At 42.7% G+C, this 144,179-nt stretch overlaps 1 long non-coding RNA gene across 1 annotated transcript; it reads right to left on the bottom strand.

The window, feature by feature from the left end:
- Window positions 1–65,024: 65,024 nt before the first annotated feature.
- On the bottom strand, window positions 65,025–107,572 carry LINC02873 (long intergenic non-protein coding RNA 2873). Its single transcript, XR_004665326.3, has 3 exons — window positions 107,363–107,572; window positions 66,169–66,275; window positions 65,025–65,323 (listed from the first exon to the last, which is right to left on the bottom strand). It is a non-coding gene; the product is annotated as a long intergenic non-protein coding RNA 2873 (long non-coding RNA).
- Between the last annotated feature and the right edge of the window lie 36,607 nt (window positions 107,573–144,179).

Below are 144,179 nucleotides of genomic sequence, written 5' to 3'. Positions count from 1 at the left end.
GTTTCTCCCAATCATCTTTACTATCCAACCAAACAGTAAACTGAAGAGAGTCAGCATGGAGCAATTGTGGCAGAATTGGAAATTAAATACCACATGTTCAGATGCTCTTGATCTCATCTTCTTCACAAGTTCTCTCCCATCTAAGCAGTGGGGATGGGGAAAACATACAAACTGTCAATTAATGACTTTTTTTTAAATAACAGTTTTATTGAGATATAATTTACGTATCATACAACCGACCTATTGAAGAAGGCATACAACTCAATGGTTTTTTCATATATTCAGAGTTGTGCAATCATCACCACAATCAATCTGAGAACATTTTTATCCCTGAAACAAGAAACCCATACCCATAGCTGTCACTGCCTCCACCTTCCCCTCCCCCATACCAAGGCAACCAATTGTCTACTTCCTGTCTCTATAACTTGCCTATTCTGGACATTTCATATAAATGGACTCACACAATATGTTTTCTGTATGTGTGACTGGCTTCTTTGACTTCCTGCTTTCAAAGTTTTTCAGGCTGTAGTATGTATCAATTCTTTATTCCTATTATTGCTAAATAATACTCTGTTGTAACAAAGGGCATTTTGGTCTCCTCTGGTTCCAACAGGCTCCCTGGGGTAACTGGGTCTTTCAGGCCAGGGTGCAGCTCTCCAGGTTTCCTCTTCGAGGCTTTGCACCTCCCAAGAAGGTGTTTAGGGATGTGGGAGTGGGGGTGGTATGGGACACCTCGTGGCCTCACGGTGCTTTTGGGTCAGTGCTGGCAGGTCTGATTCCGAGCTCCGGGCTCTCTGGTCCCAAGGCACCCAGCTGCCTTTCATGGCAACCGTCTGCACTGCCCATCACCCATTCCACTCAGAGAGCTCTCCATTTGACCAGCCTGCCTTAACCCCTGTGGCCACGGCTGATCCCTCGCTCCTGGCCCCTCTGAGCTCACTCACATGGTCCATTTTTGCACCCTGCTAACCCTGTGCCCCATGGCGTGCAGGGGGTCCCAGATCACCCCGTGTCCCGCAGGAGTAAGGACCGCTCAGGAGCAATGCCGCCGTGCCGTCCCCTGCTAGCTCACAGCCATCCATGCAGCCGACCCCTGGGCTCTGATGAGGCCTGCGCAGCCCCCACCCTCTGTGCTTTGCACGCCTCCCTGGGAGGCACTAGCATCACTGTCCTCTGGGCTTCAGCCCCGTGGGAAGAAGGCAGGACTCGTGGGTCACAGGCCTCCTTTCTATTTCATTCCTCACTGGACCACAGAGTTGGGCCTTCTCTCCTCTCTTGGGGTTTGAGGACTTCCATTAGGATATGGATCCTGAAATCTCTCTAGACTTGACTTACAGTAAATTAAATATGCTTCTATAGACCAAACTTTTTCCATTCATTCGTTGGCAGAGATTTAGGTTGTCTCCATGTCTTGACTATTGCAAATAAGGCAACGAACATGGGACTGACGCTATCTCTCAAGATCCTCATTTTCTCTGCATGTACACCCAGTGGTGGGCTCTTACTCAGCGTTAAAAAGGAGATCCTGCCATTGGCAACAACATGGAAGAACCTGGAGGACACTGTGCTAAGTGAAACAAGCCAGGCACAGAAAGACAAGCCCCACATGACTTCATGTACATGTGAAATCTTAAAAAGCCAAACTTATAGAAACAGAGAATAGAACGGTGGTTGCCAGGGCTGGAAGGAGGGGAAATGGGGAGATGTTGGTCAAGGAGTACAAAGTTTCAGTTACTGAAGATGAAGAAGTTCTGGAGACTCAGTGCACAGCATGGTGACTATAGTTAATAATACTGTATTATATACTTGGGATTTACCAAGAGGGTACATCTTACCTGCTCTCATCATAAAAAACAAAAAGAAAAGAAAAAAGAAAAAAATGGTAACTGTGAGCTAAGGAATGTGTTAGTTTGATTGTTGTGATCATTTCAGAGTGTGTTTGTGTGTGTGTGCGTGTGTATAGAAATGAAGTCGTATACCTTAAAGATACACAATTTTATTTGTCAATTATACCTCAATAAAGCTAAAAATTTCAATATTTAGCCCCAGCAACCCTGGCTTTTGATATGTTATTGGTATTTTAACAAATTTAAGAAAAAATTTCTTTGGAGACTAATCTTTTTAGGAACTCAACAATCCTATTTTGGTAGTTAAATTGTGAATATTGACCCCTTTTTCTCCATTTTTCTGTTATAATAATAGAACTTCCTTCCCATCACCAGTTTGGATATAGATGCTGTAGCTGGCTAAACTGGGAGAAATTATGTACATGGAAATATGAAAAAGAAAAGCAAATATCATAATTTCTATCACAAACTTCCTAGAGGTAGGAAAGGGGCAAATCTGAAAAATGGAATCCTGAGCCTGTTTGTTCAGATGCACGAGGGTGAAAGATGAGTGAAAAATGACTGACAGTTTCTGATTTAGGTGAGTAGGTGGCTACCACAAACCAGGGTAGGAATAGAAGAGGGTTGGAGAAAAATACTGGTCTACACTGGGGCATGTAAGTATGAAGGTGCTTATGGTACATCCAGGTGGGGTGGAGGGCTTGGGCAGGTCTGGAGGCATAAACTCTTTTAAAGAAGATGGGCTGGAGATGAACATTTAGGGCCCCATACCATTCAGGTGGTAAAGGAAAACTGGGAGTGGGGAATTAGAGATTTCCCTGGGGATTGGCTGCAGAAATGCCAAGGCTTTGGAGCTGCTTGGAGCCTACACAAAAGCCTCCTAAATGGCTTTGCTCTGGCATTAAGAAGGTGGTTTCATAGTTTGCAAATTAATCCCAGCCTACCTTGTACCCTCAACACAGAGACATGGATATTCAACATGACCCCATTGCTTCTGAACTGCACCAATCCCTAAATTCAAGGTCCTGCACAGCATGATCTTAATGTGTTTTTGTGATCATATCTCTTCATTCTTCCCAATGCATACTCTGTGCTCCATCAATGAATAGGGCTCTCTCATCTGGAAAACCCCATGTCCATGCCTTTGCTGTTGATATTTCTTCCTTCTGGAATGCATTCCACCCCAGGCTTTTCTCATTTAGAGACCCTGTTCAGATGCTACTTCTATGAATATTTCCCTGACCTTTAAACTTTTGCCAACATTTGTAAAGAACAAAATATGTGCAAAGCACTAGGCTAAGCACTGAGAAGGACACTGATGGGAATGAGTCTCAGTTTCTACCCTGTAATAGACCAAAACTCTATTATGAAGGAATCAATGCTTCTCAAAAGGTGGCTCACCCACTGCCTACATAAAAGGGTTCAGATTCCAAGGCCACACCCCAAACCCACTGCATGAGAATCTCCGTTTTGGAACTCAGAAATGTGCATTTTTGACAAGTTTCTCAGTGACCTTTATGCCACGGGGAGAATATTTTCCTTCCTTCCTGATATGGTAGTTGTTAAGAGACAGTTAAGACTACGTGAGATACTGCTTTGAAAGCAGCAGGGCACCATTTCAAAGGCCTGTGGTGGGCCTCTCTTTACCAAAGTGTGTCATTCATTGCTGTCCTGTTCGAAAATCCTATACTTTGTGTCCTTGACTTTAAGCTCATTCCTGTCCCACCCTAGAAGAGGCACACCTGATTTTCAGGCGATTCCCACTTACTGTGCGATATAGAGGCGCATGCAAGCATCAGGTATTACTCATATCGTTACTGTAAACTCCACCCAGAGTCTGGAATCTGGTGTTACTCCAGTTCCTTACATCACCACCAACTTTGATGAGGAGCCAGAAAAAGTAGGAAGCATCTGGAGGTCAAAATCAGAGCTGGCCCCGGGCAAGGTATTGAAGGGAGTGAGTTCTTTCTGTGGTGTCTCCTGCCTCTCCTTTTCCTGCTTTTCTCTATTCCTCATCCCCACCTGGGGGGCCTTCTTTAGCCAAGACACCTTCCCTGGTCAGCAAAAAAGAACTGATGGATGTTGAGGACTTAATAGTTCACCTTCTCAGATTTTTGTTAAAAAGAGATAGAAGATGAGGCAGTGCTAACTCAAGGAGTGAATAACCAGTGGTGGAACCGTGGGCCACATGACAAGCAAGCAAGTGATACTTTTGGGTGGAGGAATTTTTTATGTCCCCTGACATGTTCCACACAGGTGGCTCCCTATGACTGCAGATTTTCCTAGGGCCAACCATGGTGACTAGGAGCATTGACTCATCACTCTGGGTACCCAGAGGACATCATCCAATGGCCAAACTACCAGAACTCATTACAAGCCAGAAAAGAGAAAGACCCTAGTATAGCTACCATGAGTGGATCCCAGGCTGTGGCTAATTTGGGCTTGGGAAACTTTCTGAGGTGGCCTTGCTCCAAGGCCACCGAGCACTGCAGTGAATCCTCCAGGACTCGGATGGCATCCAGAATCCTCTCCAGGATGGGCCAATCGCCTGTTTCTAGGCACAGCTACCTCCACCCATATCCTGATGGGACACAGTGGAGGAAAGGTCATGTGGAAAAGGAAGGTAGGTTCACACAACAGAAAGAATCCTGAGCTGACGTTCAGGGACACCTGGGGTCCAGACCCACGGCTACTATTAATAAATGGGGGCACCATAGGCGGTGGCTTACTCAGCCAGAGGCTCCATTTCCTTAGATTAGATGCCTTGAATTTAAGACTTATCCCAGTTCTGAGGATTAATTATCCTATGTACCAAAATAAATGACAGAACTTTACAGATTCACGATGATGAGGAGATATGGATTGTTATGGGACCGGAAAGTCAGGATTTATGAGGATTTATGCAAGATTTTGTGTTTTTTCTGCTCAAAGTGTACTCCCTGGAACTGGTAGCATTGGCTTTCTCAGAACTGGTGCAGATTCCCAGGCCCCACCTACTGAATCAAGAGTCCACGTTTCAACAAGATGTCCAAGTGATTCAATCGCACATTACAGTTTGAAAAGGCCCCGTTTAATGTGTATAGCACCTGAGTATCACAGTGCCTTAAAGCTTGTGTTTGCTCCTCATGACCCAAGAATAAGCCCAAACTCCAAAATAAAGTTTGAAGGCCTCTGCACTCCGGTCTCTGCCTCCCTCTCCATCTTTGTCTCCTAGGAGTTCTCCCTTTGATCTCTCTACTGCAGCCATGAGGGCTTCCTTTGCTGCATTGAGCAGGCCACATAAACATCAGATGTGAAATTTCCTTGGCCTGGAATATTCTCCACAAAAGCATCCCCTTTTGTTGACTCCTCTGTTATTCCTGCAACAAATATTTAGGGAGAATTTCCTGTGCCAGGCCCTCTTCTGGGAATGTATCTTGGAGCTGACCCCCCAAGTCTTTCAAGTTTCAACTTAAACTTATCTCTCCATGGGAGGTTTCCCTGACCCCAGAGAAGTTTAAATCCCTGTGCTCTATACCCAAAGCCACCTGCACACCTCCTTTTGCAACACATTATATTTTACTGTAGTTCTGATTTAACATCTTTTCTTCACGTTGCACTGAAACCCCATGAGGACAGCCCTGTATCCTGCAATACCCAGCTTACCAGCTGGCACAAAGAAGTGCTTTGTGCATATTTATTGATAGGTGAAAGGGTTTCCAAGGCAGGAGGGCCATGGCCAAGATACGAAGAAGGAATCATTGAAGTGACAATGGAATTCTCTGGCTCTCATCACAGACACAAGAGAACAGCCTTTATACATGACTCTTATTTATTTGATCTAAACTTCCAAAGAGATTACCTATGCTCACATTGTGTGGCCTTTGGATAAAGAAAGTCTGAATTGGCATTCACAGAGGAATTCCTCTCTGCTCAGATCTGACTGTGATCTAGGCCTCCCTCTCCCTTCCAATGAGAAAACTTCTGAGACTGTGGGGTGGAGTCGTGAGGGGCGTCCAGCTGGGGTCAGGATCACATGCTCCTGACCTTGCGTCCTGGAGGGAGGTGCTGCCGCTTGCTTCTCAAGGCCAGGTGGTGGAAGCCAGCCTCAGATGTGTGTGAGACAAGCTAGTCCCTGCAGAAGAACAGAAGGCTAGGGCAGGAGCAAATGTGCAAAGATAGAAGTTCAGGGATTTGGAAAATCAGATTTTACTTGGGGACAGTGGAACATTAAGGGTTATTTTTAAATTGATGAATGGGGACAGTCAATAAATGAGAGGATGCTCCCTTTCTCTCTCCCTTTGCAGGTGGCTACAGGGCAAGGAGCCATGGAAACTGAAGGAAATTTGGACTGGACATCAGAGACCATAGGAGCTGACCTGTAGAGCCCCTTGACTTTACTGGTTAGGTTCAAAAGCTAACCACCAAATACGAGGGCTAGTGCTTCTTTCAGTGTCCTACCCTCCTCTCTTCTTTCTTCATCAGTCCTGAGGCAAGCAGGCCCACGCTGCTGATCCCAAGTTGACCCAGGAGTACACTAAGGCTTGGACAGTTTAGTTGATCTACCCAAGAACACAGGAACACTCCTGACTTCCAGCCCAGTGTGGTTTCCATTAGACATTCATGCCATGGCATGAAAACCACAATGAGGTCAGGCAGATAGCTTTGCAACCTGGAACTCTGAGTGAAATTGGTTATGACTGCAGCTGACATACACGGCCCCATACAGCCCAGCAAGGAAGGGGGCAAAGGTCACACCAAGTCAGGACAGAGGCTGTGCCTCTGCTGTGTTCAGGAAAACTTGAGACAAATTTCTTCTCCAGTAACTCCCTTATGTAAACTAACCAAAAGAAAGCAAACCCAAGTTTCTGCATATTTTAATTGTTTTGTATGATTTTTGCTGGTCTTAGAGTGCTTGTGAGTCAGAAGCAATTTCAGGAAATGCTGCCCAGGAAATGCTGCCCATGTCACCAGCTGGAATCCAGGTTCCTGTTCTGCAAGAGCCTTCAGATGCAGGCACATGTTTGAGCGTGCACACACACACACACACACACACACAAGCTCTCACACATGCCTACACTCACATTCACAAACTGGCACATTCACATACACTCACAGGCATACACTCACACGTAAACTCATATACACATTCATTCCCACATGCAGTGGCACACAAATTCACATACATACACATACTCACATACTTATACAAACACACATGCTCACATATACTCTCACATAGTACACACACACACAAAGCCACATACACACACCCAATCATACTCCCTCATATACACACATACATTCGCATACATACTCATGCACTCACACATACCCACACACGTGCACATGCACACACGTGCAAACACACAGAGCCAAGACTTAGCTGTGGCCAAGTCTTCCCGACACTAAACATAAGCATGATGTGCTCGGTGCAAAAGGCACTTGTTGCATGAGAATTGAAACTGGATCAAGTCCACTGATTATTTAGCTATTTCCAAATATCTGCATGTTTTGCTTTGTGGACATCTGAATAGTTGGCGGGGGCAAGCTTTTCTCTGTACCTCCTTCCCTCTGGGGATGTGTGAATCAGTTGTTCCTAACCATCCCTTCCCACCAAGCCATAGCAGTGGGAAGTGAGGTCAGTTAACTGTCTCCGTTGCAAAAGGTACACATAAAATTGCCGATTTGAAGGACAGGGGACTGAAGGGAATTTGCAAAGTGACAACTGCAGCCCCCTGTCTCAGCAGGGGCCATCCTTCCAGAGGAAGAGAGGCCGACAGCCCTCCCTACTCCCTCCCCACTTTCTCATAAGTCCTCAACAAAGGTCTGGAAGCCTTCACACCTTCTAGTCTTTCCACAGGGGTACATCCCAGGCCACATCACACTTCCACAGGGACTTGGGATCTCTGCCGAATCCAGGAGCCTAGGATACAATGATGGCTCTCTGTCTATGGGAACAGAATTCTTTCTGTAGAATGTGATACAACATAATATACAAAGGGTATACAAAAGCAATATTTACCCTTATCTAGTTGTGTTTGTCCAGCGTTCTCTATTTTGTTGTGTCTATTTCCGTTTGGCGTCTATCTGCCTCAGTTTCGTCTCCCTCAGATTGTAAACACATAAAAGAGGAAAACTTTCTCCAGGCAATGGTGAGTATAAGATTCCCAGAAAGTAAGCCCTCAATTAGGGCTTTGGGTGACGTCGGTAATGATGGAAGGTTCTAAATAAAACATTGTAACAATGAAGTCTTAAGGTCTCTAAAGTTGATTTTGCTTCAGAGGAGGAAGTCATTGATTTGCTTGCCTGTCAATGCTGTTCAAACGTCAGGAACAAGGCAGCATGTTAGTGCCACCCCTATTCCCTGTGGACAGCTTGAGAGTTTGTTTCTTATGACATAAGAAGGCTCACTGGCAGCGTGGGGAGAAACATGGAACCCAATTCTGTTAAAAGGTCTCTGTCTTCCGAGCAGGTACTAAGGGTCAGAAACAAATGAAGAATTCTCTGATATTTGGTGACAACAGGCGTCTCCACTGCAGGGGTCTGGGAGTGAATTACTGGAGCATGGTTCAATTTGATATTCATGCACTGCTTAGTACACTGCCTGGCACACAGTAAGTCATCAATAATGCTTGTGGAATGAATGAATGAATGAATGAATGAAGTCCTCTCTCCTCTGTCATGTGGCCATATTCCTTAGACATTTCCGTGTGCCTTATCCATGTGAGGATTCAGTCCTCACGGAACTCATCACTGGCCACATCTTCCCAGCAATGAGTTCTATGAGGACTGCACCCTCACTTTGGGTGTGATCTCCCTGTAATGCTGTCTTGAGAGCATGTGATGGAAATCCCTTTAAAAAAGAAAGGACTTTCCTTTCTTACCCCCAAACACCATTCCCCTGAATACAGCTTTCTACTACAGAGGATTCCAGACTTGCTTCTCATCCCTCTGCAGGGGTCACTGGCCTCTCTATGCACTCCACCATCTAGACTGTGAGCTTCTTAAGACAGAAAACAAACAGCTTATTTACCCCTCACCTCTAGCGCTCAGCACACTGAGGGCATCCCATACACAGCAAGTGATGATGAGCTTATTCCAGGGAAAGTGGAATGTGAGTGGGAGGAGGACTGCAACCAGGTTGCTCAGTCTATCTAATGACATCCATTGCAAAACCTCAGGGTTCCTTGGGAATAAGCTGCATTTCCTGGAGATGGACAATGTGGAAAGATGGCAACAGCTTCTGGCTGAGCAGGTATGTGGAAGATGGTTCTCACTTGCTCAGTAGGGACAGTGCAGCACAGTGACTGCGTGTGGCCTATAGAGCCGGACTACCTGAGTTACACCCTGGCTTTCCCCTCATTAATTTTATGACCTTAGAGAGGCCATTTAATCTCATGTTCCTTGATTTTATCTGTAAATGGGGCAGTAATCACAGAGAAGAATAAACAAGTTCATACAGGTAAAGGACTTAGATCATGGCCTGGCACACGCTAAGTTTGTGAGAAATATTCGCTAGTATGATTCTCTTTGTGCAGGAAGGAAGTGGGGATCGCTTACCCTGGAAGGAGATTACTTTAGATCTGAAGGACAATGTTTTCAGTTGAACTACTGAGCCTCATCCATTTTCGGGCTTCTGTCCGTTATCTAAGAGGTCTCCCTGTCCCCAGCCTTGCTCTTTCTGACACCTGCTTCACCGTGTCTCCAGGATCACCTTTCCAGCATGCAGGTCTGACCGCAGCACTGTCTTCTTGAAGGTCTCTCCTGCCTCTGTCCACAGGACACACTCTCAGCTCCCAGCTCAGAGCTCAGTGCTCAGTGCCCTGCCGGGTGTGATCTTGGCCATGGCTTCTGTTTCACCTCCTGCAACTTTCCACCTCTCCCTCCCAATGGGCTCCAGGAGCACGCGGAGTTTTGAGCTTCCTCCCACACATGATGGTCTTGCACCTCACAAAAGCACTGCTCCTGCTGTCAGGAACGGCTCCTTCTCCACTGCAACCCCCTCTTCACTCTCACCCTCACCCTGCTATGTGAACAGCGGGCTTCTGCTTTTCCTTCAGAGCACACTTGAGGAATGGTGAAGCTGTCTTAGATGCTGTTAGAGCTGAATCGTGTATCTGATTCCTAACCCCCAGCACCCCAGAATATGACTATACTTGGAGACAGGACCTTTAAAGAGGATATGAAGTTAAAATGTGGCCGTTGGTTTGGGCCCTGATCCATTCTGGCTGGTGTCCTCATAAAAAGAGGAAACTTTGACACATGAAGAGACACCAGGATACAGGCACAGAGGGAAGGCCGCATGCAGACACTGAAGGAGGTGGCCGTCTGTAAGCCAGAGAGCCTCAGAGGAAACCAGCCCTGCCAGCACCCTCGTCTTCGACCTCCAGCCTCCAGAACTCTAAGGAAACAAATTTCTGTTCCTTAGGCCACCCGGTCTGCAGTATTTTGTTATGGTAGCAGAGCAAATTAATACAGATGCCCGTAGAATAGCCTTGATTTAGGTGTTCCCTATAAGACATAAGCTGGCTATGACATTGGCAGCTCCTATTAGGCGGGGCTCAGAGACTCTCCTTATTCTTCACTCTAAGTCCTACACAACTGCTGGAAACATGTGTTAATAAACATCACAGTCAAGAACTTCTCAGTGAGCACGTGAGCACACGGGTATCCTTGGTGTCTGGGGATACATCCTACTTCGAGACTGTTTCATTTTTTAAATGTATGTAAATGTTTGATTCTACTCTATAGAATGTTTTGCTATAAAAATGCTTTGAATTTCAAGTTACTGGTCAAGATTACTTAACTTTTACAAGCCCAACCTTGGAGTGAAACTGGTTAAGGACATGTACCGTGGTATCTGATGGATTTTCCTGCCTCCTATGTGTGGACATGCTTTGAGAGTTCCTGGACGAGCAGTCGCAGTAGGCAGGAAATATGTAGGATATTCCAGGGACTGTTTTATGGAGAACATAGAGCAGAGGGAGCTAAAGACACCCAGAGACCAAGACTGACAGCCCATGATGAGAACTCAGAGGTCCGAAAACTTCCTGCGGGCGGCAGATATGATGCTGGGGGATGCTGGCAAAAAACACCCTGCTATCTACAGTAGAGAAGGGGGAAGATGTCATGATATCCACAGATTTGTCATATGCCTCAGTAACCTGTGACCAAGAAAAACTAGACATCAGCTGCTTGGAGAAAATGGGTGACGTGGCTAATCTGTTAACTAGGGAAAATAATATGTACAGGATTATTTTAGAGTTAATTGAAAAAGCACATAAAAGAGCTTAGCACACACTAATAAGTGGAAATTGTCATTATCTTTATAATCATAATCATGATTGCCCCATGAATACTCAGTGTTAACCCCCACAAATATTCAGAAGGGAATTGTCCTAGTAGAAGTTACTATGTTCACATGTAAAGAACGTTACCCTCACTGGAAAAAAGAACTTAGTAAACTGAACCCTAAATAACATGAAAGCTAATTTCTATCTTGATCGGAAATGATTTGGAAAAAGAGTGAAAGAGTAGAAAATGGTAACGATCACCATCATAAAATTTCCAGCACCTGCAGTTCCATAAATGGAATTTTAAAAATCCATGTAATAGCCATTATTTCATGGGTACTTTGTAAACTTTTTTTTTCCAATCACAACAACCCTTCAGATCCTCATCAGAATTGATGCAGGATTCTTTTTCTCCTTAACTCAGCTAGATCCAGGTCCTTGTCTCACAACCAGGAAAAATTAGGCATTCAGACACTCGAAGAGTGAGTGGAGTAGACTTTATTAAGTGAAAGGAAAGCTTTCAGCAAAGAAAGGGGTCCTGAAAGTAGGTTCCTGTTTGCCCCCTTCACAGTTGAATACAAGGGCTTTTACACACAAGCTGATAGAGCTGGGTTTCCTATTTGTATAAGGTATGAATTCCTGGTGGCTCCACCCCATTCCTCCAGTGCACATGTGGGCCCTTAGTTTGCTGCATGTTTAGGTAAGCCCCCTGTGCAAGTTCCCTTATCTGCACAAAACATAAGTCAGAGGCTCTCTGGGGGCCTTTCCTTTACTGTCTGCCTAAAGCAAGCTGGCTAACTCCTTTCAGAATCACTATAGTTCACCCAGTCTTTACCTTAACAAATAGAACTGGGCCCCAAGCCCATTAATGCAGTGTCTGGGCTCCCCTCTCCCTCTCCCACCACCCCCCACCCCCCACCATCCCAAATTAAGGGCTTCTGGGATGGCCCAGTTTTCCACCCTACCTTCTGTGCATCCCAAGAGGCAGTAAGTGACTGCACTTTGGGTCAGACTCTGCCTGGGCTCAAGTGGCTGCTCTGCAACTTTGTAGCAGCATAACCTGGGACTGATTACTCCATTGCTGGAAGCCTTAGGTTCCTTGCAGCTAAATAAAGATGATAATAGTAACTTCCACATGAGTTGGGTTTTTAAAAATGGTATCAGACTATATGTTTGGAATGTAATAAGCATTAAAGTTTTTTTAAGGTAGTTGCTATTATAATCTGTGTATACCCAAACCACTTCTTCAGCATCAAACCTAGTGGGCTCTCAGATCCAATGAAGCAGTGTTGCAAAATCTTTCTTGACTGCAATGACCGCCACCAAAAAGTGAGTCAGAACTCATTTCCAGGTGGCTCCAGCTAACACCTATTTTAATTGCCTTCCAAGTAGATACCTCCCAGGTTAAAAGTGTTGCCTACAGTCTAACATAAAGTCCAGGGCCAGATATTGTTATGAAAGCCAGGTGGTCGATTACAAGATTATTTTAAAATCTTGCTCACACTCTCCTCCCCCATGGCAATGTTGAAATTGGAAGTAGCAGCAGAACAGAAGATTTTAACAAGAAGGGTGTGAACCTCAGGGTTACATTTCCTGTTTGTTTCTAAATTAGGAGTTTTAGAGCCACACATCCATCACCGGCTTTCAGAAACTGAGAAATCCCCCTGTGTCCTCCTGGCCCAGCATGAGGCTCACTTCCCCTTGCTTCACCATTACCCTGTTATTTCTGGGCAGGTTTGTTTGTTTCTCCAGGTGCCATCCAGATAGTCAGTGCACATGAGTGATCTGCAGTGGAAGGCAGGGCGAACAAAGGAAGAGAGGATGGGTCCAGGGAACAAAGTGGTCCCTGCAAAAAAGAAAGCCAAACAGAGACATATGGAGTTCATCATGGAAGAGGCACAACTCCCCAAGCTGTGCAAATGTGTATGAGTGCCGAGGGCACATTTGAAACAACTGTTTTTCTATGTGCCTTGCAAATTATTTTGTGGTTTCTGCAGAGTTCCTTTTGGGTGATTGCTTTTAAGCACCACCTAAGCCCATCCCAGCTTAGCCCTTGGAAAGCAATGCCTAGAGACATTTCTGCACACTGGACAAATGTCATTTTGTAAAAGTTCCATCCAAGAAATGAATGCAGGGACAATTCTCACGTAAAGTGCAGACTAATCCCTGCAGTTTATGATTGCGTCTCCACTGCATGGACCAGCTAGAAATTTCAGGAGGAAGAAAACCAGCCAAATAATTGACATTGTGTAGACAAAATGGTTAATGGAGTTATTGCTTCTTTTTTGAACATCGGGTAAATGCAGATTGAGTCAAGTGGCTCTTACCGAGTTACTTCAAATCACACGTAACTGTGCCATCCAGTGGTACCTATCCTCAAGGAAGAGGCTGTAATGAAAAAGCCACGGTCAAGCACTCATTCCCCAGAGACAGCTGGCGATTATACTGTAATTACAATCGTGTGTGGGGGAGACTTGGAGGAGTAACTGCTGGGCATCCTCTGTCTCTTTCTGTATGTAAGAATCAATCAGAAGTAACCAGAGAGGCAACACTGGCCAGCGAATGCACCGACGCAGAACATTTTTCCTTTGAAGCTAGAACTTCTTTGACCTCGGGCATCACTGATTTGCTTTCAAACCCCAGAAGTGTCCCAGAAGGGTCAGCAGAGATGGCTCTAGGGGAATGTTTTCTTATTTGGTAAATTTATCAAGAATAAGAAATGGAAACACCCACAGAACCCAATGTAGTCTTCTTCATTCCCCTTTCACCTGGTTCTCCTTTGAAAGCAAATGTATAGCAGGCATTAAATAGGTTAGTGGGTTGGGGGAGGAAAAAGAAGGGTTAGTCTACATTTCCTGCCCTGGAACAGACTTCGTGAATTCTAAGACTAAACTGGGAACCATTTTCAAGTGTAATTACCAGAAGGCAGAATGTTTTATCAGAGTTTTGAAGCTGGTCTGGAGGTCCATCCTGGGCTACAGGTGACTATGACACAGCAAAATTTGGCCAAGAGAAAAAAACCCGGAACAATTGGATAGAAAGTGGTCACATGATGAATTATCTAAAGAATAATAACAGGTGAAGCAAGAATGCTGAGACCTGTGCTGGCAGGATCAGTGTCTACGAGAAAACCGTGTGAAGAGTTGAGTAGGAAATCTTTGCAAGTGAGTCCAGGACTGAGGCGCCTGGGGGGACACTACAGAGGGGTTGGGGCTTGACTAAGCTTTTCCAAACCTCGAGTCCTAAATTTTTGCACACAGAAAACCCTGAATGTGAAAAATAAGTCAGCAATGACCCGGACTAGGGACTACACATTATGTTCCAAGACTGTAAGTTAAACTAAGCCCTATGGATTCCATTCAGCAAATGTAGAACCAAGGGCCTGGTGGATGCCCAAGCTGTGTTACTGTGGGGAACAATCAAAGACAAGGTCCTTGACTCTCAGATGTTTAAAATCATATCTCCATCCAGACTTTCCAGGTGGCCATTCCAGCATAACAGATCCTGACGGAAAACTGGTGAATGGGATTAACCTTGTAGTCTCAGAGCACTATTCGATTATTCTGTAGCCCAAAACTTTCTACCACCAATATGAGAAAGTTAATTTGTAAAGGCAATAATTCCCTTCTCTGTAACAATTCTTCTTACACCTTCGGTAACATCAAATTTCTCATACGCAAGAGAGGCCAGCAAACCCAGCCCTGAGTGTGCGAATCACTCATCCATTTCAATGAACAGAGCTCATGATTCCTGAGGAATATTACCTTCCCAGCTTGAAGAGAAGATACTGTAACTTGGAGGCATCCTGTAACATCTCCCATTAATAAGCATCTTTCCCCAAAATGTGTTCCATAGATATGTTGCAAAATTAGCATTCCATCATCAAATGTTTAGGAAACAGGATTAAACTGAGTTTAAAAACATTAACACATTTTAAGTCAAAAATTTTCTTAAGCATAAGTTCTGAGTCTTTAATGTACATTGTGAATTGGTAAGTGGAGAATGAAGTATTTTTCAATCTTATTTGACCATGGAACCCTTTCCTCATAAAAATGATTTCCAGCACAAGTAGTCCATGGAACACACTTTGGGGGCCCCTGGGTCAGGACCCCATGCCCAAGAACGTGCTCTCCTGCAGACTTCATGCACCCACATGGAGAGTGCTCTCCTGCAGACTTCGTGCACCCACATGGAGAGTGCTCTCCTGCAGACTTCGTGCACTCACATGGAGAGTGCTTTCCTGCAGACTTCATGCACCCACATGGAGAGTGCTCCCCAAAGTGATTCCAGACGAGCTGGGCCCCTGGCAACTCTGTGCTACTATGAGCAGTTCTACTTATGATGAAAATGTCCATGACTAATATTCATTATGTTTTCTCCAAATATTTTTCCTTGTGGTCACAAGACTTGCTTTCTACCCAGATCTCTTGTTTGGATGTGATGAGGGAGCAGAGCGTGGTCTCTTGGGTCCCACCCCCAGTTCTATGTTGGCACATTACTCTGTGTCACATTTAGCTGACCAGCCCACTGGGAACACTTCATCCTTTTCCTCTGAAGGAGGTGATGGGGCTTGGGATGTAGGTTCAGCCCTTAGCAGGACCATTTTGCACAGAGAAAAGCATGTTCCCAAGTCCCAGACGACTGAACCCCCAATTCTAAAGCAGCGTGTGGGCTCCAAGGGAGATGGGGATAGAGACCATTGCTGACTCAGCACTTCCTGTCACCACCCCTGCAAAAACAAGCCCAAGAGCAGATTCCAGGCGGCAGGTCAGCATCTTCTGTACAGGAGACAGCACATGAGATTTAGTCAGCCTCCGCCTCAAGTCCTCCTGCCGAAGTGACAATGTGGCGACGGGAGGCATGCTTCTGGCGGGAAGCTGTGGCTCTCCCCTAGTTGGCTGCCTCGGCGCTTCCGTCTCTGGTGAGGACTCTGCCAATTTGGGAAGTGCGGACTCAGGTCCCAAAGAGTCAGATGGGCTGACGCCTGGTTTCTATCTTGTTCTTGGAGACGTGAAGTCTAGAAACCACAGTCCATCTGTTTTTCAGGGGGTTTTTTTTTGTTTGTTTGTTTAAAGCAACACCTATTCCAAACATTAAGAAGGAAAGACAGCCGTGTGAACGTTCTGTAAGCCAGATATGGGAGAGTGGCCACAGTCTGAGTACACGTGCCCACCTGGAGGCCAGGAGGGGTGATCCACAGGTAGGAGAGGCCGTTCCCACAGGGCTGGGCAGCTGCACAAACACGCAGCACGTCTCCGCAGAGCTCAGAGAGCCTGGCAAAAGTAAATGGATGAAGTCATGCTGGCAGGCCTGTGTCACCCTCAAGTAATTAGGACCCTTGCCCAGTCACCTCCCAGACCCAGCCTAGCACGCTCACAGGTGTGTTGTCCTTCCCCAGCTGGCATAACAAGGCCATGCCAGCTCTGAGGCCAAAACAGCCCCGGGCCATCCAAGACTAATAGGGCCAAGCCATAGAAGCCAAGCCAGGAGGAGGAGAGAAGGCTCTGCCCCGCAAAATGAAAATAAATTGCAAAATGGCATTGTGTGTGTGGTTGCCCCGGAGAAGAAGGATCTGGGGAGGAATAAAAATAGAAACTCTGTCAAGGCTCTTCAGTGAGGTTCGTTCCTGCACAGCCAGGTGGTCCCAGGGCAAAGGGCGGGAGTTAATCGCCACAGTGCTGGGACACACAGGAGAAAGAACCAGAGGCAGATTTTGCCTGGGCCCCAGACCCTCCGTAACTCACGAGAGGCCGGGGAGACAAGACCTCCAGCACTCCTGCGCTTTGTTTCACAGGCTTTTCATTGATCATCTCATTTATGAGATAGATGGGATTATTGATTAATCGCATTTTATAAATGAGGAAACCCAGGACCGAGAAAGTGTGGGGCTTCACGTTTGCTCCACCAGTAACTGGGGCAGATGGGATTCAAGCCCGTGCCTCTCCCACCACGGCATTTGTGTTTTGTTCTTCTGCTAATGGTTCAGGTCACCAAAAGCCTTCAGTGAGCAAACCCCTTTTCCTATTGGAGCAGTTGGAGAAGAAGGGGAATATGCTTCCCAAAACCTGCTCAGAAAGTCACATGTTTTAACTTACTCTGTTCTTATCCCTACTCTTGGGTTAGGCTGCAGAGGGGATGAGCTGAATTTGCTGTGGGGAGGCCTGAGGGATAACCAAAGGTGTGCAGTGGGGGTGAGGTGGGGAAACATGATGGCTTCATCCTTGCTCTCCTCTGCCCACCCTCCCCTCACCCTCTAGCCCAGTGATTTCACAAGTCAGAGTTCCTCCAAAATCCCAAAAAAGGGGTTATGGGTGCCTGCCATTAAGGCCACCAAGAACCTAAGGGTTTGTGCTGTTAAGGTCTCCACAGTGAAATCCCTGCATTCAGATCATCCTGGATGGTCCCATGGCTTTGTGCTGATCACACACACTCCTGGCATATTTTTGGTGCCTTTTTGTTTTTGCATAGAAAAAGCTGTCCTTGTGTTTGTGTCCCATCTTATACCTTTGGAGGCACTTAGCTAAAGATATTTCCGAATTTGCCCACATTGCTACTATACATACAGACAACTGGCATTCAGGGATGTCTTCTGTCCGTTTGAGAGCTGTTGACGAAGAGCATGGTGATGGCTTTTTGTCCCCGTGGGACGCAGCTCCGTTTTGTGTTCTCTGCAGCTGATACGCCTCATCTCAAGAATTTTAGTCTACTGGGCATTGCTCTAATTGTGCCTTCTGATGATCTCTTCCTTTTCCTGTCCAGCACTCTCTCCATTCTCTTGCTCCTATTAACCCATTTCTATCTTGCCCTTTCTACTCACCACTTCTGCTCTTTATTTTCATTTAGATAAAAATGAACGTTGCTACGTTATTTCTATTGACAACTAATCACAGCTGTTTCCAAAAGGCTCAGAAAACTGACCAACTGTGGTACATTGATCAAAACTTTCAGGGTCCTCCACTTTCACGAGCAAACAACATAATTAAGCAAAGTTGATGGAGCGCCCACTAGTCACTGGTGCTCTCTCTTCAGCTAAGAGTGACCCAGACACACCAGCCAAGGGAATTTCAGTGGACACAGGCAGGGTATCCTGTGTGCAGACCAACTCCCACCCTGCAGTCCAGAGGCAGTGAGAGCACGGGGCAGCTGCCCAGGGCCCTCAGGCTGGGCTTGGTAAGTGAACTCTCTGTGAGGAAGCAGCTTCCTTCCCTGTGCCTGCCTCCACATTCCTTCCTTTCACCCCATACCATCTGAGATTTCCATCCAACTCCCTTTGCGTTTTGGCTCAACCCTTAAATAACCTGAGAGACCTTTGGAGGTCAAGTATGTCAAAGAAAGATGATCAGGAAATGCAGAGACAGCTACTCAAAGGTGAGAAAGGGGAGGAACTGAATACACTCAGGTGGGCATAAGCCATAGAAATGCAAAGTAGTCCAGCCTTGGGTGTAGCCAGGAATAGCAAGCTGAGCCAGTGGGAAGAAAGAACACTGGAGCAACTAAGAGAAGGAGAGATAGCAACCGAGGATGTGATACCGCCCAGCTCCATGCCTCCTCCTGGGTGTCTCTTTCAGGAACAGTCACCCTTAGAAAGTGACTATTTTCAAAAGAAATGGCAGAGAAAAATCAGGGGCCCGAGTGGCTGGAGAGAAGAGCTATTCAGAGATCTTTGTTTTAGGTCATCCGGCACAAGAAAATGAGGACAAAGGAGACCCTCTGTGTCTCAATAAGGGCCACGTATTGGGGGCAGCTTCTCTTGTGCTCTCTCAGGAATTTAAAACCCCACATGAAGACATAAGTGGAAAAGTCCCCAGAGTCCCTATTCTGTGTAGTGAAGTAATTCTCCCCTCCTGCATTCACATTGGCTAATGGCTTTTCTGGGTCCTAGAAATAATTTTATTTCCGTAACAGACATGCGTATCTCTTAGGGTGAAAGTCTAACATCAGCCTGAAAAATCCGAGACTTGGTTTTTCATTCTAGATCTCAACTGGGTGCTCTTTGACAAGTCATCCTCCACACACTTCCTGGGGCACCTCTTAGGAGCCAGCTACGTTGCTTGGTGCAGAAAATTCAGGGGTAACTAAAATACTCTATCCCTGGGCTTCCATTTTATCTGTAAGATAAGAGAACTGGAGAGAAGACATCCAAAATCCTTCCAAAATCCATTTTTCTAGCCAAAGAAGACTAGTCTGGGGAGACGTTATGAAGCAAGTTTTGTTGCCATCTCTATTTCCACTTATTAAAAAGAAAATCAAATCCATGGTTTCAGCCATTTGACATACAGTCATTCTCACCAAAGATAAGTTTTATCTTTTTAAAATATATATACTAGCCATTTGGAAGCTATCACATACATGAGCTTGTGATTTCCAGACACTCCATAAATCATTGTATCTTCCCAACTGACATTATCAGGATGTTTCTCAGTTCCATATTTTTGTGCCTGATCAATATTGCTAGTTACTACTATTTACACTCAGTCTTCCTTACCAAATCAGAATATCTCCACTGTTTTTCAAACTAACGTGAACCTCTATTTTAGACAGTACCTGACTGCTAGGAGTTCACATCAAATTCAGGCATACTGATTTAGATACCCAGAAAGGACACACAAAAATCTCAATAGAAGGAGTAAAAGTCGGAGATATATGTTGTAGTAAATGCTTTGTAGGGCAGGCAAACAATCCATTTTGTAGTAACCCAAAGTAAACCAAGGCTAGGCATGTTGAGAAACAACAAACTGGCAAACCAAGAATGTACTGGGATTTGCAAAACTATAACAGAGGTATGCAAAGAGAAGAAATGGCGATTTCTCATCTTAGTCTTCATGACTGAAGAAAAACATATATGTAGAGGTTTGAGAATTAAGACAAAATCACTGAGATCTGGAAGGGAGGTGGTTAGGACAGAAGAGCGCTGGCTTTGTCTTCCAAGAGACCTGGGTTTGAATCCAGCTCTGCTATGTATTTGACATTTTAATATAGACAAGTTACAGGCTTTCCAAACCTTATTTTTTCTTAATAATACTTCATAGGAGTCAGGCCGCTGAGCCCAAGCCAAGCCATCACATCCCCTGTGACTTACATGTATATGCCCAGATGGCCTGAAGTAACTGAAGAATCACAAACAAAGTGAATATGCCCTGCCCCACCTTAACTGATGACATTCCACCACAAAAAAAGAAGTGTAAATGGCCGGTCCTTGCCTTAAGTGAGGACATTACCTTGTGAAAGTCCTTTTCCTAGCTCATCCTGGCTCAAAAAGCACCCCCATTGAGCACCTTGAGACCCCCACTCCTGCCCGCCAGAGAACAAACCCCCTTTGACTATAATTTTCCTTTACCTACCCAAATCCTATAAAACGGCCCCACCCTTATCTCCCTTTGCTGACTCTCTTTTCGGACTCAGCCCACCTGCACCCAGGTGAAATAAACAGCTTTATTGCTCACACAAAGCCTGTTTGGTGGTCTCTTCACACGGACGCGCATGAAATCTGGTGCCATGACTCAGATCAGGGGACCTCCCTTGGGAGATCAATCCCCTGTCCTCCTGCTCTTTGCTCCGTGAGAAAGATCCACCTACGACCTCAGGTCCTCAGACCAACCAGCCCAAGAAACATCTCACCAATTTCAAATCCGGTAAGCGGCCTCTTTTTACTCTCTTCTCCAACCTCCCTCACTATCCCTTAACCTCTTTCTCCTTTCAATCTTGGTGCCACACTTCAATCTCTCCCTTCTCTTAATTTCAATTCCTTTCAATTCCTTTGGTAGAGACAAAGGAGACACGTTTTATCCGTGGACCCAAAACTCCGGCGCCGGTCACCCAAAACTCCGGCGCCAGTCACGGACTGGGAAGGCAGCCTTCCCTTGGTGTTTAATCATTGCAGGGATGCCTGCCTTGGTCCTTCACCCTTAGCAGCAAGTCCCGCTTTTCTGGGGGAGAGACAAGTACCCCTCAACCCCTTCTCCTTCACCCTCAGCGGCAAGTCCCGCTTTCCTGGGGCAGGGGCAAGTACCCCTCAACCACTTCTCCTTCACCCTTAGCGGCAAGTCCCGCTTTCCTAGGGGGCAAGAACTCCCCAATTGCTTATTTCTGCATCCCAACCTCTTATCTCTGTGCCCCAATCCCTTATTTCCGTGCCCCAACCCCTTCTCTGCTTTTCTGGAGGGCAATAACCCCCCATCCCTACTCCGTGTCTCTACTCTTTTGTCTGGGCCTCCTTCACTATGGGTAAGCTTCCACCTTCCATTCCTCCTCCTTCTCCTTTAGCCTGTGTTCTCAAAAACTTAAAACCTCTTCAACTCACACCAGACCTAAAACCTAAATGCCTTATTTTCTTCTGCAATGCCGCTTGACCCCAATACAAACTCGACAGTAGTTCCAAATAGCCAGAAAATGGCACTTTCAATTTTTCCATCCTACAAGATCTAAATAATTCTTGTCATAAAATGGGCAAATGGTCTGAGGTGCCTGACGTCCAGGCATTCTTTTACATATCTGTCCCTTCCTAGTCTCTGTGCCCAGTGCAACTCATCCCAAATCTTCCTTCTTTCCCTCCTGCCTGTCCCCTCAGTCCCAACCCCAAGCGTCGCTGAGTCTTTCTAATCTTCCTTTTCTACAGACCCATCTGAACTCTCCCCTCCTCGCCAGCCCAAGCTAGGTCCCAATTCTTCTCAGCCTCCGCTCCTCCACCCTGTAATCTTTTTATCACCTCCCCTCCTCACACCCGGTCTGGCTTACAGTTTCGTTCTGTGACTAGCCCTCCCCCACCTGCCCAGCAATTTACCCTTAAAAAGGTGGCTGGAGCCAAAGGCATAGTCAAGGTTAATGCTCCTTTTTCTTTATCCCAAATCAGATAGCATTTAGGCTCTTTTTCATCAAATATAAAAACCCAGCCCAGTTCATGACTCATTTGGCAGCAACCCTGAGACGCTTTACAGCCCTAGACCCTAAAAGGTCAAAAGGCTGTCTTATTCTCAAAATACATTTTATTACCCAATCTGCTCCCGACATTAAAAAAAACTCCAAAAATTAAATTCCGGCCCTCAAACCCCACACAGGATTTAATTAACCTCGCCTTCAAGGTGTACAATAATAGAAAAAAGTTGCAATTCCTTGCCTCCACTGTGAGGCATAACCGAGCCACATCTCCAGCACACAAGAACTTCCAAACGCCTGAACCGCAGCAGCCAGGCGTTCCTCCAGAACCTCCTCCCCCAGGAGCTTGCTACAAGTGCCAGAAATCTGACCACCAGGCCAAGGAATGCCCGCAGCCCGGGATTCCTCCTAAGCCATGTCCCATCTGTGCGGGACCCCACTGGAAATCGGACTGTTCAACTCACCTGGCAGCCACTCCCAGCGCCCCTGGAACTCTGGCCCAAGGCTCTCTGACTGACTCCTTCTCGGCTTAGCGGCTGAAGACTGACGCTGCCCGATCACCTCAGAAGCCCCCTAGACCATCACAGACGCCGAGCTTCGAGTAACTCTCACAGTGGAGGGAAGTCCGTCCCCTTCTTAATCAGTACGGAGGCTACCCACTCCACATTACCTTCTTTTCAAGGGCCTGTTTCCCTTGCCTCCATAACTGTTGTGGGTATTGACGGCCAGGCTTCTAAACCTCTTAAAACTCCCCAACTCTGGTGCCAACTTAGACAATACTCTTTTAAGCACTCCTTTTAATTATCCCCACCTGCCCAGTTCCCTTATTAGGCTGAGACACTTTAACTAAATTATCTGCTTCCCTGACTATTCCTGGACTACAGCTGTATCTCATTGCCGCCCTTCTTCCCAACCCAAAGCCTCCTTTGCGTCCTCCTCTTGTATCCCCCCACCTTAACCCACAAGTATAAGAGATCTCTACTCCCTCCTTGGCGACTGATCATGCACCCCTTACCATCTCATTAAAACCTAATCACCCTTACCCCACTCAACGCCAATATCCCATCCCGCAGCACGCTTTAAAAAGATTAAAGCCTGTTATCACTCGCCTGCTACAGCATGGCCTTTTAAAGCCTATAAATTCTCCTTACGATTCCCCCATTTTACCTGTCCTAAAACCAGACAAGCCTTACAAGTTAGTTCAGGATCTGCGCCTTATCAACCAAATTGTTTTGCCTATCCACCCCGTGGTGCCAAACCCATATACTCTCCAATCCTCAATACCTGCCTCTACAACCCATTATTCTGTTCTAGATCTCAAACATGCTTTCTTTACTATTGCTTTGCACCCTTAATCCCAGCTTCTCTTCGCTTTCACTTGGACTGACCCTGACACCCATCAAGCTCAGCAAATTACCTAGGCTGTACTGCCACAGAGCTTCACAGACAGCTCCCATTACTTTAATCAAGCCCAAATTTCTTCCTCATCTGTTACCTATCTTGGCATAATTCTCATAAAAGCACACGTGCTCTCCCTGCCAATCGTGTTCGACTGATCTCTCAAACCCAAGCACCTTCTACAAAACAACAACTCCTTTCCTTCCTAGGCATGGTTAGCGTGGTCAGAATTCTTACACAAGAGCCAGGACCACACCCTGTAGCCTTTCTGTCCAAACAACTTGACCTTACTGTTTTAGCCTAGCCCTCATGTCTGCGTGCAGCGGCTGCCGCTGCTTTAATACTTTTAGAGGCCCTCAAAAATCACAAACTATGCTCAACTCACTCTCTACAGTTCTCATAACTTCCAAAATCTATTTTCTTCCTCATACCTGACGCATTTACTTTCTGCTTCCTGGTTCCTTCAGCTATACTCACTCTTTGTTGAGTCTTCCACAATTACCGTTGTTCCTAGCCCAGACTTCAATCTGGCCTCCCACATTATTCCTGATACCACACCTGACCCCCATGACTATCTCTCTGATCCACCTGACATTCACCCCATTTCCCCAAATTTCCTTCTTTCCTGTTCCTCACCCTGATCACGCTTGATTTATTGATGGCGGTTCCACCAGGCCTAATCGCCACACACCAGCAAAGGCAGGTTATGCTATAGTACAAGCCACTAGCCCGCCTCTTAGAACCTCTCATTTCCTTTCCATCATGGAAATCTGTCCTCAAGGAAATAACTTCTCAGTGTTCCATCTGCTATTCTACTACTCCTCAGGGATTATTCAGGCCCCCTCCCTTCCCTACACATCAAGCTCGAGGATTTGCCCCACCCAGGACTGGCAAATCAACTTTACTCAACATGCCCTGAGTCAGATAACTAAAATACCTCTTAGTCTAGGTAGATACTTTCACTGGATAGGTACAGGCCTTTCCTACAGGGTCTGAGAAGGCCACCGCCATCATTTCTTCCATTCTGTCAGACAGAATTCCTCAATTTAGCCTTCCCACCTCAATACAGTCTGATAACAGATGAGCCTTTATTAGTCAAATCAGCCAAGCAGTTTTTCAGGCTCTTAGTATTCAGTGAAACCTTTATATCCCTTACGGTCCTCCGTCTTCAAGAAAAGTAGAACGGACTAAAGGTCTTTTAAAAACACACCTCACCAAGCTCAGCCACCAACTTAAAAAGGACTGGACAATACTTTTACCACTTTCGCTTCTCAGAATTCAGGCCTGTCCTCAGAATGCTACAAGGTACAGCCCATTTAAGCTCCTGTATAGACGCTCCTTTTTATTAGGCCCCAGTCTCATTCCAGACACCAGACCAACTTAGACTGTGCCCCAAAAAACTTGTCATCCCTACTATCTTCTGTCTAGTCATACTCCTATTCACCGTTCTCAACTACTCATACATGCCCTGTTCTTGTTTACACTGCCGGTTTACACTGTTTCTCCAAGCCATCACAGCTGATATCTCCTGGTGCTATCCCCAAACTGCCACTCTTAACTCTTGAAGTAAATAAATAATCTTTGCTGGCAGGACTATGCTGAATCTCCTTAGGCACTCTCTAATCAGATGTCCTGAGTCATCCCAATTCTTAGACCTTTTATACCTGTTTTTCTCCTTCTGTTATTCCATTTAGTTTCTCAATTCATCCAAAACCGTATCCAGGCCATCACCAATCATTCTATATGACAAATGTTTCTTCTAACATCCCCACAATATCACCCCTTACCACAAGACCTTCCTGCAGCTTAATCTCTCCCACTCTAGGTTCCCACACCGCCCCTAATCCCGCTTGAAGCAGCCCTGGGAAACATCGCCCATTCTCTCTCCATACCACCCCCCAAAAATTTCCACCGCCCCAACACTTCAACACTATTTTGTTTTATTTTTCTTATTAATATAGGAAGTCAGGAATGTCAGGCCTCTGAGCCCAAGCCAAGCCATCGCAGCCCCTGTGACTTGCACGTATATGCCCAGATGGCCTGAAGTAACTGAAGAATCACAAAAGAAGTGAATATGCCCTGCCCCACCTTAACTGATGACATTCCACCACAAAAGAAGTGTAAATGGCCGGTTCTTGCCTTAAGTGATGACATTACCTTGTGAAAGTCCTTTTCCTAGCTCATCCTGGCTCAAAAATCACCCCCACTGAGCACCTTGAGACCCCCACTCCTGCCCGCCAGAGAACAAACCCCCTTTGACTGTAATTTTCCTTTACCTACCCAAATCCTATAAAAGGGCTCCACCCTTATCTCCCTTCACTGACTCTCTTTTCGGACTCAGCCCACCGGCTCCCAGGTGAAATAAACAGCTTTATTGCTCACACAAAGCCTGTTTGGTGGTCTCTTCACACGGACGCGCATGAAAATAGGATTGTGAATATTAAATGAAGTTGTATATATAAAGTGCTTAGCCCAGTGCCCCACAAGTGGATAGAATCTGTGTTAGCCAATTCTTGCATTGCTATAAAGAAATACCTGAGACCGGATAATTTATAAGAAAAGATGTTTAATTGGCTCATGGTTCTGTAGGCTGTGTAGGAAGTACAGCACCAGCATCTGCTTCTGCGGAGGCCTCAAGAAGCTTCCAATCATGGTGGAAGGTGAAGGGGGAGCAGGCACTTCACATGGCAGAGAAGGAGCAAGAAAGAAAGAGTCGGGGGGAGGTGACACACACTTTTAAATGACCACATCTTGTATGAACTCAGAGTAAGAGCTCACTTATCACCAAGGGCATGGCCCAAGCCATTCATGAGGGATCCACCCCTGTGATCCAAAGGCCTCCCACTGGGCCCTACCTCCAACCCTGGGGATTGAAATTCAACATGAGATTTCGTAGGGACATACATTCAAACTATATCAGAATGTCAATACATGGTGGTGATTATCTACAAGATCTTTTCTGAATAAAGCATTTAACAGTATATTATATGCACTTATATACATGCATATATATATATATAATGTATTGCTATGTATTTAAAGACTTAAAAACCTTTGATGAGGAGGCTCCAACATTAAACCAACAAAGTCCAAAATTTGTGCATACAATAAAACATTTTCTAATTTGTAACAATTACCTTCCTAAATGGTGAATACAACTTTTAATATACATGTTTAAAGCTGCAACTTTTTGTCTAAGCACTGTTTAGCTGCATCCCATAAATTTTCATATGTTGTCTTTTCACTTTCATTCAGTACAAAATATTCTTTAATTTTACATTCAATTTCTTCTTTGATCCTGAGTTATTTAGAAATGTGTTATCTAATTTCCAGATATTGTAGAGGATTTTTCAAGATTGTGTCATTGATTTTGAATTCAATTCTATTGTGATTGAAGGACATACTTTGAATGACTTCAATCTTTTTATGTTTATGAAAACTTGCTTTTTTTTTTTTTTTTTTTTTTTGAGACGTAGTTTCGTTCTGTCATCCAGGCTGGAGTGCATGTAGTGGTGTGATCTCGGCTCACTGCAACCTCCACCTCCTGGGTTCAAGCGATGTTCCTGCCTCAGCCTCCTGAGTAGCTGGGATTACAGGTGACTGATACCTGGTGTCCAGGTGTGGACCTGGCTGACATTTGTATTTCTAGTAGAGATGGGGTTTCACCATGTTGGCCAGGCTGGTCTTAAACTCCTGACGCCAGGTGATTCACCCGCCTCGGCCTCCCACGGTGCTGGGATTACAGGCATGAGCCACCGTACCTGGCCGAAAACTTGCTTTAAAGCCTATCGTATGATCTGTCCTGAAGAAACTTCCAAATGCACTTGAAAGAATATTTTTTGCTGCTGCAGGGCGAAGTGTTCTATACATGTCAGTTAAACCACCATGTTGAATAATCGTTTTTTTTAACCTTTTCTTTTTACTAATTTTCTGTCTACTTTCTCTATCAGTATCAAGGGTCTTAAAATCTTGAACTATAATTATTAAATCATCTACATTGCCTTTTCAATGCCCTTTGCTTTTACTTGATGTATTTCAGAATCCTGTTGTTAGGTACAAATATATTTAAGATCATGTGATGGCTGGTCAGCTCAGTTGGTTAGAGCATGGTGCTAATAACATCGTATCTTCCTGATGTATTGACTTTTTTATGCTTATGAAATGTCCCTCTGAATCTCTAGTAATATTTATTTTCTGAAAGTCTACTTTGTTTGATATTAATATAACCACTCCAGCTTTCTTATGATTACTGTTTGTACAATATATATTTTCCACTTCTTTTACTTTAAATTTAGTTGTATCTTTGCATTTCAAGTATGTCTTTCGTGGTCAGCACATAGTTGAATCTTTCTTTTGTATCCCATCTGCCAATATTTGTATTTTCATTACAGTGTTTAGTTGATCTAACGGACTATTTAATATGATTATTGATAGAATTGGACTTATGTCTGCCATTTTGCTGTTTGTTTTAAATATAGTTTATGTCTTTTTGTTGTTGTTCCTCTGTTACTCCTTTACTGCTGTCTTTAGGTTAAACAATTATTTTTGGTGTATCACTTTATTATTCTGTTGATTCTTTATTTTCTTTGTGTTTGCTGTAGGGATTAAGGTGTACTCTTAATTTATCAATATAATTCATGTTAATACTGATTTAATTTCAGCAAAATCCAACACTGATGCTCTTATACAGCTTAATTTCATCCCATCTCCTTATATGTGCTATTATTGTCGCATATGTAGTATCTATATAACATTATAAACTCAACAATAGTGTTTCAATTATTGCTTCACAAAATCTGATGTGTTTTAAAAATATATAGAAAATACATGTTTATACAATCTTATATATTGACCCACGTAGTTACCATTTCTGGTGCTCTTCATTTCGCCCTGTGGATTTGCCTTATGGTGTCATTTCCTTTCATTTTCTGTAGAATTTCTTGGAAGCTGTATCTGTCAGCAATAATTTATCTCAGTCTTTATCTGGGAATTTCTTTATTTCACCTGTTTTTGAAGAATTGTTTTGCACACAGAATTTGTGGTTGACAGTTTTTTTCTTCATCACTTTAAATGTGTCATTCCACTGCCTTCTGGCCTCCATTGTTTCAGATTAGAAATCAGGTATTAATTGTCTTGTTATTCCCCAGTTTAGGATGAACTGGTTTTCTCTTGCTGCTTTTAAGATTTTCTATTTGTGTTTGGTTTTCAGTTAATTTTACTCTGATGTGTATAGATGGGGATTTTAATGTTTATCCTATTTAGAGTTTGTTGAGCTTTGTAGATGTATAATTAATGTTTTTCATTAAATTTGCAGAATGTTTAGCCATTATTTCTTCAAGTATTTTTCCTGCATATATCTCTATCTTCTCTTTCTGGGACTCTCATTACGTGTTAGTAGGTATGCTGGATATTGCCACATGGGTCTCTGAGGCTCTGCTCATTTTTCTTCAATCTATGTTTTTCCATGTTCTTCAGAGTGGTTAATTTCTATTGATCTATTTGAAGTTCACCAATTATTTCTTTTGCCACCCCAAATGTGCCCATTTAATTTTTTATTTCAGTTATAGGGCTTTTAAATTCTAGAAGTTCCATTGGTTCCTTATTATTGCTTCTGTTTCTCTATTGAGCATTCCTATTACAGTGTCATTATCATCATACTTTAATTTTTAAAATACAAGAGCTGTTTTGAAGTCTTAGTGTGCTAAATATATTTGGGTGCACTCAAAGTCAGTTTCCATGGATTGTTTTTTTCCTGAGTATGGATCACATTTTCTTGTTTCTTTGACTATCTCATGATGTTTCATTGAAAACTGGACATTTGGTTGTGCGTGGTGGCTCATGCCTATAATCCCAGCACTTTGGGAGGCCAAGGTGGATGGATCACTTGACCTCACAAGTTCAAGACCAGCCTGGGCAACATGGTGAAAACCTGCCTCTACAAAAAAATACAAAAATTAGCCAGGCGTGGTGGTGCGTGCCTGTAGACCCAGCTACTTGGGAGGCTGAGGTGGGAGGATGGCTTGAGCCTAAGAGGTGGAGGTTGCAGTGAGCTGAGATTGCTCCACTACACTCCAGCCTGGGTGATACAGCCAAAACTTGTCTTAAAAAGAAAAAAAACTGGACATTTTAGATTAATATTGTAACAACTCTGGGTTGTGATTTTTTCCCACGAGATAGTTGTTCCTTTAGATAATTTACTCCAACCTAGTTTACAGAATCTGTTTCTCTGAGATGTGCCACCACTGACGTCTCTGCTCAGTTTAAAATAATTCTCCATTCAGTCATTCATTCATTTTTGCCTAGCTTCCGATGTGTAGTCCTGTATCTGCTGGTTTGTCAGTGATTGATAAGAGGTTGTGCTCAAATACCTTAAGCCTGTAAGGTTTCCACCTTCTGCTAATAGATCTGTGTGTGAATTGGGTGGGGCAGACAGGAGAGAGGACGCATTCAAAGTTCAGGCACTTTTCAAGTCTGTCCCAGCTTTTACTTTACATAGCTCTCCTGTAAACGTAGTTTCCCATCCAGCCAGAAAGACACAGAGAGCTTATCTAGCCCTTATATGACTCTCATTTCCAGAAACTTCCTGTTAAGATTTTGACTAGCCCGTAACTAGCCCTAACTGGTACTGCAAACTCAGGTTAGCAGAGCTGTAAAAATTCCCCATTTATTTCCTACCATGTATCCTACTTTTCTTGATAATGCTGCCAGGAATAGGTTTGGAACCTCCAGTTCAAATCAAGTCAACCCCCTCTAGCAGTACTGCTGGTTTTCATAGTCAGTCCTGCCTTGCTCAAACTAGTGCGCTAACCAAGTTTTAGGAGGAGTTAAGGGAGAGGGATAGTCCTAGGCAAGAAGGCTGTAGATCTCTATAGAATCTACACTTTTCTTATCCACATTTCTAGCCATTTTTCACCAATAACCATTTCTCAAATTGTTATTTTTCTTTGGTTGATTTTCAGAGCCCTGAGACCATTTTTTAAATAGTTTTTCCAATTTTATACTTGTTTTTTGGGGGAAGAAGCATTGCTAAACTTCTCACTCTGCTATAGCAAAATACTTCCTCTAAATAAACCTTTTAAGTCAATTACTTCAACATGTATCAGCTGTAGATTTTCCCTATTTATCCTGTTTGTTACTCCCCAGCAATTTTTATAAACTTTCTGCTAAAAAGCTTTTTCTGCCTATTTTGCTTTTTTTAATGACTTATTTAACCTCATGATGAAGACCTCTTAAAATGATTATAAAAGCATCTTGACTATCTTGTGTGTGTGTGTGTGTGTGTGTGTGTATGTGTGTGTGTGTCTTTTTCAGACACTTTTCCTTGCATCTCTATATTCCCATAAAGCACACTATGGCATTGTGATGTCTGAAACTCAGCGGTGTTGCTTATCTACTTCCTTTGTCTCAAAAAAGTATAAATACAAATGATTATTACATACTAGATTTCAGTTGTGCACTTTAACATGTGACTCCTTTAGAATTATACAAAATACCCCATTAATGAAAGCCTTATATATGCTGAAATAAATTTCACATATTTTGCACACACTTTACCTCTTTTTTGATAATTCTCATCCATAGCTGCACATTAGGATCACCAAAAGAGCCTCTAAAGACTATTCACAATTAGGCTACACCATAGATCAGTCTAAATTGGAATTTCTGGGGCTAGGTCCTAGACAGGTGTTTTTAAATCACCTGGTGATTCTGATGTAATCCCAGAATTCAGAACTAATGCTTTCTTAGTCATGCCTTGGATTATCTTTTCAGATTGGCTCCTTTTCCCTCTCAACAGTCCAACTTTAAAACTTTAACATAATAGGGCATCAAAAGCATGATCCATAAAGGAAAGAAAACTGATTAGGTTTTATCAAAATTTAATATTCCTGCTCTTTGAAAGATGCTGTCAAGAAAGTGAAAAGGCAAGTGACAGACTTTTACAGTACAGCATCTATAATTGACAGTACATATCTCTAACAAAGGACTTGTATCCAGAATATATACAGGAAGAACACCTACAATTCAATAATAAGGAAACAAATAGCCCCGTTTTAAAATGGGGAATGTATTTGAAAAGATACTTCATCAAAAAAGGTATATAAATAGCAAATAAAGACACAGTACTCAACACCATTAGACATCAGAAAAATGCAAATTGATACCTTAGTGAGATACCACTACACGCATAGTAGGGTGGCAAATCTGTGGAGACACTGGAACTCTTACATATGGCAGATAGAAACATAAATGATTCAACCATATTGGAAAACAGTTTGGCAGTGTCTCACAAAGTTAAATATACACTTAACCATATGGCCCACCCTTAGGCATCAACCTAAGATAATTAAATAAAAGCATATTTCAGCTGGGTGTGGTGGCTCATGCCTGTAATCCCAGCAGTTTGGGAGGCCAAGGTGGGCGGATCACGAGGTCAGGAGATCGAGACCATCCTGGCTAACACACTGAAACCCTGTCTCTACTAAAAATACAAAAAAAAAATTAGCTGGGCGCGGTGGCAGGCGCCTGTAGTCCCAGCTACTCGGGAGGCTGAGGCAGGAGAATGGCGTGAACCCAGGAGGCAAAGCTTGCAGTGAGCCAATATAGCGCCACTGCACTCCAGCCTGGGCAACAGAGTGAGACTCTGTCTCAAAAAATAAATAAATAAATAAAATATTTCTACCCAGACTTATACAAGAATGTTCATAGCAGCTTTAATCATAATAGCCCCAAACTGGAAAAAAAAAATCCATAAATTGGAGAATGGATAAACCGATTGTGGTATATCTATACAATGGAATAAAACTCAACAATGAAAAGTTGCAAACTCCTGGTCCACACAATTATACGGGTGAACCTGAAAAACATTATGCCGAGCAAAAGAATCCAGACACAAAAGAATACATAATGTGGAATTCTATTTATATGAAATCTGGGAATAGGCATAAAATCGATAGTGATGGAAAGGACTTCGGGTTGCCTGGGCACAGCAGGAGGAGGATTATCTGCAAAGAAGCATAAAGAAACTTTTTGGGGGTGGGGGAATGAAAATTTTCTGTGTGTTGATTATGCTAAGTGTCACACAGGTCTATACATTTGTCTAAACTCTTTAAACTATCATATGGGTGCTTTTTAGTATATAAAAATTATACCACAATAAACTTGATTTATAAAAAATTCAAAGCAGGATAAAATGAAATAATGTACATAAAGTATTTAGTACAGCTCCTATCACATGGTAAGCACTCCACAAATACACTGCTGTGTGTAGTGAAATAACATAAGCATGTCTGAGATCCATTAACTCCCTTGCCTGGAGAACTAGAACTGCGAATTCTGTAGCAGTTTCCCAAACCCTTTAATGTCAAGGACCCAGGGGTGGGCACACTTATTCCACAAGGAGACAATAGACAGGGACAGGCAGAGCAAAGACAACTACTTTTAGAAATAGCCAGTTAGGTTATGCAGTATTGTTGCTGTTGTTGCTATTGCTTTTTTGTTTATTTGATCTTGCCCTTATTATTTGGCTAAATTGGTGGAGCTTATTATACATGCCTCGAGAAAAGAGGTACTGCAGTCAGTGGCCAGGTTTGGAAGCTTGGGCTCTATTCTGGCTCTGGAATCCTGCCCAAACGAGTTAATTCCTTGAACTTTACTTTTGAAAAGTAGGTTCAGTTTTATGATTCCTAAGATCCCTGCCAATTTAAAACTTTCAAGGTTCTGTGCACATGCATATTTATTGGAGATATCTGTGAAAGTATTTCATTTCCCACCTCTCTGAACTCTTTCTCTCTTTTAGTGCATTGTGATTCTGAACTCTCCTTGCCTTTCTCTTTTTATCTACAAACAACCCAATTTTAAAACAGGAAATGTATATGAAAACAAATATGATTTACTTATGTCCCATTTCCTCAGAATCTGACTAGGTAATAGGAAAGAATCCATTTATCTATTACTACCTAACAAACCAACAAACCACCTCAAAACTCAGTGGCTTAAAACAACAAGAGCATTTGTTTTGTTCATGAATCTGCCATTTGGGCAGGGCTTAGCAGGGATGGCTCATCTCTGCTCGATTTACCAGGAGCTGGGATGGCTTGAAGACTGGAATCATCTGAAAGCTCCTGGCTTATAGGTCTGAGGCATGGACCTGGAATTCTCAAATAGCTGGGGGCTGGAGCCCTCAAGGAACTTTTTCTATGTCTGTAAGTTTTCTACATGGTCTTTCCAGCATGATAGCTTCTGAGTAGCTGAATTCCTTACATGTTGGCTTATGGCTCCCAGCGTGTATTCAGTTGAGTGAAAAAGAGCTCTCTGGGCAGAATTGAGTTGTCTTCCCTACCCTAGTTTAAAAAAAAAAAAATCACACAGCATCAGTTCAGCCTAAGTGTATTCTTGTAAAGCAAGTCACTGGCTGGACTATATTCAGGGGAAGAGGAATTAGAGTCTGACTTTAAATAGGAAGAGTGTTAAATAATTTAAGGGCTTATTTTTAAATTATGGCCAACTAGCTTGAATCAAGGTGTTTAGAAATGACAAATGGCTTGAGAGAGGATTTGCCTCTCATCTTTCATAGTATTGGCCTGTCAAGATCACTCTGTCCTACCTCAGAGGACTGGTGCTTTAGGCACTATCACAGCCCATGGTGGAAGGGAGAACAATTGAGACCCCTAAATCACAATGCAAAACTCTTCATAGTTTACCCCTTGGTAGTCAACTGGAAGGAATGGTTCATGCTAATCTCAGTTCTGTCTGCAGCTGGAAAGGAAGGGCAGGCTGCTATGTTTTGCCTTAAGTGGAGGGTCAGAGAAACAGATATTTCATCCAAACTCCATCAACCGAAAACATACTGAGAAACAGACAAAAAGTTTTGAGGGTAGCACCTCATACAGAATGAAAACTGTTCATTCAGTGACTAAAGCTAAATAAATAGTGCAGATGTCTGGGTAAATAAAACATATTTATGGCATAGATCCAATGATGGTTGCAGATCTTAAATAAAGAGCAGGATTTTAGACTTATTGCCCAACGCCCAGTGAATTTATAGCATTTCTCAAACTTTTCTATTACAATACCAGAAGAGACAAAGTCTTTCTCCTCCAGCATCTGAAATAGTTGCCCTAAGGTTTCTCTCCAAAGAGACTTTTTTTCTATTTTAAGCTTTAAATATTTGTATAATATTTGTATTTTATACCATAAGCTATCCAAGTTTATTTTTACACAATATGATTTATGAATGTGATTTTACTCAAAATTATAAGGTAAAATTGATACCCTCAGAAAACAAGCCATGTTTACTCTGTGACTATTTCCTAGCCCAATTTCAGGTACTTCTTGAGCTTGCAAACCCTGTTAGAGAAGAAAGGAACTGTAAGCTCCATCTGAAAAGATAATTGTACGGTTTGAGGTAATTTCTTTTTTCTGTATTCTGATGTCATACTGACCATATAAATTGTAAATTCTTAAGCTTTCTTTACATTCACCAAAATGGAAATCAAATGCTACATTTAATTATAAGGTTATTCGAATCGTAGGCCTCAAACATCTAAAGGATTATTTACATTGTCTGATCTAAACCTCTTGTCCTTCAGATAAATATCTGAGCCCAAACATATAAAGCAACCTGCTTATGTTACATTCGATGCTGCTCTTTGATGTCAAATAATCAGTAAATTGTTCAAGACTAGAAATCATTTCCCATGTGAATTTTTTTTTGTTTTTACTAGGTGTTTGCATTTTATATACTATTATTTAGGGTTACTTTTACTTTTCCTCATTTTAAATATATATATTTTTAGAGACAGGGCCTTGCTCTGTTGCCCAAGCTGGTGGGCAGTGGTGTGGTCATAGCTCACTGCAGCCTAAAACTACTGGGCTTAAGTGATCCTCCCATCAGCCTAAAACTCCCAGCAGCCTAAAACTACTGGGCTTAAGTGAGCCCATCAGCTTCCTGAGTAGCTGGGGCTATAGCCACACACCACTACACCTGGCTAATTTTTTTTTTAATTTTGTTTGTTGGTTTGTTTGTTTGTTTGTTTTTATAGAAATGAGGGTCTCACTATGTTGCCCAAGCTGGTCTTGAACTCCAGGCCTCAAGGGATCTTCCTGCCTCAGCCTCTCAAGTGCTGGGATTATAGGCATGAGCTACTGTGCCCTGCCTCATTATAAATATTTTAAAAATATATTTTCTATGTTATACAAAGAGACTCTGTTTTCAACAGTAGGAGGAGAAGCTTTTATTATACTAATCTTGCCAAAAGCAATTATAAACTATGTGCAAAATATAAAAATCAATTGTTTGAAAACACTGAAGAGTACTGGAAGCAAACAGAAATGGAGCTGATATTACCTTAATAATAAGAAAATTTAAGGGATGAGATCCATACTTAACTGGCTTTTTCCTAAGAGCTTCAAGTTTCATTGGAGGATGAAAGCTAGAGACAAGGTGTAAAATTTTCATAGGTCTTAGGGGGAACTGATTCTATTTTTTACATGGGATGGATGCAAATCATTCATCCCAACCATGCAGTCCAATCAGAGGATGGACTACGGTGGATTAATTGTGGTCTCATTCCCCCTATGAAGAAACAGTCTATGTCCTCTCCCTATGAATCTGAGCGAATTCTGCACTGCTTTGACCAACAGAGTATGATGGAAGTGAAGCTACTAACCCAGTGCCCAAGTCAAGACCTTATGAGATTGACAGCATTCACTTCTGTTCTCTTAGAACACACATCCTTAGAACACAGCCCCCACGCTTGAGGAAGTCCAAGCAATCAAATGGACAGACTCAAGTGAAGAGGAACAAAGGCATCTGGCTAACAGCCTTAGCGAAGTTTCCTGCTGACAGCATCAACTTGCCAGGCATGTACGTAAGCCATATGGGAGAACACCCAGCCCCAGTCGAGCTCCTCCAACTGATGCCACATGGAGCAGAAATCAGCTGTCCAAACTGAATCCTGCCCAAATGGAAGACTGATAAACAAAATTTAAAACTAATCTTTAAGCCAATAAGTTATGGGTTTATCTGTGTTACACTGCGCTATATAACAGAACAATAGGCAAAGGACTTGGACAAATACTTAACAAAGGAAGACATACAAATGGCAAATAAGCACATGAAAAGATTAACATCATTAGTAATCAGGGAAATGAAAATTAAAGTCACAAAAGATATCAAAACACACCTATTAGATGGCTAAAATGTAAAAGACTGACCCATGTCAAGTGCTGGTTAGGATGTAGAAGAACTGGAACTCTCATACTTTACTGAAAGCAATGTTAAATAAAAATAGTTAGGTTTTTTTAAATAGATTTAAACATACCCTATGACCCAGCAAGTTCACTCCTAAATATTTACTCTAGATAAATAAAAACATGTATCCACCAAAAACTTGTACAAGAATATTCCCAGCAGCTTTTATCATGATAGCCCAAACTGGATACAACCCAAATGTCTATCAGTCAGAGAACAGAAAAGAAAATGGTGTTATATTTATAAAATGATATATATAACTGGGTACAAGAAAAAGGAATAAACTATTGACATAAGCAACATCAATGAACCTCAAAAATATGACATTGAGGGAAGGAAGTCAAATACAGAAATGCCTACTTTTTCTGTCTATTTGTATGATGTTCAAAACTAGGCAAAATGAATCTACTAAGTAGTAGAGCCATGATTCTGTCCCAAGCAGTCTTGTTTCTAGATCCTGTGGTCTTAACCATGATGCTACAGGTGTAAGTCCATAGATAAAGATTTTGAAGGTGATATAGAAAAGGATTTAACTGGTTTATGAATGGTAAGATTTTGGGGAAGAAGGAATAATGAAGAGGCAGTGCAATTGAGAAGGAGGAAGATAGGACTTTTAGTTGTTATTCTTTATATAATTGTATTATTTCAAATTTTTTTAATGGTCATATATAACATTTTATAATATTTTTGAGTGTAATTTACTTAGAGTAAAATGCACATGTTGTAAGTGTATATATATGGATGAGTTTTGTAGCAAGCACACAGCCATGTAACCAATACCCAGATCTAGATACAGAGCCATTCAATTATCTTGAACATCAATCTCACCACTTCCCAGAGGCAATCACTGTTCTGGCTGGATGCCAGGACAAAGTACAACACTATCAAAAGGAATATAACACAATCCACACACAACAGTGTAAAATCTCACAATATGTGACATCAAATAAAAACTTATCTGGTATGCAAAAATGCAGAAATATATGGCCCATACCTAGAAAAGGCCAATAAGTTGAAGTGAAACAGAAATGACAGAAATTTAGAAATTAGAAAACAAGAATTTTAAAACAGCTATCATAACTATCATAAACACACTTAATATGCTCAAGAAGGAGGGAAAAACAACACTATGAGGGGCAGAAAGGAATATATTTTAAAGAAGAGAGAGAGGTACCACAATGGAACTGATAGAGGTGAAAATTATGTGATCTGAAACAAAAAATATACTGGACAGTTTTGTGGCCAATTTGGAACTGCAGAAGAAGAGATCAGTGAACTCAAAGACATGCCAATAGAAAATATCCAAAATTAAGTACAGAGAAGCAAAAAAGATGGACGAAAACAAAAATAATATCTAGTATCTATGGAACAATATCAAGGCTGTCTACCATGTGAAATTAGAGTCCCAGAAAGGAAGAGGGAAGATAGATGAAGAAATAATAATAGCTAGAAGTTTATCTATATTTAGTGAAAACTATGTCAACAAAGCTCAATGAAACCCGAGCAGAATACATATAAAGACGTATATGCTAAAACGCATCATGATCCCATTGTTAAAAATCAGAGATAAACAAATCTTAAAAGCAGCCAGAGATAAAAGACATACTACTTACAGAGTAATAAAGACAAGCATGACAGCAGACTTCTTATGAGAAAATATGCCGACCAAAAGAAAATGGATGAATATCTTAAAAGTGCTGACAGAAAGAACCATCATCATAGGATTCCCAGGAAAAATATCTCTTAAAAATGAAGGCAAAATAGAGAGTGAATTAGAAATAGAGAAAATATTTTTATACAAATAAAAGCTGATAGGATCCATAAACTACAGACCTATATTATAAGAAATATTAGAGAAAATTCTTCACATTCTAATTTAAAAAGCAGATTGTCATATTGGGTTTTAAAAAGCAAGACATACCTATTTTTGTCTACAAGAAATATACATTATGTATAAATATATAGATAAAACGAAGAGGATGAAAAAAGTACCATGCAGAAGCTAATCAAAAGAAATCTGGAATGGCTGTAATTCATATCACACAAAGTAGGCCTCAGAACACATATTATTATGTAGGCTAAAGGGAGACATTTTATAACAAGAAAGAACTCAGTTCAGTTCATCATGAGTGCATAACAGTTCCAAATGTACATGCACCTAATAATACCTAACAATGTCAAAACAAATAAAATAAAAAATGACAGAACCAAAAGGAGAAACAGACAAATTCACAGTGATAGTTAGAAATTTCAGCATCCTTTTCTCAGATATACAAGTATACAGAAAAACATAGAAGATAAATGGAACCACTAACCACTGTCTTAACTGACAGCTATGGAATACTCCATCCAGCAACAGCAGAACACAAATTCTTTTCAAATGCAGACACAACATTCACAAAGAAAGATCATATCTGGGTCAAAAAATAAGGCTCAATAAATTTAAAGGACTTTAAATCATACAAAGCATGTTTTCTGATCATAACAAAATTAAAATAGAAATCAATAACAGAAATATTTGTTTTCTGTTTTCTATTGTTAAATTCTCAAACTTAATCACAAGAAAAATTAGAAAATAGTTTGAACCAAAGCAAAAATAAAAACCTAACATATCAAAATGTGTGTGTTGTTGCCAAAACAGTACTTAGAGTAAAATTCACACTTTTATATATTTGTGTTTGAAAGAGAAGACATATCTCAAATCAATGATCTAAGTTTCCACCTTAAACTAGGAAAGAAGGAGCAAATTAAACACAAAGCATATCTGCAAATTATACCTCAATAAGCTCGACTTTTAAATGATCATGTTCTTTGTCCATTTTGCCTTAATAGTTTATATATTAGCTTGTTGTTTTCTGTTGCTTCTATTTTCTTCATGCTGTAGACTCTGTTTTAAATAATATTCTACATTGCCTATGTGGAAAGGCACAATGCGTCAAATGAGACCCTTGTTCTCCTCATGTCTTCAGCGTCATTGACAAAGTAGATAATAACACACAGAGCACATAAAGAATTTCTGAATTTTATGGTACAAATTATGGTAGTGAATGACCATGTATTAAGCCCTTACCACTTGCCAGTCCTTGCATGTTTGTTGTTTTATTTAATATCTAGGCTGCAGAGAAATCTTATGGGATTTTGATGGTTTAATTTATGATCACAAGAAACTGCCATTTAAACATTCACCTTCTACAGAATTGTTGGATTTGGTTTATTTTCTCTGTAATAAATGAGAGTTGATTTTCATCATGCAAGAACCATCATGAAAAAGCTTCTCATAACTCTTGGGGTGCATGAGATCAACTTGCTTTAATGAATTATGAGATCAAGCAGAATCAGTTTTGAAAATAGCAAAGACATTTAGAGAAGTAGTAAGATGCAGAACAGGGACGGAATTTATGCCACACTCCACGCAAAACAAACTCGGCCACTACTCCTGTGGTCAGGAATCAATATTTCTCATCAGTTCCAAAGTAATGAAGGTCTCTTCTCACCTCATGCTCATTGACCTTCATCTGTGGTGAGAACTTTCTTACTGTGAGACTCCAGTTTCCCTTTCTTTGGTTCTGTTTGGGCGACTGCTACCTGGTTTCAACAGTAACCTCCTAGAAAACAGATTGGGTGCTCACCCCAACGTTAATAAATATCATCAGAATAACGAAGAGGAGTAATTTGTCTACTGATGAACTGATTAGAGAAGACGTCACCACTGTCGTGGCTCTTTCCCCAAATTATAGCTAGGTTTAGGAATTATTTTTTCAAAGGGCTACTCAGAATTATGGGGCTGTAATTCCATCCTGAAGGCTATTTGTGGGTCATGCTTCACTTCTTGTGGTTTATGACTTCAACCCCGGCCCTCGATGGAATTATAACCCAACAGTCACAGAGACTGCTATTTATCATCTGTTTATTTTACAACGAAGCATCAAGTATATTTTGGTTTTATGCTCATGGAGAACACAAGAAGGAGAAGGAGGCAGAGGAAGAGGAGGAAGAGATAGAATAGTTTACCCAAAGCTAAAGCCATGTCTCCCCAGCTATAAAAACTGAATATCAGACAACGGTCCAGACATGTTACCTCCACGATGTTAGCAAACATCTGGAAGAATCTTCTATTTGTTATCATGGAAATAAAGTGCCCAAATGATTGTCCTGTGTCTTTTCTCAGCTGGATATTACCGCAGTAGAGCTTAGATTATGGAACTGAGGGGAAGCCATCGTTCTCTTCCTTTCCTTCTTTTGTCCACCCTATGCCGATAACAAGCTCTCTGGCAGGAGTTGCGAACAGCTGTATCAGAGATCAGGCGGGGTCACTGCACGCTCAGGCAGGCCGCGTGGATTTGTCTGCTGGTCCCTGCAGTGTGCTGGGCGGGACACTCCTTGATCTCTCCATGCCGTCACCGGGTTCTGCAGTACAGTTGGCTCTGAGCCTTTGCAAACATTCTAATTTGATGCATAATTAATATAACAGTGATTCAAGGCCTAGAGGCTTCTGGGACTAATTAGTGACCCGAATCTCCATGGTAGCGCTGCATTCCATTCTTATCAGTGCCGGGAAGAGCTGCACTCTTAGAAATAATCAGTCTCCCACTTATTACTGTGACACAGCCAAGAGGCAAAGATCATCTTTCCATCCAGTGTGCAAAAATTCCATCAGTGTGTAATCACTTCCCAGGGGGACTGAACTTCCCCTGGAAGAGTCTCACTGAATTAGTCCCTCAAGAACATTTACGTTTCCATATGGGCCTGGGGGGATCTTATTGCAGGTGAAGAAATAAAGACAGTCAGCAAGGGCTTGCTGAGCATCCGCAGAATGAACAACATTGTTCCAGGGGCTCGGAGCTGATTCACAGGACAATAAAAGCCTCAGCTTTCTTTTCAAAGCCTTTGCCATGCAATAACGAAACATATAGTAAGAATGAGTGACTTGTTACTCCCATTTCTAACATGGTCCCCCACTGTGTCTCTGCAGGCGCATGGCTCCAAGTGTCTCAGTCATCTCTGCAGAGAACATATTCAAAGTCTAAGTGAGTTCACCCCAGGAAGGAAGTGGCATTGTAGTGGTGCTGCGCCCATCTCCCTTCCCTTCTCACTTCCTGTTGCTCCTCAGCCCCCTCAACAGCCACCTTATTTCCAGCGCACTTGCTCAGGCCCCGCAGGATCTAGACAAGCAGCAGCAAACTATGGACTGTGGCCCCAGCCCAGCACAACAGTCCATTTAATTCAGGTATATGTCATCCATGGCTACTTTCACACTACAATGGCAGAGTTGAATAAATGTGACAAAGACTGGATGACCCACAATTCCAAAGGATATACTACTTGGCCCTTTGCTGAAAGAGTTTGCAAACCCCCAGTTTAGACCAGCAAACACCACCCAGCAGGTGGGGGATCTCAGCTTCAAGTCTTAGATTTTTATAATTCCTTTTGAAGGAGTGGCCGCCCCATGAACAATTCCTTCAACAGAATGCATCACTTCCAGCCTCTGCTCGTGATCTCCCAGACTATGTGCCCATTCTTGACCTTCTCGGAGAGGCTCATTCATAGTTCTCAAGCTTTTATTTAATGAGCATCTGCATAGTACTTGCCACACGCAAGGCACTCCTTTAAACACTAAAATTAACTCATTTTGTTCTTACAATCACCCCATGAGGTGAGTATTATTATTATTAATATCTCCATTTCAGAGATGAGGAAACTAAGGCACGAACAGGTTAAGTTGCCCAGGGTTATATAACTAGTAAGTCACAGAGCCAGGATTTGAACCCAACAGTCTTGCTCTTCAGTCTACATTCTTATTTTTGTCAATACAAACTTGTCTACACAGTATCCTGGGGGAATGTAGGAGGGTCACCTGCCTAGCTATTAGCAACTGGAAAATTCTCATAGAGCATCTAATTTAAAATATATGTGAGTATTGCATCAACTGCATAATAAATATTGATTGTTTTACTGCAAAACAGTCCTAAATTACTTGTTGTGATGATGTACCATACTTATTCTGCATCTTCTAGGACCCGCAGGCACACTACTAGACACCCCTGGGGTACAGGGGTGTACCCTCTTTGGTACTCTCCTATTTGGAGAGGCACAGTCCTAGTTTCTTTCTGCAATGGACTAATCTTTGCTACACCTGATTTTGCCCCTCTAACATTCATTTATCTGACCAAGCCTAATGGTCTGAAATTTTCTTTTGTTAGGAGAGGTTGCTTTGTAAATATGTTTTAACCCACAGGGTACTCTTAAAAAGAAAATTGTATGCAGAACATATAAAACTGATACCACTTTTAAATTAATTTATCGTAAGCATGCCCACTTTAGACTTCAAAAAATCCTGAAAACCAAAAGATTATACCAATATCTGCCGTATGAACTAATTCAGGCCTTTCCTGCATATTTTTAGTGATATTTTATGGAAAATACTTGTTCTATTTATGGAAAACACTTGCTTATTTTCCATATTTTTATGGAAAACACTTGCTTATTTTCCATATTTTTATGGAAAATACTTGCTGTATTTATACTAGCCAAGAGCTCTCTTATCCATCAGGTGACTGTAGTTAATAACAATGGGTTGTATGCTTGAAATTTTCAGAGAGTAAGTTGTAAGTATTCTCACCACATACAGACACAAAGTTACCTCCAGGAAGTGACGGATATCTTAATTAGCTTGACTGAGGTCATCATTTCACAATGTATCAAAGCATCACATTGTATACCTTGAATATATACAAATTTTATTAGTCATTTGTTTTTCAATAAAGCTGAAAAAGGGGAAAAAAAAGTGGTCAGCCAAGGAAGCCTCTGAGTTTCTCCAGGACAGTGAAAAATCCTGTACCACCTACCCTCTGGAGCAGCCCAGGACAAGCCTGTTCCCCTCCTTCACATGTGCTTGGATAGTGATCCCATCATCTCCTCTTACGTCTCTTACCCAGGATAAATAAAGCTAGTTTCTATTATTATTCTTCCAAGGATGAGCTTCCACATTTTTTCACACATCTTCATTAAAAGGGGTACTCAGAACTGTTTATTTTGGTTTTATGCTCATGGAGAACACAAGAAGGAGAAGGAAGCAGAGGAAGTGGAAAATGGAGGCAGAGACTTCAGTGGAAAGCACCCCTTTCTCAGATCTGGGTGCTCCATGAGGGGGCTTTGTAGCAGATTGTATTTTTCTAAGATGAACGCAACAATAATTCTTATCCCATTTGCTCTTCTAGAATCTTGCCATGTTCCTATTAAATGATGGAGTCTAACTCTTCTTCCTTTGAATTTGGATGGGCTTATGCCTCACTTATAACCAACAGGAAGTGGTTACAAGGAAGCTCAGGAAGTGACACTGCATGGCTTCAGAGGCTAAGCCCTAGAGGACAATGCAGCTTCTACCTTGAGTGATGGGACACTGTGCTGGAGTGCTGAGCCACCATGCAGGTGGTCTGACTGCCCTGAGCCACCATGCAGTGAGGAAGCACAACCAGCCCTGCAGAAAGACCCGATGAAGAGGCCCAATGTCTATATATCCAGAGAGGAAGAGATGCCTGGCCAGTTCCTGCCACTCCAGCCACTTCTGCTCCTCTGCTCCAGTTTCAACTTCCATCTATTACCACCATGTGAGAGTCCTCAAGCCAAAATCACGTAGGCAAGTCCTGCTCAAATTCCTGACCCAGAAAAACTGTAACAGATAGTAAAATGATTGCCATTGTTTTCAGCCACTAAATTTTGGAACGATTTGTTATGTGGCACTGGATAATCATAACAAGGTCTTAACATAAATCCCAAATCCGAAGGGAACAAAATGGGAAGGAAGTCAACTCCTCAGTAACAACTGCTTACCTCTTCTGATTTGGAGAGTTGGCCTCCCATCCCAGCTGGTGACCTAGAAGGAGACTTGACAAGAAGTCATAGAAAAACACTTGAGACTGAAAACAAAATCAACTTGATGATTTATACTCAAAAAGATATGCTTTAGTATTGTTCAACTATTATCCCAACCATACATTTTTATTGGAGATGCATACTGCTGTGGATTAAAATGTGTTTCCCCCAAATTATACATTGAAGCCTTAACTCCCAATGTGACTATATTTGGAGAAAGAGTCTTTAGGAAGTGATTCAGGCTAAATGAAGTCCTAAACGTGGAACCCTAATCCAATAGGACCATGGCCTTATAAGATATGTCTATCTCTCCCCAACCCTCCCCACTCTGTCTCTTCAACTCTCTCTCCTTTTATTATGTCCTCATTTAACACCTCACGGACACAGCAAGAAGGTGGCCATCTGTAAGTGAGGAACAGAATCCTCACCAGAGCTCATCCATGCTGGCACCCTGATCTTGGACCTCTAGCCTCCAGAACTGTGAGAAATAAATTTCTATTGTTTAAACCACCCAGTTTATGGTATTTTGTTATGGCAGCCCAAGCAAACATATCACCTATATATATATATTAGATATATATATATACACACATATATATACCTAAACAGTAAAAATAATTTGCATCTTAAATCAATTAATTGTAAGCATGCCCACTTTAGTCTTCAAAATATGCTGAAAACCGAAAGATTATACCAATATCTACCACATGAACTAATTCACGTGTTTTCTGCATATTTTTAGTAATATTTTATGGAAAATAATTGCTGTATTATTAAAACAATCATAATATAACTAGCTGTGTCATAATTAAAATTTGATTGCAAATATAATCATAGAAGTTTAGCAGGGACCTTAAAGTTCACCCAGCTAAGTCTACTGATCAGGGCCTGTTTCAGAACATTCTCCAAAGTTGGAGTGGTAATATCCAGCCTGGATCTGCGTGTCCTACTCAAACTTGACATGTTCAATATATTACCATCACTCTGTGCTGGTAAGGCTGCAGTGAAATGGACGCTCAGAGACTTTTTAAAATAGGTTTGTAAATTTATACAATCTTTTAGGAAGGGAATTTTATTATGTTGCTCAAGGGTATTAAAAAGGTTTATATCCCTCGATCTATGCTTGAGTAATAACCCAACATACAGAGAACGCTTTCTATGCCTTGTTATTTATTGTGGCAATACCTGTCATATGAAGAAATTGGAAACACCATAAATGTGCAATAGCAGGGAAATGGTATTGTTCACAAATCATTATTCTACAAAGCGTAACTGTTGATGTGTGAAAAAGAGATCAGAAGTAAATATATAAATATACACATTTGTTGAATGAGCTAAGCAATAACACATTCTTGAATATTCTTTATCTCTGGGTATCATATTTTTATTTGGCAAAAGAAAATGACCCAAACTCACCTTGGAAAATCTGGTCGCTAGAGAGTCATGTGGTCATGAAGTCATGAAATATGGAACCTTCTAGCAATAAACCATTTAATTATTACACAGCTCTAATGGTTAAACAAATCTGCATCATCCATTCTCACAGGTCTGGCGAGTGAGATATCAGTGGTAGAATCTAAGTAGCGAAGCACAAAAGCTTCATCAGCTGTGACATATGGGCAAGGTATCATAATCTTAGCAGCTCTCAAATAATAAAAGACAGGCCTATGTCCCAATTACTGTCGTGGTTAATATCTCAAATATATGAAATTGTTTTTGAAAATGTTTTCTAGTTTGGCCCATCAGGTGAGAGATTTCTATTTGCTTTCCTCCAAACCTGCCTTCTTCATCTGGAACATGGTTTAGTGGTTGAGAAGTGAAACACTGTCCAATATTTCTCACCACTTGAGCCTAAAATATCCTTCCCCATAACTGAAGGCAAATGATTGCTTTCTCCTTTGTCTTGGTGAATATTTTCCTGGATTTTGTTTTCCACCATTGCCTGATATTTTTCCTTGACTTATGGCAGGTGGAAGCCAAATGCATATATTGCCAAGTGAGGTGTGGTCCGAATCAGCCAGGGCAGGAAGTTGGAAAGGCTTGTTCTTTGGGATGACAACTATGTCATGGGATTATTATCAGAATGATTCACATGTACTTTGTGTGGGAGCTGGAGCTTCAGAGAATCAGAAGGGATGGATGTGAGGCTGCTTGTACGTCCCCTTGTTTCCTGGGGACTGAGGGTTTGGTCTGTGTTTAATGTCTGTGATGTTTTCTTGGCATGACTCAACATGGGTGTACACTTTGGGTACTGAAGCTTTCAGCCTATTATGGTGCATCTACTTTCAAAGTTATGTATTAGCAAATTTCTGATCATTCATCCTGGTGAGTGCAAAATTGAACAATTATAAAGACATGCATTTAGGGTGGAATGATCATTTGGTCAAGTATAATGAAGGAGGCCTTGTTTAGTAACAGTCCATGTCCCAAAAAGCTGAAAATTTTAGTTGGCCAAGCTTTAAAGGAAATTTCTGGAGTAATGGTATTCTATATCTTGATAGGGACTGGATTACACAGGTGTATGGATTTGTCAAAATTCAGTGAATGCACAATTAAGACTAAGATTTCATTTTACATCAAAACAAATAGTAAAAAATTAATTAGTAAAAACAAGTTAGTGAAAAACAAATAGTGAACGAACTCTAGTTAATGTTGAAGAAGAAAGAATTATTCTCATATCTGTAATTTACATTGAAATACATTTAAAAAATAAGATGGATTGACAGTGGATAGAGGGCAAGATACACACGTGACTCAACAAGCACCCTAAGATGTTGGTGACAGATTGATGTCACCATGCAGTGGTGGCTCCATGCAGTGGTGGGCCTGAGCTGGCTCACATACGCTCCCCAGAGCTGATATTGCACAAATCTCCCCCACGTCACATTGGTAACTTGAAATTAGCAAAGACAAAAACATTCACACCACAGAAATCAGCAAACAATACAAATCAGATTTTTGTTTTCCCTCCAGAGAGCCAGTTTACAGACACACTGCTGTGTATGTGAGTTGTTGATTGTAAACTTCTTTCAACTTTGCTGTATGCTTGCAAACTTTCATAATAAAATATTGGCAAAAAATATGACTCGGTGTGCTCTCACTGATGAAAAAATAAATTAACCGTCAGTTTTCCAACTTGCGCCTTCGAGTAAGATTTAGCAAGGCATTCCTCTGACTGCAACAGCTAGGGGGAAAAATGATGTATCACAAAAATCATGTTTTTATAAACAGTATGGAGAATCATAGAGGCAAAGGAGACTAAAAGAATGAACATTCCAGAGGGGAATAGCTCCTGCAGAGTGAAATGAGTGTGCTGGTAGTTTTCTTTCCAAGGGGCATTTGCTGAGGCCATCTAAAGAGTGGGCTTACTGTGAGCAGAAGAAAAGAGAGAGGAGACCCAGGGCCCTGCAGGCTGGCAAAGAATGGAACATCCAGAAGTCCCTAAAGCATGGCTGACCTTCCCCGCTGGGCAGTTATTGCATCTGGGGTGGCACAGAACACTGAGGGGATGAGCCAGCCAGGAATTGTGAAATCTCCCATAGCCTCAGAGTGCCTAGGAGTCAAAGTCACAGTAGAAGAAGAGACTGGCAACCACACCCAACAGGGCACCAATCAGAACACTTGGCAGATTTTGAATCCACATGATGTGGAGGTTAGAGAGCTCAGCTTTCGGGGAAGAGGTGACAGAGACACAATAGGAGCTCAATCCAAAGCCTAGGAGAACTTGACTCAGCTTTGTTGAAGGTTTGGGATAGAGGCTGGTTTATACAGGAAGGGGGCTGGGCTGGGAGAGATGAGTCAAATCCCCCTCAGTATCATGTTCCTTAAGAGTCAAAGTCCCTTGAGAGCAGGGGTGTCCGATCTTTTGGTTTTTCTGGGCCACTATGGAAGAAGAATTGTCTTGGGCCACACATAAAATATACTAACACTAACAGTAGCTGATGAGCTAAAAAAAAGAAATTTGCAAAAAAACTCATAGTGTTTTAAGAAAGTTTATGAATTTGTGTTGAGCTGCATTCAAAGCCGTCCTGGGCTTCATGCAGCCTGTGGGCCACAGGTTGGACAAGCCTGCACTAGAGAAAGGGGTCCATGCTACCTGTGCCCCATGTGTCCCCCAGGAGATGGTCAAAACCAGAGTGAGTTACACCCAGCTGCAGTCCCAGCCGTGATCTAGTTCACTTCCTCACAGCATCCAGTGATACCCCCTGTGCTGTCTGCCTAGCTAAGGAAAGGGCAAACTTTTTCTGGGGGAGAAGAACATCAACTTCAGAAGCCATGGGTCTTTTATGCATAACAACAACAACATCTGACAAACAACCCTAAGTAATGAGATGCAAGAAGTAGGAAAATGTGACCCACAATAAATGGGAAGACATACGATAAAGCAGATGCACAAACTATCCAATGGCTAGAGTTAGCAGAGAAGGATTTGAAGGCAATTATTATAAATATTTTTTTAAAAAAATAAGGGAAAGTTTGAAAAAAATGGATGGAAAGATAAGTAATTTTGACAGAGGATTGGAATTTATAAAAAAAAAAGAAGCAAATGGACATTCTAGAACTGCAATATCTGAAAGTAAGAACTCCCTAGATGAGTTTAACAGTGGATAGAACATAGCAGCAGTCAAGTCCCTGAACTTCAAGACATGCCAATAGAAAAAAATATGAATATTGAAAGGCATATGGAAGAAAGAAATGAGCAGATTATAAGAGATGCTCAAAACACAGAGAGAAGGTCTAACAAACTTGCAATTGGCATCCCAGAAGGCAAAGAATAGAGAATGAGAAAGAAAAAGGAGTCAAAGTTCTGCAGAGAAAGATGTATTACACTCGGATTCGGAGGTCCAACGCTGGTCATTTCCCTTACTCATTGATTAGCATTGGGCAAATCCCTTATCTCCTCTGATCTTCCTTTTTCTCATCTGTAAACTTGAATTAGTAATATTTATTTCTCAGAACTTTTAATGACATCATCTATAGATAACAAAGCTACAAGGTGAATTTTTAAAAACTTATGTTCATTATTTTCATCATTATTATGTTTTCACTCAGTTACTCTAGTGAAACAGCATGCCATCATTATCCCTAGTACACTTCAGGATAAAATTACCTATGAGCCAAAATGAAAATTAAATTTTACCTAGGTTGTGTCTCCTCTTCATTCTAAATTTAGTTTTTATTTTTATTGCATGTGTTTTCATATTTTTCCCATTTCTGTAACAAGCAAGTTCTATTCCAGAAATCACTGAATACTCAAGTTAGGGGGATGGCAAAGGATTTCCTTCTGGAGGCCATTTCTTGGGACTTGAAATTCCTGGGCAGAGGGCACAAGAGACAGAGTGGAAAATATGCCCCCGGCTTGAGTTAGGGAGGGCTGAATTCATTCATATTTCTTAATCATTTAGTTTCCAATCACATTAGAACTGAGTGAAAGCCCAGAATTGTATCAGGAAGGGTGTACCCATCAGACTGACGAAAATTGCATGCAATTGTGAGCATATATGTATGTTTATATGCATAGAAAAAAAATTCCTAATGGAACTCATGCCTGGGAAATAAGATTTTAGATGGAAGATTTGTAACTACAGAAACCCACATGTCCAGTTTGCTGATTTTTATCTATCTGGTAGAATTCTAAACCACGGTCTCCAAATCAGTTTATACTCTTGTTGTTGTTGTTTCTACAAAGAAATAAATAATAAAAGATAGAGATTGAGCAGGTGGGAATAAAACAATAGGAAAAAGAAAAGGGTGGAGAAGAAAATGAAAGCAGCGATGTCTGCTGGGGTTGCCAAAACAAAATCACGGGCCACGTAGCTAAAACAACAGAAATTTCTTCTGTCACAATTCTGGAGTCTGGAAGTCTGCCAGCAGGGGTGGTTTCTTGGGGGCCTCTTTCTCTGGCTTGCAGACGGCTGCCCTCTGCCTGGGCTTGTCCACTGGCATTACTGATGTCTCTTTTTCTATTAAGGATGGCAGTCATATTGCATTAGGGCCACACCCATGGGCCCCAATTGAACCTTCATTACCTCTTTAAGGTTCTAATTTAACCTTCATTACCTCTTTAAGGGTCACATTGGGAGTTAGGGCTTCAACATACACATTTTGAGGGGACACAGTTCAGACCATAACAAGCAGAGTGAAATAAGGGTGAAGTGTGAGTGAATGGCCTCATAGCTGAAACGCTTGGCTGCATCCACACCAGCACCACATTGACCAACCCAGCAGGTGAGAAAGCTGCAGACCTTTGCTGCTTCTCTTTATTGAGGGTTTAGAATTTAGGTTAGTGAGAGTCCGTTGGTTTTGTCAGCTGAGGTGCATGGGTTTGGGGTCCTGAGTCTCTTCTCTTCTCACTTTTCTGATGCTCCACTCTCTGTTTTTTCCAAATCCTACCTTCTGAGTAATTGAGAATTCTAGCCATTCTAGGTATGCCTCCAAAATCAAGCTACCGAACTCTGGGTGAGCCATGTGTAGGACGGTCAGCCACAGGACACCTGCTGTAGGCATCGAATTCCTGAATGGTGGGACACTGTGTGTCTCTGGCCCTATTCCCTCTCCAGGACAAACCTCACCCTTTCCTGCAAATGTACTCAAAATAGTACATTTATCCACGTCAATTCAGCAAAGGCTGCAGATCCTGGGACTACAGTATCTCAGACGCTGTTCTCAGTGAGCTCATGGTCCAGTGGAGAGCACAGACAAACAGCAAGGCAGGAGAAATCGCCTCTGAAGAGCCCAGGGAGCAGCGCGGGTGAAAAGCAGGGTGAGAGCAGGGCCTTCGGATTGGGAGAATCACGGCTCGCTTCAAGTAAAGCACTTTCAGCTATGAGGCCATTCACTAACCCTTGGGGAGGACGTGGAACAATGAACAGGAATTTGGGGAAAGGGTGGAGTGTAGGATGGAGGGGACTGAGTGTGAAAGAGGCAAGGGTGAGCTATTCCACTCGGATGGAAAGTGTGAGTGAAGTCACAGAAGCAGGGCTGGCTGCAGCAGAGAAATGTCTTCTGTATCAGCTCATGAGCTGCTCATGACCATCAGCCTTGCTGCTTTATCAACATGTTTTTGAACAAAACTGCAAATCTGAAATTGACACTTCACCCCCTTCACCAAGTTTGGCTCTGAGTTACCTTCAGATTCCTATGGAATTCCAAGCTACCCTCAAAGGACTAAGGCTTGCCTTGATTGAGGATATATATAAAAATATTATTTATGTGCCTGGGGCTCAGAAAGCAATTTCCAAAGAGAATTTCTAAAGCTGTTCTGAGCATTATATAGCCTCTTGAGATTATGGATTTTTTTCCAAACATTTAACAGAACTCTACACATCCTAATGAAAGTTCACAGCAGTAACATCACTCTTTTGTCTGCCTCTTACATCCTAGCACTTCTGGAGTCTGCAGGGCACATGAAGGAGTATAAGACCTGAGTTTTGCTCTCATTAAGCTCACAGTCTCACTGCAAAATCAATCCTGCCAGAGGGAGAGCTTGGCAGTCCCTCCATCCCATTATTAAAGCCTTTCCACAGCTGGTTCCCAATCTTACCTGGAGGGGTGGGTATAACATAGTAGTAAGGCACATGGGAGCCAAATAGACCAGGGTCTGAGTCCCATCTCTGTTTCTTGCAGGCTGTGTGATCTTGGGCCAATTGCTTGACCTCTCTGAGGCTCAGTGTTCTTTTCTGTGATGATAATAGATATAATAACTACTTCATAAGGTCCTGTGAAGATTAAATGAGCTGTGCACATGAAACATGCAGCACTTTACCTGGAACAAAGGTTGGGCTTTCGTGACTATCCCGGGAGAACCAATTAAGGCCAATGCAAAATGCACAGAAGGGAGGTAGACACTGTCCACCCAGGTTAGGCCCCACCTGCTCCCTGCCACCAACCAAAAGGGTGGGACCCCTGCACTTGCCAAACTGCTCTCTCCTCTGCTCTGCACAGGACTCCTGCAGCAGCAGGATGTCTCCCAGGTCCCCAGCGGCCTGCTACGTCACCGATACTGCTTGTCCATGCCATTGTACGAGGCAGTTGTGCAGCTGCAGGCTGCCCCAGGCCAGCCAATTGTTAGTGTAGAACTCAGCTCTTGCTACTTTCCTGACAAGCACGGATTTTTACTGCTTTACCTCAGTCTGGCCGTCTCCTCAGACCTTTGCACACCCCAGGAGTGTCAAGATCTAAGGTCAGCTCCTGGGGCTTCAAGAGTCACCTTTGTTTTCCTTCCACTTCCCCAGCAACTCTACAAGGGCTGAATGCATCCTGTTTCAGGAAACCCTGGAGGAGGGAGACCCCGAGTGCCTATGGATACATTAAAAGGGAAGAAAGAAAGTGCAGAGCTGGTTGGGTCACTGCCGCCCGGCCAGGGGCGGAAAGGAGCCACGTGGTGCTGTACAAGTGTTTCCATTCAGGATGAGTCACAAACCCTGGACCCTGAAACAACTTGGCAAATGGAAAGCCAAAGGGATTGTTCATGATGTCTGTGTGGGTCCCCACTGCCAAGTTTCAAATACCATCTCCCTCCACACTCCCCTTTTATGCTCAGGGAAGGACAGGCGCATGTACTGACCTGATCCCACTTGCCCAGGAAGCTGGCTGCAGGGCAGGATGGGGGCCTCTCTGGGGCATCTGTAAAGGGTGAGCTTCTTTATAGAGCTGGGTCAGGCTGGCTGCAGCCCATGCACCAGTCCTCTGAGGTGTCCTGAGCCTGGAGAAGGGGTGCCTGGGTGAGGGTAGGAAACTGCAGTTTCAGAGGAAGAGGTGACTCACCAACAGTATGCAGTGCTGCATTCAGTAGGCACGGCACCTGCCCTTCCGAAGCTTATGCTGAAGTGACTAGAAAATAACAGTCTTCCCATATGTATGTCATACTCTCGCCAGGGTTTTCATGTAAGAAGACCTCTGTCCTCCAACCCTTTCTGCTGTTTCTCCTAAACATGTCCTGCTCTCACCTGACCTCTGCACGTCCTCTCCTACCCTCAGGCTTCAGACCTTGCCAGCTCTGCCTGCAGGTGCAAGAGCCTCCTAAATGCTGTTCCTGTTCCTGTCCTTACCTCACCCTATCTATTCGCTTCAAAACAGCCAGAAGGAACTTTTAGAAATGTCAGTCAGATCAGGTCCCCTCATAGTTTAAAACCCCTTCCACAACCTGCAAGGCCCTCCATGGTCAGGGCCTTCCCCACCCTCACTGCTGCGCTTTGCGTTTCTGGAACAGAACCAAGTTTGCTCAGGGCCTTTGCTGTTGCTGTCCCTGGCGCCTTATCTCTCAACAGCTCCCTTTGTCACTCAAATCTCACTTCAGTTGTGACCCTTTCAGAAAAGGCTTCCTTACCACCCCCACCCCAACTCCCAAAGCACCAACATTTTCTCTACAGGCAGAAACTATACAATTAAAAACACATAAACAGAATTTAATAAGTTTAGAATAAGATAGTAAGCTCTGCAAGAGTGGCTCCCATCTCTCCTGTTAATCGCACAGAATCGGCACTCAGTATTTACAGAATAAATCCTACCCCATGCAAGTTAGGGTGCTTGCATTTCTTGGTGGAAGAGCCTGGAAGTTTCCTGCCCAGGCAGGGTGGGGCTGGGCGAGCTGGCCATAGGCAGGAGAAGCCCAGTGAGGACGTGGAGCTGCAGAGTCCCTGCCTGGAGTGCAGCCCCCACCTTGAAGGGATTCTCAGGGAACTAGAGGCCATTGCTGCCCAGTCATTGGCTGAATCTGGTAGTTGCTTGTTCTCCCAAGTTCCTCTCTCCACGAAGCTCCTTGAATGTACATTCAGGAATTTATCATCATGGCACTTTTTTTGTCTGTTTCTAACCTATAATTCCATATATATATATATATATATATACACACACACACACACACATATACACACACACACAAGGGCTCTGGAATAGATCTCTAAATTCCCTTCAGAGCCAGCATTTGATGGTTTACGTGAAAATGTGTTCCACCTGGAATCAGGGTGCATTTCGGTCAAGCCTTTAAGAAAACAATTCAGGCTTAGCTGGGACATCCAGAAGAGATTATAGACGCTCCTGCACAGCGGGCATCCCAGGTAATGGGGCTCTCACGCACCTGACCCGAGCGCAGTGTGAAACAGCACCAGATGATGATGAGGCCCATATCCTGACCCCTCCAGGGCTCAGTATTTAGCTTCCCTGTGCTTAGTTTTCTCTTCCTGGAATGTCTCCACTCTAAGCAGAGACACCATTAAAAAGGGTTTTAAATTGAGCAATGAGAAACATTCTCTGCACGAGATTTTAAAGTCCACATGTGAGACTGGCGGTTCTTCAGCTCAGAGGCACCTGGGATGCTTGTTAAAAGTGCAATCTCCGGCTCAGTTCCAGAGTGCTGACTCGGTGCGCTGGTGGCACCTAAGAATCGCTATTCATGAAGCTTCCAGTGATTCTGGTGCAGAGTTTGTGGTGGAAAACTACCCACACTCAGTGTGACAGAACCTGTGCCCTGCAGAGACATGGGTTAGACAGGCTCTAGGGCTCTTGCCTTGCCCGTCTCTTGTGGCTGTGGGAGACACAGGAGGTTCTGAGCAGGCTGTTCGTGTGTGCCTCTAGCAACTGAGTTCCAGAACCCTCAGTCACCTGAAGGGCCTGTCTACATGATGCCAGGTAGCTGGACAGTTAGAGAAGGCAAGGCCATTCATTTCCAGAGCTACAGGATTAGTAAACCCAACTTCTAGTACATGAAAATTCTTCATCTTTAGGTGAGGGAACACACGAGAGGATTACCTTCAGGCTATCAAACCTCCAGAAAATGACCTATGACTTCTGGCTGTCCCTTCCTCTCCTATTGAGCCAGCTGAAGGAATTTAAAGAATAGCAAGCTTGACTCTGCCCAAAGGGGTATTTTCCTCATCTCTTCAGAGAATTTGGTTGCTCTACTCCCACTGTTTAGAGGTTATGGCAGGAATTTCAAAGCTCTTTTAACAAGTCTGTTATCCACCTTCATACACAAACCTACAAAACCAAATTCATGGTGCATCTGTCCCCAAGGTTAGAGAATTCGACATGTAGGTAAAGAGTCATTAGAGCACATTTCCCAAGAGCAGACCCACTGTTTCTCACTATCCACACAACCAAGAGCCTGCAAGAATACTGAAACCCTCCACCGGGGACGGGGACAGTCCAGAACCCGTGCAGCATTATTCATTATGCACCAGAGAAACTGACCCACCCGCAGGAACAGCCGCACAAGCTCTTTCAGGCCTGACCCCTGAGAATTCTCTCCACAAGCAGACCTAGTACCTCCCCAGGGCTCACCCACCTTAAGGGATCCATCTGGGACAGATGGGGAGAAGTCAGCCCTCACAGAACTTCTACCAATCTGTGGGTCCACAAAGCCCTAGAGGAAGAAAATCCAAGGCTCAGGACTTCTTTTGTCTTCATGGTGAGCCTTCTCCTCCTCTCTGCTCTTACAGTTCCACCTCCAGCCTATAAAAAATAAAAAGCTGGGAGAATGAGAGCGAGCAAGGAGCATTCTTCCCATCGTGGCCCTTCCCACACAGGCACCAGGAGTACCTTTGGGCCACAGCCAGTAGAATATGTCTAGCATTGCCATTGACGCAAGGAGCAAACTTCTTGGGCGCTAGGCCCAGGCAGCTCTGAAGACTCCGAAGAGTAAGAGTCCAGTGAAAGGGTAATGATGTTCATAAATCATCCAGATGTCAGCACCAGGACAGGAGGTGCACCTACCCAAACTGCAAGGCCAAGGTCATGAGCATCCTACCCTTCAGGGAGAGAACAAAGAAGACACGCTGCTGATGCAACCCATGGGCAGGGATGGGCGAGGGGCAGTTTCTAGAGCCAGCAGGTTCTGGTCCCCAGACGTACCACTGAGAGCAATAAATGCACCGGCTCTGTTGGATCTCAGAGAAGAACTACCAGATTTCTTTCATTTAAGCTGTAGAAGCATTGTTGGCAAGATAATCCTTGCATTTTCTTGTTGAGTTCCAGAAGCCGTTACTACACACCAGTGAGCCGAAATAGCTAGAATTCTAGAGTCATACGGGACCCTATAGATGTGGGACCCAAGGACATATGTCCACAGAGAGAAGGTATCACAAAGAGAGGACTGGGCGATGGTGAACTGGAGGTGCAGATGCCATGGAAAGTTTCCAGCCCTGCTCAGCCCCAGTGCTAACCCACTGTTACCACACAAGAAATTGGTGCCAGGTTTGTCAGAGCTAATGATTTTTCAATATAAGCCCCAAATTCAGATTTTTATGTGAAATTTCCCAATTTTAAAATGTTGGCAACAAACTCAACGTTATTTAAAACACGGTATAGGCCAAATTAAACCCATCTGGGGAATGGCAGATGTGGCCCCTGGACCTGCAGCTCATGACTTCCGATATGCATCAATTATTTCACAACCAGTCATGATAATAGCTGATGTTAATTGAATGCTTCACACATATTATTACATTTAGTCTGTACAGTTGAGGAAATTAAGTTGATAGGAGAACAGGTAACTTCTTCAAGTCTGCATGGCCATATAAGTGGGGGAGCCAGGACAAATCCAGGTCTGACTAATGTCAAGTGCTCTTAGCCATTAGTGATACTGCAGTTTCAGGAACAAACTGTAGTTGCCCTTAAACCCATTCATTCCAAGGGATGGCATGCTGAAATTGACAATGGGTATTTGAACTGCTTAGTGTTTCCGGGAGGGCAAGACCCGGAAAGACAGGCTTACAAAAAAGAAGCTACCATCTTGCCCGTGAACAATGGCAGGAAAGTTATATTGAGAGTATTACCCATTCTCCATCGTGCAAAAATGCCTCCCTGGCCCATTGGTGACTGTTCTAGCTCCTTGCTTTTCAGAGTGGCCAGTGGATCAGCTGTATTGGCTTTACTCGGAGCTTATGAGAAAGGCGGAACCCCAGCCACACCACATTTCCTGAACAGGTCCGGGAAGCTTGGGAAACCTGTGACTCACCACTTTCTAACTTGTTCTCCAGTCTGATGTTGCCTTTCAGCTCCTACCGTCTTCCCCATAAGACAGCCAACTCCCTAAAGACAAAGTCTTCATCATCCGTTTCTTTTTTGCCTCTTCCTGGGCGTAGCCTACAGTCAATCAGATCCCATCAACCCGGTGGCAAATAAGGAGCTCAAACTAGAAGCAGTGATGTGTTCCTGAAACCACAGCCACACAGGTTAGCTCTGGCCAGCAGGCTCATGGCAGGCCCTTGGAAATATAAGAAAAATCAGAACAACATTTTAAGTTCCCCAAATCTTCTTGTGCTGCAGGGATAAAAGTGGCACTTGTTAGCCGGCAGTTCACACCTGTAATGCCAGCACCTGGAGAGCCTGAGGTGGGAGGCTCTCTTAAGGCCAGGAGTTCAAGACCAGCCTGGGCAACATAGTGAGACCCTGTCTCTACAAAAAATAAAAAATAAATTAGTTAGATGTGGTGGTGCATGCCTGTAGTCCTGCCTACTTGGGAGGCTGAGGCAGGAGGATCACTTGAGTCCAAGAATTCAAGGCTGCAGTGAGCTATGATCCCACCACTGCACTCCTGCACTCCAGCCTGGGTGACTGACAGAGTGAGACCTTGCTTCCAAAAAAAAAAAAAAAAAAAGGTGGCACCTGCACCCAAAAAGTGTGTCTACTCCATAGTCAGAAAATGATGGCTGCTGTAGGCTCATTGATTCTACAAATTGTTTGCCTGCTCTTAAGAGAATACTTGGATTTTTGGCAGGGCAGAAGTTCTTGGCAGAAACCCTCGCAAAATGCTATGGACATAGTTGTGAATCTGTAACTGGGGTGCTGGGGTGAATCCCGCCTGCCTGGACTGCAGCTGGAGGAACAGATAGCCACACACCCGGACTTCTCAACTCTTGCTCATAGACCTTCCCGCAGAATCTCTTTGCTCCGTGGCACATGGTTGGTTTTTGCTGTTGTTGTTCCAGAAAATGGGCAAACTCCTGTCCTTGACTCTTCTGCCATCACTGCTAAACTTCCAACCATCTCTACGTGCTGGGATATCGTGGCAGAGAAACATCATGGCCGTGCAAAGGATGGAGAGGTCAGTGGGCTCACATCCCTGCCAAGTCTCCCAGGTCTCCTCAGTCATCGTGGCTTGCAGGAAAATTCTCCCTGCCCCTCAGGCAGCCTGAATTCCTTAAGCACATATGTCACCTCCAGCTCCTGCCACAGCCCTCACCTGCCTGGGATACCATAATCACTCAAGGAAAAATCAAGTCAAAGTTCCCAGCGCCCCTCTCCCCACAGCCCCTCGTGCACACATGCAGCTGGAAAGCCTCTCCTGGCTCCAAACCGCTGTGGCTTTCCATTCTAGTGAAACTGTGATGTTGCTGTGGAAACAACCAGCGAGGTGCTGCTCTGGCCACGTCCCGGGTGGAGGGCCCGCAGCCCACACCACAGACACACTGGGCACTGGGAGCCAGGAAGCCCTAGCTGCCCTCACTGCCCAGGGCAGCCCCAAGCCCCGGCAGCGCTGTTAGTAGGGCAGTGTGTGCATGGGCATCCTAGCTCGGTGTGTGTGTGTGTGTGTGTGTGTGCGCGTGCACCGTAGCCTGGCATGTACATGTGCATCCTAGCTCGGTGTGTGTGTGTGTGTGTGTGCACCGTAGCCTGGCATGTACGTGTGCATCCTAGCTCGGTGTGTGTGTGTGTGTGTGTGTGTGTGCACCGTAGCCTGGCATGTACGTGTGCATCCTAGCTCGGTGTGTGTGTGTGTGTGTGTGTGTGCACCGTAGCCTGGCATGTACGTGTGCATCCTAGCTCGGTGTGTGTGTGTGTGTGTGTGTGCACCGTAGCCTGGCATGTACGTGTGCATCCTAGCTCGGTGCGTGTGTGTATAGCATAGCCCTATGTGTGTGTATGTGCCTTGTAGCCCCGTGTGTCTGTGTGCTTCGTAGCCTGGTGTGTGTGTGTGCACATGTGTGCATGCAGGCATCATAGCTCAGCATGCGTGTGTACATCATAAATCGACGTGTGTGTGTGTGCATCATAGCCCAGTGTGTTCATGGGCATCATAGCTCGGGGTGTGTGTGTGTGTGTGTGTGTGTGCACCATAGCCTGGCATGTACATGTGTATTGTAGCCCAGTGTGTGTGTGCATCATAGTCCGGTGTGTGTGTGCATCATAGTCCGGTGTGTGTGTGTGTGTGTGTGTGTGTGTGCGTGCATCATAGTCCGGTGTGTGTGTGCATCACAGTCCGGTGTGTGTGTGTATGTGCATCATTGCACATGATTGTTTTCTTTTCTCCTTAGCCCAGCCCCTCCAAGCACACAAAGGCACATTCTTGGGGGAAAAAAATGTATTTTTTTCTGCATTCCAGCTGCCTGAGCTAAGCGGAGGAATGAATGGTTTGGGAAAAATCTCACACAGGAATAAATTTACAAGGGACAGCTGAGCGGATAAATTCAGTCCCTAAAGAGGGGCATTACGAGGCCTTTTGGCAGGAGACTTGCCCCTTGTGCAAAGCTGCCTAAAAAGAAAAACAGAGCAAGAGAGGGGAGCTTTCAAACCCACCCCAAAACAAAACTTTCAGAAATCCCTTTCACTCACTCTAGCTGCTAGCATTTAAAGACGGAGAAGGCCCATTACCAAAAGCAAATAAATCGTTTCTCGGTGGACCTCATGTGCCCTGAGTTTGCCTGGAATGCTGGCTCTTGTCCCTCTCTGGCTAAGGTGGATTGTTCAAAGTTGCCCAGGTTTTCTGATTTGACCTGTTGTCTGCATACTTCTTGACGAAAGTGATGTCTGACCTCTGGGGTATTTGGCAAAAAGTGTTGATTCGTTAGGAGTTCCCCTTTGTTAAAGAGTGAACCCAGGCCAGGCATGGTGGCTCACACCTGTAATCCCAGCACTTTGGGAGGCCGAGGCGGGCAGATCACCTGAGGTCAGGAGTTTGAGACCAGCCTGCCCAACATGGAGAAACCCTGTCTCTATTAAAAATACAAAAATTAGTTGCGCATGGTGGCAGGCACCTGTAATCCCAGCTACTCAGGAGGCTGAGGCAGGAGAATCTCTTGAACCCGGGAGGCAGAGGTTGCAGTGAGCCGAGATCATGCCATTGCACTCCAGCCTGGGTGACAGAGAGAGATCCATCTCAAAAAAAACAAAAAACAAAACAAAACAAAAAAACAAAAAAAGAGTGAACCCAAGTGAATCCAATAGAAGAGGGGCCAAGAGCAAGCTGGGAGCTGGAGTTGGTCTGAAATTAGGGAAGCCCTGTAAAGACAGGACGTCAGGTGCAAACATGCAGTGTTTGTTCCTTTGAGTCCCCATAGTTGTTTTCTACAGTGATTGGGATGGAGATTAGGCTGGAATCATTTTTGGACACTCCCTCCCTAAAGGGGCATCGAATGCTTTCTGCATCTCTCCTGCGTCCCTGCTGCCTCCTTGACTTACTGCAATCCATGGCTGGTTGCTAGAATTAAGAAAACCCTGTGGTTGCTTTGAGGTCTCCAAACTCAGTGAACCCATATCCTCTCTCTATTCTCTGGAAACCAAATCTTAGAATTTTTACAGCTGGAAATGACCCTTCGGCTCCTCGTCACAGATTTTCCCAGGCTCTTCCACTCCCTGGAGAGCCTTAGACTCTCAGCCTGGCCAGCTGGGTTCCCACGGGACAGCTGAGCTGTCAATCATCACCAAACATGTCCACATCACATGCCGTGAGCTGTGCTGTGCTCGTACCGTCAACCCTTCTCCACGGATGCTATTACTTCTGAAGTAATCATGGCCAGTGAGTATTAAGCATCAACAGCTCTGTCCTGCACTGTCCACTTAGAGACATAGAAAGATGTATACAAAATGGTCAGTCCCTGCCTGCAATGAGCTGAAATTCTGTTGATAAGATAATAATTACAAGTTATTGAGTGCTTGCTATATTCCAGTCCCCTAGCTTTTCACCTGGCAATTCACCGTGGTAAGAACTTTATTTGCATTTAGTGCAGTAATTAAATGCATGGGCAGAATCCGACTAATTTGCCAGGACACAAATCCTGGGTCTACCACGAATCAGCTAAGCATCCTTGAGCATTAACCTCTGACAGCCTCAGTTTCCTCATTTGTAAAATAGAGAGTAATATCTGCCTTGCAAGAATGCTGTGAGAAATCAGTAAAACAGTGTTTGCAAAGCTCTAAACTCAAGTGACCAATCATGCTGAGCTAGGGACTGTCCTATCGAAGAGGGCATCTCTCTCTCCAACCCCCTCTAGCCAGCAAACTTCAAACCCCAGCTCTTAAAGAAGCCTGGAGAAGGCAAGAGAATGAGCAGCTCCTGAGCTGCTCAGAGCCTGCAGAATCTTCCTACAGCAACCATTCAGCTGTGGTTCTGAAGTGTTTCCTAACATTCATATGGCCCAGATCTGTCCTCTTCTTGCTTCTACTTAGTTAGCTTCCTTCGGAGGCAAAAAGATTATACCAGAATCAGGAATATGCACAACGTCCCAAGTTTGTCACTTTCAAAAGTTGCCTCCTATGAGTTTGTGTCCTTGGAGAGGCCACTGTCTGAACCTCAATTTACCCATTATAAAACTGGTAGATAATAGTCTCAGTAATACTTGATGTAAAATTTTGAGATTATGTACACAAAATACTTAGTATACATATTCAATACATGGTTAGTATTATCCTCGCTATTTTTACTGACATATGAAAATGTTTTGTGAACTGCCAAACTCTGAACAAATGTCAAATGTCATTAGCTATTCTACAATTTTATCAGAAATCACACACAACACTACTGGTGCCATGTGAAGAAAACACTCAGGGCATGGCCCTGCCTCCATCCGGCAGCACATGCAGCCCATGGGCAGGATCTGCAGCCTGCAGAAGACGTCAGTCCAGCAGATATGTTCAAGCGGGTTCAAGGGATTAGACGCCTTGCATCTTAGGGTCAACTTCATTACTGGGATGGAGTTGGAAGAAGCAGCCTAGACAGGCTCCTTTCCTGCAATGATAACGGTTCCTACAGTCCTCTTGGAGAAGCACAGACTTTGGCTGTTAGGTAGCAGGTGGAGGAGAAGGTGAAGGGGGGGTTGGAGCTGTTCTTGGGGCTGTATGCCTGTACTGCAGACCCCAGGCATGGTTTTCATAAGCAGTTATTAGTAAGTGGACAATAACCACTTATTAAGGCTAAATTTCATGCATGCTTGAGAGAATGAAGCAACATGGAAAAGGGAATTTACTGATACTTTCTGGTTGTAAGTTATTTCTTTAGAAACACTGGGGCTCTGTTCTGCCCTGACAGAATGGAGGTTTTGGCTTTTAGGGGAATTCAAAATTCAAGAAAGAGATTAATCCAGGAGAAAATGATGGCTTTTCTGAAGGGTGTGGATAGTAGTCACAAGAATGATGATACTAGAAATCCCGAGGAAAAGAGCATCCCGAGGAAAAGAGCATCCTCAGGGAGGCTGTGCATCCAGAACAAATAGAGTGATCCTCAATATCTACTGCGGCCCATGACTACATACAAAAAGGGCACGAAGCACTCTACACACATCACTCATTTTGTTCTGTTTACAATTCTTGGAAGTCTTTGTTATTACTATTATTTACAGAAGAGAAAACTGAAGTTCAGGGAGATTAAGCAATGTGCCCAGCATTGCCCAGCTAGCATCTGGTCGGAATAAGATTCCAATCGGCTCTTGCTGCCTGGATCTAGAGATTACACCCAAGTCTGACTGTGGCAATTTTTATGACATCAATCTGTAATATCCACTCTTGTTTCCAAGGGAGGCAGAGACTGCTAATTGTCTTCTGATACCTGTTCTTGCCTTTTTAAAAAATAATAGAACTATATAAAAATTAGCTGACCACACAGCCACTTGGAATAAAGACATATTTTCCAGTGTCTCTACAGCTAGATGTAGCCACGTGACTAAGTACTGGCCAGTGGGATATAAGTTGAAGCAATGTGTTCAATTTCTGGGAAGCGTCCTTAAAGAGAAGGCACATGCACTTCCCCTCCCCTTTCTTTCTTTTTCTAGCTGGCTAGAATGCAGATGTAATGACAAAAATTGGAGCCACTGTCTTGGACCACAAAATAGAAATATTGAAGATGGCAGAGGAGTGGTATAGAACAAGGGCGGTCACAAATGATTGCAGAGTCACAATTGCAACTCTCATCTGCCTCCCTACAATTTAATGTGAGATACCAATAAATATTAACTTTGATTAAACTACTGTAATTTAGGGTTTCTGTCACTCAGTTGGATAGAGGCCTATCTATTGCACAAGATGCCTCTGTTCTTTGTCCATGCTACTTAGCGTCATTGTTCCTTTCTGCATTCTCTTCTTTTCCTCCTCTACAATTTCATCCAAATGGATTCAAATTACACATGTATCAGATTAATGGCAGATCACCAAAGGGGCAGAAAGGCAGCCTGCGACCTCAGGGGAAGGCAAGTGTGGGTTGGGGTGAGGGTCCCTGCTCTTGGAGGCAATGTTCTTGGACCTGACCAGCAGGGAGGGAGCGGCTCAAGAGCAGTTCTTCCTAGTCCATTAGCCTCCGGTCCATTTATGAGGCCAGGGATGAGTCTTGCCAACAAAATAGTCTTTCCAAGAAAATAAATTCAAGTCATCCTGCTCTTCTGGTTCCTCTCCTGCCATCATTCCCAGAAAGTCTGAAGTACACGATGTTGGCTGTCATGGAACATCTGTCTCCTGTCCCACCCAAAAGTACCAGATTCCAGGAGGATCTGAGCCAGACTGAACTGGACTTTCCTCTCCTACATGTGTCATCTTTGCTTATCTTCCAGGACAATCCATTTGAGCATGGCTGCAAAGAGAAGTGATTCTTTCCTTTCCCATGGAAATGCTTCAAAGAGTTCCAGCGTGGGGGTGATCTAAAAGTCCCCTGATCATTGAATCCTAGAGCTGGAGAGACTGCAGAGGTCATCTTGTCCCCAAAAAGATGATAATCTTACAGCTAAAGGAAGCAGCCTACTCAAATCATTTGTTATTAGAGAGCTGGGACAACTAATAATATTAACAGCAACAACAACAGCAACAATTAGGCAGTTCTTTCTAGGTACCAAACACTGAGCAGAGCATTTAACATGGATTATTCATTTAATCCTCACAACAGCCCTATAAAATAGGCTCAGAGAGGTTAAATAATTCACCTGATTTTACAAGCTATTAGCTTGTTGAGTCAGAATTCAAAGGAGGTTTATTTGTTGCTTGAGCCTAAACTCATCTCTTTTCACAGCATCATACTACGACCTAATTACATGTCAAAACAAAAACAGGTCACAATTTCCCCTCTGTTGATCCCAACAGGAAAGCCCAGAGGCTCACAGAGTTGTTGTCATTGGGCTTTTTTATACACAATGCTGTCCTCTGGACCACCTGGAGACCTTCATACAGACAGTCCCTTCTGTGGGAGTCTAAGATCTACATCTGGCAGAAAGTTGGGCATCACTTCTATTCCCAGGCACCAATCTGAACAAACACCTTCAAGGTTCAGGCAAAAGCTCAATGTCAGGATCTCCCCATCCTGACACCCCCTTTTCCCTCACTGGTTTATTCAGTCATTCAAGAAGTCTTTATTGAGTCAAATAAAACAGTGCCTAACATTAAGGATAAGGATAAAGAGTTAAACAAAACATGATACCGAACTTTCAGGACCATTTCACTGGAGAGATGGACAATAAATAAATAATTGGCCGAGTGTGGTTGTGCACACCTGTAGTCCCAGCTATTCAGGAGGCTGAGGTGGGAGGATCGCTTGAGCCCAGGCGGTCAAGGCTGCAGTGAGCTATGATGGCACCATTGCTCTCCAGCCTGGACAACAGAGCAAGACTCTGTCTCTGAAAAAAAATTAAAATAAAGAACAAATAATTATCTAGTGGCAATTGTGACAAGTGCCTCAAAGGAAAAATTCATGGCACTCATGACCGTATTAAAGGGCACACCTGGTGAGGAAATGGAATGTGAGAGGGATAGAAACTTGGTAAATTCAAGAAACTGAAAGAAAGCCAAAGCGCCCAAGTAATGAGTAGGAGTCAGATCATTCAGGGCCCACCAGGCCGTGTTAATAACATTAGACTTGACCCTAAGAATGATGCACAACTGTAGAGTTCTACACAGGTGAATGACAGACTCCGATTTGCATTGATAAACAATCTCTTTAGCAGTTGAGTGCAGAAGACATCAGAGTAGAGGCAGGGAGGTGTCTTAGAGGCCATCATAATTGTCCAGGTGAGGGACAAAGGAGTAGGGCTGAGGAGGGAGAGAGGTGGATGGAACTGAGGGGGCTGACAGAGCCAACAGGAGCTGCATGTGAGAGTGTGGAGGTCAGAAGACAAGGCTTATCTAGAGACGCATAACTGGCAGTCATCATCTTCAGAGAGTATTTGAAGGCACGAAAGTGGTTGAGATCTCCCAGATGGAAGTAGAGTAGGAAGAAAAGGTGGTCTAGGATCAAAACCTGAGGAACTTTAACATTAAAGATTGGGCAGAAGGAAAAGATCCCTCAAAGAACACTGAGGGAATGAATGGCCAGAGACGTAGGAGACAAATCAGGAGAGTGTGGAGTCCCAGAATTCAACAGAGCATTCCAAGAAGGAAGGAATGGTCAGCGGAGCTTAAAACCCCATCGTGGACAAGGGAGGTGAAAGATGAGTGGCGTGGGCTTCCAGGTTGGTGAGCGCACCTTGGGGAGGCGGTGGGACAGGAGAGGGCATGGAAGTCCTGCCTCCCACCCTGGCTCTCTCTGGGGATCTCTTCCATCTCATCCAGCTGCTCCTGAGTTGTAGTCTCCTGAGAATATGTTTAATTTATTTCATTTATAAGACATGTAATAGCACTTTAAAAGTTTCAAAATTCAGGAAAAAATCAAAACATTGCAAGCTAAGATTTTACAGTTGATTTTTAGAGTATTGCTGTTAACCGAAGAATCTGAAAGAGATGGACTTAACAGAGAAGCGACTGCAATTAAGAGTTTATATTTTAAATATTACTTCCTGAATATGACTCTACTACTTGAGAAACTTCCCAGCTTAAATATGTATAAGACAGCATTGGTTCTCCTTATTTTTTGATCTGTTAACATCACCTGAGAGTGTTCTATAAAACTTAGAATGTGATTTTCCTAATGTAGTCATGTATATCTTACTGAGTGAGAGTTTTGTTTAAATATCATTCCTGAATTGGGATTAAAATACATCTACCATTATACATTTATGCTTCATGACCAAAGACAATATCAAGTATTGTAATGTGGTTACATTTAGCCAAAATAGAAATTGCTGTTCAATGGGTATAAAGTTTCATTATGCAAGATGCATAAGTTCTACAGATCTGTTGTGCAATATTGTCCTTAGTTAACAATACTGTATTGTGCACATAAAACTTTTCAAGTGGAAAGATCTCATGTTAAGTGTTCTTACCAAAATAAAATGAGTTAATCCAACCTCTTTATAACTTTAATACATTCTAGAGATTCTAGATTTCCAGAAAGTAAATTAATCTGTGAAACTGCCCATACTCACAATTATTAACTATGCATTCTTTTTCTAATGCTTGTATCAGCCACAAAGATTTTGAATAATTAAATATACCTTCTACTTTGAATAGCTATAAGTTGACTTTAAAAATAGAATAGAAAAAAGACAAATAATGTTCATAGGGGAAGGCAACATAATTATTGCCTATAGCAAAAACTATTTCAGTAAACTGGTGACAGTGGAAGCCAAATTGGAGTGAAATACAGAGTGAATTAAAGGTAAGAATGTGGAGACAGCCATTTCTACAGACCCTGTTTCATTCCAGACTTATCCTGGGTTAGCTCTGGCTCACAACACATTCAGGGTCACCCTAATTCTCACCTCAGTTCCATAGGAGGAAAGTGTCAGAAGATTGGAAGCAAAGCATCCTGGCTCTAGTCCAGCCGCAAGACTAAGATAAATGATTGGAGAAGTAGAAGCACTAAGTCTAAGCTCATATGAATTGGGTCAATATTTTTTTAAACCTTGCAATATTAAGTTATCTTATAAAGTTCTACATAGATAATTTTCTAATAAGCTAGGAGTCAACTACAAGCTCAGGAAAATAGAGGTAACTTGATGCCAAGAGAATTGAGGCAAGGAGGTGTGAAGGAAGCCAAGAGGAGCAAGGAGGGGGAATTAAAGAACCTGCCCAAAGACAGGATGTGATCAAGCAGCAGTAAAGCCATCAAGATCGAGCAACAGGAGAGCCAGTGACACCTGGCCAGGTAGAAGCACTCGAGGTGAGCTGGCTGTAGAGTCCAGGGGCATGAGAAACTTACACCATGTTGGATATAAGTTATAGTGACAGAAGTCATTGCTGGCTGGAGTCCGGGCTTTTAACCATATGCATACAGCCCCAAAATGTCTCTCGCCTCCCCTGTGAGCTATCATTAGTCTCATTTTACATACGAAGGCTTGCCTTAGCCACACAGCCAGTAAGTGGTAGAACCAAAATTCAGTCCCAAGCCACTTGACCCAGGGCCTGCAATGCCATTCTGCAAGATGTGAGCCCAGCCAACCTCACTCTTCCCTGCTGTGACAAATCAACAATCAGAGGTGGAGACTGGACCTCTATAGACCCGGAAGTCAGTGCAACGTGCCATTCTCCTGATCATATCATCTTCCACAGCTGGGGGCCTCAGGGGGAGGCAACCCTCATGAGGTCACCGAATCACTCACTCAGCCCTGTTTCTACTCTTGATATAGCAGAAAATTCCTCAGCATAGCTCTCCTGCTGAAACGTCTCTTTCCATCACCTTAAAATCATTCCTTTTACAGGGACTGAGCACCTAAGGCATCTCCAGAAGCAAACCAGAAGCACCAGTTGGTGCAGAGAGAGAAATTAGTTCCTTAACACCCACCCTACCTCCCCACTTGGTGTGGCATTTGGCCTTTAAGGGTTTTGAACCTTCCCACCTATTACAAAGTTTGCGCAGCGGAGAAGAACCAGGGAGGGAAGCGAGCATCCATCACATGTAATTGCATAACATCTCTGACAGAAGCCACTTTTGTCCTCATTCACTAATCCAAACACTCACGATGACCCATGGGCTCTGACATGCAAACAGCAACCTGACTCCATGCAGACTGATGGAATAGGAAGTCAGCCCGAACCGGGTATGCATGTGCAGCTGGATTTGCACATCGTTGTTTGTCTGTGTGTGAAGCTGTGTGTGTATCCCTAAGAGACAGCTTGCAGATTCTCCAGCCCTGACTGCTTACTTGGTGCTTGAGAGAGTGGGACACAAGTATCTCATTCCACTGAGTGTCAGGCAATGTGAAGCGTGATGTCTGGGGACCAATTCGGTTTGTTTGCATCTTTATTTCAACTGAAGCTCTTCCGTTCCCACACACCCCAGAGATGAGGTTCTCGAGCGTCCTGTGGGGCCTGCTGAAGCTATTTTCACAGTTGCTAAGCAATGCTAGGCCTGCTTCAAGCCTGGTGAGCTCACGGCTATGCTGTGGTGGTGTCTGCTGGTGATCTGGACTTAGCATTATAACAACTGAAAAGAGAAAGGAAAGGTGTGTGGGCAAACAGCACACATGAGAAGTGACAATGTGATGAAGGATGAGTTGATGCGGGACCTAGAGCCAGGAGAAGCAGTGAGCACAATAGGTACCATGTGTAGCAACTATTCTCTCCAGGTATGAGCCGGGCACCATGGCACACACGAGTTCATTTAACCGGAATGGCACAAAGGCAGGAGAGGCAGCCACATGAGAGCAGATGCTTGCCCTCTTGGTCACTGTTGTATGAGCTATGGGCTCACGCAGTGCCTGGCACATGGAAAGAACTGAGCAATTATCAATCAAGTAAAGGAATCACAGTGTTTAAAAGCAGGAAAGAGCTGTAGCTGTCATCTAACCCAACTTTCTCATTTACTATATGAGAGAACCACTTGAAGAAACTCCCCAGATAAACCCTAAAGTCTATTCCTTGTACACACCTAACTCAAAAGGAGCCCACAAGAAGAACAGAAAAGTTACAAAAAGAAGAGGGTGGTGGTGTTTCAACCCTGCCCTTCCCAAGGCACAGGATCCGGGCATCCACTGGTGACCAGGAAGACAATATGGGAATCATGCCTGACTGCCAAGGCTTGCCAGGGCCTCCCATCCCCACTGTTACCACCCCCTGCCCTGATACTTCAGGCCTGGGTTGCTGCCACAGGTCCTAGCCATTCACTCAGACTTCCTCCCTTGCTGTCTCTCTCCCAGATTGTTCTGATAACACAGCAGCACCAGTCCCTCTTCCAGCACACAGCCCTTCCCATTGACCTGTCTGGGCTCTGACCCAGCCCCACCAGCCGGCCCTTCTCCTCCTGCAGACTCCTTGCCACCACCCCATGTTCACCCAGCATCATTCACCCAGAGCCCCAACACCTGCTGCCCTTGCCAGACCAGGCCTCCCTACGCTGTCCACACACAAGCTGATGCAGAGCTGAGTGTGAGCCTTTGACAAGCACCCCTAGGTCTTCCCTCTGCGGTCATGACTTCCCTGAAGACTCTGCTCCCCCAGGGAGCCATCCATTTACATTTTCCCCAGGCTGATCACTTTTGTCATTTGGATTTCTCAGGAAAATTTTTTAAATTGTGGTAAAATAAATGTAACATAAAATTTGACATTTTTAACCATTTTAAGTGTACAGATCGGTGGCATTAAATATATATACATGGTTGTGCAAACATCACCACCATCCACCTGCAGAACCATTTCATCCTCCCACACTGAACTCCATACCTATTAAACAACAGTTTTCCACTCTTCCTTTCCTCCAGCCCCGCATATAATGGAATCATGTAATGCTTGTTCAATTGTGTCTGTCTTATTTCACTTAGCGTAGTATCTTTAGGTTCATCCAGGAGGTAGCATGTATCAGAATCTCATTGTCATTTAAGGCTGAGTAATACCCCATGCATATGCCCACCACAGTTTGTTTATCCATTCATCCATCAATGGACATTTGGGTTGTTTCTGCCTTTTGCCTACTGTGAATAAAACACTGCTATGAACATTGATGTACAAATACCTGCTGGAGTTCCTGCTTTCAATCCTTTGGGCATATGTTCAGAAGTAGATTTGCTGGATCATAGGATAATTCTGTTTAATTTTTTGAGGGCCTGCCATACTGTTTTCCATAGCACTGCACCATTTTGCATTCTGAGCAGCAATGCACAAGGGTTCTAATTTCTCCATATCCTTGTTTGTTTTGTTTTTATTTTTGATAATAGCTATTCTAATGACTTTGTGTAATTATGGTTTTGACTTGCAATTCTCTAATGATGAGTGATGCTGAACATCTGTTGATGTGCTTATTAGCCATCTGTATAATCTTTGGAGAAACGTCTACTCAAATCCTTTGTCCGTTTTTTAATTGGGTTGTTTTTGTCATTGAGTTGTAAGAGTTTTTTTTTTAATATTTTATGGATATTAATCTCCTATCAGATATATGATTTGCCTATTTTCCTCTATTCCATGGGGGAAGAGTGTCTCTTCACGCTGTTGATCATGTTCTTTGATGCACAAAATTTATTGATTTTAATAAATCCAACTTACCTGTTTTTTTCTTTTGTTGACTATGCTTGTAGTTTCATACCTTTAAAGATCATTGCCATGTCCAATGTCATGAATCCTTTCCCCTATGTTCTCTTCTAAGAGTTTTCTATTTTTAGCTCTTAAATTTAGGTCTTTGATCTATTTTGAATTAATTCATGTATATGGTGTTAGGTAAGGGTCCAATTTCATTATTTTGCATGTATCCAGTGTTCCCGATATTATTTGTTGAGAAGACTTTTCTTTCCTCATTGATGGTTTTGGTACCCTTGTTTAATGTCACCTGATCATATATGCAAAAATTTATTTCTGAGCTCTCTATTCTATTCCACTGGTATAGATGTCCATCTTTGTGCCACTTTCAATCTGTTTTGATTCCTATAGCTTTGTAGAAAGTTTTAAAATCAGAAGAATAAGTCCTCCAACTTTATTCTTATTTTTCAAGATTATTTTGGCTATTTGGGGTCCCTTGAGATTCCTTATGAATTTTAGGGTAGATTTTTCCATTTGTGCGGAAAACATCATTGGTATTTTGAGAGGAATTGCACTAAATCTGTGAATCCTTTGGGGTAGTGCCTGGGAAGTTTTGAAAACCTTTTCCTGTAGCTATTGCGTTTATGTATGAATGCCTTCTTTATCCATCTAGATGGTAAACTTCTGATCGTAGGAACGGTGTCCTCTGTCTTTCCCGTCTTTCACTGCACAACACCAAAGGCACTAAGTCATAAACAAAATTAGGAATGATTATTCCTCTAACTAAATTTTTTCAAATGGGAAAAACTAGCAACTATCAACTACTACCCATAAAATCTTCTAGCTTTGGATTTCTTCAAGCTTTCTAGTGAATGACTTAGAACTGATAAAGAAAACAAGAGGGATCACCAATCCCTGCCATATCTGGAAGGCACCGACTCCCTTCCTGGAGCACTACTTACAGCTGATTCCATGACTGCTGGCCACACCAGGGAAGCCAACACCTCTTCCTTCCCTGATAATTCCAGTCAGTGCTGCAGTTTGGACTTGACTGTTCATAAGAAACCCAAACAGAAGGTAATTCCTAGACTGGTGGAGCCTTTGCTGATACAACAATTAGCACACTGTGGGGGTGGTTGTAATTGTTGTATTTATCTACCGTTTATTTGGAGCTTGCTGTATATCAAGGGCTGAGTAATAAGTGGGCTTTCCACGCATCATCTCAATGCTGGGGGACAGTCAGAGCCAAAGGTCATGGTAAAAAGGAGACAGATGTGGCATCCAATTCTCAAGTGAGTGGACGACCTTAGAGAAAGAAGCCCAGGTGGGGAGCACCCATGTATTTCAACATGCAGTGAAGCATGCTAGTTACATACAAAATCAAAGTACTTACACATTAGACCAGTGTTGTCAGCTTTCACTGGCTTTGAGTATGGGTTCTCCCTGTAATAGGTCTATAGTAGCAGCCTTTAAACAACCAACAATAGATTCCTTCTAAGGAGAACTCTGCAGAGTTGAAAGTATACAGAAAAGCAGTGAACGCAGACTTGATCCCAGCACACTCACCCACCACAACTGCCAGGCTTGGTTCCAGGAGTCAGGACCAGAAACTCTTCCTGTGCTATGGCTCACACCCTGAGCTAGGCTCTCCAGGACCAGTGGAAATTCCTGGTGGGGAGTGTTGACAAGTTAATTATGAGTCTACACTGTCTGTGGTGACTGCAAAATTGCCCACAAGAATTGCGAGGGGCCAGATGTTGCTGCTACGCTGAGTGATGTGTCAGATGTGCCAGACATCAGGACAGTGCCGACTTACTGCCACCGCAACCAGAGACTGAGGTTAAACAGTAGTTTCCCTTGAATTAGTTGGCATCACATAGACCAAACAATTGATTGGTTGGATACATTTTTACTTTTCCATGAGACATTTGTTCTTGTATAACCTAGGTGTTGAGATCCTAATGGAGCAAGGATGAACGCAGTGAGCTGTAGTAATCTATAAACCTGAGTTTCTGGAGACTGCTACTTGTGTCTTCTACCATCTCTCCATTCAGCAGACCACCTATTCCTCTCTTAGAGCTCCCTATTCCTTGCCAGCACTTCCTGAAGAACACAGACAGCCAGACCTCTGTTGTTATCCTCCCTCCAGCTCTGAGAACACTGTGTGTGCTCTTAATTTGGACTGATCTCCATATAAATCAGGTCACTTGGCTCACAGATAAGCTCTCATCTGATCAGACTGTACCTCTACGTTCAACCAGCCAAGAGGGCAAATATATGCCAAGAGAACCAGGGTGGATAGAGAACGAGTCCACTCAATCCAATCTCACTACTGTAAAGTAACTCATAGTGAATGCACTAGTAATATGGCTCTCTAGTGTCATTTTCAATAACTAAAGCAAATATTTACATCTACGGGTCTTAACTGCTTATTTGTCTCAGTGGTATGCATCATAATCCTTCACTGTCTGCCTTGTGCCAAGATCCTGAAGTGCAAACTCCTTCCTTCATGAGTCAAAGGCTTCCAAAGTGTTCCCTGGCCCATACTCTCTAGTCCAGCCTGGCTGGCTTCCTCACTGCCCTTCAAACATGCCTGCACATTTCTGCTTTTGTGTCCTTGCTTATCACATTCTTCTCGCTGTGCCCCCATGCCCACCACCACCAAGTTTCTGCCAACTGCCCAGCCCTGGATTCAGCCCCAGGTGATCTAAGAGGTTCCACTGACCGCCCTGGGTACTAGGGATCTGTTGCCATCTCTCCTACCTTTTCTAGATTTTTATTCTTTTACTATTGTTATGGGTTGACTTGTGTCTTCCAAAATTTATATGTCAAAATTATAACCTCAGTACCTCTAAATGTGACCTTATTTGAAAATAGGGTCATTGCAGATGTAATTAATAAAGTCAAAGTGAGGTCACACTGCAGTAGAGTGGGTCCCTAATCCACTACTAGTGTTCTTATAAAAGTAGGAAATTTGGACACAGAGACACACACACAGGAGAACACCATGCAAAGATGCAGGCGGAAATCAGGGTGATGCAGTAGAAGCCAAGGCAGAGAGCCTACTATTGCCAGCAAACCACCAGAAGCTAGGAGAGAGACCTGAAGCAGGTTCCCCACACAGCCCTGGGTAGAAGCCCACCCTGCTGACACTGAGACTTGGACTTCCAGCCTCCAGAGCTATGAAGCAACAAGATCTATAGCTTGAGCCACCTGGTTCATGGTGCTTGTCATGGCAGCCCTGGGAAACAAACATAACCACTTATTAGTTATGTATTAAAATTAGATTTAATGGCCATTAAGGTCTCAATACTTGCGTCATACAGACATAGGGGTTTTGCATGGTTTTTTCCTCATTTAATATTTTTTCTTTTGTTTTTGAGACAGGGTCTCACTCCATTGCCCAGGCTGGAGTGCAGTGGCGTAATCATGGCTCATTGCAACCTTAACCTCCTGGGGTCAGGTGATCCTCCCACCTCAGCCTCCTAAGTAACTGGGACTACAGGCATGCACCACCATGCCCAGCTAATTTTTGTATTTTTTTTTGTAGAGACTTGGTCTTGCCATGTTGCCCAGGCTTGGTCTTGAACCGTTGGGCTCAAGCAATCCTACCGTCTCGGCCTCCCAAAGTGCTGGGATGACAGGTGTGAGCCACCGCACCTGACCCCTCATTTAATATTTAATAAACTATAAGGTAATGGTAGCATTCCTGCTTTAAAGACAAAGCTAAGATCATAGGGCAAGTAAAAAGGTTGAAACCAAGCATGCCATGCTAGGTTTACTGCTTCGTGCTGCCTCTTCCCTGTGCTGACCTGCAGGACTAGCTTTCCATGTGTGTCTTCTCTCACAAGGTAGACTCAAGTTTCTTGGGGAGAGAGATAATATCTAACACATGTCTGAGCCTACAAAATGGCTAGAATCAGACATTTTCTGTAGTACTTGATAAATATTTCTGTGACAAAATACATTCTGTACATCATATTATTTTAATAATCATAAGCATCCATTTTTATGTTTACATTATCTTCACGCATGACCTGGTAGATTGGAGTAGGGGACTAGAGAGCTGAGCTGAATTGCTGGGGCCTGTCTCCACCCTAGTGGCTCCTCTGTGGTCCCCTACCAGCTTGGTATCTCATGATAGACACTGCCTATATCTTTGTGCCTTTTCTAATCTTCATTCCCTGGGATTTGAAGAGCTTGGGAATCCAAGGACACTGCTCACCAGAGTTTCCAAGAGCAGCAGCTTCTGTGGGCTCCAGGCCTCCGGCCTTGGGAATGAGTGAACACGGAGCCATGGAGGCACCAAGCTGTGCTCTCAGGCAGCTTCCTTTCCTCGCCACAGCTGCCTTTGAAAGGTGCCACCTTGCAGAAGAATCTGACAAGCCCTTGCACACAGTGTGGCCTTGTGTCCCCCCAGCCAGCCATGCTCCCTTCCATCTTCAAGGGTTGTCCTCTTATGTGTGTGGAAACCAAGACTCTTCTGCCCAGAAGTCAGCTGACACCAAAGCTGCAAAGAAAGGGGAGCCGCTGCGCAGGAGAAGAGAATGTGGAGCTGCCGAGGGCATCCATGAGGGAAGAGAGGAAGGAGGAAAGACAGGGAGGTTGAGGAAGGGCAGGAGGGCCCATCCTCCAGCGTTTAACACACAGACACGTCCTCCAAATCTTGAGTAAATTCTACTAGCATCCACGGTGTGGTTAATTTCTTATGGAAACTTGTAAAGAAGCCAAACTTTGTACCCAGCAGATAAGAGGCAAAATAGAGAGAGTGCCTACCATGAATTGAGGCAACAGCTACATCCAGATAGCACTATTTATTTAAAAGGTGAAATGAGCTATTAAAAAAAGATATAAATGAGATAAGGAAGTAGGAGAACATATGCCAAAGGGGTCTGTAGAGTCAGGGAAGGCCTGTCCAAAGTAGTGGATATGAAGCTGAGGACTAAAGGGTAAGTAGGAGTTACTCAAAGCAAAGAGTAGGGAAGAGTGTTCCAGAGAGGGGGGTCAGCACGTGAGAGGGCCCTGAGGCATGTGCTGGGGAAGGATTCTCTTAAGGGGTCAAATCCAAATGGGTGGCCAGAACTGCCTGTGTTAGCACCCACTACCCGGCAATATGGTATTTTTAGCAAAGATCACAATAATTTCAAAACAAAGCCAGGAATTACTCAGAGACAGTAGGAAAAGATATTTTTCTTTAAATTAAAAGAATGTTATTTGAGGCTACATAGAGGAAAATTAATAAAACTTACGGACTACATTGGAACAAGGACCCTTTTTATAGGTGTTTGCCTTCACACATGATTTCATCCCAGCAACTGATATTCCTCAGGTAAGTGCTAAATCTCAAGAACTTAAGAACACAGGCATGGAAGTCAAGAACTGGGAGGAATTGTCCTCTGGAGGAAATGGAGTCCCAGAGAGGAGAACTAACCTGCCCATGGTTGCAGAGCTAACTAGTAGGAAGATTGGAATTGGAACAGGAACGCAAGTCTCTTGACCACCGGCCTAGTGTCATGCTCCAAGAGACCACACTGCCTTCTTTGGGAGTTGAGAACCTGTATTGCCTCGGATTTATTTCAGACACCAAAGCCTTGGCCAGTTTCTCTCACTCTCAATTCTGGAATATATGAATTTTCTATTTTCTACCTATTCAATGCATGCAAGCTTTTCAGTACCAATGTATTCAAAAGGAAGTTACTGCTGTTGTAAGTAACTTTTAGGAGAAGGATTTAAAGTCAGAAGAAAAAAAGAAGATAAAATAACTTTCAGTTCAATATGGCAGCATGAAAATCATCAATCTACATTCTCTTCTGAAATGGTATTAAAATGGAAGTAGGAATTTTGAACTCATGAGAAGACAAAGAGAATGAGAGAAGATGGCAACAGACTAGAGACACAACCAAACTTTGGAAGATAGAAAATGGATGAATGAATGGGAACTGACTTACCAGAGGGGTGAAACTGCAGCACAGGAGACAAGAAGCAAGGCCATCTGGGTCGCAGAACCTCAAAAGGGCTCAAAAACGGGTGGCACCTGGTGAACTGAAGGTGGAGAATAAAGTTCAAGAATGTGTTGAGAATCTGTATTAGGAGGAGTGACAGGCCTCCCCCAGCCTTTTCCCTACCCTTTAGATCAGATGACTGTTTCTTCCCAATACCGGCAGGAAATAGGGGAACAGGGAGGTTGTGGGCTTGGGGATACCATGCATAACAGAGGGCAGCACGTACCATGCTCAGTGAAAGTGCAGAATGAAGAGAAAGTCTACAGGCTCAAAGTGAGCCACCCAGCTCACACACCGCACCGAAACACTCAGGCCAGGAGAAGGTGGCTTGCACCTCTCTAGTCAGGAGCCCTTCCCTGGCTAAATGGACTGGTCTGAAAGAAAAGACCTACAATCAGTTGCAGATACCTCCTGTTCCCCCACCAAAAGAATTTTACAGTGAAACTCCCCAGTCACCAAACTGAGACCCCACACCAGAGCTTCCAGTGAGTTTTTCAATGCGTCTCTCTAAAATAATCGTGGCCAGTTGAGGTCACTAAATATTTTATGAAAGCCTATAGCATGAGGACAGAAACTAAAATAAACAGAAAAATTAAACATACACACACAAAACAGGGTCAGAAGGAGCAGAAAAAACTTTACAAGTAAACTTTCTGAACATCCTCATACTGGTGAGAAGACCCAAGAACAGGATGTGATTAGAAGAAGGACATATTCAGAGAACAAGGGCCAGATCCTGGGGACTGAAAGTGCTGAAGAAGTTAAAAGTACAAAACCAAAAAGCCATTAACGGATTGGAAGGTAAAGTGAAGAAAATTGTCCAGGGCCAAAAGTTAAAGAATGAAAAACAGTAAAGGTCAGAAATTAGAAGGCAAATCTAGACAATGTTATATCTAATTTACAGTAAGAGGGAACATAGAAAATTGAAGGAAAGAAATAATTAAAGAAATAATACAAGAATTTTCCCTAAAAGTAAAGTGAATTTCTAGAAAGCAAGAGGCCACGAAGGATGAAAAAGATCCACATAAAGAAATGGAGCTACCAAATTTTAGCGGACAGGATAATGAGGTGGTCCTGAAAGCTTCCAGAGAAAGATAAAAAAAATTAACATGGAATGACTTAGGAATCAGAATTGCATCGAACTTCCCAAGAGCAACAATAGAAGCTAAAAAACAATGGAACAATGTCTTCAAAATTAAGTGCGGAATTTTTTTCCAACCTAAAATTCTAAAGCCAGCCTAATTTTCAGTCGAGTGTGAGAATACAATAAGGACCTCTTTGAAAATTTAACTCCCATCTACCCTTTCTCAAGAAGCTACTTCTTCACCAAAAAAGAGTCAGGGAGGGAAAGAATAAAATGAGAGAAAGAAAGGTACTATTGTCTTAGTCATTCAGGCTGCTATGACAAAATAACCTACTGAGTGGCTTATAAACAACAGTAATTTATTTCTCACACTTCTGGGAGCTGGAGGACCAAAATCAAGGTGCTGGCAGATTCAGTGTCTGGTGAGAGCCCACTTCTTGGTTCCTAGACAGTGCTTTCTCACATGCCAGAAAGAGTGAAGGAGCTCTCTGGGGTTCCTCTTATAAAAGCACTAATCCCATTCATGAGGGCCCCACCTTCATGACCTCATCACCTCCCAAAGGCCTCAGCTCCTGATATTATCACTATGAGGATGCATTTCAACATATTAATTTGGGGGAGACACAAACATTCACTCTATGTAGCAAGTATTCAGGAATAAGGGGCTGAAAGCAGAAGACAGCAAAGGTAATTCCTAGAATGATGGTGTAGGAGATGCAGCAGGTGTGGGGAGCCAGCAGTGCAGCTCACAGCAAGAGAAGGAAGGGCAGGCACTAGGGACGCCTCAACAAGGGACCAAGGAGGGAGTCAACCACCTGCATGGCGCTTCTGACCCTGTGGAGAGCAGATTTTCAGGTCTGTAAGAGTTTGAGGCAAAACTTTGATAGATTCATGGAATAGTTAATAAAGAAAAATAACTCCAGAAAAATTACAAAACAAGAAATGTAATTAAATTTTATGACTCAGGTATTAATAATATTTATATTACCATAGTCATATAAAAATTTGGTATTGGTTTAGCCAACCTTGGGACATAATTATGGAATGTGGGGAGGGAAAGCCTGTGTATATTGCAGGGGCAGATTGTAAGAGAACTAAAATTCTCATCTCCCATGTTAGGAGGCCAATGGATGATACCTTAAAATAAAATGAAAAAAACAAGAAATAATAAGCAACACCCAGCAAAAAAGCTGAGAGTTGAAATGACACCCTCTCAGGGGTAGGACTTAGGGAAGAGAAAAGGTGGAACGTGGAATGGTTTTTTTGTCGTAAGTCTTGTAACACTGTTTGACACTTTACATTTATGCATTACTTTGGTTAATTTTTTTTAAGTGGGGCAAGAACAGAAGGGAAAAGAAAAGGCATAATGAGATTGAATCTTCATATAGTGATGCCCTGGGGATAAAGAAGTGAAGGGATGTTAGCCTGGAACAGAAATGGAGCAGGGACAGGTGTGATAGTCAGGCGGGCAGGATGGGCTTTTGCACCAAGCGCAGAGTGAGCAAAATGAAGGCTATATAAAGCCCCGGTCTGAGAAATACCTGCCCAGAAATCACGTGCAGCTTAATGCTGGCAACTCATGCTTTTTCCATCTGAATCATCCAAGTCTCCGTATCACTGGGATCTGGCAAGAGGAAGGCAGGTGAGGTGAAATCCGAAAGGCACAAGACATCAGAATGGAGGAAAAAATGCAACCAAGGCCTGTGAATGGTGCATCGCCTTCATACAAGCCTCATGACCTCACCACATCCCATCAGACCCACAACAAAGGGAGACCCTCAAGTCTGACAGCATGGGGACTGCTATTCAGAATAGCCCAAGTCAGAGCAAAAGTCATTGGCCTTTAGCAGACAGTCCTTATTTCAGTAATCTTTTATTTTTGAAACAGGGTCTCCCTTTGTCGCCCAGGCTGGAGTGCGGTGGTGTGATCCTAGCTCACTGTAGCCTCAACCTCCTAGGCCCAAGCGATCTTCCCACCTCAACCTCCTGAGCAGCTGGGACCACAGGTGCTTGCCACCATGCCTGGCTACTTTTTTAAAATTTTTTGTAGAGATGGGGTCTCCCTAGTTGCCCAGGCTGGTCCTGAACTCCTGGGCTTAAGCACTCCTCCCGCCTCGGATACCCAAAGTGCTGGGATTACAGGTGTGAGCCACCGTGCCCTGCCTGAAATTTTGTACAGAAGGTTTTCATAACTTTACTGTGATCTAAGTCTCCAACCAAGTTTTGCCTTAAGATGTAAAATATTTCCACTGCAAATTTACTTACCAAGGCTTTGATTTTTGTTTTTCAAAACAGAGCCTTGAATACTCCATGTCGTTTACACCTTCCTGCTTTGCTCTTGTTCCTTCTGCCTCAAATGCCCTCTTCTTACCTACCTCCACTCTCATCTGACTAACTAGGCCTCATTATTAAGACTGCCCAAGTATCATCTTCCTCCAGGAGGCCTTCCTGGACCTCTCACCCTTCTTCTACTCCCAGTCCAAGGTGGATAAGATGGCTGGCCTCTGCGCTCCCATGCATTTTTCACAGTTCATGGTTATTCTTAACCTATGGAAACAGAGCTATCCATGACCATCTGCCCCCAGAGCTATCTGTGACCATCTGCCCTCAGTGCAAAACTATAAGTTTCAGAGATTAGCAGCCATATTTGATGATCTCTGTATCCCTAGCAGCTCACGTCACACCAGCACCAAAAGGAACAGCCTGGAGAGCAGCATCAGCAGGTGGCGGAAAGTCAAGAGCTGAAGAATTCGTGTTGCTCCCTGAAAACAGGACAATTTAGACAAGGGGCTTCTCTCCGAGGCATATGGCTTGGCCAGCAGAGGCCTGGCTGGAGTTAACTCCTCAGGCCTCCCGCTGCCGGGTGCCCTTGGGCAGGTTGTAAGCCCCGCAACCTTATACAACGTCTTTGTTTCCCAGTTTTGTGACCTTGGTCAGGTTAGTTACATACTCGCAATCTCAGCTTCCTCATCCATAAAGTGCGGAGAACAATAAATCGTGCCTGGCAGGGTCGTTGGAAAGATTATCAGAGGGAGTGCATGGCAAGTGCCTTTGCTGAGTACCTGGCACGGAGGGAGGGCTCCAAAACTGGTAGAAGATATCGTGATTATTGTTTCTAACAAGATACCAGGAAGCCACTGGAGGCTTTTAAGCCATATAATGAAACTTTTGCCTTTGACAAAAGGTTGCTCTGGCAGCGGGGTGCAGTATGAATTGAATGGGAGCAAGAGTGGAGGCAGAGAAAGGAGTTGGGGGCTATTCCCACAGGCTAGATGAGAGATAAGAGGGCCCGAAGCAGAGCAGAAGGAGGGCCAGAGGAAAAACCTGTTTTCTGCACACCCCTTGGCCTTCTGTCTCCTGTTTGGCACCCACCTCCCCACAGAGCCTCCCTGCAGGAATCATCAGAAACCTGTGCTGAGAGCCGCTCGAAGGACCAGCGCCAAAGCAATTAAGCATGTAACAATGCGTTAAAGGAGAAGGCAGGCTGGAGGAGAGGATAAACACCATGGCCTTCCCCAGCAGACCCAGAAGGCCCTAACATGCATCCATAATCTCCCAGAAACGGCTGCAACCCAAATGTCCAAAGGAGAAGGTTTAAGTGAACCCCCATACAATGCACATGTACTCACAGTCACACACATACGTGTTTCTGAGATGGTGCCAGACTGAGGGAGCTCAGGCCAGCTGTGGGATGTTTTCCAAACTCCCAGTACCAGAGCTCCCATGTGCTTGAGTGCAGGTGGGAGTGGAATGCAGGGTAGGAGAGGAGGGTCTTTCACCCAATAAGCCTCTCTCTAGATACTGAGCTTACGTGTTCATTCCCAATTGGAAACACATGCGCTGTCAGGCCAGGCAGGAACCAGAAATCAACAACATATAAAAATATTGCCTTGCACAGACACTTTCACTCCATGATCTTGCCCCTCCTCCCCAGTCTCCCTTCACTTCTTTATTGGCAATGGGGTTTGCTGGGGAGAGACAGGCTCCTGTGCCTTATAAATAATAATATGAATGGAGACTGTACATATGGTTTGGGTCTCTATTTCTGAGTCATTCTGAATGCACCTGAAGTTGTAACAGCCAAGGGAGAGATTTTCAGCGGCACACAAAGCCTACTTAGAGAAATGTGGAATGAAGGCTTCTCTTTCTTCTGGAAGAGAGATGTCTCAGTGTTTTGTTTTGCTGATAGTGCCACAAGGTGATAGCACCATCTCAACACCTGTAGTCATAACTTGGAGGGAAATTCACCTCCAAAAGCATGTAGCTGCATATAGAATCTCAGAGCAAAAGTGTCTTTCAAGCAAGGGCTTTCAGTCTAGAACCCCAAGATGGTATCAAAAGGTTCATGAGCATCTTCAAACTTTTACATTGTAATGGGTAGCACCTGTGTGCACCCATGTATTTTTTTTTTTTTTTTTTTTTTGAGAAAGCCCACAGATTGTTGTCAAATTCTCAACAAAATCCATTACTAAAAATGTTTGGAACTACTGACTCTGCTGTTAACTAGCCCTGTGACCTCCATCCTCATCTGAAGCTTGAATTCTCTCTTTATTGTTTCATTCATGCAATAATCCAGTTTATGCTTGAACCCCTCCAGTGATGAAAACCTGACAGACTAGCTCAGTAATTGAGAACAGGGGTTCGGGAGGAGATGCTTCCATGCCTAAACCCTGGTGCCGACACTTTGTAACTTCATGACTTTGGGCCAATATTTCAGCCTCGCTCATCCTTGGTTTCGTCGTCTATATAAATGGATTGTAATACCTCTTAGCTATTTTTGAGAGGATCAAATGAAATAATGCATGCAAACCTTTGAGCACACATATGGGAGGTAGTAAGTGTACAGTAAAATGGTCACTGCTATTGCAGCATTGTCATTATTATCAGAGAGACAGCTCACTACTATTCTGGAAAAAAAAAAAAAACTCCTTTCTGTTTTTCCTTCATTACAAAATTCTTCACCTTAATGTTGAACCAAAAACTACTTCCCTGCAGCTTGCAGTCAGTCATCGGTCTTTCCTCCCACCTGGCATGCAGAACAAGAGCTAGAGTTCCAATGCAGTCTGTCCCTTCATTCATGAGCAGCATGCCAGGAACACCTGCATTCACAAATAATGTGTTCAAAAGGAAAGGAAAAATTAAAGATGGAGAACTTTAGACTCAAGATAACAAAATGGGTTTTTTGTTTGTTTCATGAAGACATTTTGACAATAAAGATGCATAGTTTTAAGTGGACTGTTTTAAAATTTAAACATCACTGAGTAAATCCAGCATCTGGTTACATTTACCTTTTATCAAAAGATCTTTCCCTGTGGTTCCTATTGGCACCAGCACTGTCATTAACACAGTGTTTTCACAAATTCTTCTAGACCCTTCTCTTCCACTGTTACCATAAATGAAGCCACTCAGACAAAGTCGGTGTGTTACACATGACACTTTATGTCCTCCCAGAGCACAGCCAGTTTCTGTTCCTGATCCGCTGTAAGCTCTGTGACAGCAGGGGTAATGGCTGTCTTGTTCTCCTTCCAGTTTGTAACACCTCCCACAGTATCTGGCTCCTGTTAGGAACTTACTAGATAGTTGTTGAATGAGTGAATGAACCAACTTATAAGCAATAGTAACGGGTGCAAAGTAAATCATGTCCTTTATTAATCCATAGTGTTATATCCAATTTACATAAGAAAAATTTGTGTTTTAATTAAAATGAATTTAAGGACAAGTTTTGTATTTTCTCACTCCTGAAATCATTTGTTTTATCAGCTAAACACCCACAGATCTTTAAGTCATTTCTTTCATCATCTGCTTTAATATCCTTTCAGCCATCCTTGTTCTCTTCTGGGCATTGAAGACTGATTATTCCTAGCCCCTAGAGATGTCAGGTCCACAGCTGAGAGTCATCAGCTACCCAATATCTTCCCATTGCCCTTCTCTGGGAAGAGCCAGGGTGTCCTGAACCACAGGCTTTGTTACCACCTTTAGGGAGCCAGAGGTTTAAAGGAGAAGACAATATTAAAGAGATATTGTAGACCACTAAGCTTGGTTCTTTCTTATACTTAAAATGTCTTTAAGATTAGGTACTTGGAGTTATACAGTGTTAGAAGCAAAAATAGTACATATGATTGAATCATGTGATCTAGAAAGAAGGTATTGATTCTCTAATCTTGGCAACTGTCTGGGATAACAAGACTGAAGCGATCCTGATTCTGCACGCTCGTTCTGGTCAGGTAACTGGTGATGCTACAGAAACCAAATCACCTTCAAAAATACTCTTATTAATACTTACTATGCTGAAAGTAATATACTGGGCAAAAAAAGAGTCTCTGCCCTCAGTGATCTATTGAGAAACAAACACTTACGCAATTTTAAAATGATGATCTGAAATGACAATTTGAAAATAATATGGTGACAAAATAGGCAGCTAGCAAAAGAAATTTGCACTGCCAAAAATTTATTTAAAAGTTCAGCCTTGATGGGAAGCAAAGACGTGAAAACTAAAACTTCAGTAAGATATGATTTTGGGGGTAATTAAAATCTGTAAAGATACCAAAGGAAGCAAGGACGCAGTGCTGGTGACCATGGCGAGAAGCAGGCATTCCCGGCTGTGGCTGATGGAAGGAAAAGCAGACCAGTGGAGCCTTTCCAGAGAGCAATTTGGCAGCCAAATGCAAAAACCTTAATATGCACACCCTTTGACATAGCACTCCCACTTGTAGAAATATGTCCTTAGGAAATTATTGGAGACATACATAAAGACATACATATGTGCAAAAATATTCATTGCAGCATAATTCATAATAAAAAGTAGGAAACTTTTAAATATCTGATGTTAGGGGATTTATTAAACTTCAATATATCCATATGATTGAATATTATACCTAAAATACGTGTATGTCACAAAAGAATTTTTACCAGGAAACTGTTTGCAATTTATTGCTAAGTGCAAATCCTAAAGGAAGAAAAGAAGCTTTCAACGCAGAAATTCAACAATACACAACCCTCCTGAGTTAGTTAACTCCTAGTTTCTTTTAAATCTGAACTCATTCATCCTCATCTCCTACGAGGTCAGTTCTCTTCATCTTATGTCCTCAGAGCTCCATGGCCTCGCCTTCTTAGCATTTCTCAACTATATAAATAAAGTTGTAACTTGCATTTATTTGTGTGACTCTTTGATTAATGTCTGACTCTCCAACTAGACTATAGTTGAATGAGGGTAGGGCCTGTTCCTGGCACATGTTAAATGCTCAGGATATTTTGAATGACACCACATTACTTAAAAATCTGTGTGTATGTGTACACACACAAAAGTGATGGAAATATTTCCACTGTTGATATTTTAATAATGAAGTTTCTAGGACTAGTAGGATGGTGAGTTGTGGGGAAAAGCAAGAGAGATCAGATTGTTACTGTGTCGTGTAGAAAGAAGTAGACATGGGAGACTTTTCATTTTGTTCTGTACTAAGAAAAATTCTTCTGCCTTGGGATCCTGTTGATCTGTGACCTTACCCCCAACCCCGTGCTCTCTGAAACATGTGCTGTGTCAACTCAGAGTTAAATGGATTAAGGGCGGTGCAAGATGTGCTTTGTTAAACAGATGCTTGAAGGCAGCATGCTCCTTAAGAGTCATCACCACTCCCTAATCTCAAGTACCCAGGGACACAAACACTGCGGAAGGCCGCAGGGACGTCTGCCTAGGAAAGCCAGGTATTGTCCAAGGTTTCTCCCCATGTGATAGTCTGAAATATGGCCTCGTGGGAAGGGAAAGACCTGACCGTCCCCCAGCCCGACACCCGTAAAGGGTCTGTGCTGAGGAGGATTAGTATAAGAGGAAGGCATGCCTCTTGCAGTTGAGACAAGAGGAAGGCATCTGTCTCCTGCCTGTCCCTGGGCAATGGAATGTCTCAGTATAAAACCCGATTGTACGCTCCATCTACTGAGATAGGGAAAAACCGCCTTAGGGCTGGAGGTGGGACACGCGGGCAGCAACACTGCTTTGTAAAGCGTTGAGATGTTTATGTGGATGCGTATCTAAAAGCACAGCACTTAATCCTTTACATTGTCTATGATGCAAAGACCTTTCTTCACGTGTTTGTCTGCTGACCCTCTCCCCACAATTGTCTTGTGACCCTGACACATCCCCCTCTTGGAGAAACACCCACAAATGATCAATAAATACTAAGGGAACTCAGAGGCTGGCGGGATCCTCCATAGGGGATCCTCCATATGGGATCCTCCATATGCTGAACGCTGGTTCCCCAGGTCCCCTTATTTCTTTCTCTATACTTTGTCTCTGTGTCTTTTTCTTTCCTAAGTCTCTCGTTCCACCTTACGAGAAACACCCACAGGTGTGTAGGGGCAACCCACCCCTACAGTGAGTGACATTTATTCTTCCAAGTCTTCTGAACTGAGTATGTTATAGCATTTCAATCACTTTAAAAATAATAAATGTTATAGGAAAAATTAGTTTGCAAAATCAATATAATGAGTGATGTATGTCTTCAGATGATCTTCCTTGAGCACTTAAGAATACCTGGTCCCCAGAACACACGCAAGCAGGGTCGGGCAGAGGGTGTGAATTGTATCTGGTGGATCTAGTGTGTATGGAATCCTGAAGGAGGAACATGCAAGCTTTTGTCAGAGTTGGGAGAGACAGAGAAGACAGGGGCTGGGGCTCCAGGGTGCGGAGCAGAATGAGTAGGGGAACATCTCTACTACCATTGCTCATTGCTGGAGTGAAAGGGCTCTGCCTAGAAGTGATGGGAGGTGACACTGGAGAGGAAGGTGATGGAGAGACACACGGGCCTGCATGGAGCCTGTAGTCAAAGGAGAAATCATTGGGAGTGGTGACGTCCTTTGTTTAAGTTTAAAAAGGTCACTCTGACTGCCCTGCAGAAAGTGAACTGCAGGGGAATGGATCTGGACACAGCAGGGTCAGTCCTGAGGCTGTTTCTATTATCTGGGCAGAAAAAAAAATGAGGATCTGATATAAAACTTTGGCTGTAGGAATAGACAAGAAAAGACTGTTCAAGAGCTTCTGAGAAAAGAAAAACAGTAGAAATAGTCAACAACTACATATGATTTCTATCTTGGTTGACTATACAGACGGTTGTGCCATCAAATGAGATAGAGAATTTCAGGTGTATTTTATAGGATGAGGAGATCCACTTCAGGCAGGTTGGATTTGAATCTCAGAAGAAATGTGTGGGCTGGAAATTTAGACTTGATCATCATCCACATATAAGTGATGGTTAAAACCTTGTAGGTGGATTAAATCACCCCGGAGAGGGTTAGGATAAGAAGAGAAGCTGGTCATGAATGAGAACCTATGACACATCAATATTTAAGGGGCAGGCAAAGGCAAGGAACTGCATGAGGGAAAGAGAAGGCATGTGAGAGGTATGGAGCAAAAGACAAGGGAATAGAAATTTTGCAAAGGAGGAGTGATGAGGATGAGCAAATGCAGCAGGATTTCAGTAAAAATTGACACTAAAAAGAGTCCTGGAAAGAGTTGGAAGTTAGAAGGTGAGCATTGACAGAAATTTCCGTAGATGTACCTCGAAGCCAAGCTGCAGTGGTTTGAAGAATGAATGGGTTATGCAGAATGAGGGTCCGTGACCTTTCTTCAAATTAGAAAAAGGAAAAGAGATTCACAGGTATCTGGGACTGAGTGAGAACAGGGTGAAGGTAAGAGTCTCAAGCCAAAGCGAGAGGTGTATGGGTTGAAAATAAAGGGAGAGAAAAGCAATATAAAATGAAGTCCCAAAGAAATCAGGAGGGAACTGGGCAAGGACACAATCTATGCGTTAGCCTGCACTGAAGGAGGGAGGGTTCGTCTCCGCCTTGCAAACCAGTGTGCCACCAGACTGTGATCTGTGTATGAGATACAATTATGCATATTACAGTTGCCAACATCTGCCAGGCACAATGCTGAATGAAAAGATTTGGAAGGCTGTGGTTTATACATCAGCAACTCTGTCCAACATCCTGTAAATGAGAAGTGACAGACCAAGCATAGTGTCAACCTAGCGCAAAAGAAGGATCATGTATTTCCTTAAACGTGCTAGAGCTTTGCAAGAGTATGTAAAAGAATGTAGTTAGGGCAGTGAATACTCAAACAGTAACATCATGCTAATGGAAGGCAATGGAGAGATGATCATTGGAGATTTTTTTTATACACACCGAGGCATTGCTTTTCTAATAAAGTCATTCCCCTATACTTATTTGCTGGTGTTATAGACACATTCGAGTCTTTTAACCTAACGGTGTGTGGAAAGCACAAAAAGGTTAAGAAAGTACTCATTGCTCTCTAAGGCTGGGAGAAAGTTAATGAAGACAGGAATGGATACAGGTGAGTTTATAGGTAATGGGGGGTCATGTCTAATCTCTAATGGTGAGGGCTAATTCAACCTCTTGACTAATCTAATTTTTCCATGTAAATCCCACAAAAATAAAGGTGAGTTTGGTGATGATAAAGGACATGGACCTCTTAACAGTTAATTCAGGAACGTTCACCATAATCCCTTATCCAAGTGCAGTGAGACTTCCCCAGCTGCAGCACAGTTCCTTGCATTCTTTTAATTCCCAGTATGCATATCTTCTACACAAAATAGTTCAGCTCTACAGACATTCATGGCAGCGCTATTCACAATAGCAAAGACGTGGAATCAACCTAGGGGCCCATTAACAGTAGATTGGAAAAAGAAAATGTGGTACATATACACCATAGTGCACTACACAGCCATTAAAAAGAATGAAATTATGTCCTGTGCAGCAGCATGGATGCAGCTGGAAGCCATTATTCTAAGCAATTAACGCAGGAACAGAAAACCAAATACCGCATCTTCTCACTTATAAGTGGGAGCTAAATATTGGGTACACATGGACATAAAGAGGGAAACAATAGACACTGGAGACCACTAGAGGTGGAGAGAGAGAGGGAGCAAGGGTTAAGAAACTGACTTTTGGGGCCGGGCGCAGTGTCTCACGCCTGTAATCCCAGCACTTTGGGAGGCCGAGGCGGGCGGATCGTGAGGTCGGGAGATTGAGACCATCCTGGCTAACACGGTGAAACCCCGTCTCTACTAAAAAATACAAAAAAATTAGCCAGGCGTGTTGGCGGGCACCTGTAATCCCAGCTACTGAGGAGGCTGAGGCAGGAGAATGGCGTGAACCCGGGAGGCGGAGTTTGCAGTGAGCCAAGATCACGCCACTGCACTCCAGCCTGGGCAAGACTCCGTCTCAAAAAAAAAAAAAAAAAGAAAAAGAAACTGACTTTTGGGTACTGTGCTCACTACCTGGGTGATGGGACCATTTGTACCCCAGACCTCAGTGCCACGCAATATCCCCTTGCAACAAACCTGCACATGTACCCTCTGAATCTAAAACAAAAGTTGAAATTATTTTAAATAGTTCTGTTCTTAAATATATCCTGTCTGCAACAGACATTTATCAAGTACTTCCTGTTTTCCAGCATTTGACTTTAACTGGGGCCCACATAAAACATTTCTGATCTTTGGAACAAATGTATTGATTCTAGAAAAATCTTGTCCCTTATTCATTAATTTATCAACTCTTTATTAAAAATTCTAAGATGTGAGCTCAGTTGTAACACTTCACTTTGGTCTAGTGTTCCTCAGTTCCAATACCACTCTCTTTCCCCACCTTACATTACCTACCACCTTTATTATTTAGGAATAATATTTAAACCAATGCATTTTTTATTTTCCTTAAATGATTGTTCTCTTAAGCTTCCCACCTATAGAATCAATTGCTTTTGAAGAGAGGCAAGTATCTATCTACTAGAACAAAGATGCAATGAGCATCAAAGATGACTTTCTTGGGTTCTCAGAAGGACAGCAGACTTTGTTGAAAGAAGAAAGATACTCTAAATTCTGAACACTCCCTGTAAGTATCAGAAACCATATGTGGTCAGCTTGGATCATAGAGAATTACAAAATACCTTAATGTGCAGACCACATAGCATCTGGACAGTTTGCTCCATGGGTTCTTTCTGTTAGGAGACCAATGCCTACCCAAGTCTTGGCCTTAGGGTGGGGCAGGCAAAAGAATACTGGCCATGGATGGACCGAGTGGGAAGCTGAAAGCAAAAGGAGCTTGAGCCCCATTTCCAACTGAGACTCCAGGATGTGAAGGCCTCACTGCCCCAAGACATACATAGTTTAATGGCAGTATGATGTGTGGGTTTAGAAAGGGACAGATGGACTGAGATAGCCCCCTTTCCTTTTCCTCTACCATTTCCTTTCTCTTTTCCTCATGATTCTCCACACCTATGCCTGCTGGCTAGGGAGATATTCAGAATTTCTGGTGAGCTCCAAGAGAAAATATGTAATTTATCTATCCTCAAGGCTTCTCTTATTCAGACCTTTCTATAACTACCTCAAGTTTCCTGAATTATTCCTTATTTTTCATGATTTTTTCAACAGTCACCATCCCTCTCCCTTTGACCAGAATCTGGCTGGCAATGCCTCTCTCTATATAGACTCAAATATAATTTTTAGATGGGGTACTAGCCCCATGTACAATGGGTCTGCCATTTCACCTGCTCTTGTCACTACTGCTTGTAATGCAACCTAAGAATTCAAGCTCTATTTTCTTCATTATTTCACAATGTGGGTTTATCTTAAGTGTGCAGTCAACCAAATTTCAAACCAGGTCTTTACCACGTGATACTTATGTAAACTGATTTTTTCTTTAAACCAATTCAGGACTTGACATTTTACCAGTTGAATTTCATCTTATTGATTTTGGCCCTTAATTCCAGTCTTTTGAGGTTATTTTGAAATACTACTCAGTTCTGGCCATCTCTTATTCAACATTTTTATCAGCTAATTATATGAAGACATATAAGATATACATATCAAGCTTGTGGGTAACACAGGAAGTCCTATATCCCTGGAGGCCTCCCTTTGGAATGACTCTAAAGCATTAATCAGCACATAAAAGAACAAGAGAATACCTCCCTTACTAAAGCACAACACAAAACTTGCCAAGCTTTTTGGAGAAAAGCTCCAGAAATATGTCTGGCTAAGCACTCAGACTGCCTTAACTTCAGTTCAGAGCACTGGGGTCAAGTCAGACAGACCTGTACTGGGGTGGCAGTTGCGGGAGAGTTACTTCATTTTTCTAAGCCTCAATTTTCTTATTTGAAAGTGAAAATCATGAAAGTAAGCACCTAATAATTCACCTATGACTACATAATAACTCCTGCATATCCAAGACGTTCTCATATCCCCACACCCAAAACACACTGAGATTCATTCCATCTGGAGAGATCCGCCACACATACACACAGGGAGGCACCTTCACTTACTACTGGCCTGAAGTCCAACAGTGCTTCCACTGTTCATTGATCAAAATATACCCATAAGAATTAGCCTACTCATGGTAATAGGAATTTTTTTTCTTCTTGGTTGTGGTGTTTGACCATTATAAATTCATTAACTACACTCTAAACTTTTCATCTTATTGCCAAAGATACAATAAGGCATACTCAGACTAACTGCTTGCTAAATTCTACATGTAACACCTCTAATGCATTCCCAGATTGACACTGACTTCCTATATTAGTATTCACTTGTCTCAGTATCCCCAAGCAGTAGTGTCTTTGAAGCCAATGTGTTGGAGTTGGTCAATGAATAGTCAGTGTCTTGTACATAATTTCAATGATCATTTGCTGGTAGTTTTAAGCATCCAGTAACTACATATTTCCTTTCTCTTTCTTTTTCTGTTTGTATTTTAATGACTCCTAACCAAAGCAGGTAGAGCTAGTAGTAGTCAGAGGGTGAACTCTAGACAGACTACCTGGGTTCAAATCACAGCTCTGCCACTTACTAGCTGTGAAACTTTGTAGGGATTATTCATTCTGTGTATGAATTTCTTCATCTGTAAAGTGGGGTTAATGATAATATCCACCTTATACTCTTGTTAGGAGGGTTATGGATGAACATCTATAAAGATCTTAGTGCTGATTGACATTATTTCTTGACACATGTATAGAAATACTCTCTACTTAATCTACTCTCTTTATTTAAAAGGCAAACACTCCTTTCTTCTCATTTGTGCCACTTCCTAGCCAGCCCCAGAAGTTAGCACCAAGAAGTCTTCCTTACTTGTTTTCTTAATTAGTTCCTTTCTGTTAGTCCTTTATGACCTTCACATATCATTCATATTTTGGAGTCACAAGTATATCTTTTTAATTTACATATATCACTAATTATAAGATGAATCCTCAATTTAACTTGCTTTTCAGAGGGAGTAATTTTAAAAATTGCTGCTGCATTATATATATGTACTGTTTGTCCACATCCCAATTTGCAAAACCTAAATATATATATATATGTATGTTTTAAAGCAAATATCTGTATGCTAGACTCACATATATGGCAGGTGGGGAGTTGAGGGAATGACAGAACTGCCCCACATATGGGACAGACTGTCCCACAACGCTCAGCTGGCCATCTTGCAAAGGCCACGGATGCTACTGATCATAAAGGAGAACAGGCGAAAGAATTTGGATGATCCATTGTTTTTCAGAAAATACAAATTAAAATATTACTCATAACATTATAGTTGTCTTTTAAGTGATAGTTAATCCTTTTGAGATTTTTAACTATGGTAAAATAAACATAACACTTACCATTATAACTACTTTTAAGTGTACAATTTTACAATTTAGTGGCATTAAGGATATCCCAAAATGATGTGAAATCATCACCACTATTTCCAGAAACTTTTTATCATTTCAAATAGAAACCCTATATTCATTAAACAATAACTCCCAATATTTTTTTAACCCTTGCCCCCAGCCCCTAGTAACCTCTATTCTACTTTCTGTCTCTATGGATTTGCCTTTTCTAGAAACTCATATAAGTGGAATCATATAGTATTTGTCCTTTTGTGTCTAGCTTATTTCACTTAGCATACTATTTCTAAGGCTTATGCATATGAATCCACATGTGATTTCACATACGGACCACAAAGCTCAGCTGGCCATCTTGCCAAGACTCTAGATGCTATTGACCACAGAGGAGAATGAGGAAAAAGAATTTGGATGAGGCCGGGAGTGGTGGCTCATGCCTGTATTCCCAGCACTTCGTGAAGCTGAGACAGGCAGATCATTTGAGGTCAGGAGTTCAAGACCAGCCTGGGCAACATGCTGAAACCCAGTCTCTACAAAAAAAAAAAAAAAAAAAAAAAAAAAAAAAATTATCCAGGAGTGGTAGTGCATGCCTGTAATCCCAGCTACTTAGGAGGCTGAGGCACAAGAATCGCTTGAACCTGGGAGGCAGAGGTTGCAGTGAGCCGAGATCATGCCACTACACTCCAGCCTGGATAACAGAGTAAGACTCTATCTCAAACAAAAAAAAAAAAGAAAAGAAAAAAAGAATTTGGATGAGTTATTATGACCCATTGCTTCTTGGCTGAATTTCATTTTTTATTAAGGCTGAATAATATTCCATTGTATGTATATACCAGATACTGTTTATCCATCCATCTCATTAATAGACATTTGGATTGTGTCCACCTTTTGGTTATTATGGGTAAAGTTATAATGAAAACTGGTGTATAAGCCTTTGTTTGAATTCCTGCTTTTAGTAATTTTGGGTATACATCTAGGTGTGGAATTGCTAGATCATGTGGTAATTTTATGTTAAGTTATCTGAGGAACAAATGGTTTTCCACAGCACACGTGACAGTTAACATTCATGCTAGCAATGTGCAATGGTTCCAATTTCTCTACATCCTCAACAATATTTGTTATTTTTCCTTTTTTTAAATAACATTTCTCCTATATGAAGTGGACTAACTGCAGTTTCTATTTACACTTCGCTAATGTCTAGTGATGTTGAGTATCTTTTCATGTGCTTATTGGCCATTTATATATATTCTTTGCAGAAATATCTAAGTATTTAGATATTTTGCCCATTTTTGAATTGGGTTGCTGTGGGGGCTCTTTATATATTCTAGATATTAATCCCTCATGAGCTATGTAATTCATGAATATTTTCTCCCATTCTGTGGGTTGCTTTTTCACTCTCTTGATATAGTGTCTTTTGGTGCACAAGAGGTTTTAGTTTTGATGAAGTCCAATATATCTATTTTTTTTCTTTTGTTACCTATGCTTTGATGTCATATCCAATAAATCATTGCCTAATGCAGTGTCATGAAGATTTGTCCTATGTTTTCTTCTAAGAGCTCTGTAGTTTTAGTTCTTACATTTAGATGTTTATTACTTTAGGTATTTTGAGTTAATTTTTGTATATGGTGTTAGGTAGGGGTCCAACTGTATTCTTTTATATGTGCACATATAGTTTTCCCATCACCAACTGTTGAAAAGACTGTCCTTTCCCTTATTAAATCTTCTCAGCACCCTTACTGAAAATCAATTGACCATATATGAGAAGATTAATTTCTGAACTCTCTAGTCTGTTTCATCCATCTGTATGTCTGTTCTGTTGCCAGTTCCATACTGTTTTGATTTCTTAAACTTTGAAATAAGTTTTGAAATCAGAAAGTGTGACTCATTCAACTTTGTTCTTATTTTTCAAAAATATTTTAGCTACTCAGAGTCTCTTGAGATTACATGTGAATTTTAGGATGGGTTTTTCTATTTCTTAGAAACCTGCCATTGGTATTTGATAAGAATTACATTACATCTGCAGATTTCTTTGGGAAGTATTGTCATCTTAACAATAGTAAGTCTTCTGATTCATGGACATGAAATGTCTTTCCACTTGTTTATGTCTTCTTTAATTTCTTTCAGCAATGTTTTATAGTTTTCATCATACAAGTCTTTTACCTCCTTGGTTAAATGTATCCCTAAATATTTTATTCTTTTTGATACTATTAGAAATGAAATTGTTTTCTTCATTTCTTTTTGGATTATTCACTGCTAGTAAATAAAAATGCAATTGATTTTTATGCATTGGTTTTGTATCCTGCAAGTTTAATGAATTCATTTATTAGCTCTGTTTTGTGTTTGGAATTTTTAGGGTTTTCTACATATAAGATCATATTAGCTGCAAAGAGAGATAATGTTACTTTTTTTTTCCAATCTGAATGCATTTTATTTCTTCTTCTTGCCTAATTGCTTATCTAGAACTTCTAATACTATGTTCAATAGAAATAACAAAAGCAGGCATCCATGTCTTCTTCCTGCAATCCTAGAGGAAAAGCTTACAGTCTTTCACAATTGAGTATGACATTATTTATGGGTTTTTCATATATGGCCTTTACTAATAGTTTCCTTCTATTCCTAGTTTTTTAGTCTTTTTTATCATGACAGTGTGCTGAATTTTGTCAAATTATTCTTCTACATTAAGATGATTACGTGTATTTTGTCATTCTATTAATGTGGTATATTACATTTATTGATGTTCAGATATTGGAACATCCTTCCGTTGTAGGAATAAAACCCACTTGATCAAGGTGTATAATCCTTTTACTATGCTCCTGAGATGCAATAAACCATACAAAAGATCAACAAATTCAGGGGTTTGTCCTTTGAAAGAATAAATAAGATTGATAGACCACTAGCTAGACTAATAAAGAGAAAAAGAGAGAAGATCCAAATAAGTGCAATGAGAAATGACAAACGAGCATAACCACTGAACCCACAGAAATACAAAAAATCCCTCAGAGACTATTATGAACACCTCTATGCACGCAAACTGGAAAATCCACAAGCAATGGATAAATTCCTGGAAACATACAACCTCCCAAGATTAATCCAAGAAGAAATTGAAACCCTGAACAGACCAATCATGAGTTCCAAAATTGAATAGTAATAAAATGCCTATCAACCAGAAAGAGCCCAGGACCAGACAGATTCACAGCTGAATTATACCAGATGTACAAAGAATAGCTGATACCATTCCTGCTGAAACTATTTCCAAAAAAAATTGAAGACGAAGGACTCTTCCCTAACTCAATCTATGAGGCTAGCATCATTTTGATACCAAAACTAGGCAGAGACAAAACAAAAAAGGAAAACTTCAGGCCAACATCCTTAATAAACATAGATGCAAAAAACCTGAATAAATTACTAGCAAACCAAATCCAGCAGCGCATCAAAAAGCTAATCCACTGTGATCAAGTGGGCTTTATCCCTGGGATGCAAGGTTGATTCAACATATGCAAATCAATAAATGGATTCATCACATAAACAGAACTAAAAACAAAAACCACATGATCATTTCAATAGATGCAGATAAAATTCAACATCCTTTCATGTTAAAACCCTCAAAAAACTAGGCATTGAAGGAACATATCTCAAAATAATAAAAGCCATCTATGACAAATCCATAGTCAACATTATACTGAATGGGCAAAAGCTGAAAGCATTACCCTTGAGAACTGGAACAAGATAAGGATGCCCACTCTCATCACTCCTAATCAACATAGTACTGGAAATTACAACCAGAGCAATAAGGCAAGAGAATGAAATAAAAGGCATCCAAACAGGAAGACAGGAAGTCAAACTATCTCTGTTTGAAGATGATATGATTCCGCAACTAAAAAACCCAGTGGTCTCTGTCCAGAGCTCCTAGATCTGATAAACAACTCCAGCAATTTCAGGATACAAAATCAATATATAAAAATCAGCAACATTTCTGTGCACAAACAACATCCAAGCTGAGAGCCAAATCAAGAACACAATCCCATTCTTAATAACCATAAAAGATTAAATTACCTAGGTATATGGCTAACCAGGGAGGTGAAAAATCTGTGTAATGAGAATTACAAACCATTGCTCAAAGAAATCAGAGACAACACAAACAAATGGAAAAACATTCTATGCTCATAGATTGGAAGAATCAATATTGTTATAATTGCCATACTGCCCAAAGCAATTTACAGATTCAGTGTTATTCCTATCAGACTACCAATGACATTCTTCACAGAATTATTTAAAAAACTATTATTTTAAAATTCATATGGAACCAAAAAAGAGCCGAAAAGCCAAAGAAATTCTAAACAAAAATAACAAAGTTGGAGGCATCACATTACCTGGCTTCAAACTATACTACAAGGCCATAGTAACCAAAGCAACATGATATTGGTACCAAAACAGACACATAGACCAATGGAACACAATAGAGAACCAGAAATAAAGCCACATGCCTACAACCATCTGATCATCAACAAAGTTGACAAAAACAAGCAATGGAGAAAGAACTCCCTATTCAATAAATGGTGCTGGGATAACTGGCTAGCCATATGCTGAAGATTGAAACTGGACACCTTCCTTACACCACATACAAAAATCAACTTAAGATGGATTAAAGACTTATATGTAAAACCTAAAACTATAAAAACCCTAGAAGAAAACCTAGAAAGTACCATTCTGGACACAGGCCCTGGCAAAGATTTTATGATTAAGATGACAGAAGCAACTGCAACAAAAACAAAAATTGACAAACGGGAATTAATTAAACTAAAGAGACTCTGCACAGCAGAAGTAACTATCAACAGAGTAAACAGACAAACTACAGAATGAGAGAAAATATTTACAAGTTATACATCCAACAAAGGTCTAATATCCAGAATCTATAAGGAACTTAAACAAAATTTATAACACAAGCAAAAGACAAACAACCTCATTAAAAAGTAGGCAAAAGACATGAACAGACACTTTTCAAAAAAAGACACGCATGCAGCCAACCAGCATATGAAAAAACACTCATCACTGATCATTAGGGAAATGCAAATCAAAATCACAATGAGATACCATCTCACAGCAGTCAGAATGGCTATTATTAAAAAGTCAAAAAATAGCAGATGCTGGTGAGGTTGCAAAGAAAAGGGAAGGCTTAATCACTACTGGTGAGAGTGTAAATTACTTCAGCCACTGTGGAAAGCAATTTGGCAATTTCTCAAAGAACTTAAAACAGAACTATCATTCAACCCAGCAATCCCATTATTGGATATATGCCCAAAGGAATATAAATCATTCTACCATAAAGACATGTGCATGTGTATGTTTATTGTAGCACTATTGACAATAGCAAAGACATGGAATCGACCTAAATGCTCAACAGTAGACTGGATAAAGAAAATGTGGTACATATGTACCATAGAATACTATGTAGCCATAAAAAAGAACAAGATTGTGCCCTTTGCAGCAGCATGGATGAAGCTGGAGGCCATTATGCTAAGTGAACTAACATACGAAGAGAAAACCAAATACTGCATGTTCTCGCATATAAGTAGGAGCTAAACATTGAGTACACATGGGCACAAAGAAGGAAACAACAGACACCAGGTCCTACTTTAGAGTAGAGGGTGGTAGAAGGGTGAGGATTGGAAAACTTCTATTGGGTACCATATTTATTACCTGGGTGACAAAACAATCTGTACACCAAACCCCTGTGACATGCAATTTACCTATATAATGAAACTGCATGGTACAGTGGTACATGTGCAGTTTTGTTATATAGGTAAATTGCATGTCACTGGGATTTGGTGTACATGTTTAAAAGAAAAGTTTAAAAAATGCTCCTGAACTTAGTTTACTAGTATTTGGTATTTGCTTGTATTTAGTGTTTGCCACTATTGATGAATGGTTATTAATGGCTATTTAATAATTTGCATTCAATAACATCCTTCAGTCATAATTGTGCCTCTCATGGACAGCTAACAAGTGTGTCCATCATTGATCTGGGAGGATCCTTCATGCTCCATCTCATTTATATCCACCTTCACTGCCACTGGCTCCCACTGTTCTGGATTTTCTCCACCATAGATTAGTTTGGCCTGTCGTTGAGCATCGTGTAAATAGATTTACCCAGGAGGTAGCCTTGTGTGTCTGGCTTTTTTCACTCAGCATGCCATCTTTTTCATATTCATCAATGTTGTTTTCTGTCTGTATTTGATCCTTTTCATTGTCCAAAACAAGTCCATTGTATGGATGGACTGCAATTCACCCTTTGATGAAAATTTATTTGGATTTTTACCTGTTTTTGGCTACTGTGAATAAAGCTGTGATGAACTCTTGGGTTAGAAAAAAAAAAGGTGTGTTGTTTAGTTTCCACACATATTTCCTTCTGTTTTCCAGTTTTCCTTCTGTTTCTAGTTTTCATTGTGATCAGAAAAGATGCTTTGTATGATTTGAATCTTTCTAAATGTATTGACTTATTTTGGGGCCTAACATATGATCTATCCTGGAGAATGTTGCAGGTATACTTGAGAAAAATGTATATTTTGCTATTGTTGGGTGATATTCTTTGTATGTATGTCTGTGAAGTCTACCTGGTTTATAGTGTTGTTCAAGTCTTCTTTGTCCTTACTGATTATCTGATTGTTCTACCCATTATTAAAAGTGGAATATTGAAGTCTCCAACTATTGTTGTAACAATATTTATCTCTCCCTTCAATTTTGTCAATATTTGCTTCATGTGTTTTGGAACACTGATGCTTGATGCATATATATTTACAATTGTTACGTTTTTCTGATAATTGACTCTTTTTTCAATATAAAACATATTTTTTTGCCTTTGGAACATTTTTTGATTTAATGTCTGTTTTGCCTGGAATTAATACAGCCACCCAGTTCTCTTTTGGTGACTATTCATATAGAATATCTTTTACCATTCTTTCACTTTCAACCTATTTGTCTCCTCAGATCTAAAGTGAATCTCTTGCACATAGCATATAGTTGAATCTTTTTTTATAGTCCATTCTACTGATCTGTGCCTTTTTACTGGAGAACTTAATCTATTTACATTTAAAGTAATTACTGATTAGAAAGAACTTACTCTTGCCATTTTGCAAATGCCTTCTGTCTTTTATTTTTTCCATTACTGCCTTGTATGGGTTTAGCTGATATTTCATAGTGATACATTTTGAGTCCTTTCTCAATTCCTTCTTTGTATAGTCTACAGATACATTTTTTGTGGTTACCATGGGGGTCATATATAATATCCTAAAGTTGAAGCAATTTAATTTGGATTTATACCAGCTTAACCTTAATCACATACCAAAACTAATCTTACGTAGCTCTGCCCTCTTCTTTTATGTTATTGATGTCACATATTACATCTTTATGTATTGTCTAATTAAGAAATTTACAATTATTTTATTCCTTTGTCTTTTAAATTCTATAGAAAATAAAAAGTAAAAATATCAGTCAAAATGATGATAATATCAGCTTTTATATTTGCCCATATATTCACCTTTACTGGAGATCTTTATTTCTTCATACAGCTTTGAGTTGCTATTTAGCATTCCTTCATTTCATTCCGAAGAACTCCTATTAGCATTTCTTGTTGGGCAGTGCTAGTTTAAATGAGCTCCTTCAGATTTTGTTTACTAGAATGTCTTAATTTCCCTTTTATTTTTAAAGGACAGTTTTGCCAGATACACAATTTTTGGTTTTCAAGTTTTTTCCTTCAGCATTTTAAGGTCACTGCCTTCTGGCCTTCAAATTATCTAATAAAAATTTAGCTAATAATTCTATTGAGGACTTGATGTGCATGATTGATATGGTTTGGCTCTGTGTCCCCACCCAACTCTCATCTTGAAGTTCCAATAATTCCCATGTGTTGGGGGAGGGACCCAGTGGGAGATGATTGAATCTTGGGGGCAGGTCTTTCCTGTGCTGTTTTCATGATAGTGAATGGGTCTTATGACATCTGATGGTTTCAAAAACAGGAGCTTCTCTACACAAGCTCTCTTTTTGCCTGCAGCCATCCATGTAAGATGTGACTTGCTCCTCCTTGCCTTCTGCCATGATTGTGAGGCCTCCCCAGCCATATGGAGCTGTAAGTCCAATAAACCTCTTTCTTTTGTAAATTGCCCAGTCTCAGCTATGTCCTTAGCAGCAGCATGAAAACGGACTAATACAATGATGAATCACAATCTCTTACTGATTTCAAGATTCTCTCTGTCTTGTACTTTCAAGAGTTTGATGATAACATGTCAGTGTGATTCTCTTTGAGTTTATTGTACTTGAAGTTGTTGAGATTCTTGGATTTGTAGATTCATATCTTTCATCAAAGTGGGGAAATTTTCAGCTACTGTGTCATCAAATAACCTTTCTATTAATTTCTCCCTTTTCTCCTTCTGGGACTCGTGCAGTGCATATGTTGGTCCACTTGAGGGTGTGCACAGGACCCTTAGGCTCTTTTCACTTTTTAAAATTCTTTTTTGTTCTGTTCCTTAGACTTGATCATTCCAATTGTCCTATCTTCACATCCACTTATTCTTCCTTCAGCCTGCTCAAATCTGCTATTAAATCCCTCTATTAAAATTTTTACTTCAGTTACAATATTTTTAGCTCCAGAGTTTCTGTTTTGTTCCTTTATAAAATTTCCATCTTCTCATTTCAGTTTTGCATTGTTTTCCAGATTTTCTTTAGTTTTTTTGTTTATGTTTTCCTTTAGCTCTTTGAACATATTTGGTTGTTAATTTCTTATCATGGGTGTATTGTTATCCTTTCAGTTCAAGGGTTAAGTTTCCTAAAACTAGTGACTATGTCCACACTTAATGCAATTTTGTGTCCACAGCATCATATAATGGAAAGATGATATACCCTGCTATGAATAAACATGAGTTCAGATCTCATCTCTTGCTATATGATTCTATACGAGTCCCTTAACCTCAATCTCTGCCTCTCAGCTTCCTCAAAATGTTGGTCATGATAATAACTGAGGTGGTGAATGTGAAAATGCCTGTTATAAATAGAAACCTGGGAACATGGTATTTATTTTACATAAATTGTGGCAGTGAACACATTATTTTAAATGACACATACCTATTTATCTTTCTAATTAATTATTTCCTGTGTGCTAAGGTATGGGGTCACCAAATCTAGACTAATCAAAGCTCATATTTGTTTTTGACCCAAGCCCAGCATTCTTTTGGCACTACCACTGCTCTTTTCCTATTTCTGCAATCCATTCTGCCTACTTGAAAAGACAGCTTTAAAAGACAACTTAGCCCCACAGACAATAGATAATTTACTTTGGAACACTCAGCCTTCTCAGATTTTAGCTTGCAAACACAGTAGACTCAGCTGATAGAAGTAATGAAACCACCACATGCAACCTTCCTTGAAATACTTGTGATTATTGGTTTTTAGCTCTCTACATATATTTGTGTAAATGTACCTATGTATTTTTGAACTATATCTCTTGACCAATTCAGCCAACTGCAGTGATAGGAAAGGAAATGGTTAGGAATGAGGGGTGAAAAATAATTATCTGCTCTTTTCTTTGTCTGTGTTTAGAACCAACTGAGACTGGAAGATCCAAATATCAACTTAATTACTGACAAAACTGTTCGAAAATGTAACCTAAATTTGCATCAATAACAGGCTTCCTAACACCAAGTTCTGAAATTCAACAGACTTAACCACTCAGCCATAGCAGTTCCAGCCCATCAGCAAAAGCAGAACCTACCCTCTAAAATCTCTGCTGCAGAAGCAGAGCAGAATATTAGTGCCTCAGGTAGATACAAGGAGCATGAAGAGAGGGGAGGGGCTGAGCTGCGCTTGCCCAGTTCCTGATCCCCGATTTACCAATCAGAATGATTGCTTCCCCTTCAAGTACACCTTGATTTACAAATCTTCTGGGAACCAAGTTCTTTTGAAAAGAGACAATCTGAGCAAAGAGAGGGCCTCCCCAGCTGGATGCACAGAGGCTGGCACTGAGGAGAGACAGCAGGCTGCTGCCTAACTTTCCAAGGGAAGAGAGAAAGGAGGTGTCCTGATGCAACAGGGAGAGAAACCACAGCCTGGCACATACCATCATGCCTCACATTCCATTTCTGCCCCTGGTAACGGTTTCTGACAACAAAATGTGGCTGGAATGCATACTCGTGTTAAATTACCGCTCTTGCCTGAGATAAGATAAAAGACATTTCTCTTGTTTGGGCTACTAAACAGAAACTAGATCATAGGTGGTACTGCATAATGGCTCAGGAGCCAGGTTGCCAGCATTGTTATCCCTGCTCTGTGTCCTAAGACCAATTACTTAAGCTCTTGGTGCTTTGGTTTCTTCATCTGAAATAAAGTGAATGTTGATAGTGCCTACCTCATAGGGTTGTTTTGAGGCTTACATAAATTAATATATGTAAACTACTTAGAACAGGATCTCTGAGTGCTTCATAATTACTGGCCATCATTACCTGAGTCTCAGTTATCTTTACTAAAGAGAAGGCGAGGAGGGATGAACTATTCAGAAATTGGCTTCTTATACAGAAACATACTCCCTTAAACATATATTGCTCATTTTCCAGTCCCAATATCCTCTGCTTTGGAGAGCCTGGGAGTTGAATGGGGATATATTAGGAATATATTAGGAAAAATTTGTAAGAACACCACTGAGATTTGGCAATGAGAGGAAAGGCATGTGATCGCAGCATTCCGCTATGTGTACAAGGGTCATTCAAATTCCCATTTCCTCTCCTTTCTAAAAGCTGCCATGACACCCATCAACCCAAGTCATGGCTCACCCTGCTTCATATGTGAGGGGAGGGTGGGAAGAGTACAGAGTGGGTGGTTCCTTGAAGTCAAGGGCTTCTCTCCCTATGTGTGAGTCTTGTTACTTCAGAATGGACCATGGGCTTCGCCATGGTTGAGACCAAGGCAGGGTATAACTGCTTCCAGCTCTAAGGGCTTTTGCTGGACTATTAAGAGGAATTGAATCATTGGCAGCTCAAGAGGGGCCAGGCAGGGCTGGGGCTGGGCAGGAGAGAGAAAACCAACCCCACATGAGGAGTCAGGAGCCAAATGGCAGGCCAGAGCCAGTATCTAATGGCTGTGACTCAGAGGCCAGGGGAGCACAAAGGAGCTAAGCAGGCCACTGGGATGATCCGAGCTGCGGGACAAAGTGGGCTAACAGGGGGTCTCCAATCCCAGCAAGACCACCTTTCAGGCTCTCCAAAGGAGTCCCAGCAGAGAAACAAAGGTAGCATACAGATCAGTCAATAGGTTGTCAGATGAATTCAGAAGCAAGAACTAAGGGTTTCACAGTAGGTTAGGGCAGGACTCTGAGCACCAAAGATAGTCAGGGCTTCCTGGGGGTCCTATATACTGGGGTGCTGGTGAGGAAACTGAGACAGAACCCTTATACCCCAGGAGTTGGCCTTCTTTGTGGAGACTGACATTTGGAACATAAAGTAATAATTGTAATTGCTGTTACCATTTATTAGATATCTACTCTGCCAGGAACTGGGCTTACATTCACATTTTTTGTCTCTTTGAATCCTTACAATAACCTCAGAAGCACTGGTATTATCCTTCACACACTGAGATGTAAGTTCTATGCCTTGGGCCAAGGGACTTGGTTTGTTTCATTCCCAGCTATGTACTCAGAACCAAAAATAGCATGTGCCAGTCCAGAAAAGGAACTTAATATTTGCCGCATATTTATCTCTGTTTTCCAGTGAGGGCACTAAAGCTTAGAAAGGTAAAGTGTCTTTCACAGAGTTCCACAGATTGTGAACAAAAAGTCAGAATCCAAACCTAGGTATGTCTGAGCCCTAAGTTTGTGCTTTTTTCCATTTTTCTACTCCGACTATCATAAAAAGAATGTTGGCCTCACGTCAGGATAACCCAGCATCTAGTTTCAGTTCTACCTCTAACTGTGTGACCTCGGGCAACTGGCCTTGTTTCTCTGGGCTTCAATTTTCTTCTCTGGAAATGAAAGGGCTCAGAGCAGCTCGTGTCCAAGATTCCTTCCAGCTCTCTGGTTCTGCGCCTTCCACGGCTCAAGGGAGCCCCATGGGATTGGTCTGAGTCACACTGGAGGGCTCTCAGGAAGCGGTGACTTGGAAGGGTCGGCTGATGGGCGGCCTGACCAGAAACGTGGAAAATGTGGGGCAAGCAGCTGCTAGAGTGAAAGAACAGCCGGTGGGAGTCTGGCTCTGTCTCCCATCAGGAAGATATTGAATTTCCTCACCCTCGTGGGGAAGTGGCTGCTGCTGCTCTAGCCCAGGGAAACCGACATTTTGCAGCTCTGGGAGTTAAGCAGCTCATGTTTTCAGAGCCTTGTGACCAATCCAGTAGAGTGAGGGGGCCAGTGATCTCTGGTGATTAGACCTAGTTGACATTTGAGGACTATAAGATCCTGAATGCAGAATACTCATTCTAGCCATAGTCACAAAATCCCCTTAATTAAAATTTCATTTTCAACTTAGGTTTTAAACTCTCTTGCTCAGTAAGGTTCATCTATTTAAAACACAGCAGCCCAGAAGCATGAACTTAAAACAACCGTGGAGTTGCTTTGAATTATGTGCTGTGTAAAAGATGCCTAGTATCAGATTTAACAAAGTTTTACTGCCTCGGCTTTAATGCTATTATTAAGAATAATTTGTGTATGTTTGTACAGGCTTACTCCCCAAAGTTCATATTGTTTTCTTCCCAGGAACTCAAAAGCAGCTCACACGCAGTCTTTGACATCCCTTTCTCCCCTCTGTAGCTCCCTTTGTTCAGTGAGGTGAAGAAAAAGGCCTTGTTACATTACAGTGGAGATGTTTAAGCTTCTGGGAGACAGGGCATCTTCCAGAATCTGGTGAAAGCTGTGAGTCATCTCCACTTCCACCACGCTTCCATCCCCAAATCACACGAGCACATACACACAAAAAGTTCCATGCCACTTCAACTGTTCTGGAGCTCCCTAAGCAAATCCACAGAGGTCTCTAATGCTAGGTTAACTCTGGGTTATTTTAATACATGGTGCTGGAACAACTGCAAAAACAAAAATACAATGGGAGGTTGAGGCTGCGGTGAGCTGTGATTACACCACTGCACTCCAGCCTGGGCAACAAAGCCATACTCTGTCTCAAAAATCATAACAATAATACATTAAGAAAAAAAATTGAACCTTGATGCTTACCACACACCATATCTAAACATTAACTTAAAATGGATCATAGACCTACAACTAAGTGCTAAAACTACAAAAACCCTAGAAGAAAATCTTTGTGACTATGGGTCAGGCAGAGTCTTCTTAGATATGACACAGAAAACATGACCTAGAAAAGAGAAAAGTGATAAATTGGACTTCATCAAAATGAAAGGCTTTTAGTCTTTGGAAAACATTGTTAAGAAAATAAGACAAGCCACACATTGGGAGAAAACATGTGTAACACGTCCATCTCTGTCCATGTTTGCTCACATTTCAGTGTTAACTCTTAGCTTTATAATAAAATGGAAAGGATACCTTTTAATGGGGCATCGCACTAACTGAAATAAAATTGGGTTCTGTGACCAGGGCAGAGAAGAGGAACGCACACTGGGTAAGCAACCAAGAGTGTGCTACATGTACAATATAAAATTATAAAAGAAAATAGAATCTCAGCAGGTGGTAACCAAGCAGGTCCCACAAGTCTGATCCTGTCTACTGCAAGGTAGTAAGGGCAGAACATCATCTCTGCCCTGGATTCCCATCTGTGCCTAACACAAAGGAAGCCAGGAGAGAGAGCTCATGTGCTGATCTGGAATGCACAGACTACAGAGAAAGGGGCAGAAGAGGAGAGACCACCATGGGTGGAGCTGTCCACAAGGTGTGTGGAGGACACGGTCCTGAACTTGGCCTTCAATGCATGGGATGTCAGGAAGCCAGAGGAAGGAGAGCAGGCCTTGGACTAGAGCATGGAAACAGGTGTTGGGTGCTACCTTCAAGGACCAAGAAGGCAACATGCCCTATCACAGCAGGAGGTGCGTGCTGAGAACAGGAGTTGAAATTGCTCTGAGCCAGGTCAAAGTAGAGGCTGAAAGTGCCAGCCAGGGAATTTGGGGCTTGACGACAAAGTGGACTGGCTCTCCTAGAACCATGGGGTGACTTGATGAAAGTTGATTCATTCAGATCTGCTGCTTCTCCTCCAAACAGGACCCTGGTGGTGGACTTTCTCCACATCCACCTTCAGGGAAGATGCACTCATTCATTTCAGCAGAGGAACGTCCCTCTTGCTGCACCAGTCACAGGCATTGGTCATGGAGCACCAGGGCTCTCTACTGCGGAACCTCATGCAGTCTCGCAGGCTTTCTCAGCACAGCACCCAAAAAACATTACCAAGTAGTCAGAACAGGCATTTGGGACACACCCAGCATGGTGGGGGCTGACAAACCCTACCCTTGTTCCCCCGACCCCACCCCCACCTCCAGGGCCTCCCACTGAACATCTACCCCACCTCCATCGCCACCATCATTTCTCTTCTGCTGTGTGTGTTCTTCAGGCAGCAGCTGTTTTTCCTGTCACTGCATAATATTCATTTAAGCCTGATTTCACCTGGGAAAAATGCTGGAAATAAGCCAGACTCCAGAGTGATGTGGTCATGACCAGATCCCTCCAAGATGACCTGGAAAGCTGAGTCCACCTGAGCTCACAGGACGGCTGGAGCTGGGCCAGAATGGAGAGGCCACTGGTGGGCCATGCCCCAGTGACCCCGGCCCGAGGGGTCGCAGCCAAGCTGGCGAGGAAGAGACAGAGGAGGACCATGTCAGAAACTCACAAGGACAAGTGAGGGGTCCTGGTGAAAGCATAATGAGTTTAATAACCAGGGACAGCCCTGATCATCCACCACCCAATGGTGTCCCCACCTGATGACTGGCAACTCATTCTACGGGTGGGTTTAAGGGTGGGAGGCTCTTTCATCCTGGAGCCTCTTCAGGTCTCCCAGAGCTGCAGTCGCCTCAGCAAGCAAAGCAGAAGAAAAGAGGCCACTGTGTTTATGGCTGGGGTGGCCGCTCTCGTGTGAAAATCAGGGGGTGAAACAAGGTGCTTTTGAAACCTGTTCAAGGCCTCCTTCCCTCCCAGCAAATCATCAGAGGAGAGATTTTGCCTCACGCTTTTCTCTCATGCATGTGTCTATCCCAGAGTCGCCATGGCAACACTGTGTATGTTTGCACGGCTGGAAGGATCCAGAGATGGAAAACGAGGCCAGGGTGGACCAGAGCAGGGAGTCCAGCAGGAATTCCTCTCTGATCCTCTGCAGGCGATCAGTTAACAGAAAGCTCCCTTGCCCTTCTGAGGTTAGTCATAGAGCCTGCTTCTGCCAACGGCTCACAGGAAAAAATCACAATCCTCAGCAGTGAGTCCTGGGAATGTGCATCAAAGCCTGTTTTCCCCCCAGCAGTTTTATCAGGTAGGGATTTGCCATGACAATTCCCCAGGCCCTGAAGCCCAAGGTGCCAGCCAGCACATGCATGGCAAGGCAGCCAGTGCCCTGTCGCAGGGTGGGTCCGGGAACCACCCCTCACTCGGTGGGAGAGAGCAGGTATGTCAGGAAGCGCTCTGCCACGTCTCACCTGTTTCCCTCACGCCTGACACTTCTCTATGCCGCATGGACTTGGAGAACCAAGCTCTGAAAATCTGTAGGAGACCCTTTTTCTAGATGAGACCTGCACCTCATGCTGATTCTCCCTCAGAAGACAGCCCCAGTGGGTGTTCTTTGTAATTCCTCAACAGACACAGCCAGCCTTTTAACCACTTCTTTGTCTCTGAATCACCTCCCAACCTTTTCTCAAATTGTGGGAGCCATAAACTGGATGACAGGGAGGATTCAGCCCAGCATGGATCTCAAGGTGGGGCCAAGAACCGTATAAATGAAACTGATTTTTTGGCAAATCACGTGAACATATGCATATTGACCAGTATTTAAGCCAGTGTCTGACACATATTAGGTGCCCAAAAATATTTATTAAACAAATAAGTAAAGTTCCCATAGATAGCAGAGACATGGAAAGTGGTTCCCACCTAGAAGTTTGGTGAGTTTACTTTCATGGGGTACAGAAAGACTGTTAAATAGGAAGGGATGCTAGTCTAATTGCACTTCAAACCCATCCCTCCTCACTCCACAGCCCTGCCCCCTTATATAAACCGATTCTCACAAAAACATCAGGAGCAGAGAGTTCAATATTTACTTGGCCATGATGCACTTGGTAGATCTCAGTTGGCTGGTAGAGTGTATTTTTCCCACTCTGAGGGCCAAAGATTTTGGCAGATGGCAAATGGATGTGAAGGGGAGACAAAGTAAGTTATATAAAACACCACTAACTCTCTTCTCCTGTAGGCAGTAAAAACAGCTTCCTAGATTATTAGCACTGAGCCAATTAAAAATGCACTGAAATATATTTTACAGGATGGAGATACTGTTCTAAAAAGGACGTGAGCACTTTCCTGAATTTATATGCTGGTTTGTTGCTGATCAGTTCTGCAGCAATCCCAGAACTAAGGTCATTCAGTCATTCAATGAACATCTCTCATCTATAGCGGTCATTCTCAACCAGGGCTATCTTGTTCCTTAAGGGGACATTGATAATATCTGAAGACATTTTTGAGTGTTGCAACTGGGGGAAGGGTGCTAGTGGCATCTTGGGGAGACCAGCTGCTAAACAACTTACAAGGCGCAGAACAGACCCAACCAAAAAGCATCATCTGCCCCAAAATGTTGGGAAAACCTAGAGAGTGACAGAAACACACAGTAGCACAAAGCGAGGCATCTGAGTCCCGGAGCCTCAGAGAAGGCTTATCAGATGGAGTGATGAGTGCACTGAGACATGAAGAAGAATGAGCAGGAAACATAATTAGGAAAGAGGTTCTCGAGCAGAAGGACCTACATAAGCCAAACACGGAGATGGACATTTAAAGAACTGCAAATAGAGCAGGCATTCTCTCAACTACCCTTCCCTTATATTAACTCATTTTCAAAAAAGGCCGGTACAGTGGCTCACACATGTAATCCCAGCACTTGGGAGGCCGACGCGGGTGGATCACTTGAGGTCAGCAGTTTGAGACCAGCCTGGTCAACATGGTGAAACCCCATCTCTACTAAAAATACAAAAAATTAGCCAGGTGTGGTGGTGGGCACCTGTAATCCCAGCTACTCCGGAGGCTGAGGCAGGAGAATCTCTTGTACCTGAGAGGTGGAGGTTGCAGTGAGCCGAGATTGCTCCATTGCACTCCAGCCTGGGCAACAGAGCAAGACTCTGTCTTAAAAAAAAAAAAAAAATACTGACGAGTGTACACACAGCACAGGAGCGTGCGAGGCCGGTGAGCCTGTGTACTTCCACTCCAGCAGATGAGTTATATGCTTAGCAAGGGTCAGCTGTATTTGTTCCCAAAACTGTTTATGCCAGACTTAATGTTATTTTAATTATAGGACTTAAGCAGGTATTATATAAACTCATGAAACATGATTACAAAAGAAAGTTGCTATTTTTATCCTAGGTAGAATTATTTGAAGAGACTTCATGAGTCTAAGTCCTAAAAAGAAAATGCTAACAAACTAGATGTGGAAAAAACAACTCTAATAGTTCTGGGGGGAAAAGTTTTTAAAATGTAGAAGAATTATGTACTTACATTGCTTCATAAGTGTTCTTAAGTCTTGATTCATTTGTAATTAGAAACCATAAATAATCAATTATTGGTGTGGTTTATGCAAAAAAGATGATTCCAAACACCAATCAAGTTACATTCTAAGAAGAAGTCTTGGCCCTATTTCAAGACATTGCTGAATAAATATGCATTTCTGTGTTTTGAGTTGAAATAAAATACATATCACATGTATATGTCATTTTTGTATGATTCCCTGTTTTACCCAAGTTTGTTTTTGATCCATTTTTATTTTACTGTGGCAAAATATACATAACATGACTTTTACCATTTTAACAATTCTTTATTTTATTGTATTGTATGGTATTGTATTTTTTGAGACGGAGTCTGGCTCTGTCACCCAGGCTGTAGTGCAGTGGTGCGATCTCGGCTCACTGCAACCTCAGCCTCCCGGGCTCAAGTGATTCTCCTGCCTCAGCCTCCTGAGTAGCCGGGATTACAGACATGCACCACCACACCTGGCTAACTTTTGTATTTTTAGTAGAGACGGGGTTTCCCCATGTTGATCAGGCTGGTCTCGAGCTCCTGACCTCAGGGGATCCACCCACCTTGGCCTCCCAAAGTGCTGAGATTATAGGTGTGAGCCATCGCACCCAACCAAATGTTATTTTTTTAGTTTTAGATTCAGGTGTGTTATGTGGATAGATTGTGTGAGGCCGAGGTTTGGGAGCACAGTGCACAGCAGGTAGTTTTTCAACCCCTGCCCCTCTCCCTCCCTTCTTTTGGACTCCCTGGTGTCTATTGTTCCCGTCTTGATTTCCACTGTACCTAATGTTTAGCGCTCCCTTAAAAGTGAGAACAGCTGGTATGTGGTTTTTTTACTTGACATTTCTTTATTAATCTTTTCAGGTAGGACAGCTTCTGCCATATCTGCAGCTTCTGCCATATCTGCAGCTTCTGCCATATCTGGGTCCGACTGATGCACAAAGCACGCAGAGGACATGACAGTGGATGAGGAATGAGAGATGACCAGGGGTCAGACTATGAAGAGTCTTTTAAGCCATGATGTGTTTGGACCTTGGTAAGTAATAGGAACCACTAAAACTTTTTTTTTTTGAGATGGAGTCTTGCTCTGTCACCCAAGCTAGAGTGCAGTGGCGTGATCTCAACTCACTGCAACCTCCACCCCCTGGGGAACCATTAAAACGTTTTAAACAAGGGAGTGACTTGACCACATGGCATGTTTTAAAAAGCTATCCCCACGGCTCCAGTATGCTGACTGCAGACCAGAAGTCCAACTAGGAGGGTCCTGAAGCAATTTGGGGTGCCTGTGATTACTGAATAAAGGAACAGCATTGGGGATTCAGAGACAAGAATAGACTCAAGGGACATTTAGAAATTAGTATCCATAGAACCTGGTTATTGATTGGACATCACATATAAAGGAGAAGCTAGAGTCAAAAACCACACTTAAGTTTGTAGCTTGGATACCTGAGTTTTTTGTGGTGATTCCTCTAAGATAGAAGACAAAATGGAGGAATTCAGCCTAGGTGGAAAGATGCTGAACTCAATTTTGGACATACTGAGCCTCATAATCTTGTGAGACATTCACATAAAGGTGTTGAGTAAGTGTCTGGTTGGATTCATGGGTGTGATGCTCAGAAGAACATCTTGGGCTGAATACTTAGATTTGTGAGTAATCAATACACAGAAAGAAATTCAAGCCATTAGAATAAATAAAATGGCCTGCCTGAGATACAAAATGAAACGTTGGCCTAAGAGAAGATATCTAAAAGATTGTCATGAATCAATAAGAAAATGACAATAAACCCAATAAAATGTGCAAAATACATTTTTAAAATATTTCACAGAAGAAGAAAACCATAAAAAAAAGCGTGAAAAGATTCTTCACTGCCCTACTAGTCAAGGGTATGCAATTGCATTTCCACAATGAGATAGTTTTTATGCCACTAGATTGACAAAAATTAATATCTGACAATGTCAAATAAGGATTTGAAAATGTTTATACTTTACTGGTGAGATTGTATAATTGCTTTGGAAAACATTTCAGCATTATCTTGTGAAGTATACCACATAATTCTACTCCTAGGTATCCACCCTGGAGAAACTCTTGAATATGTGCACCAGGAGACATATTCAAAAGTGACTTCAGGACTTTTGTTCATAATAGTACAATACTAAAAGCAACCTAAAGAGTCAAAAGCAGAGAATGGATAAGGGGCAGTGTATCCATGAAAAGTATCATAATAAAGCAGTAGAAAAAAAATGAATTGCACACATGTGTGAGAACATTAAGGAATCTTAGAAATGTGATGTTGAATGGAAAAGGAAAGAACCCAGAAGACTTTGATTTATTCAGTTGGTGCGAACGTAATTGCAAAAACCTCATTACGTTTGCATCAGCCTAATAGATATTATTTTAATAAACCTAAAAATAAGCAAAACTGGGCAAAATATTATTTACATATGCATGCATTTGGGATAAAACAAAACAAAAAATCAAAAGAATAATTTTAAAATTCAGGATAGTGGTTCTCTCTGTGGGGAAAAGAAAAGCAGGACACAGAAGGAGGTTAGGAGCAGAAGTGAGGGTGGATACGAGTTACTGGGAATGGACTTGTCCTTTGCTTGACTGCTGGGTTCAGAAATGTTCATCATACTACTATATTTTGTAACTTACACATATTATAAATAGTCTCAAATAGCATACTAAAATTAATACAAAAAATGAAAAAAATCGCACTTAGAGTTACAATTTTTTTCGTCCTAATGAAGACAGACTTCTGGATTTAAGGACTGCATGAGTTTACTCTTTTGTTAAAATTGCCTTTACCAAAATTTTAGGACTTTAACTTCCTCCACCATAGGTGGAAATATATGGCCCAACCACAGGACACACCAAGGACCATGGAGTGTGCATTTTGGGGTAATAAATTACCCTTGGCTTCCTTTTACTCACTGTATTTCCCATAACTCTGACTCATTCAATTATTTATTTCCACTCATTTGTATTGTGTGCATTTGTATAAGCCACCTCAGATTCTTTGTGGAATGAGGTGCAAATATTCAAAATTAAAACATTCTACCCCATGAGGGTAGAAAAAAACCCTCAAAATTCTGTCATACTTTTTCCCGTTTATGGCAGGAAATGCAGAAAAGTGGCCAATTCCTTTCCTCCAGATGGCAGGCTGCGGCTAAAAGTCTACCAGCACTCCCTGACAGCCTGGAGGTGGCCAGAAAAGCCACACACAGGCTGCGAGAGAGAATGTGTGGCCCACCAAGCCCTGGCACTCTGGATTCTCAGCCAGAGTCTTGAATAAAATCAGATACCATTTGAGAAGGCTTCCAGAGGCCTTGCACCGTGAGCTGGCCTGAGCTCCTGAGCTCATGCCCTCTACAGTCCCGCAGCCCTCCAGACCAGGGAGACAAGGGATCTCCTATGGTTGGCACCCTCCTTCATTACCCACAGATGCCCAGTTGTGCCTGTCCCACAGAATAATAGGCCACTCTATCCAAAGATGCCATATCCAATGAGATACAACCCAATTGCCAGGGAAGCTGCTCCTGCCTGCATTGTACCTAATTTGTTGGCCACAGGAAGAGTTTTCTGCATCCCAGAGAGGGTCAGGATCATTGGTTTCTGACTCTACATCAATGTAGTAAAACTTAAAGAAGTCATAGTTCCAGTCCTGATTTAGCTTGGCTGGATCCCCACCCACCCAGTCCAAGGGGGCTCCAGAAAATAAACTAGGCATTTATACCCACTGTTGAGGAAGAATCTGCTTCAAGCCACAAGGTGAGGGCTGGAGAAGCTTCCATTAGCCATTATTCACCAGCCATGGTATCCCTAATCACACAGTTGGCTATGACCCATACGTCTCTTTAATAACACTGTCCACTGTTTCCCATGAGATGTCTACCATCAGATTGCCTATAAGAATAGTTTCAGATGAAGAAGGAGGAGGAAGAAGAGAAAGAGAAAGAAGAAGAGGAAAAGGAAGAGGAGGAGGAGGAGGGGGAGGAAAAGGAAGACGAGGAGGGAGAGGAAGAGGAGGAAGAACTACATATCCTCACATGAGGGGTGTGGCTGTGAGACTGACGCATTCCACAAGCTCTGCACCTACACCAATATATTAAAATCACACTGGAGCGGGGACCTCCGCAGACCCTCCTCCTCCCTGTATAAGCCCCAGTGAACTTCGTAATTTTTTTTAAGTTGGAGGGACAAAAGAAGTTGCCTCTTCCAGGCATATTCAGATCTCAAGATAGTCATCATTCTTTACCACCACCTCTTCCTAAAATCTCTTGAACCAGCTCTGTGCAGGATGAGCCTTTATGAAATTCATGCTCAGAGGCACCCACAGCTTTGTCTCTAGAAACATGACGAGTGGAGGATGGGCTTTTAAATGTCCTCAACTCATTTTGAATGCACAAGAAAGCCATTTGGCCCACGGGACATCTCCGCTATCTTCCAGAACTTACTGAATGGCATCTTTGAAGAGCCCCTGTTCTGAGGGCTTGGGATCTAATTGGATGATATCCCTACCTGATGCCATAGGTGGAAAAAAAACCTGTTTTGAGACGGACTTAACCAGCAAACACAGCGTGTGCTGTGGACCAAATCAAAAATCCTCCTATGTAAGCAATGAGGTAGAGTTCTTGCATCTTGTCTTGTCGATTTGATAGCCTAAGCATTAGAGGATGGGCTGTTAGAATCTACTCAAAGGGCTGGGGGAGGTGGCTCACGCCTGTAATCCCAGCACTTTGGGAGGCCGAGACAGGGGATCACTTGAGGTCAGGAGTTAGAGACCAGCCTGGCCAACATGGCAAAACCCCATCTCTACTCAAAATACAAAAATTAGCTGGGCATGTTGGCACGCACCTGTTGGCACGCACCTATGATTCCAGCTACTCGGGAGGCTGACGCAGAAGAATGGCTTGAACCCGGGAGACAGAGGCTGCAGTGAGCCGAGATCACACCACTGCACTCCAGCCTGGGTGACGGAGTGAGATTCCGTCTCAAAAAATAAAAAAAATAAAAAATCTACAGGGAAAGAAATGCTGGACCCCTGCAAAATCCCATCAAACCATAGCATGTGGTTTATTGAGAGAACAGTGGCCAGAAACAGAACAGACTCTGCTTTCTGCTTGAGAAGTAGAAACTCAGAGCCAAGCAAGGCCTTCTTTTGGGTAAGTCCAGGGAGAGCACAGCCTCCTCCACTCAGGAAAAGGGGTACAAAGTGAAGGAAAGGGCATGTTCATATAGGGCCACCTTTCATAGTTGCCCCTGCTCTCGTCTCCATAAAGAGCTGCAAACCTCCGCACTCGTTGACCAAGGGAGCTCCTCTAAGTTTTTCCTCTCACCTTTGCTCCTACTGATGTAGAACAATTGCAATTTCTAGGTCCAATAGTAGAAAGGCAATAGCATCTTTGAAAAATGTTGAGAAATGCAGTTTCCTCCCACGGGCACACACATTCAGCTCCTTCCTCTCTGCCTGAGGCTTTCTCATGGGCAGGCTGCCTGGCTTTCTCACTTGGCTTCTCTCCAAGACACCCCCTCTCAGATCACATAGAGAGGTTTCCATGCCTGACCCTGACTGCTGACAAAACACCCAAGACCCCTGCTCTTCTAGCTGATTAATAAAGTTAAGAAATAACATGAAAAGTAAGCATTTTTATCATTATTATCCTGAGTAGAGAACCCTGCTTAACCATTCCCTGACGTCTGATTGATTTCTGGTCTCAGTTTCAAATTGCATTTGCAGAATACAAATTGCATTGAGGTTGGCATCGCTAAAGATTATTTCATGGAACACTAGTCTGAGAAAATGCCTCTAAAAACAGAGAGAGCCCATGGTTAGAATATGTATATTTTCTTGCATAATACGTGCTTCCCCTAGGTTTTCTCGTGATTATTTATATTCAAACTTCTCCTCGAGCCAGTTTTACTAGATTTCACCTTTTTTTAATAACACCTATGAGCAGAAGAATTGTGGAGAATACACTTTGGAAACGCTGTTCTAGCCATATCTTGGAATGGAGATTGCAAGGTAGGAAAGTTCAAGTCCCCATTTATTTTAGAAAATGATTTATATACATATCAATGATCTTTAAAAGCAGGGTTTACTTTTTAGACTTCTGTATACATTGCAATTGCATTGTTAAAACACAACCTAGCAGGCAAATATTCTTTAGGCTCTATCCCACAGAACATCCTTTCAACTTATCCTTGGAGGACTTTTACAAGATCCTTCCTCAACTTAGGGGAAGAGGATGGCCAAATGATTTTTTTTATTATTTATGTTTATTATACTTTAAGTTCTAGGGTAACTGGACACAACGTGCAGGTTTGTTACATAGGTATACATGTGCCATGTTGGTTTGCTGCACACATCAACTAGTCATTTACATTAGGTATTTCTCCTAATGCTGTCCCTCCCCCTGCCCCGCACCCCCCGACCGGCCCTGATGTGTGAATGAATATCTGTTACTCCTTTCTTTCATTTTTTTCCTTCCAGTAGTTAAACTTTTTTTTCACTTCACAAACAACTATAAATTTAAGCTATAATGAGATATCATTAGATAGCTATGACTGTGTCATATGATACCCATATGTTTCACTTTTTTCTTTTTTTTTTTTTTTATTATACTTTAAGTTTCAGGGTACCTGCGCACAAGTGCAGGTTTGTTACATATGTATACATGTGCCATGTTGGTGTGCTGCACCCATTAACTCGTCATTTAACATTAGGTATATCTCCTAATGCTATCCCTCCCCTCTTCCCCCACCCCACAACAGGCCCCGGTGTGTGATGTTCCCCTTCCTGTGTCCATGTGATCTCATTGTTCAATTCCCGCCTATGAGTGAGAACATGCGGTGTTTGGTTTTTTGTCCCCGAGACGGAATGTCGCTTGTTGCCCAGGCTGGAGTGCAATGGCGCGATCCTGGCTCACTGCAACCTCCCTGCGTCCTGGGTTCAAGCGATTCTCCTACCTCAGCCTCCCGAGTAGCTGGGATTACAGGCACATGCCACCACGCCCGGCTAATTTTTGTATTTTTAGTAGAGACGGGGTCTCACCATGTTGGCCAGGCTGGTCTCAAACTGCTGATCTCAGGTGATCCAACCGCCTCGGCCTCCCAAAGTGCTGGGATTACAGGCATGAGCCACCGCGCCCGGCCATGTTTCACTTTTGAAGAAACTGCCAAACTGTTTCCAAAGGGGCTGCATATTTTACATTTTCACCAATACTGTGTGGGAGATAGTTCCTCCACATCCTTATATACACTGGGTAGGGGTCAGAGATTTTAATGTCAGACATTCTAATAGGGTTATAGTTGTATCTCATTATGGTTTTAATTTGTATTTTCATTTCTCTAATAAAAATGATGTCAAACATCTTTTCATATGTTTATTTGCCATCTGTGTATCTCTTTGGTAAAACATCTGTTCAAATCTTTTGTCCATTTTTCAATTGGGTTGTCTGTTTCCTTATTATAGAGATTTTATATTTAGGATACAAATCTTTTGTGTAATTTGCAAGTATTTTTTCCCTGATGGTGGCATTCTTAATTTTGATGAAGTCCAACTTAATGATTTTTATTTCCTGGATCATGCTTTTGATGTTGTATCTAAAAAATCTGTGCCTAACCTAAGTTTGTAAAGATCTGTCTCCTAACTTTTTTCCTAGATGTTTTATGGTGTTGGGCTTTATGCTTGGTTCTAGGATCCATTTGATCCATTTTGAGTTAATTTTGCATGTGGTACAAGGTACGGATCAAAGTTCTTTCTTCATTTTTTTTTAATATGCGTGTCCCATTGTTCCAACACCATTTGTTTAAAGACCATCCATTCTTCACTGGATGGACTGGCTTTGCATCATTGTTGAAAAGCAATTGACAACTTCCAACTTCCACTTGTAAAGAGCTTGCCATCACTTCCAGCCTCACAAGGAAAATACTGAACAAACTGAAAATCAACAACTCTTCTTTGATCAATCAGAGAAAGGTCACAGGCCATGCTACTACCCCAAAAACTGAGAGAAAGGTAGATGCACAGAATCACAGCTTACAGGAGCAGAAGCCCCAGCTGTGGTAGGAACACCTAAACAATAATTGACTCATTGCTGGAGACCAAGCTATGGACTAAAAAGTCCTAGCAGCCCATTCTTAGGGGAGCCCCACACTTTCATAAGTTTTACGTCCAGGAGCCCCACCCAGATCTCAGAGTGAAAATTAGAGAAAATCTCCTCTTGTTTCCAGCAAGGGGAGAGGAGCAATCATTTTGAAATATGTTCAGGGTGATCTCTTCCCCTTAACAAAGGCCTGCCCCCAAAGGAACCTGTTCTATTGTGGCATAACTGGGGGTTTTATCAGATCCTGATGGGCCTGTGGGAAGGGATGTCCCCAACACCAGCTCCCTGTGGCTGTCTATGTGGGGTAAGGGAAATAGCTCCAGCCTCCTCTAGCCTTCTTGTTTCTCCAAACGGGAAAGGGAAAGTTGAGAAGCACCCCTGAATGCCACACCCCAGCAGCACAGACTCTAAATGACTGACATCCAGTCATAGGATAATAGAAAGTTTCCCTTCCCCTGAACATATTACCACCATATCAATAGGGCTCCTGCACACCATCGTTTATCACAGCTTCATTTCTAATTGCCAGAAACAGGAAGATGCCCTTCAGTAGGCGGATGGATAAACAAACCATGGCACATCTATTCGCACTAAAAAGAAATGAGCTGTCAAGCTAGGAAAAAACATGGATGAAACCTTAAATGTATATTTCTAAGGGAAAGCATCCATTCTAAGAGGGCTATCTGTTGTATGACTCCAATTATATAACATTCTGGGAAAAGCAAAACTGTAAAGGCAGTAAAAAATAAATAAATAAATAAGTAATTGCCAGGGGAGGGGAGGTTTTCAGGGGGAGGGAGAGTGAGATGAATAGGTGGGACACAAGGGATGTTTAGGGTAGTGAAAGTATTCTGTAAGATATTGTAACTGTGGATACATAATATTATTTATTTGTCAAAATCCATAGAACATACAACACTAAGACTGAAGCCTAGTATAAACTATGGGCTTCAGTAAATGATAATGTATCAGTGTAGGTTCACCAGAGGTAGCAAATGAACCACACTGAGGCAAGATGTTAATAACAGGGGAAACTGGTAGGGTGGTGAGTGGAAAGTAGTACAGAGGTTTATGGGAACTCTGCACTATCTGCTCAATGTTTCTGTAAGCCTAAAAATTCTCTTTAAAAAAAGATATATTAATAAATAAAATCTAGGCCAGGTGCAGTGGCTCATGCCTGTAATCCCAGCACTTTGAGAGGCCAAGGCTGGCAGATCACCTGCGGTCAGGAATTTGAGACCAGCCTGGCCAACATGGTGAAACTCTTTCTCTACTAAAAATACAAAAAGTAGATGGGTGTGGTGGTGCACACCTGTAATCCCAGCTACTAGGGAGGCTGGGGCAGGAGAATCTCTTGAACCTGAGAGGCAAAGGTTGCAGTGAGCCAAGATCACGCCATTGCACCCCAGCCTGGGTGACAGAGTGAGACTCAATCTCAAAAAATAATAATAATAAAATAAAATTTAGAAATCAACTGACTGCATATGCTATGTATGTGTGGATCTATTTCTAGACTCTATTACATTCCTTTAGCCTATTTGTCCCCCTTGAGTTCAATGCTACGTTTTAACTTTATAATAATCTTTAATGTGTCTTCAAGGCTTATTTCAAAGTTGTTCTTCTTCAAAGTTGTTTTGACTATTCTAGGTCCTTTATATTACCAGATGAATTCTTAAATCAGCTTGAAATTTTCTATACAAAAGCCTGCTGGAATTTTGATTGGGTTGCATTGAATTTATAGACCAGTATGGGGAGAATTAACATCTTAACAATGCTGACTCTCCCAACCTATAAACAAGATACATGGCACATTTGAGTATGCTTTAATTTTCTCTCAGCATTGCCTTGTGTTTTCAGAGTGCATGTCTTGCACATCATTTGCCGTATTTATCCCAAAATATTTTGTATTTTGATTTTATTGTAAATGGTGTTTTTATTTTAATTTTGATTGTCTATTGCTACAACATAAAAATATAGTTTATTTTCAAGCCTATTTTGTGCTTTGCAGGATATAAGGCTAATAAATAATAAGAATTTGTTTGTTTGTTTGTTTGTTTGTTTGTTTTTTAAGGGAGACAGGGTCTTGCTCTGTCACCCAGTCTGGAGTCCAGTGGTGAGATCATAGCTCAGTGTAGCCTTGAACCCCCGTGCTTAAGCAATCCTCCTGCCTCAGACTCATGAGTAGCTGGGCCTACAGCCACACACCACCACCAACCCCAGCTAATTTATTTTTTATTTTTGTAGAGACAGGGTCTCGCTGTGTTGAGCAGGCTGGTCTCAAATTCCTGGCCTCAAGAGATCCTCCTACCTTAGCATCCCGAAGTGTTAGGATTACAGATGTGAGCCACCACACCTGGCCTCTGTAGTGTTCTTCGTGAGACTTTTAGCTACAAATTCCATTTTTAAAATAGATACAGGGCTATTCAAGTTATTTTTCTTGAGTGAGCTTTGGACATTTATGTTTTTCAAGGAATTTATCCATGTCATCTGAGTTGTTAATTCATTGACATAAAGTTGTTCATAATATTGTCTACTATCTTTGTAATACATATAGGATCTGGTGTGGTGTCATCTCTCTCATTCCTGATACTATAACATTCTCTCTCTCTCTCTCTCTCTCTCTCTGTCTGTCTCTTCCAGTCAGTCTGGCTAGACTTTATCAACTTTATTGATTACTTTAAACAGCTTTTGGTTTCATTGTTTATCTCTATAGTTTTCTGTTTTCTATTTCATTGACTTCCACTTTGATCTTTATTATTTCCCTTCAGGTTTAATTTCTTCTTCTTTTTCTAGTTTCTTTTTTTTTTTTTCTGCAGACAGAGTTTCGCTCTATGGCCCAGGCTGGAGTGCAATGGTGCAATCTCGACTCACTGCAGCCTCCACCTCCCAGGTTCAAGCAATTCTCCTGCCTCAGCCTCCCAAGTAACTGGGACTACAGGCACATGCCACCATGCCCGGCTAATTTTTTGTATCTTTAGTTGAGACGGGGTTTCACCATGTTAGCCAGGATGGTCTCGATCTCCTGACCTCGTGATCTGCCCGTCTTGGCTTCCCAAAGTGCTGGGATTACAGGCATGAGCCACCATGCCCAGCCTCTAGTTTCTTAACATAGAAGTTGGGGTCATTGATTAAAAACTTTTCTTCTTTCCAATAATATGGGTGTTATTGCCATAAATGTCCTTAAAAGTATTGATTTAGATGCATCCCACAAGGTTTGATAATTTGTTTTTACTTTTATTTAGTTTAAAGTACTCTTTGATTTTTCTTTTGATATCTTTTTTTTAACCCATTGGTTACTTAGAAGCATATTATTTAGTTTCCAAATATTTGGGAATTTTCCAGAAATCTTTCTGTTATTGATTTCCAATTTGATTTGATTGCAGCCCTAGAAAATACTTTGCATGAACTGAATCCTTTTAAATAAATTGACATTTGTTTTATGGTCCCAAACATGGTATATCTCAGTATATCTTCTATGTGCATTTGAGGTGTACACTGCCATTGTTAGATGGAGTGTTCTATAAGTGTAAATTTTAAGGCCAAGTTGGTTGATAGTATTTTTCAAGTCTTCTTTATGGCTGTTTTTCAAGTCTTCTTTATGGCTATCTACTTGTTCTGTCAACTATTAACAGTTGGGGGTGTAAAAATAGCTGACTATTATTTTTGGATTTGTATATTTCTCCTAGTTTCATGTACTGTATATTTCTTCTACCTTCAGTTTTTGCTTGATGTATTTTGAATCTCTGCTATTAGGTACATACACATTTATAGATTTCTGATGTCCTCTTGAACTGGCCCTTTTATTATCATAAAACAATCCTCCTTATCCTAGGTAGTATTTTTTTCTTTGAAATCTACATTAATCTGATAGTAATATAGTACTCCAGCTTTCTTTTGATTAGCGTTAGCATATATTTTCCATCCTTCAGTTTTAATGTTTGTATTTTTATATTTAAAATGAGTTTCTTCTAGGAACCATAAAGTTGTACCTTATTTTTTATACAATCTGTTATTCTCTGCCTTTGAGTTACAGTGTTTAGGCCATTTATATTTAATGTGATTGTGTGGTTAGATTTAAATTTATTTGTTTTCTATGTGTCCCAGTTTTTTCTGCCTTCCTTTAGACTGTTTATTTTTTTGATCCTATTTAATCTCTTTTTTTTTTCTTTTTTTTTTTTTTTTGAGATGGAGTCTCACTGTATTGCCCAGGCTGGAGTGCAGTGGCAAGATCTCGGCTCGCTTCAAGCTCCGCCTCCCGGGTTCATGCCATTCTCCTGCCTCAGCCTCCCAAGTAGCTGGGACTACAGGTGCCCACCACCACACCTGGCTAATTTTTTGTATTTTTAGTAGAGACAGGGTTTCACTGTGTTAGCCAGGATGGTCTCAATCTCCTGACCTCGTGATCCACCCGCCTTGGCCTCCCAAAGTGCTGGGATTACAGGCGTGAGCCACCGTGCCCAGTCTCTTTTTTTTCTTTTTAAAAAATAATCCTTCATCATGCTTAGAAATTGTTTGGAGTTTATAATACACATTTTAACTTATCATAGTCTACCTTCAAGTGATATTAGATAACTTCAAGTGTAGTGTGAAAACTTTGCAACATTATTCTTCTATTTCTCCCATCTCATTTTTGTGCTGTGGTTGTTATACATTTTCTACACATTATATATGTCCTACATGTTATTAACCCCAAAGTAGTGTTCTTGTTTTTCACTTAAATGGTTTACTGTGTTTGAATATAACTAAACTTTTTTAAATAGTCTTTATATTTAACCATATATTTGCCATTTCCTGTGATACTCATTCTGTTGTGAAGATTGAGGTTTTTAATCTAGTAACACTTTTCCTCTGCCTGAAGGGCTTCCTTTAACATTTCTTATAATTCTGGTCTGTTGGTGATGATTTACTTCAGCTTTTATATATTTGAAAAAGTTTGTATTTTTCCATAACTGCTAAAAGATATTTTTGCTAAGTAAAGAATTCTAGGTGGGCTTTTTTTTCCTTTCAGTACTTTAAAGAGGCTTTTCAACTGTCTTCTGACTTGCATTGTTTCCAGAGAGAAATCTGTCATCCTTACCCTGTTCCTCTGTATGTAATATGTCTTTCTCCAGTGGTTACTTTTAAAATTTTTCTCTTCATAATTGGTTTTAAACAATTTAAACACTTTAACATTTAACCATTTTTATGTGGTTTTCTTTGTGTTACTTGTGCTTAGGATTTGTTGAACTTCTTAGGCCTGTGGCTTTGCGGTTTTAATCAGATTTGGGGAAAAATTGAGCAATTTTTAAGTTTGATTCTAGAATGTGGCTAGGTTACTCAAAAACAGTTGGTCTTTTCAGGACTTGCTTTAAACTTCGTTAGCTGGGACCAGAGCTGCATTTAGCCTAGGGATAATTTTTCCCACTATTGAGGTAAGACACTTCTTAGAATTGTAGCTGATGCCCCTTAAATCGGGTTTTCAACTGTGGCTTTTGGAAACAGACTGTCTGTAACATTCGGTTACTGTTTCCTCTAATCTTCTCAAGGTGATTCTTTCCCCAGCGTTGGATAATTCCTCATATGCATGGCCTGATTCACACTCAACTGAGTACTTGACAGGAATCTCCTGAATATCTCTGGAATTCTCTCTGCATGGATCTCTCATTTATGGTGGTGGTTCTGTGGAAATTCTAGCTGCCTTGGCTTCCCTGGACTCCTAATTTTGTCTTCCCACCTCAAGGAAACATCTGATTCTTACCTGCACTGTGATCTGAATATTTTTTCCAGGTTGCAAGCTGGGGTAGTCACAGGGCTCCCCTCCTACTTTTCCTTTGTCACTTGATGGTCAATGTCCTGAGTGTCATTGTTTCATACATTTTGTCCAGTGCTGTAGTTGGGTCAAGTGTGAGGGTAAATACAATCCCCATTACTCCATCTTGACTGGAAGTGGAAGACGCTTAGTTACTTTTTATATCTCAACTCTTTAAGGAACTTTCTCCCTTTCTTGCCAGATCATGTCTGATGTCCCCAGCTGTGCACATCATGGAACCCTGTATTTTTCCTCTGGGTTAATTATAACAATGGTAAGTAAATAATTTGTACAAATTGTTGAAGTGAGACAAATTTGCAGTCTTCCTCCTCCCATTTGAGGGAAACTAAAAACAACATAATTTAATCAGAACTGTAATTATTTCCCAAATTATAAATAGAATAACCATTAAAAACTGAGGTTACTGTGGTGTGATTCTTCCAGGCTTGATCAGAACAGGAAAGAGCCTGGGGCCCTTTCACCCACTCACGAGGTCCTCTCATTCCCAAGGGACTAAGCCAGAAAGCCCTGCTAATACAGAAATATTATTTTTCCATCATGGGATTTAACTATCTGGACGCTAAGAAAAGCTCATGTTTATCTTAGAGTGATATCTTTAGCTAACATACCACTTAAGTCGGGAACCAGCAGGTCACAATTTCACTGGTAGGTACAGGATCTACTTACACACTCACTCATGGGCTGTGTAGCCTGAGAAACTTAGAGTCAGTGAACATCTGTGCTCATCTAGTTAATGCTAATTGAGATTGAAGATTGAAAGGAAGAACCTAGAGCCTCAGCCAGTGGAGGAAATGTATTTTTCCAGAGAAAACATTTGAGAGGTGGCAGATTGAGAGGCTTAAAGAAGAAATACACATGAATATAAAAGTGAACCTGACAGCCAGGTTGGAGAAGGATGTCTTCCTTGTGAAGGCCCAAGACAAAGTCTCTTTCCTTTGTGTAATAAAATAGGAAGTTCTAAGTACAGTTTCAGGCTTTGTCCTTTTGAGTTGGAATGTTTCCTTCTGAGATCACCACAACTCTTCCATAAGGAACGTCATGTATGTACCACAACCCATTGTGTTGCATGGGGAAGGGAGTGCTCCTCTGTATTCCTTTCTTGGATCCAGTGGAGAAGTGGGCTGCAGCTCCATAGGCAGGCTTGGATGCTGGGCCGTTCACGGCTGTCAACAGTAGAGAGGCTTATGACCCTGTAGGCCCCGGAGAAGACACTGCAGAGACATACTCCAAATCTCTTAATTGCCTTATAGTTTATGGAATACTACCATTTGAAGGAAAAGAAGTGGTTGCAACAACACCTGAGCTACCTTTTTAAATATTTTCCCCCAAATAGACTATGTGTTCTGATATGGCAAAGACTGCCTGTCTTATTTGTAATGATATCCCCAGCTGTTATTTCAGTATCTGGTATGTTAGAGGAACTTAGAAAATATGGGATGGATGCATGAATCTAACTGTTAACCAGAAAATTCTCATACCCTCTAACAAATTTGGACAATGAACACAACAGGGACAGAACATGAAACCCAGGTCTAGCTTTGTAGTTCTAGACCATTTACTCTCCTTGTTAGCTGGGCTTTAGGAAGCAGAATCGGAAGATGAAACGATGATCCTTCATGCAACTTGGGGACTCTTCCCAGCACATTTTGCTGCATTTCTCTGCCAAACCCTAAAGCCCCAAGACTCCTCTTAGCTCGGTAACATCTGTGCATTTCCTTAAATCCATTTCCAGAGTTGATAAATATACAAGGCAGAACAGAGTGGTGCAGCTCAAGGAAGTAAGCATGAGGATAATGGGTCCCTGTGCCCTAGAAATCTGGCACCAGTGGACTGTGTTAATTAGGTGCAAAGAAGCCATCTGGTCAATTTAGTTTTAATCTCATCAAGTTTTTTGAAAAACATTTGCCAGTGATGGGGCGTGAAGGGAAAATTTAAAAATAGTATAATTAGATGTGATGCCAGGAAGTCCTTGTCACGTGCCATCCAAGAGCAAAGAAGGAAAATGAAGAAGAAATTGCAAATACAATTAAATAAATACACCAAAATAAATGATAACAAAGCCAAGCAGACCTTGGCCTCAGTCCCCGCATTCTTCTAGGCAGTTCACTGCACTCTGTGTGCCGAGTTGCTTGGCAGGCTTTGCTTAGCTGGGCTGGGTTCAGCAGTGCTCAGGAATGTGAGTGGGAAGAGGTCGCCAGGCACCGCTGCCCTGGCAGAGTGTCACTGAGTGTCACTGAGAGGGTGGAAGGGGTGGGACTGATATAAACCAGGCAGTGTCCTGCTGTCTGTGCACCCTGTACTGTGCTAGGTGTACCTGACCACCAAGACACAGTTACTCTCCACCTCTCTCCCCCAGGAGGAAAAAAGCTGCAGGGAGCATCTCTAAAGCTGAGCTTGTCTACCTGAATTATTCCATACCTAATGACCACTATTCAGCAAGGGCCTTGCACTCTCTAATCCCTGAGAACGTATCCAAAAAAAAAAAAGTTTTACGTAGATGCCATATTCTTGCATTTAATGGGGCAGCACCAGGAAGTGCTAGAGATCCTTAACTTCAAAAGCAGGGGTCACTTTAAGATCTGCTGCCAGGCCAGGTCCAAATTCACAGCATCAAATCTTCAAAGACGGAACCAAGAGGGATCCCCTCTATTGCTCTACCCAGAAATACATTCAGAACCAAAACTACCGAGTCAATGGGAAGTTACCAGTTTCTCTCTACTTTTTCTGTTCTGCAGCTGAGGCATTATCTATAGAACGTGTTTCTACAGCACAATAGTGCCAGCCTTAGAGTCCAAAGGCATGGGTCTGTGTCTAGATCCATGACTAGCTGAACCTCTGATCACTGGCAGGTCACTGAAAGTCTATGAGCTTCAATTTGTTCATATATAAAACAAGATATATTTTCTCACCATTCTAAATGATAAACTGGCAAACATCTGTATGTTAGGTGTTATTATTGTTAAAGCTCTTGGAAACACACTGGAAGTACTCAAAGAAAGTATGTAGCAACTGCTGTGCCCTGGCTCAGTGTCAGGAGCATGAGTTCTGTTGCCTCATTCTGGGTGAGTTGCTTCACTTCTCTGAGCTCCTATTGCTTCATCTGTAAAATGAGAGGGTGGGACTAGATTTCATACCAGTCTAGGCTTATCTGAGGCCCCTCACAACACCAGCTTCCCAGCGTACATAAAAGCTCATCTTGGGAAGACTGACTTACAACCCCAAAGACTGTATGCCCGTGACTCAGAATCTCCACATTCTAGATGGGGGTTGGCAAACTACAAACTGCTGGGCCAAAGCCAATCCAACTGCCAGTGTTTGTGAATAAAGTTTTATTGAAACACAGCCATGCTCATTCATTTACTGCTGCCTACAGCTGCCCTCATGCTAGGACAGCAGTGTAGTAGTTCGGTTAGTAACCACACGAAATCAAGGCCTAAAATATTTACTGTCTTTCCCTTTATAGAAAGTTCACCATCCCTTGTTGTAGATGGTTGCTGGGTGATTTCAACAAAAATATCAAACCATATCTTACTTTCTTTTTTAAAAAAGTACGAAACATGGATAATCTGAGATACGTTGATGCTTTCTTTGGACATTCTAAGACACTGCTTAGGTGCATTAACATTACATAATAATAACAACAATAAACCTACTCAATCAACAGGTCTATTATTGGGAGGGAAGGGACGTTTATACCTTTGGCATGTTTTTACCAGACAGAAAACTTAATTAGACAAGGGTTTTATTCATAAGAAATAAGGCCTATGTTACATTCATAAGGATAAGGAGAATACAAACTTCTCTTAAAAACTAGATGAGCAGGCCGGGGGCGGTGGCTCATGCCTGTAATCCCAGCACTTTGGGAGGCCAAGGCGGGCAGATCACGAGGTCAGGAAATCGAGAGCATCCTGGCTAACACGGTGAAACCTCGTCTCTATTAAAAATTAATCAGGCGTGGTGGCGTGGTGGCAGGCGCCTGTAGTCCCAGCTATGCGGGAGGCTGAGGCAGGAGAATCGCGTGAACCTGGGAGGCGGAGCTTGCAGTGAGCCGAGATCACGCCACTGCACTCCAACCTGGGCGACAGAGGGAGACTCCGTCTCAAAAAAAAAAAAAAGCTAGATGAGCAGAGGGCAGAATGAGTATGGGAGAAATTAATCTTTATTCTTATAGACAAACCAACTCTACCCTGGAGTGGAAGTGCTTCATCATTTTCTAGCTCATCTCATCCTCGTTCATGGGGAAATCAGAGTCTATCTTCCTGTCACTCCCACTATCCTCTCCTCCCCAAAACCCAGCAAAAACCGCTGAACCCAGAGCTCAACAGAAAGAAGGAAAGAAGGAAAAACAGTGAATTCTTGCAAGGTCTGAGGCTCTAGAATGTGCAAGGCCCAACAATGAGCGAGAGAACTAATCCATTATCCCATTATCCTATAGAGGGGCAATGAGTCCCAGGGAAATGCTGAGTGCCACCCGCTCGATCACCAGCCCCCTCCCCAACCCCCCGCCAACACAGGGACTTTGGCACAAAGAGTCTGAAACAAGAAAGTAATAGGAAGTGACAGAAAGATAGGAAACAAAGGCACAGCCATCCAGGTGGGGCACTCTCTGAGCGTTTAGTGGTCGGCCTTCTCCCAAGTAGTGAAATCAACCAAGTAGCTAAATCAACATGGGATGGTGTGTGTGTGTGTGTGTGTGTGTGTGTGTGTGTGTACACATGCGCCTCTGCAGTTCCTATGCCCAAGGGAGGGTGTTACCCTCCATACCAGTTATTGCTGTATAACAAGCCAGCCCAGTGATTTATCAGCTCACAAATCTATACATAATTAAGTTGGGTTGAGCTGAGCAGTTCTCCTAGTCTCTCCTGAATCATTCATGCAGCTCTAGTCAGCTGGAGGATCAGCTGGGGGCTGGCTGGTCTAAGATGGCATCATCTGCCCTCCTGGCAGTTGGTGCTAGCTGCTGCCTACGCTTTATGCCTCTAACTGCTCTGTGGGGGAGGAAGGGTCTGCAGCAGCAAGAGAAGGCAAGTCCCAATGCACAAGCACCTGGCAAGCCTCATGTCCCATCACATTTGCTAACATCACATTCACCAAAACGAGCTCCCTGGCCAAGCCCAGTTTGAAGGAGTGAAGTAAGCCTCCACTTCATGGTGGCAGAAACAGCAAACTTGCCATGCACAGGACATGCACACAGGGATGGGAGGAATCTGTGGTCATACTTAACAATCTATCACGCCATCCTAATTCTGAGTTCACAGAGGATGAAGTTGAGATTGGAGCATGTCATGTATCTGCACGTTGTTAAGCTGTGAAGCATCAGAGGAAGGACACTGGTATTTGGAGTGAGTCAGAGAAACTTGGGATCAAAGCCTAGCCTCACTGCTCGCTTACTGTGACACCAAACATACCACTTAATCTGAGTCCATTTCCTCATTGGTAAAATGGTGGTGGTGTTATCTACTGCCCAGAGTGGAATGCCTGACACAGTACCTGCCACAGAGCTCATTGAGGGTCTCAACTTCCACCCGCAGTTATCTGTGGCTCCGTGGATGAGCATGTTTCATGGCCAGCAACTCTAATGGGGCGAGAGTGCAGGGGTTTGGCTTTTCTGAGCATGGAGTTTAGTGTCTGATAAATAGCAACACACTCATCTCCTATGTGCAGCTTCTCACATCAAAACCCACATGCCATGTGGAACTGTTTGGGCTCGGAGGGTCTGAATGCCTGAGGGCCCTCTAGACTTCAGTCTCTGAGAGGCCCCAACTCACACCACCCAGGAAGGAGAGAAGTGGGGCAATCAGGCGAGGGGCATTAACCTCTTAAACCCTGACTTTCTCCATTGTCCAGTCTTACAGATTGGGCCGTCAAGAAACTGTGTCCACACAGAAAGGGGTTTGGCAGAGGGAGAGGCCTGATCTTGTCTAGATTCTATTAAGGGGCTTGCACACAGACATTCAGCTTTGGAGCTAACCACAAGAAAGGCACTTGGAGGGCTCATGCCGGGCAACGGTGAATTTGCCAGAAAACTGGAAGTCACAGAGCACTAGCATTTGAGAAAGAAGGGTTCAGAGATACACAGCTGTGGCTCCCAAGCACAGAAAAGAACCTAAGCAGGGTCGGCCGTGGCTTGTGGCAGCCAGCAGTGAGAATCCTAAGAATACTCCACAGCCAGCATGTAAATGTGCTTGCTGGCAAGAGGCACACTCATCATTAAAGTGCTTTGGGGACATTAGAAGATATGTTTATGTAAGGCTCTGAGTGGTTCTTGGACGCAACACCAGGGCCTTAAAATGGCATGTCTGTGACAGGGGTTGTGTGCTTGTTGCACCAACAACCAAGATCTGGAGACGTTAGGCACAACAGTTTCTTAGTAAGTACACCAGAGGTGCAGTCTCAAAAATTTTAGGCATTTGAATGGAAAAAACCCAGTTGCCCAAATTGCTGAAGTGGTTAGGTTGACTGATTTATTTAGGTTTCCCAGTTTTACCCCTAGAAGCTCCCACAGCTCAAGAAATCCCTCAGACCATGCAAACCAGGATGTTGGTCACCCTAAAGGCCGATACCTCCTAGTTACCAGCAGTCACCCATCCAAGAGCTAATTTAATCCTGGACACTCAATGAGTTGCTTTAAGGATCTTGTGGCAGCAATAAATTAAACAATGAGAGAAAGACCACCTTGTGCTGTGTCTAGATTGGGCCTCACCTGGCGTATTAGCCCCCCAGAGCCAATAGTGTGTGTGTGTGTGTGTGTGTGTGTGTGTGTGTGTGTGTGTGTGTGTGTGTCTGTGTGTATGCATATGCATGCGTGCACTCACAGCAGGGTTGGGGGGATTTATTTTAAGAAATGGACTCACAGGACAGTGGAGACTGGCAAGTCCTAAAGCTACAGGATGGGCTGGCATTCTGGAGACTCAGGAAAAGTTGATGTTGCAGTCTTGTTTCTGAAGGTCGTCTGGAGGCTGAGATTCCTCTTCCTTGGGGATGTCAGTGTGTTTGCTCTTAAGGCTTTAACAGGATTGGATGAGGTCCACCCATATTTTCATGTGATCTACTCAGTCTAGTGATTTAAACGTTAATCTCATCTGAGAAATATCTTCACAGCAACATTCAGATGTGCTTGACCAAATAGGTGAGTATGGTGGTCTAGCCACGTTGACACAGAAAAATTAACCATCACACTTGGGCAAAAGCTAGTCAAGCCAAGAAATATATGCAAGTGCATTGCCTGGTAGCAACTTGGATTCTGGTGGAAGAGCCTAGGAAGGAGGCCCCTCAGGAACTAGAGGAGATGCTGACATCCAGGTGCATACGACCTACCCTAGCTGAGAACCTGGAGGCTTCCCATCCGGTCTCTTCCGGACCAGAAGTACAGCAAGGCTGGGGCTGACGGCTCGGCCAGGGCCATTCTCAGTTTGCTTTATGATGTTTGGAAGTCACAGCAACATGGAATGAGAGCACCGATATCTCATCGCCTCCCTAAACTGTGGGAGGAATTGGAAAGCAGCAACTCTGGCCTCCGTGAAAGTTCTGGGTGTGCTAGAGTTCCCTGGCTCCGGCAGCAGCAGTGCCAAGAGGACAGGCAAGACTGTCAAATAGCTCAACAGAGCTCAGATCGTGGCCGGGCCTTCTTCCTTCTAGCTAAGATAAGGCCTGGATCAATTAAAACTGATACGTATTCATGATTTTAAAGTATTTAAAATATTACAGCTGTAATATCCTGCAAACCATAGAATCTCAGTACTGGGCGGAACTACGAGTTCCTCTGCTTACTGTGTCCAGCTGTAGCCTTTATTAAAAACGGACTGCAATGAGCCAGAGGCAACAGTATGGCTTCACTGGCTCTGATCCCCCCGTTGTGTATTAGGAACAGTCTACATTAAAGGAACTTGAATTCTTTCAAGGGATTCTAGTTGCTCCTGCCTGTCGCCATGGTGTTTCTTTCTTTTTTTTTTTTTTTTTTTTTTTTGAGATGGAGTCTCTCCCTGTCACCCAGGCTGGAGTGCAGTGGCACGATCTCGGCTCACTGCAACCTCTGCCTCCTGGGTTCAAGCGATTCTCCTGCCTCAGCCTCCCGAGTAACTGGGATTACAGGTGTGTGTCACCATGCCTGGCTCATTTTTTTTGTATTTTTAGTAGAGACGGGGTTTCACCATGTGGGCCAAGTTGGTCTCAAACTGCTGACCTCAGGCGATCCACCCACCTTGGCCTCCCAATCACACTGGGATTGCAGGCATGAGCCACCGTGCCCATGGTGTTTCTTTTACTTGAGTCTTTTGCTGTGGTCGTCTTCCCCTGTCGGTGTTTCACCTGGGCTCCCATTAGAGCACACAGACCCAGAGCCTGGGGGAGGAAGGGAGGGCAGGGAATGGGGAAGGCAGAGCCTAAGATGAACAGAGGTAGGAAGCAGTAGGAAAAATCAGGGCAGAAATAAAAAAGCATGGGGTGGATTGCAGTGGAGCAGACAATGAGAGGAGAAGCAGATAGCCAGGACCAACCACAAAGAGAGAGAAAACTGGGAAAGAAGGGACCGAGAATAAGGGAGAAGGGGCAAAGATCAGCCACAGGCAGGTGAGGAGGTGGGAACCTGATGTGAGGGAGCTTGGGCCAGAAATGGGGTACATGAAGGAGTGGGGTACATGCCAGTGGACTCATTAGATGACCAGGGACAACAAGGAGTTTGGCAGCTTGACTTCAGGTGAAAGCATAGTGATGTGGTTTGGAAGTTTGTCCTCTCCAAATCTCATGCTGAAATGTGGCCCCCAGTGTTGGAGGTGAGGCCTGGTGGGAGGTGTCTAGATCATGCGAGCGGGTCCCTCATGAATGGCTTGGTGCCCCCCTCACAGGAATGAGTGAGCTCTCACTGTTCGCATGAGAGCTGGGGGTTTTGAAGAGCCTGGCACTTCCTCCTCTCTCTTGCTCCCTCTCTTACCATGTGACACACCTGCTCCCCTTCACCTTCCACTGGGAGTAAAGCTTCCTGAGGCCTCCCCAGAAGCCAAGTGATGCTGCTGCTGTGCTTGTACAGCCTGCAGAACCATGAGCCAAATCAACCTCTTTTCTTTCTAAATCACCCACTCTCAGGCATTCCTTTATGGCCATGCAAAATGGACTAATCCACATAGCTGGCTCCATTCTCCCTGCTCCTGCCCCAGACAGGCCATCCCAGTTCCTGGAAGCTGCCGTGGTCAAATCCCATACCAGTGGAACAAGTTGATTTTTCTTCCTCTAAGACAATAAAGTAAAACTTTGCCCAGTTTTGATGAGCTTTTCATATTCTCCTAACAAATAGCCCCTGCCAACACCACCCAGGAGACACAACGTCTCCCAATGTTAAGTCTCCTGTACTTAGGATTCCTCCCTAAGATAAATGAAAACATACCCACATATCTTCCCAAAACATATTCTGACATTCGTTCATATCAGCAAACAAGCCACAGAAATTCTGCAAACCCTCTGAAAAACATGCTTACCCAGCATTTTCCCCAGCAGACACAAAGCTCACTCCTGCTGGCATAAACACACACACACACACACACACACACACATGCTTTCCTGAACATTGCACAACTAACCAGCTGCTCATCCTTTGTGGAGACATAATATTTTAAGGATGCTCCTGACAGCCCACGAGGGAGTCACTGCTGTGGCCTGTGATGGTGTTGACCAGGTTGTATATCCAGTGTACACTATGTCTAAAGGAAAAATCATTTCCAAGAACAATGATGGAAGTAGCCCAAATATGTGCTTGGAGGAAACCAAGTGAATTCGGGTTTTGGTCCAAGTAAAATATCAAAAGGATGAATCAGAAAAATATATATGTGGGGCTTTGAAAAGTTATTTTACTTTGTACGGTTAAAATGGCAGAGTTTCAATTTGAGTTTCGAGTGCACGAGAGATGTGTCAAATGATCCAGTTTGTAGCTTGTGACCAGCCTGGAGGGGAAATGATAAAACATTGTTTTGATTATGAACCTAAGATTATTTCAATAAACACTGCCTGGAGATCACATTAATATCAATTTTTTTTAATGTCTCTCTTTTTTTACTGAGCTTTACAAAGAGTTTTCATTTTGCTTTGGATGGGGTCTTTGAGGTTCCTGCCTGCAGCCTCAGAGCCTTCCACATGCCCACTGTTTTCTGAGGCGCTTTAGTCCCTTGCCTGTGCAACTCCTTTGAGATGAGCTGGAGGCTGAAGCTTTCCTATCACTGGGCAGTAAATCTCACTCTCAGGTCAATCCAAGACCATGAGACATTAGAAGACAACCTGCAAAATTGTCTCACCGCGTCCGTGACTCTTGGGGGATGTCCGCGGGGGAACATGGGGTTAGGAGTAAGAGGTCCTGGCTTTAATTCCTGGCTCTGCCACTTCTGAGTTTTGCCTCCTCCCATGTTTTTTTCATTCAGCAAATATTGTTGAGGGCCTAATGTGTGTTGTGCACTGTGGTAGATACTGAATACAGAAACAGAAGCAGAGTCTAGGATTTTACAGTTGGAGGGTGACAAGGTAAACGCATAAGATTTCATAACATGTGATAAGTGCAACAATGGAAATATTTACAAGGCGCAAAGATTGCACAGAGGAGGAAGTAAATCCCATTCTCGGGGAAGAGAAGGGAAGGCTTTTGCTAGGAAGCAACACATGAATTTGGTTTCAAAAGAGGGAAGGAATAGGTGGATAGGAGTCTACCAGGCAAGTAAGGGATGGGGGAAGGATATCCTTGGTCAAAGGAAGAGCAAGCACAAAGACTCAGAGATGGGGCAGAGTGAGTGCATTTGGGAAGCTATCTGCATCTTGCTGTAACTGAAGCATAAAGTGCCTTGGATACGCAGGAGGAAAGGGCTGCAATACGCAGTGAGGGTAAAGGGTAGGCAGAGGCCAGTATAACGATTTTAACTTTATGGTTGTGATAATAGCAGTAGCTCATATTTGCAGAGCACTTCATGGCGTTCAACACTGTGTGAACATTCTATGAACACTATCTCATTTAATTTTTACAATTATTAAAAAGTGTGCTATTATTATTTATCTCCACTTAGTGGATGAGGAAACTGGTTCTTGAAGAACGTATGTGACTTGCACAAGATAGAGACAGTTCAAGGGGAGGCTGGGACTTGGACTCTAGCCTGTCCAGTGGCAGAGGAAGCCCACTTGGGCTGTGCCCCTAACACCCACGAGTCTGCTGGATTTAGCAAACAGAAACCATTGATGACCTTTGCTAGTCCAATGTTGATAGCATCTAAGGGGTTAGAAACTAGACTTCAGTGGATTGAGGAGTAGGCAATTTCAAGAAAAATTTAAAAGATCAGATCCAAATTTTATGATCTCAATGTCTGGTTTTCTCCAACCTAGATTAGTGCATGAAATGGACAGGAAGATGAGCCAAGGATAAGGAATTCCAAGGAAGAAGACTCGGCCTCTGGAGTGGACAGACTGTGCCACAGGGGAAGAGAGCTGGCCGAAACAAAAGAAAATAGAGCCGAAGATGGTACATCTTTATTCCATAGGAAGAAAACGGGAGTGGCACACAGTGCTACATTGTTCAGAGATGGGAAAATTGCACCCAGTGGGGACTACAGGGAGAGGTATCACATAAGAGATGATATTTGAGTGAGGCACTGAAGAATGAGGCAGGAGCAAGGGCGGAGGGAAAGTAACTCCAGAACGGCCAGTGATTGAGCAGACCAGAGAAGGAGGAAAATGCCAAACCAAAGAAAGAGAAGCCAGAACATGTTTGTGGGAGCAGAGTCTGAGTGTGAAACAAGGACAAGGCAACACTGGCTGCAACCAGGCGATAGAGGGCTGGGCTAAGGAATGCAGCCCAGATTCAGAAAGCAGGGAGATCCACTAACGTTTCTGCATTTCTGCGGAGGAAGCTGTGATCAAAGAACTTCCCCAGGGCGATACTCTGGCTGCCTGGGTCAGGGTGGAGCAGAAAGCTCAGTCAAGGTAATGCAATGGGAGCCGGTGCAATAGTCCAGGTGTGAGGCTGCAAGGCCTGAGCTGCAGAGGCAGCCCGCAGACAGAGAGAAAGGTATGCCCCAAGGAATACCATGAACAGGACTCCGTGACAGGTGAGAGGGAGCTGTCAATGTTCATGCAAAGGGTTCCATGACTTCAAGAATGCCTGTGCTATTAACAGAAATAGCAAAGTCAAGACAAAAACATGGGTTTTTTTTTTCTTTTTATAGCTTTTGATTATTGTATACATAAAAAGTGTTTGTTGAAGAAAAATCTGAAAACATATTAAGGGAAATAAAAATAAATGACCATAATGTCATTGCTACTATTCCTGTTTGGTATACTGTTTTCTTTCTCTATGCTTATATATTTCTAATACTTTAATTGCAATTGGGATTATTCCATTTTATGACTTTTCTTCACTCAACAATATATAATATACATTTTTCACATCAATAATTGTAATTCAGCATTATTTTACTGATTACTTAGAATTCTAATTTATGAATTTACCACAACTTACTCTGTCTGTTCCCTGAGGCTAACCATTCCGCAGGGTTCCAATTTTACTTATAATTAACATCCTTGAAGCTAAATATCTCTACACATCTTCAAGTACTTCTTTAGAATAAATCCCTGACAGTGTAATTTGGAAGTCAAAGGAAATGTGGGGGCTTTTAAGGCTTTTGAAACAAAATTGTCCCCCAGAAAGAATCAGATTAACTTATACTGTCACCAGCAGCAAAGGAAAGTAAAGAGAGAAGGGTTTTACTAGAGGAAATGTGAGCAGTTTCAGATACGTAGATTCTAAAGCACCTGTAGGATACATCAAAGGTAGTGACAAATAAATAGTTGGGAGGGAAGGAACTAGATTTGAAAAGAAAAATCAGGTTCCTCCTCCTGTTCCTCTTCTTTTTCTTCCCCACCACTCCTCCTCCCTGCCCTTCCCCTCTCTCCCCTTCCCTTTCTTTCCTGAACAACTCAGTCCTAAGCTTTGGTGGAGTGCAGCAAGGTAGGCACTCCCACAGCGGAGCAGAGGCACAACAGCCTGAGCCGGCAGAGGCAGTGTCAGCACAAGAGGGTGCCCTGGCCTTCTGAGGAGTCCCAGGGCCCAGGCTCCACAAGAGGCCCTCTGTGCAGGAATGTGGCCCCATGCAATGGCTGCCAGAGCCTCAGGGAGGCGAGGAGGGTCTCCATGCAGGGGCAGCCAGGTGATGCAGGTGAAAGGAAATTGTTAACACAGAGGAGGGCAGATAAGTAAATATATTGAGAATTAGGGAAGCCAGGCTGTTTGTTGGGTTATGGTTTTAACCTGGGTTCTCTAGAGAAATAGGACCAATAGGAGGTGATAGATGATAGGTAGAGGCGTAGATGGATGGATGGATGGATAGATAGATAGATGGATAGATAGATAGATAGATAGATAGATAGATAGATAGATAGATAGATAGATAGATAGGATGTGATGTATTATAAGGAATTGGCTCACACAGATATGGAGGCTGAGAAGCTCCGAGATCTGGAATAGGCAAGCTGGACACCCAGGAGAGCCAACGGTGTATTTCCATTTTGAGTCCAAAGGCAGGAGAAGATGGATGCTCTAGCTCAGAGACAGTCACACAGAAAAAGTGAATTCTCACTTAGCCTTTTTGTTCTATTCAGGCCTTCAACGGATTAGATGAGGCCCACTCACATCAGAGAGGGCCATCCACTTTACTCAGAAACACCCTCACAGATACACCCAGAATAATATTTAATCAAATATCTGCCCAGTCAGGTTGACACATAAAATTAATCATCACAGTTCTCAAAACAGCAAAAGACAAAGCGAGGATGAACCCTGTGGATTTGAATTAGAGATGTAAGTGTGAACTCATAGTTATCTATCTATCTATCTATCTACCTACCTATCTGCAATGTAGATATAAATATGTGTATGTGTGTTTTTTTATTGTCTAGCTCTGCCCTCCGAGAGGGGGCTGGGAACAGTAACATCCCAACGGCAGTAAACTCATCTAGCACTCAGGTTTTGTTTTCCAAATGCCATTTTTTCGCTGAAAAGAACCATGATTCCTTGGCAAAATGGCTAATTCCAGGGCGAGGTAGGAAAAGTAAAAGATGACCCTGAAACAATCGTTTTTTTTTTTTTTGCCAGAAAATAAGGAAAAGCACAAAGAGTGATGGCGCAAGTCCAGAGAACACAAAAGCCAGCTTGAAGGAACTCTCACTGGCCAAATCTTGGACAATTTAAGCACCAAAATAAATAATGATCATAAATAACAACGGATTATACCTTGTTGAATAAAACAGGAACCCATGAATCCATACTGATATAAATAAATAGGGAAATAAATTGAAAGCTTGATGATGAACAGGATATTTACAATACCTCAAAGTAACTTTCCATAAAATATTCATTAATGACAAAGAGGGGAAAAGTAACTTTTCCCCTCTGAGAGACACCATCTCAACCTAGTGATCGAAGTCAACCTTATTAGTAAAGGGACAAATTGCAATCGTATACCTCCTATGTAGGCAAGAAGGATGCAGCACCAATTCCTGCCAAAGGTGCACACCTTATGTCTAATGATGAGGCTACATCAGCAAATCAAACTTAAGAGACATTCAACACAATAACTGGACTTGTTATCTCCAAAACTGTCGAGATCATGAAAGTCAGGGAAAGGCTGAGGAGACTAATTCTCGGTTAGATCCCATTGCTGTAAAATACTTTATTAGGACAGGAGGTAAAGCTCACATGGAGTCTGAGAGCTAAATCACAGTACTCCGTAACTGTTAATTTTCTGGGTTTGATGGTGGTGTTTTGATTACAGATAAGAACGTCCTCATTTGCAGAAAATACATGTGAAATGATTGATGATGCACCTTGTCACCAATTTACTCTCAAACAACCGCAAGAAAGAAAGGTGCTTTTTACTGTTCTTGCAAATTTTCTGCAAGTTGGAGAAAGAGAGAGGGAGGAAGAGAGAGACAGGCAGCCTGGCAGGCAGGCCAGGGCTCAGATCACCCACGTGAAATTGACAGCACCGAAGTTCAGGGTGTAAGCCATGCTGCTGGCACTGGAAATGCCGGGCTCATCTGCCCTATTTCCATGCCAGTCCTAATGAAGGCTGTGACACATATGCTAAGAGGCTACTAGACAGTGGGGTCTTGCTTCCTCCTGCCATCCCCTGGCTCATGTGCTCAGCCCATGGCCTGCCTTGAACACCAGCCTACTTGATCAGAACTTGGACTTACTACCCAGCTCTAGCCAGGCCCATAGCCCCAGACCTTCCACCTACTGTCTGGGGTCTTGTTCAGAGTGGCTGGGGCACCCTCACCCACAAAGCTATCAGTTGCCTGAGGCTATGTCTTAGCCATCTGAATAAGAGGCTGCCCGGCCCAGCTGCCATTTCTCCCCTGGAATGTCTGCAGATCAAGCCTGAGTATGACACGACTTTTTACCCTGTCCTTTGCTAAGGTCCCAGCAGGCTTCCCAGACAAGCCCCACTTCTCCAGGTTAAAATGGAAGGATAATACCTCTGACGTATAATTTAGGGGAAGTACACAGAGGAAGAGAGGACGAACCATGATGGGGCTCGAAGGGACTGTCAGAGCAGTGACATGCTGTGCAGGCCGGAGGAGGCGTTTAGGAGCAGGTGGTGCATTCAGCAAGTGAGGTAAATAAGAAGTCTGTGAATTCGCTCCTTGGGAGGCCTCAGGTGAGCTCCCAGGAGGCACCTTCTGTAGAGGGCTGGGGGAGAGTCAAATGATGAGAGGTCCTGGGTATCAGCGAGAAAGGCAGCACAGAGGTTTTCCAGGGAAAGCAGAGGTGAGATGATTGTTTAAGGTTTAAAAAAACAAAGATTTGGGAGAGATGGGGATATCATTCCATGGTTAGTAGGTTTGTGGTGAAATGATAGACTGAAAGTACATAGATGGGAAAGGTAGTTGGGAATTTGGTCATGGGATAGAATCAAAAGGACAGGTAAAAGATTTGTCTTAGAAAGCGGAGACCAAAAGGCAGAGGAAAGGAGGAGAGGGTAGTGCTTTCGAGGCAGGGAAGAAGGGCGGTACCAGCGGAGAGGGTGGAAGATCGGGCACTGTGGGCCAGCTGACCTGCAGGAATTCAGTGTCAGGGTTTCAGCCAGGTAATCAACATGAATGACAGCATTAGTTATTCCACTAAAGCGGAAGTGGCCAAGGCATGTGTACCACCAGTGTGCAGCACAGTCCCTGAGGATAATAACCAGAAACAGTCACTGAAGAAGGAGAGAACCCAAGTGGAGAAGAAGAGGATGTGCAGAAGATGGTTAAAATGCAGGGCTGTGGCCCAGAGGCCCTTGCCTACCAGCCTTGGAAACATGGCCAAGAACATTTATAGCAGCCTGACTTTTAATAGCATAATGGGAAACAACCAATTATACACTGGCTGGGGAATGGTAAGTAATGGCTGGCATAGTCACATAATGGAATACTATTCTGTGGCAAAAATTAATTAACTATGGCTACATGCATCAATTCAGATGAGCCTGAAAAGCATAAGACACCAAAGAATTACCCTATGTGATACTACTCATATGAAGTTCAAATGCACACAAATTTGTAAAATGCATTTATTTTACTAAGTATGCTTTCAAACAATAAATATAAATCCCCTTGGCGGGGAGGGATCACCAATGGGGGGGCACAGAAGCTGCTTCACCATCTGGGGAACATTCTATCTCTTAAGTCGGGTGATGGGTCTGGGAGTATTTATTTTATATTATTTAATATCCATGCATTATGTTTTCTGTTTGTATGAGTGAAATATTTCATTGAAAAATAAACACTACTAGCTTGCAAAAAGGGGGAAAGTCTGCAAGTGCTAACAAAAGGGAAGTTGTGAGTGCTCTGAAGACCAGGTTACTCCCTGCCCATGCCCTTTGTTGGCCCAGGGATCTAAAAATTTTGGTGTCCAATTTTCCCAATGCTACAAGCGACTCTGCAAAATTTCAGGAAGAATGTAAAACTATCTAACTGGTAGGATTGCAATCAGAATTCAGAGTTCTCCTTGCAGCACATAAACAGAAAGACAAACAAAAAAGTGAACACTGTGAACTTTAAAAGAAAACACTCTCTTGAGGAAAGAACCAGTTGCTCTGAGGGGTGACACCAGGAAGGTACACAGAGGGCAGCCCCGCCTCTCTGAATGTGGGGCTTGGGAGAGACTGCACAGAAACCCTTCACTCTACAATCATGGAGTGTTTGACCTTGAAGAGATGGGGCATCCACAGATGTTACTTGGGTTTTGTAAAGACCCGAAACTCTTCCAGAATAATATGGAGATTTACTCAAATTCTGGAGGCTTATTTTTCCAAATGAATTCATCTGGGCCTAAAACGTCTCTTCTCCTCCATCACTCCCTCTCCATCTCCAAGGCTAAATTCAAGCACTGGTCATCAACAGGTGAGCCATCCATGTAGGAAGGAAAGCAGGGCTGGGCTCTAGGGATCATGAAAAAATTGCCCACAGAATGCCAGAGTCTACTCAAGGCAGGTGGTGGGGGAGCAGTTCACAGCAAGTCACTGAGAAGTCATCCCAGAGGTGCCAGAAGCTTCAAGGCCTCGTACTTGGCCTTTGCCCCAACCCCTTCCTTTCATCGCCAAGAACACTGGCTCCAGCAGCAAGGGGTGATCTGATAGCATCACACAGCGGGAGGCCCCAGGATGTCTTTGCTGAAGACACTAGACTATAAATAAATGATAAAACATGAGAGAAAGGTCAGGCTCCGGGAAAGCACTCCTCATAAATCCTCTTTATCCTGATTGCTCCATGTAGAAGCAGATTAAGTGTAAAATACTGGTCTTGAATGGAGTCCAGCCGAAACTTATACAGCTTGAGAGCTTTTTGGAAGGACTGTGTTCTTTCAAAGGAAGTGATTTAGGAAATGCGATGCTGGTAGAAGGTCCTGGAAGGAGGAAAGATGGGCCAATTTTATCAACCAAGCAGGGCATTCCATCTACTGTAAAAGGATATCCCACCTGTTACAGAGCGGGTGCTGATTTTTGTGGTGCAGATGGTGTATTCGTAGTAGAGTGTGGCAGGGCATTGTGATATCACAGGTCTGTTGTAATGAGTGCAGCTTTTTCTAAGACAGTGTATTTTGTGAGGTAAGAGGTAGAAAAATTTCAGGTTGCAAAGTACAAAGTAGTTTCAAGTTTTGGAAGCAGAAATAAATATGCAGAACTTGGGCCATTTCAGTCTCAGTTTCTCTCATCTGTAAAATGGGGATAATTATAGGACCCGTGACCAACGATGAGGTAAGAATTAAATGCAATGACATGGTCGGGCACAGTGGCTCATGCCTATAATCCCAGGACTTTGCGAGGCTGAAGGGGTAATGATCTCCTGGGCAGATCGCTTGAGCCCAGGAGTTCAAGACAAGCCTGGACAACATGGCAAAACACCGTCTCTAATAAAAATTTAAAAATTAGCCAGGCATGGTGGCACAAGCCTGTAGTCCCAGCTACTCAAGAGGCTGAGGCTGGAAGATTGCTTAACCCTGGGAGGTTGCAGCTGCAGTGAGCTGATATGGCATCACTGCACTCCAGCCTGGGTGACAGACAGAGACCCTGTCTCAAAAAACAAAAACAAACACAGAAATGCAATGATGCCTGCATAGTCCTTCACTTGATGATGCCTAGAATACCTTAACTGCCCCACAAATGTTAGTTATTCATCATCACCATGATCACAACCACCGTTATGACTCACCTAAGTAAACAGTAGTCTGTGTGGTTCTAGAGAGAGTTCAAGAAGGTAACCTGGGCTACGAAAGGACTAGCTCATTTGGTGGAGCTCATAAGTTAACTAAGAGCTAATAGAGTCACCCAGAAACTATTATTAAAAAAGAAGGCTGTGGGGTCTGAAAACTGAGTTACAATTGAAAGTGGACATCTGTCTGTGGACAGCAGCACAAGATAAACGGGCAGAGAAGTCTGTGAATGCTGGGGCAGAATGTAATGTCACCGAGAGATCAGTCATCATTCATTCACCCATTCAACAAATATTTATGAGCACCTACTATATGCCAAGCTCTGTTTGTGGTGTTACGGGTACAGGGTTGAGCAATGCCAGGAAAGCTCCTACCCCCATGAGTTTACTGATGAGGCAGGAGCTAAGAGACAAAGAGGCAGGCAAATGGCCTAAAATGTGTCTGCAAGCAAGGGGTAGAGCATGGTTCTCACGGAGCCTGTGGCATCTGTTAAAGCTCTCTGCTGTTTCTATGAACCTCCTTTGAATGAGAACTCTAGGAGCAGTACAGAGGTAAAAATAAAGACTTTGGAGCCAGTCAGGCCAGGGTGCGAGTCTTGGTTTAGCTTTGCTGTGTACCTAAGACCTCTGAGCAACAGCTCCCTTGATTCTCAAAGAAGCACAAAAACAATGTCCTTTCAGAGTGTTGCAAAAATTAAAAATGAGTATGTCAAGCACTTAATTTTGTGATGAATGTAGGATTATGTGTTTAATATAGTAGAGCTACTTTTCTGCTTATGCAATTTGTAATTTGGGTCATTATTTCTTCATCTATTCCTGTTTGTTTTTAGTAAAGTTCCTTTGCAAATATCATACTCTTAACTAAGGAAAAGGAAAGCGCAAGATGTTTGCCCAAGCTTTAGTGGTGCAGGATGCCATAGGCGGTGAGCATCTGAGAGGGTGGTGTTGACAGCTAAGCTCCCAGGTAGGACCCCTGGAGAAAAATTGCAGCCTTGGAGGGGGGCTGTATTCTGGTGAGGAAAGGCAGACTCTTAGGTCCCAGGGACCATGCTGGGCAAGAAGAGAGGTCAGAGTCACAGAGCAAGGCCCTAGTGA

The sequence above is a fragment of the Pan paniscus genome, chromosome 9 (assembly GCF_029289425.2).
Source record: "Pan paniscus chromosome 9, NHGRI_mPanPan1-v2.0_pri, whole genome shotgun sequence".
Lineage (NCBI taxonomy): Eukaryota > Metazoa > Chordata > Mammalia > Primates > Hominidae > Pan > Pan paniscus.
Note: the sequence above shows the minus strand (reverse complement) of the source record. Positions and strands in the feature narration are given on the sequence as shown.